The sequence below is a fragment of the Hirundo rustica genome, chromosome 16 (assembly GCF_015227805.2).
Source record: "Hirundo rustica isolate bHirRus1 chromosome 16, bHirRus1.pri.v3, whole genome shotgun sequence".
NCBI lineage: Eukaryota > Metazoa > Chordata > Aves > Passeriformes > Hirundinidae > Hirundo > Hirundo rustica.
In genome coordinates, this window is record NC_053465.1 from 7,302,002 (window position 1) to 7,414,243 (window position 112,242).

The following is a 112,242-nucleotide window of genomic DNA, read 5'->3' on the forward strand; positions in this document are numbered from 1 at the left end:
AGGGCACGCTCTGCTGAGCTGGGGTGATGCAGCCGCCCTTCGCCAGGCTGGAAGTGGGTTTGGCTGGATGGCTCAAGGCTGGCAGCCGTGTTGGCTATTTTTAATTGCCCTGTGGCTTCTCCAGGAGCCATTTTCTCCACAGTGCTTGGAGCCCTTTGGGAGGGACACTCAAGGGGGAAGGAGGAGTGATGGCAGGAAGTATGTGGCACCTTTGGGGTAGCCAGGAGGCCACTACCACATGTGACTCAGAACCAGGCCAGTGGCAGTGTGTGGATGTGCCTGTGTGGGCCACGTTGGACACTGGACAGGAGCCCCGTGTGGCCCTGACCTTTGGTAAGGTCAGGGGGCAGTGATGATAGCCAATGAGCTCTGACTGTGGCTGCACCATGGATTCCCCTGCTCCCAGCAGTGCCCCTACACAGAGACGAATCCCATTGCAGGGGGGTGCAGTGGCACCACACTGGAGCATCGCTGCCCCTGTGGTACTGCCCAGGCCTCGAGTAGTGCTGGGCACTCTCCCGTGGGTGCAGCCTGCAGACCTGGAGGGTCACCGTGGCATGGGCGATCCCTGCGCTTCTCCCTCCCTCGGGGACAGCCCGGTCGGTGCCCAGCAGCACGGGGGCAGCAGGAGGGGCTGGCAGTACCCGGGGATGCTCGGGGCTCCTCTTGTTGCCGTGGCAACAGCTGCGGCGAGACGGGGGCGGGGGTCTGGGTGTGATGCAAGTGGCGCGTGACCTCGTGGCCCCCCCGGCCCCTCCTGTGGGTCTGGATTAGCACCCCCGGTTCCCTCCCTCTCCGGTTCCCCCCCTCTCCGGTTCTCGCCACCGATTACCCTCCCCCCGGCTGAAGGGAGGCGGGGGCGGTGCCGGGATTGCCCGCACAGACACACACACACGGGTGGGGCGAGGGGCTGCGTATGCACAGCACATACGTGCACATACGTGCACATGCTCACACTGCTCGCAGGGACGCCCAGCCCACACTGACTGATGAGGGTGAACCTCCCCGCTGCAGGAGAGCCCGTAGGAACCGGGACTCGAGGTGGGGACTGATGTGCCTAGGAGCTGGATGCTGGCCGTTGGGAATCCCACATCTCCTTAGGGACCTCACATAGCCCTGGGAACCCCAAATTCCCCTGGGAGGAGTGAGGCAGCAAAGAAGGAGCCAGAGCCGTGAGGAGCAGACCAACACACTTTATTCCATAATCACAACAGTCAGGATCATTGTTAGCCGAGGTTCTGCAGAGCAAGAGCCAGGCGTGTCACACCCCCAAGATGGGCCCAGATGGGGTCGTCACTGACCCTCGGCTAAAATCCTGTTTCTCCAAGATAACAGACACAGGGATCCTTCACTAACACAACACTACAAAGGTGACCCCGAGCGCTGGCGCCCATCCGCAGGCTGCGCTGGGGCCCCGCCAGCTCCGGGGACCCCCGGCCCACTCGGCCGCCGCCAGGGCAGCTGCTTCCTGAGAGAGGTTTGGTTTATTTTTATTATTTATTATTACTATTATTATTATTATTATTCGCTTTGTCTGGAGTGATGACGGGATGTCGCACGCGCACGCACACACGCTCGCACACGCATGCCAGCCAGCACCGGGCAGCGGGGGCGCAGCGGGATGGGGCCGCACGCTGGGGGGGTCTCTAAGCACTACAACCACACGGCACAGAAAATCCACCACTGTCCACGACGGTTCTCCCTGACAAACACACCCGGCGAGACTCGAGGAGGGGGACAGGGGTGAGGACGGGGACAAAGCGGATGATGTTGTGCTTGCGGCCAGGGCGGGAGACCCCGGCGCTGGCTCCGGTTCTGGCACTGACCCAGAACCTGCTCCTGAGGAAATATTTCGCCTGACAGTCTGTGGAGAGTTCACCCTGGCTCAAGGGTGATGCACAGCACATAGGGGACCACCGGGACCCGTGTCCCCCCTAGGAACGGAAGCTGAGCCCTGAGCTGCAGGGTCATCAAAGCACATGTGTGATGTGAGACCCTCAGTGTGGCCTCAGGCCTTGCTGGTACCTGGGGGCTTTGGCTTCCCCATGGACAGGGATGGAGGACAGATGACTGAGGTGACTGAGGGTGCCCTCCCTGAGAACCCCTGGCCACAGCATGGGTTGGCTGTGCATCCCAAGAAGGCACCGAGGTGCTGGATAAGATCTGTGTGTGTCAGAGAGCTCTGGGGCCGCTGGACCCCACGGGAACCCCAAACCCGGCTCACACGTGGGAGGGGGCTTCAGATGCTCCTGGTGCGGGGCTGCCCAGGGGGTGGGAAGGCAAATTCTGGGAGCAGGCTGCCAGAATCACGACTGTCCCGGCGCTTATTTGGCTTTTCCACCTTTGGGGGCGGGACTGGATCCGGTGGGGGACGGCCGGGGAGGGAGGGGACGCGGAGAAGAGGACGCGCTCTATCCAGGGAACACGTGTCTGATGCGTGATGCCCGCCTGGCTCTGCAGGCTGGCACCCGCACGGGGGTACCGAAACACCGTGGCTAATGCCAACACACACGCACAGCTACCGCTACACACCGACACATCTACACTGCTGATGGCTGACCATCGCGGGTGGCCTCGAGGGGCCCCCAGGGACTGGGCTTGGGGACATCAAGCATCCCTGCAAAGGGCCCGGGTACACACCTCTCCCTGTGCTGCAGTGCCTATCCCTACGGCTGAGCCAGGGCCACCAGCGGCTCCAACAGCAGGGCCAGGCATCTACTCCGAGGCACCCTGGGATGCCAGGACATGGGAGGGGGGATGTCCTTCCCCTGGTCACAGCTCAGTCCAGCCTGACAGCAAAGGGCAGGCACGGGCTAGCCTGTGATTGGGGGAACCGGCAGCCCCAAAACAGGGAGGCAGAGCCCCAGGCAGCGGGTGCTCCGCTGCCGCCAGCACCCTACTGGCAGGGAAGGGTCCGAGGGACCCCCACAAACCCGGAGCCCCTGGGGAATTGGGGTCATGGGGGATTGCAGGGGCTGCTTCAAGCAGCGGTTGCTGCCGAGCCCAGTACAGCTCTTGCAGATGCTGCCAGCCCCAGCCATGACCACATCCCCAGGGATGTGTGGGGTCCCCACCCAGCACAGCTGTACCAGAGCGGAGCCCCTGCCCCCCCAACCAGAGCCTGCGGCAGCTGCCGAGCCAGCACTGCAGCCACGTGCTCCCGGCAATGGGAGGAGGCGGCTGTCGCAGGAAGGAGCCATTAGGAAAAGCAAAGAAAATCCCAGCTGGAGGAGCCGCTGCGGCAGCATCATCCCTGCCAGCATGTCCCTGCTCTTGGCGTGGCTGGCAGCGGAGCCCAGCGTGCTGCTGTGTGGAGGATGCCAGAGCATCACCCACACCCCACACGCCCACCAGCACTGCCTGCAGCTGCTCTTGGACCAGTTTGGGTGGTTGCTTAAAGCAGATTTCCCAAAGCTGCCCTTCCCTGCCACCCTACCCTTCCATGCTACTCGCTGCCATCCCGGCAGCACCACCCACCACAGCTGGGCACGGTGACACCCGGCTCCACAGGCCAAGGTCAGCCAGCCCAGAGCAGGTCCCACACGGGCACAGACTCCAAGGTTAAAATGAGGACTGGCTCCTTAGGGAAGGGCTGGTCCCCATACAGTTTTGGGGTGACCCCAGACACGGGCTCCCTCCATGGCACAGCTTTCCCTGCACAACTGCCTGGCAAAAGAAACAACACAGCCTCCCATGCCCACGTGCTCGTCACGTGTGTGCAACTTCACTCTTCCCAAAGCGAGTGGCGGGGAGCACGCGCCACAGGGAAGGAGACACTGCTGTGGGACACTGAACCCCCCCAGCCAGGGACCTCTCACAAAATAGGGAGTTGGGAAGGGACAGTTTGGCATGGCTTGGCATCCCTCCCCAAGGGCTGCAAAGAGGAAGAGGAGAAGATGGAAGCCATGCGTTCAAATGCAGTCAAAAACCAAACGGAATCAGCCATTCTCCGAGGGATGGGGAAGATGGGGTGGGCACCAAGAGCTGGGGTGGCGTGGATGCTCCTGCTTCCTGGAGAGCAGGAGGGCACACGGTGCTGGCAGAGATGGGAGCGGCCGGGAGCAGCCATGGCTGTCAGCGCCGGGGCCACGGGGGAAAGCGGCCGGGTGTGACAATGAAATCCCGATGAGATGCATTTCACGGGCAAATAACCGCGGTAGGCGGCCACGCGTCCCACGGGCACGAGGCGAGAGTCGGACAGACAGACGGATGGATGGAGAATGGGTGTGTGCAAGGGGGTGGGGGGAGCAGGGGCTCTGCCTTCCAGCAGCTTCAAGGCAAAATACCTGATTCCTGCATGTAAACAGCTGGTTTCGGTTTGTTTGTTTTTGTTTTTTTTGTGGTTGATTTTTTTTTTCCTGGGTTGTTTTTTGATATGACCTGATTGTGGGTGAAAATAAAAATGAGCGTTACCTGCAGAGCGTGGGACTCAGTAGGTAAAGACCAAGTCCGAGATGCTGGACATGAGCCAGTCCCCTGCTATCATCTCCGTCACCTCGGGCGTGCAATAGTCCGGGAACTCGAAGTGCGAGGAGCCTCCCCGCGGGTAGAGGTCGTGGTCCTTGTCGAAGACGGACCAGTCCAGGGCACCACAGGTGGCACTGGCAGGCGCCCGCCCGGTCATGACCCCCAGCAGCTCTTCCTCCAGCTCCTCGTCGGAGCTGAAGGAAGAGGGAGGGGACCCAGCCGACATGGGAGAGGGGGACCCGCTCTCTGGGGACCTCCCTGGCTCCGGGCAGGGTGTGGTAGGGCTCAGGGGTGCAGGGGGCTCCTGGGGGCTGTTCTGCCCATCGGGTGCTGGGTGCCAGGCAGCCGTGCCAGGCACCACAGGGCTGTCCTCAGCGGGCATCTCTGGTGCGGGCTCCTGCGGGGTGTCGGGGCCGGTGGGCAGCTTAGCGGGCTGCCTGCGGCTGGCAGAGACACGGCCCAACACGGAGGGTTTGATCTTCACTGGGAGCCGGGGGCGGGCTGCTCCGGTGCCCACCTTGCCCTTTTTCCGAGGTCGGTACTTGTAGTCGGGGTAGTCAGCCATGTGCTTGAGACGCAGGCGCTCGGCCTCCCTGACAAAGGGGATCTTCTCGGAGTCGTGGAGGAGCTGCCAGCGCCGACCCAGGCGCTTGGAGATCTCAGCGTTGTGCATGTCGGGCCACTGGTCCATGATCTTGCGGCGCTCGTGCTGGGACCACACCATGAAGGCGTTCATGGGCCGCTTGATGTGCCCGCTCGGCGTCTTGCACCAGGCGGGCTCGGTGTCACGGGCGGGCAGCGGGGCGCAGGGCTCTCGCCGAGCCTCCGCGCCCCGGCCCCGGGCGCCGCGCTGCACCATCCCGGAGCCGGGTACCCCACCGCCGCCTCCGCCTCTTCCTCCTCCCCTCCGGCCGCCGCCTCCCTGCCCGCCGCCGCTACGCGCCGCGCCGCGCCGCCCCCATTGTGCGGCGCGGGCGGTGGCGGGGCGGGGCGCAGGCGGCCGCGACGGGGCCCGGGGGCGCACGGCGGGGCCGGCTCCGCCGGGGCGGCGGCCGCGGAAATGCTCTGGAAGGGCCCTGGGATGTCCCGGTGGTCTCCGGCTCCGAGATGCTCTGTAGCGGTCCTGTCTCGGAATGCTCTGCACCGGTCCGAGGATGCTCCGGAATGCTCTGTAGCACCTCGAGGATGCTCGGTACCGGTCTGAGGATGCTCCGGGATGCTCTGTAGCACCTCGAGGATGCTCGGTACCGGTCTGAGGATGCTCCGGGACGCTCCGTACCGTCTCGTGGATGCTCCGCACCAACCCGGGGATGTTCGGCGCCGGCCCGAGGATGTTTCCGGGATGCTCTGTACCGGCTCGGGGATGTTCTGCACTGCCCGGGGACGCTGCACGCCGTGAGGGCTCCGCCCCGGGGTTGCTCCTCTCCCCGCCGCCCTGGTGATGCCTCCCCGTTTAAATCGGCAGATGCTTCGGTCGAGAAAGGTGTAGGATGGCTGCGGCGGGTCCGGGTGCGGGTCGGGGGTGCGCGGGGGCGGTACGGGCAGCCCGGGAGCCGCACGCCCCTCGGTGCCGCTCTTATAGACACCGCCGCCCCCGGTAAACACCGCCGCGCCGGGTCTGTCAATGGAGGGCCCCGCCCCCCGCTGCCCATTGGTCGCGGGACGGGGGGGCAGATCCCGCTCAGCCAATGGGCGCCCGCCGAGAGGGGTTGCTGGAGAGAATGGCAGGCGGCACGCCCCGGTACCCCCGGTACCGCCCGGCACGCCCCGGTACCCCGGTACTCCCCGGTACGCCCCCCGCTACACACGGCACACGCCCCGCTACCCCCCGCTAGCCCGGCACACTGATGCCCCCGATACCGCCCGCACGGCAACGCGGCAGCTACCGCGACCCGAGCAGCACAGAACACCGGTGACACCCCGGTGACACCCGGTGCCTTCAGACAAGCATCCCGGTACGCCGGTACCTCTCTGCGCCCTCAGGCACCCGCCCGAGGATGCTCCGGCTCTTGCCAGTAACCCGCTGCTCCCCCGCTCTAGGCACCCCGATGTCCCCGGTGACCCTGACATCCGCACCCTCGGGAGCACCCACACCCCTCGCGGTTCGCCGGCAGCCTGTGCATGGGTCTGACCGGCCGGAACACCGAGTATCAACCCGGAATGCTGCGCTTAAACCCTGCCCTGCCGGCCCAGCGGGCTCCTGGGACACCCGCTGCTCCCTGTGGTCCGGGCAGAGCCCCAGGCCGCTCACTAGGACTTGCACCGCTCGGCACCACGCGTTGTGGGAACCCCGACGCCTTAGAGGACACGTCCCCGCCACCCATTCCAGCGGCGTCTCCCCGTGTCTCGGTCCCCGGCGGGGACGGGAGCGCCGGGCGGGGAACGCGCAGCCCACGAGGCGGACACGCGGCCCCCCGGTGCCAGGAGTGGGGCCACGCCCCTCCCGGCCAGGCCCCTTCCCCTCCGCTGGGCGGCACCAATGGGGCGGCGGCGGCGCCGCTGTTGCCCCGGTGACCGCGGGCTGCCCGCCGGGGGCCGCGCCCCATTGGCTGTCGCCTCCGGGCGCGGGCCCGCCGGGGGCCGCGCCCATTGGCTGCGCCGCCGCCGCCAGTTGCTGTGGTGACAGGGAGCGCGCGGGGCCGTGCCCGGCCTGACCGGGCACCGCGCCTGACCGGGCGCCGCGCCTAACCGGGCACCGCTCCTAACCAGGCACCGCGACTGACCGGGCACCGCGACTGGCCGGGCACCGCGGCTGACCGGGCACCGCGCCTAACCGGGCAACGCGCCTAACCGGGCACCGCGGCTGACCGGGCACCGCGCCTGACCGGGCACCGCGACTGACCGGGCACCGCTCCTAACCAGGCACCGCGACTGACCGGGCGCCGCGACTGACCGTCACCGCGGCTGACGGGCACCGTGGCTGACCGGGCACTGCGGGCTGCCGCCGTCCTGCGCTCTGAGCAGGAGCTGTGGCCTGTCCCGACCCTGCCGGCTGCCCCGACATTGCGGCCAGCCGGGACACCGAGGCCCTTCCCTCGCTCCGGCCCGGCCCGCAGCCCCAGGCGCTGCCCACGCCGTCCCGGAGCCGCGCTGCGCGGGGACCACGCAGTTCCCCACCGCGGCTTTGCACCGGGACTGCGGGTGGAGCCTCCCCGAGCCCTTCCCGCTCGGTACAGCCGGAGCTCATGCCCGACACGCGTCACCCGCATGGCCCTGGCACGGAGCACCTGCTTGGCCGCTCCCAAGCACCTCCGGCGGGTGCGCATTAGCACGGAACGCCCGTGGGGTCGAGCAGCTCTGCGGGCCCGGAGGCGGCTGCCCATCCCCGCTGGTCCCGTGCACCGGGCCCGCCTCTACCGCAAGCAGCCCGGGGCCAGTCCCGCCGAACTGCTCGGGGTGCCACAGCTGCTTCCAGTCCCGGACACCCAGACCCCTCCCGGTGATCCCGTCCCGGTGATCCCGTCCCGGTGACCCCGTCCCGGTGACCCCGTCCCGGTGACCCCGTCCCGGTGACCCCGTCCCGGTGCGGTGCCGGGGCGGAGCCGGCAGGGGGCGAACCTTCCGCCCGTTCCCGTGAGCTTGGGCCCCGCCCGGTCCCCGAGGCCGCTGTTGCCGTGGGGACCCGCTCGGGTTACGGGGGCCACGGGGCATCCCCAGCGGCCTTAGCGAAGAGGGGTCCCCGGAGGGGAGATGGGGCCCGGGGGTCCCCGGCGGGCAGAGGATGGGGAAGGATCAATGGGATGTAGGGGTGTCCCAGGAGGCACAGAAGCTGCCAAATGGACAAAGAGCGAGCCGGGAGGGGTTCCCCATCGGCAGCAGTGTCACCCCTGCAACAGCCTGCTAAATCCATTCCTCCATACTGTCCCTGGCTCCAGCTGGAAGCTGGAGCACCACTCTGCTTCCCAGAGCCACTCCTGTGCGCAGTGGCACCAGGCACGGTGACAGATTCCTCCGTGCTGCCAGTGCAAGCAGCAGTGCCTGAGGGTAAGGTCAGGGATGGTGCAAGAGGACATTTCCCAGCTCTGAGGAATGAGCAGTGACTGGATTTCTCCCTGTGCAGAGAATGAAGGCAGTGGTGCAGACCTGCTGTCAGAACTGGCTGGACACAGCGAGGGCAGAACTCCAGGAGATAGAAAAAACAATGGAAAATAATCTGGGAAGCTAGTTGCTCACATCACTGTGAAATGAGTCTGTACAGTCATGTTACCTTTTGCTTTCCATCCTGGCTAAAGACAGTGTTGATCTTATAAATGTCAAACAATTCCATTTCTGAGAATGAATCCCATTTGCCCTGTGGGGATGATCTTCCCATCAGCCTGCCAGGAGGGAGAGAGCCCTGTGACAAAAGGCAACCTGTGCTCAGGGGGGGAATCTGCTCACAGGATCATTCCTCCCTGGTGTATCCCAGCTCCTGCCTCCTCCCCCGGGTGCACACAGGGCTTATTTTTCCTGAAAACATCACCCTGTTGGGCAGACACTCACTGAGCAGAGCAGCAGTGGTGTGGGTACTGAGGGTGGCTGGATCTCCTGCACCAGGGTCTCGGTTTTAGCTGGAAGACAGGTATGGCTGTAGCTACGGAGGCACGAGCTGAAGGAGAAGGAAAGCCTGGAACATGTCAGGAGGGAGGAGACGAGTGGCTGTGTGATAGATTAGTGGAACTTAATTTTTTTTCTGTTAAAAAAAAAAAAAAAGATAAAAAAGGGGAATTAATTAGCCTCAGCAGCTGGTGGGGCTGGGGTTACTGCGGGTGGATGGGAGAAGAGTTAAAAATAGCAGGAAGGGCCCAAGTGGAAAGTTTCTGTAACATCACAAGTCAGGCATTTGGTGCTTACCCGCCCTGACAGGCGGGAGCCTGTGCCAGAGCCCTCTCCACCATCCTCAGCCCTTTCCCACTGACCTCCCTGCAACTTTTCACACGACATCACCAGCCCTCCGTTTTGCTAATTAACCCTTTGCATCCAGACACTGGACTTGCGTCTTGAAAGAACAAAATAAACCACAAATTTCTCATCCTGGGAATGTGAGCGTGCAGAGGAGCACAGTGCTTGTGCTGGCCCTCCCTCGGTCCCTGCATGTTGCTGGCAGTGTGCGAAACCCAGAGGAGCTGTAAACCCCCCTGTATTCATTCCCATCTGCATTTCAGCTTCCCCTCCTTAAAAATCCTCCTGTTTCCAGAGGCCCTGGATTTCACCAGTAGGTCTGAGCCCTATGCTGGGACACTCTGGATGCACAGTTTGTCCTCTGTTGAGACGGAGATGGATGAGGCAGCTCTGAGCAAGCCCAGCTTGCCGCACTTGTCCCCACTGCGAGAAAGCAGATGTACCTGGCTGCTCCAACAGGCTTTCTCTGCTTCTGTTTGTCTTTCAGGATTGATAATGAGAACAGCTGAATTCATTCCTTCTCCCTCTCAGAGCTGCTCTGGGAAGGCTGGCAAGAGCTGAGCCTGCCATACAGAGCGTGGTCTGAGTGTGGTGGAGCAGGGCTTGGGATGGAACCGATTTTGGTGTTTGGCAGAGTGGTCAGTGACTGTGGCAGACCATGAGGCATGAAAAAAATACTGCTGGGTTGACTGGAGGTCAGGTTTGGCTCTGGTATTACACTAAACAGGAGCTGGGCACTACCTTCACCTGGTTTAAAAGAGTTTCCCTCTTCCCCTAGCTGCTTGCAAGGTCCTGGGTCCCAGAACAAGCATCTGGGCTGACCCCACTGAAAGCCAGTGCAGGACTCTGGGGACATAGAGAGGGTGGCACAGCTGACACAAGACGGGCTTCCCTCCATCATTGTGGCCCTGATGCCATGCAGGGAATGGGACACTTCTGAGCACAGAACATCTGAGCAGTCACCCTGCTCCTGCTTCTGCTCCTTTTCATACCGAGACAGCCAAAGCACAGTGCTTTATTCCCCCTCTGTGCTTTGGGCCTCCTAACTCTCCTCTCTCTCAGCTCCATGCTGGGTTAGTGAGGTGGTCCCCAGCATTCCCACCAAGGAGGTGTCGCTCATCTGATGCCAGCCCCTTTCTCAGTGCCTGGAGTGGCCAGGCTTGGATGCAGTGCTGAGCTGACTTCATTGTCTTCAGCTCTTCTTCCCCCCAGTCCTGCTTAGCACCTTGGGCATTTGCTGATGTGGTTTTATGGCACAATAAAGGTGTTACTGTCATTCCTGCCCGCCCCATGCTGTGCTTGGATCATGGGGAATGTCCTGGGACCAGCCCTGGTGTCGCGAGGCTCTGCCAGTATATTCCAGTGTGGGTGGACTGGTGACCCAGTGTAGGCTCAGAACAGTGCCCACATTGGGACACTTTGGGACACTGCTGCCAGTGTCCCAAAGGAAAGGTTCAGATAAAAACAGCTCCTGCTATTGCCCGTGCCAGTAGAGCCCCAGCCTTGTATTCCATCACTGCATCTTGGAGACAGAGCTGCACAGCTGGGCTCCAGGCTTCTAGGTCCTGAAAAACACATCTTCCTCTGGGCAGGGCAGGGCAGGGCAGGACCGGACCGGGTTCGGTTCGCTCCTTCCTTGGTGGAACCGAGCCAAGGGGCGGCAACCCCACGGCAGAGAACCGGGGTGACGCTGTTCCTTCCACACAGAATCGGAGCGCCGTGGAGCCTCCGCCCGCGGCAGCGCATCCCGCAGCATCCCGATGTAACCGCTGCTCCCCATGACCGAGGCACGGGGCCCGGGGGAATTCGCCGTTCCCTGGCACCGCAAGCCCCGAGGGGACCTCGGGGACCGGGACGGGGCGGCTGGGCCGGACCGAGGCCAGTGCGGGCGGGGGTGTGTCTGGCGGGGAGGGATCGGAGCGAACAGGGGCTCCACCTCCCTGAGCTTAAAGCCCGGGGCGGACGGCGGTACGGGTGTCCCGGGAAAGTTGTGCCCGAGTTGCCATCGCCTCGGAGCGGCTCCGGGAGCTCCCTAACCCTAACCCTTCGCGGGGACACCCGCTCCCCCGCCCACCCTACGGCCCCCTGCCCTCGGTGCCGGTGATGACCCTGAACACGCAGCCCGGGAGCAGGAGCCCGCTGCGGCGGAGGGCCAGCACCCCGCTCCCGCGGCCGGGTGGCTCTGGGGCCACTTCGCGGGGTGGGACCTGTCACCCCCAGCTCGGCCACACCGCCTCCGAGCCGGGCAGCAGGGCCCGAGGCAGCTCCCCGAGCCTCAGGGAGCCCCGGTACCGAGTGGTGCTGCTGGGTGACCCCGGAGTGGGGAAGACCAGCCTGGTCAACCTCTTCGCCGGCGTCCAGGAGAGGGACCTGCTGGAGCAGCACGGAGGTGGGTGTCTGGCGGGGGGATCTGCTGCAAGGCCACCTGCGGGGCAGCCTGTGATGGGACAAACCCGTGTGCGAGGCGGAGAGGAGCCCCGGGACGCGGCTGTCTGGGAAGCGCGGCACTGACCGAGCTCTTCTGGTGTCCCGCAGGGGCCGCGTACGAGCGCAGGCTGACCGTGGATGGCGAGGAGACCACGCTGGTGGTGTTGGACACCTGGGAGCCAGAGCAGAGGGTACAGCGGGGCTGGGTTGGAGTGAGCTGCGTGAGCCAGGATGTGCCGGGGGCATTGTACGGGCACAAGTGCTGTCTTGGGGCCTCTGAGGGATTTGAAGGGCAACCTGGGGCCCTCCTGTCCATGTCTAGGGCTCACCAATGTGGAGCACGGGATACACACTGGACAAGACATGCTGGGGTTACATCTCTGCCCAGCTCTGTGCCCACCCTCCCCAGGCATGGGAGGCTGCCCGCTGTGTTCTCACTGGTGTGGGTTCTTATATGATATCCCACTTCAAAATGCTTTGAAATGGTTTGGGAATGGGGCCGAAGGATCCATGGGTAAATCCATGAGTCAGTATCACCAGCCAGAACACTTTAACGGACAGAACGGTGCCCCCAAGAGCCTGGCATAGGGCATTCCCCATGAGGTATCTCCTGGGCAGAAATACCAGTGCTGCTGTCACTGCCTCCCTGCAAACACCTCCCTCCTTCCCTTCATTCCAGGCCCCTGCACTCCCGTAGGTGCCACCAAGCAGTGAGTCCCTGGGAGCGGGGATGGAGTCAGTGCCCAAGCTGTGGACAGGAGTGCAGCACCCACATGGACTGATGCTGTATTTGGCACTTACCTGCACTGCCCAGAGATGCCCCAGCACAGTAACAGCCCGGCAATGGCCCCTTTTTCTCCACTCTGGCTTATTTCCACACGGCCCAGCAGTGCCTGCATCATGCAGGGTGCAGTACCCACCACACTGTCCCAGGGCATCCCCAGGGGATTCAGTCTCACCTCCTCACACCAAGATGAGCCCACAGCCCCAGTTTGTTGTGGATAGAGAGGAAAGCACCCAGACACTCCCCTCAAAATCAAGAGCTTTTAATCTGCATTTAATTAATAGGGTAACACATCTGTTCTCCACAGTGTGGGGGCTGGTGGGGTGCGCTGATGAGTTCCATCAGTTCCAGGGTGCTCTTCTGTCCCCTGGAAGTGGTCATGGCCACGGGTTGGTGACATCTCATTCCCCATGTGGTGATAGGGTGAGGAGAGCCAGCGCCGTAGCCACTGCCTGCAGATAGGGAACGCCTACATCATCGTTTACTCTGTCACTGACCGGGACAGCTTCGAGAGTGCCTCAGAGCTGCGCATCCAACTGCGCCGCGCGCGCCAGGCTGAGGACATCCCCATCATCCTGGTGGGGAACAAAACTGACCTGGTGCGGTGCCGTGAGGTGTCTGAGGAAGGTGAGTAGGGGGTGAAGGTTCTGGCTGGTAGAGACCCCTCCGGGGGCTCCATGCCCAGCTGCTTCCCCCACATCTATGCCCTTGTCCCTGGACGTGCAGCTGCTGCCGTGCAAGTGGCAGTGCCCGTCCCACAGTACTTGGGGTGCTAGCAGGGCTATGCCCCCTCCCTGCTCTTCTCTTGCAGAGGGCCAGGCCTGCGCCGCCGTCTTCGACTGCAAGTTCATTGAGACCTCGGCAGCTCTGCAGCACAACGTGGCCGAGCTCTTCGAGGGGGTGGTGCGGCAGATCCGCCTGCGCCAAGGGGGCAAAAAGTCCCACCTGCACCCCACGCCTGGCCAGAAGCACAAGGAGAGCTTCACCAGCAGAGCCCGGCACTTCCTCGACAGGCTGGTGGCCAGGAACAGCAGCAAAGTGGCCCTCAAAGTCCGTTCCAAGTCCTGCCACGACCTGTCTGTGCTCTGAGAACCACGGTCCTGTCCCTCCACACATGCCAGCTGGGAGTCTGCTGTCTGCCAGCAGTGTGGCCAGTGGCTCTGTGGAGAGCTCAGACAGGGCTGGAGTGAAGCTGAGGATGTGGAGCTGTTTTTACTGGTGCTGAGGGATGCAAAAGTGCTCTGGATCCAGCCACTCCCCTCCAGGAGAGGGGGTAAGTGGGACCAGGTCCATGGAATGGAGGACAGGATGGGTACCTGAACTTGGGGTGGTGAGATTTTGGATCACAACTGCTCCTGCAGAGCCAGAGGTGAGTGGTAGCTGTGCCCCAGAGCAGGGCTGGAGGCTACCAGGAGTGTGGCAGGTCCCGCTCGCAGCACCATCCTTTGCAGGGCAGCAAGGACATTGTCCACCTTGGACAGCCTGGAGCCTGGCTGGGAAGAGGGGGCAGGGGAGCACCAGTGGCATCACCTGGCACCCTGGTCCTGCTGTGCCAGGGCTTTGTGCCATGTCTCACTGGCACCAGTGTTTCTGTGCTCTCTCTGTACTGGTGTGATGGGGAAACCCTTGATCTGCAGAATAAACCGCATCAGAGAGGTGCTGTTCTCTGCTGGGTCCCTGCCCTGGGGAGCCACATCCCAGAGCCACATGGTTGGACTGGAGCTCTGTTCCTTGCCTATGGCCAGGGCTGAGGATCTGCTTCCTGCTCTAGCCAGGCCTCGGCTGGCTTCTCCATTCGCTGGAGTATCTTGGGGCAGGGAGAGCCTCTGTCCAGAGCTTCCTTCAGCCACCCTTGGTGGAGGTCCCAATTCCTCACCCAGTGGTCCAGCATCATCCCCTGTGAAGGCCCCTGCATTTCCCAACTCTGGAAAAGCCACTGGGAAGGGCTGAGCTCTGCTGAGCTGCATGGTTAAAGCCCCTGAGCACCGTGGGAGCCACAGCCTGGGCAGGCAGCCGGGCGCTTGGTGGCTCCTGGTGCCCCAGGAAGGGGCAGGGAGCAGGAGCCGAGCAGAATGGCACAGCCAGGAAGGGACGTGCTTGGCTGCAGCAAGCAGGGAGTGACCCTGGGCACCCAGGGAGGCGATGCTGGAGCTGTGTGGGCTTTGCCTGTTGTTTTTAGGCTGTGCTGCTATCCAGCAGCTGGGATTCCATAGGGGAACCTGCTTAGCATCTCAGGCCCGATGCCAGGGAGGATCAGCAGTGCCCTCCTACCCGGGTCGGGAGTTTCCACTCGCTCTGTGGTCAGACTGTGGGGAACCACTGCCTGTGGCTGGCACAAATAGGGACACTGGCATGGGTCAGCACCCTGTCCCTATGGGAAACTAGTCTCACCAGGGGTGCAAATCCAAGCTTTGCCCTCAGAAATGGGGAGGTGAGTGCTCAGACGTTTTTTTTTCCGTGCTCCTTAGTGCCCATGGCATTGCTACTCCATCCTTGCTGCTGCTCCGCTCTTCTTGCTCTGCCCTGGAGTTCCCGGCTCGTGGATTGCTGATGCTGCCGGAGGTGATGCTGCGGTTCACACAGCATCCGCCAGGCCGGGGTTGGGGGCTGCACCCCAGGGACAGGGGCTCCTTGCTGCTGCCGGTCCCTCCCGCAGCTGCAGCTGGTGTTTCCCTGTGGCAGGAGCCGTGGGAGGGGGGCCATGGGATGGAAAGTTGGCAGTCAGCAGAGAGGGGAGTGGAAAGAATGAGCTCAAACCCAGAAAAATGCGGCCGTGCTGGAGGATGGGAGGAGTGGGAGGAGAGGCCAAGGGGGGCCACGGTGAGGCGCTGGGAAACGGAGGGAGGGTGGAAGGAGGAGGGAGGGTGGAAGGAGGAGGGAGGGTGGAAGGAGGAGGGAGGGTGGAAGGAGGAGGGAGGGTGGAAGGAGGAGGTGCTGGCAGGGGCCCAGGGGCCCCCATCTGGGCCCGCACTGGGGAAGGTGATGCCGGGTCTCGGTGGTACCAGCCGCTCCAGCGAGTGCTCTCGGGGCTATCCCTGTGCCATCTGCCTCTGGGTGGCCACTGGCTCCAGTGCTATCTGTCCCTGGGTGGCCATCGGTCCCAACGCCATCCATCCCTGCGTGGCCACCAGCTCGAGTACAATATTCCCCCCGTCCCAAGGGCTCCCTGGTGCCACCAGCCCCGGTGTCCACCACCCTGCTCCCACCTCCGCGGGGACAGCCCCGGACTCCCCCACCTCGCTCGGCACAGCGGCGCTGGCCTTGGTGAGGATCCCCAAGCCAGGCTGGGATTTAGGAGGGGGCAGTGACCGGGTCAGGAGCTGTGCTGTGCCAGGCTGGGCCATGGTGGGATGCAGGGGGGTGTGTGGGCACACCGCCTTCTGCTGCCCGTCCTTCTCGGCTCTGGGAACAGCAGTGGCAGGGACAGGGCAGCATCCCGGGCAAGAGTCCAACCCCGCAGAGAGGGGCTCCCAGGAGGCCTTCCCATCTGCCCTCCGCCTGAAACACGGAACTATGAATCACCCCGCTCCCGAAATAGATTCCTTTTATTTAAAATATAAAATTTAAAAGACATTTTAAAAAAAATTAAAGGGTTGCGTTATAATCCCTGCTGCGCTCCCATCTCCTGCCCATGGCTCAGATCTAAACTGGGGGCAGCATCATTTCACTGCGCTCAAATCTTCACCAATTTTTGCTCCTCAGCAGACTTTCATCCCGGCGAGGAGGAGAAGGCGGCTCGGTGGCACAGCCGAGCTGCCAGTGGCTTGGAGTATTTGCGAGGGAAACACATTTTTGGCCAATTTTCCAGCAGAGCCCTGGTCCCAGTCCAGCGCGTGGGGAGAATTTGCTGCCATTTATAAGGGATTTTACAGAGGGGCTGGGAGCCATCAGGGAGCTTCCAAGCAGATCCTTGGAAAACGGTGAAGGGCAGGAAAACCAGAGGCAGCCCCGGAGCCCCTGACCCAACTCGCCCGGATCGACGGCACCTGGAGCCGCTCCCTCCCCGCTCGTGCTCCAGTGGGGCCGCGGGAAACCGGGACCCCTGCCCGCGGGGACCTCCTCGGGCTTTCCCCTGCCCTTCCCAGAGCGGGGGCCGGGCAGGGAGGCTCGGGCAGCGCCGCGGCCCGGGGATAGCGGCGGCCCCGGGCCCTGCCCTTCTCCTGGCAGCGGGGCGGGGCCGGCTTCAGCGCCGCTACGCGTGACGCGGTTCCGGCCGGTAAGGGGACGTGTCGGTGCGGACCGCGGTGGGAGCCGCCGCCATGGAGGAGCCCGCGGCGCACAACGGCAGCGCCGCCGGGGCCGCGCCCGGGGCCGGGACCCCCGCCCGCCCGCCCGCCACCCCTGAGGGCATGGCGCTGGCCTACGGCAGCCTCGTCCTCATGGCGCTGCTGCCCATCTTCTTCGGGGCGCTGCGCTCCGTCAGCTGCGCCAAGAGCAAGGTACCCCCGCGGCTCGGGGCAGCCGGGCCTGTAGGCCTCGCCCCTCCCCAAGGGTCCCCTCCGGGCGCTCCGTTCCACGGGCAGCTGCATGTCCCGGGCCCCGGCCTTGGGCCTGGAGGCGCGGGGGACCCCGGGGAGAGAGTCGGCTTCCCCCGCCTGGGGCTTCTCCAGCCACGTCCTCACCGCCCCGATAAATTGTGCTGCAAAACACAACCGCCCCTTGCCCCTCCTCAGGAGGAGCTGTGCTGGGGGCACTCGTGTGTGGCTGTGCCCCGCGGCACTGGGGCTGGTCCGGGGGTGCTCTGCTGCCTGCACGCCCTGTTCTGTCCCGCTACTCCTCCCGCTGTTCCCTGCATTTCATAGCGGGGACTTAAATCCCAACAGTTGGGCTGTTGTGGCTCAGGAGGAAGGACTGTTTTACACAGTCTGATCTATTACTATTTTTAAAATCTCCTTGTGTGTCCTTAAGCCTCATATCAGGGGCTTCAGCTGATCTTGGGGGGCTGTGAGCAAAGCGCAGCCGTGCTTCGGGGCAGGGGGGTTCTCATCTCTCGCTTTGCAGGGAGCAGCAGGAATTCGGGCACCTCTGTGTTGCCAGGCACAGCATGACAACTGCCGTGCCCGGGATAAGCTGCACAAGGGCTTTTGAGGTGCCCTCGATCTGTGCTGGCCGCAGGTGTTTGCCTGAGTGAGATTAGATCTCCGAGCAGCAGCCAGCTGGGCCTGGAGCGGGCAGGGAACAGGCAGCGCTCTGCCTCCTCTGAAAGCTGAAGGTCGCCTGTGGGAAATGGCTTGAAAGGGGCTGGTTGAGCTGGTGCAAAGATGTCTTGGAAAGGGTTTATAAATCTGGGGCTTTTGAGCACGAGAAGTGTCCCAAGAGCAAGGTGAGGGATGAGAAGGTGGCTGGAGGGATGCGTCGTGCGCAGGGTGATCACAGATGGTGGCACAGATGGGGCTGGCTGGGCGTGAGCGGTGAGGGAGCCCAGCTCCCCTCTGGGCAGGGGAGAAAGGAACAACGCCAGCACAGGATTTTTTCCTTCTCCAAAAGGAGAAAGGCAGTAAATTGTAGCAGTCCTGGGAAGGACAAGTGCAAGGTTTGTGTTTTCCAGCTCAGGCTCTGCTCTGACACGGCCTCATCTCCAGATATAGCAGGGGCCAGTGGGTGTTTTATCCCTCTTAAAACCCCTGTGGAGCCCTGCAGGTTGTGTCTGTTCACCCCGTGCTCAGGTGTGAAGCCAGAGCAGGGGCTGATCCAATCCTGTTTTATCCTTCTCTCCCCAGAACTCCTCGGAGATGCCAGAGACCATTACCAGCCGAGATGCTGCTCGCTTTCCCATCGTCGCCAGTTGCACCCTCCTGGGGCTCTACCTCTTCTTTAAAGTAAGTGAGTGGCACTGGAGCTGGAGCAGGACGTCCTCCTGCCTGACAGGAGCTCCCATAATGGGGTGACTCTGGTTTTGGCCCTTAGTGTTGGGACAGAAGGTGTGTGAGGCTGCGCAGATTGAGCTCTTTGGTGTCACCGTGCAGGAGGACGTCAGCTCTTGCCTGAATTGTCACAGCTTGGGGGCAATCAGAGCCTGTTTGTGCACAGGTTGTTTCTGGAGAGCTGCCGAGGAGCAAATAGCTCTGAGCTCTTCCTGCCTCCATGGGCCAACCTGACAGGGCACAGGCTGGAGCCAGAGGGTGCTGGGGCTCTGAGGGGCAAATGCTGCTGGCTCTGTGTTGTGCTCCATGCTGTGCTCCTGGAACCATTTCAGCTGCAGGTCTGGGGGAGCCCCTGTGTGATCAGGTGAAGTCTTTTAGACGTTCAGAGCCCGCAGGCAGAGTCAGATGACCTGAGCAAGGGATGGGATCTCTCAGCAGCACGTGCTTTTATTAATGTGGAGAAGATGTCTTGGCCTCAAGCACCTTGGGCTGCCCATGCAGGTCTGGCACATGGCTGAGCTCCCAGAGGGGTCCTGTGGGCATGGCAGCTTCCAGCCTGTGCTGTTTTGGGATACCTGCAAGGTGCCAGAGTGCTCCTGGCCGGCCAGGAGGTGAGGTTAAGATGCCAAGTTGGGAATGGTGCAGTTCGGTCCCTTCTCTGCCAACGGCCGTGTGCCCTCCTATTCCAGCATCTCCCTTCCAGGAGAGCATGCAGGGCCCCAGGATCCTTCCACACTGTTTTGCATGGCTGTGATTCAGTGAAGGAGCGTGTGACTTGGAGGGCAGGAGTTTTAATAATGCCCTGTTTAATTAGGGCAAGGGATGCTGCTGCTCCCCTGGGCCTGGGCAGCCCCTGGGAGCGGTGGCTCTCTCCCTGCTCTGCGGGGGAAGCTCTGGCCTCCTTTCTGCAGCACTGGAGTTATTTTTTGACCTGAGCAGTTCACAGATGTGCAACAGCTCACGGGCCCATTGTGCTTGTTCTTTGAGCACGTGGCTATTTCCAACATATTCTCCCTCAGCATGCAGGAATTTGGGTTATTCTAGCTATTCTTCTCATCTCCCTGGGGCACTGACACAGCAGCTGCCAACAGGAGCATGAGGATGGGGAGGATGCTGCAGTAACTAACCCCTCTGTGTTTTTTCTTGCAGATATTCTCTCAAGAGTACATCAATCTTCTGCTTTCCATGTATTTCTTTGTGCTGGGGATCCTGGCCCTGTCCCACACTATCAGGTACAGCACCAAGATGGGTGTGAATGGGGCAGGGCTACCCAAGGCTTCAGTTCATTTTATTGAGAGGATTTGAGAGCCCCACTGCCCTACAGCACAGCCAGGTCTTTAGGCTATTTGCCTAATCTCTTAGGATGTTGCCCCTTGGTGGTGGGAACCAAAGTCCTGGGGGTCCTGAGAAGCCAGCACCCCATACAGCATCACTGGGAGAGTTTGTGGAGGTGTCAGTGGACACCATCGTGGGACAAGGCCAGCTCATCCTATGGAGCTTCTCTGGCTCAGAATCGCAGAATCAGAATATTCTGAGTTGGAATGGACCCACAAGGATCGAGTCCAACTTCTGACCCCCCACAGGATAACTCCAAAAATCCCACCGTATTCCTGGAAGTGTTTTCCAAGCAGTTCTTGGAATTTGGCAGGCTTGAGGCCAGGACCACTTCCCTGGGGAGTCTGTAACAGTGCCCAGCCACCCTCTGGGTGAAGAGCCTTTTCCTGATACCCAGATTAAACCCTTCTTGGCACAGTTCTTCCCCTGCAGAGGGGAGAGCTCTTCAGTGCCCTTACTGGGATGGGTGACACAGGCAGCTGGAGCTCGTGGTAACATTTCTGGCCCCCCATGGCGATGCGTGGCACGGTGTTGAAAGCTCAGGCTGTTTCAGTAACTGAAAAACTCGAACTGGTTTCCTGTTTCGTGAGCTCTGGGGTGTTGAGGACCAGATGCTTTCCCTGGACTGGTGCTGAGCAAGGGCTTTGCTCTGCTCCTGGCTCTGCAGCAGAGCCAGGCAGTGCTGGGTGCCCAGAGGGTTGCTAGGGGGCATAGGGCATTTGCTGAGGTCTGGGGTGGATCCTCCTTTCTTGTGGGTGATGCTCAGTTTTCTTGCCCTGGAGTATTTGGGGGACTGTCACGTGTAGCCAGATCAGATCTCTGTGCAGGATGAGTTGCTGTGGCTCCTGCCAGTCCCTGATGGAGCAGATGGCATTTCCCCATCCTGGGAGGGGGTGTGGGGCCCCCTCAAATGCAGAGGTGCTGGGCAGCACATCTTGTGGGGTTTCTGTCAAACTGCCCTTCTCTACACCTCTCGTTTCAGCCCCATGATGAACAGATTCTTCCCTGCAAATTTCCCCAACAAACAGTACCAGCTCCTCTTCACCCAGGGCTCCGGGGAGAGCAAGGAGGGTACGTTGGCTCGCCGGTCTTGCAGGGGAGCCTGAATGTTTTCTGCCTTTACTATTCTTTTTTTTTTTTTTTTTTTTTTTTTCTTTTTTGATTTTATGACTCTCAGCCCGTTGAAACAACCTTCTCAAAGACTCGCCTCTTGCTCCCCGCTGAGCTTCCATAGCCAGTGTGAGCCACATGTGTCCCAGCAGAGCTGGGCTGGCACTCTGCCTCTGGCTGGCAGGGAGACCCCGGAAACACCTCCCAGAGTGCTGTGGAGATGGAGCTCTGGCTGTAGTTAAATGCACAGCCTTTACTTAGGTCCTTTGGGAAGCATAGGTCTGGTTTGTGCTGCCTTATCTGGGCCAGATCTTTGCACTGGCAGAAGATACTTTGATGAGTTTCCTGCCCTGTAGTAGCTTTACTGCTAAGGGAATATTTCTGGTGATACCACCAGGAGTTAACTGGCACAGGAAGAGGGAGAAGATTTGTCTCTCCCTGCCTTAGGCAGTGCCTGAATCTGATTTCCTTACTGACAGCAGGAACCGTGGATGCTGTTCATGTGCAGAATCTGGCTGAAGGAGAAGGTCTGAGCTTTCCAGGGCCCACTGCTCATTCCTGGGCGGTTTGCACGTGTGTACCACGGGTACAGTCCCCTTGTTTGGGACGTGAGCACTGAGCTCAGGGCTCCCCAGCTGTGGAATCACTCATCTCAGCCCTGCACGGGAAGGGGAGCTGCCTGGCCTGCTCCAAATCTGACTACTTTGTTTTCTTGCAGAAATAGTGAATTATGAGTTTGACACCAAGGATCTCGTGTGCCTGGCCTTGAGCAGTGTTGTGGGGGTCTGGTACCTGCTGAGAAAGGTAAGAGAGGCACAGCTGGGGACTGGGCTGGATCGGACACGGGCTCATTTCCATGCAGGGTGAGGGTTCCATGTACAGCGGGACCCAGTTCTCCTTTTCCTGTCCTTCTCAGCACTGGATTGCCAACAATCTCTTCGGGCTGGCATTCTCCCTCAACGGGGTGGAGCTGCTGCACCTGAACAACGTCAGCACTGGCTGCATCTTGCTTGGGGGCCTCTTCATCTACGATGTGTTCTGGGTAAGTGGGAGCATTCCACAGGCCATTGGTGGGAGCATGTGCCTGGCATTCTGCCTTTCTGGAGGCACCACGCTGGCTGGACACACACTTGAGGTCGGAATTTTCACTTTCTCAGCCCAGAGGGGTGTGGCAGGGTTGATGACAGAATCCACAGTGGCAGAATGTGGCTCATCAAGTGCGTTTTCTTTTATTGTCGCACTCAGAGAGCCCAGGGCTGGAAGGGATCAGGGCTATTGTGGGGTACTCAGTGTGTGTCATATCCGGTCCTGTATTCCCCACTCTGGTCTTCCCAAGGCCTGACAGCTGTTGAGTGGGCTGGAAGCTGCTCTGGGGCACACTGAGCCTGCTTGTATGAGCTGTGCCTTGGCTCTGTCATCTGCTGGTTTCGTTAGTGTCCTTCTGTTCTCTTGCACAGAGGATCAGACCCTGGAATGCCTCCAGTCCCTTTTCCTTAGCCAGTGCTGCACCCTGACTTAGCCATTTTGAGGTTTTCCTTATTTCTTGCAGTGTATTTGAGCTGCTTCTGTAGAGGAAAGGGGGGTGAGGAAGGCAGGAATGCAGTCGTGTGCTCTGCTCCATGCATGCGAGAATGTTTGTCCTTGTGATGTCTGTACTGCCCAGTCCTTCCTGCTGCCTCCACCTTCTGAATCACCATGTTTCCAAGTGTCTGAGAGCCTTGTGTACATTGAGGTCCAGCAGCTCTGCAGCTGCCTGTGTAATCCCTCCATATTCACGCCTGGCTACTGTGGGTTGTTTTGTACTTGGCCGGTGGTGCCCCTGTTTCCCAGGCTCGTTAACAGTCTGGGCTCTGTGGTTTTTTAGCCTGTGGGCCACTTCCTCCACAGCTCTCAGCTGGAGAGGACTCAGCCTTCTTCCTTAGCACACCTGGTGCCCCAGGCCCTGTTCAGTGTGTGAGTGCTTTGGGGACAGTGAGTGCACCCCTCTGCTCTCCACTTGCTGGCTGTTTCCCATCTTGGCTTCCCCATGGATCAGAGTGTTGCTGGAGACTTATGGAAGGGCTGCCTTGAAGTGGAGGCCATCATGCTGTGCCTTTCTGCAGGAGCTTGGATCTTGGCTTGGATTCAGTCACAGGGAGATCCCAAGAGGGTTTCAAGGAGGAAGGAGATCTCAATGGGTTGATGCTATTGCCCCCACATAGTCTTGGGGGAGGCATGTGGTGCTTCTCCCTGATCCCAGTGTTGAGTTCAGCCACTCCATGGCAATGCTCAGAACTTGCTGCACCTTATGGGAGTTAATCTGACGCTTTAAGATTTCCCTTCAATCCAAGGCTTCAGGATCTTGCTCACCCCGTGCTAACCACCACCTGTTTTGTTGTGCCTGCTGGAAGCTTGGAGATGGAGAGGTGCAGAGATCAGGGTGGCTGCCCTCAGTGTTTGCAGTCCGCCTCCCAAACGCTGCCAGTATTTACAGCTGACAAGTAAATGACCTCAGGGCAAACTGCAGCTGATCTGACACTTGCCCCTGTCCCCGCTGGAAGCTCCCAGGCTGGGACGCTCTGCTGGAAGCTCCTGCCCTCCAGTTGGACTTTACACGGAGCTGGCTGTATAAAGCTGAGCTGAGGTGTAGGGCTGGGTGGTGGGCAGCAGCTCTGCTGTGTGAGTGCTGTCCCCATGCTGCTCTGAGAGCAGGACAGCCATGAAGCGACCACCTCCCTCAGTGCCGCTGTATGCCTCCTCCCCCAGGCAGTGGGCTTGCATTCAGGGCACAGTTTGGCAGGTCTTTGGCTATTTTCTGCCACTGTGGCCGCTCCTGGCCCTGGGGTGAGGCTGTAGCTGAGTGTGGGTATGTGTTCCTGTGCAGCTGTGGTCACTGTGGGCTCCTCTGTTCTAGGTCTTTGGCACCAATGTGATGGTGACAGTTGCCAAATCATTCGAGGCTCCAATAAAATGTGAGTAGATCTTTCCTGTATGCTGGGGTCTGTTTTACTGCGAGCCCTGCCCCGTGCACCCTCCACCTCTGGAGATGGCTCAGGTGTGCAGGAACATTTCCTGCTAGTGACCCCTCCTCCCTGTCATTGGCCAGCCTCAAGCCAAGGCAAGTCTCTGGAAAGGGATGGTTTGCAGAGCCCTGGTCTGTCTGGGTCACTCTGCGCCTTTGGAATGTGCAGTTTCACCTGCTTGTGAAAACAGTCCATACCAAATAAACACCACAAAAACCCCACAAAAACAAAAAACCCAACCACAGAGCCCCAAAACAGCAGGAGGGGTGAACTGGTGCTGCTGTGGAGCATGCAGTAGTTTGGTTCCTGGGACCCCTTGGTTTCTTGTCCTGAAATTGTCCCAGAAAGAACAAGGAAGGCTACAGGGAAGGAGGGGGCTGAGGGCAGGGACAGGTCCCTTGCCCTGCTCTGGTCCCTGTTTGCCAGGCCCAGTGGAGCTGGGGTCTGTTTGGTGGGGACATTCCCACTCACTGTGCCTCACTCTGCTCCTCGCAGTGGTTTTCCCTCAGGACCTGCTGGAGAAGGGGCTGGACGCCGACAACTTCGCCATGCTGGGACTGGGAGACATCGTCATTCCGGGTGAGGACAGAAGAGGGCCGATGGGACTGGGGTCTCCTTGGAGGGGGCCGTGAGCGAGCCGAGCAGAGCCCCGCGCGGCGCTCCCGGTGTGTTGGGAGTCTCCCCGCGGGTCCGGGCGCTGTCCCGGTGCCGCGTGCCACGAGAGGGCACTGTCACCCCGGGCACGGCACCGCAGCACCGGGGCGGGTCCTGCCCTGCCTCCCTCAGCCTGCCCCTCGCTGTCCCTTCCCTGCCCCTCCAGCCCCTCGCTGTCCCTCCTCTGCCACTTCCAGCCCTTCACCGTTTCCTTCTCCCTGCAGGGATCTTCATTGCCTTGCTGCTGCGGTTTGATATCAGGTGAGCAGGCGGCAGGGAAGGGTCTCTTGGCAGGTTGGATCTTGCAGCATATTTGAGCTGCTTTTGTAGAGGAGGAATGGGAAGGGGGAGCCAGGAGCGCAGTCGTGTGCTCCCTTCTGGAGCTGGGTGTGGGGACAGCCCGGGGGGTGTGAGGAAAAGCTCTTGGAAGAGGGGCTGGCTCTGTGGGTATGTCCTGAGCACTGGGGCCGAGTGGTTTGAGTTGAGGCATAGGTAGGGCAGGCAGCACAGGGCTGGGGATCAGGGCAGCAGCACTTAGCCCCGCAGAGCCTCAGCAGCTCCCTGGAACCGAGGAGTAGAGGGCAGTGAGAGGAAGCAGTGACAGCGTGGGAAAGAGCCGGGGGTGCTGGCACCTGAGAAGTGCTCGCGTGGATGCAAATCTTGGTGCCTGGCAGTGCTGGCTGCCTCCAGGTTGCCACTGACATTGGAGGAAGCAGCTCCTTCCCACGTAGGGAAGCTGCAGCTACAGCTGGGCTGCAGCAGTTGCCCCACACTGAAAGGCTCCGGGGAACAGGGTGCTCTGTGACTGCCGTGGTGTGGCCCCACTCCCACTGCTCTTGCACAGACCCTCCGGTCTGTGCCAGCTCTTCCAGGTGTTACCACCCACATCCTGCCTGCACCTGCTGGGAATCCCAGTTCCTGCAGCCTTCCCTGTGATAAAATAGCAACTGCTGAGAGCCAGGGACAGGCCAATCTTCACCAAGACAATGGGACCTTCTCCCTGGGTCCTAGCCCCAGTTCTTCCCTTCCCAATTGCCATCCAGCAGCAGGATCACTTGCCTTTTTCCCTTCTCCAGGCCCTTACCTGGGTGTTACTGCCTTCGGTCCCACACTGCTCCCACAACACCAGGGGCTGCACAGGCAGAGCATTGCTGCGAGTACCAGGCCACTTCCATTTCCACCACTGGCATTCTAGACCGGAGGTCATTGAGCTCTTTCCTTTCCCTACAGCCTGAAGAAGAACACGCACACATATTTCTACACCAGCTTTGTGGCCTACATTTTTGGGCTGGGCCTCACCATATTCATCATGCACATCTTCAAGCATGCCCAGGTGAGCTCCACCCTGCTGTCTCCTGTGGATGCACATCCAATTGTGTCAGGCCAGCTTGGCCACAAAGTTCCTGCGTCCTGCCAGGAAAAAGTAGATTTATTCCTTCCCTTGGCTTTGGTTTTCCAGTACCTGCCTGTACCTTTCCCTGCCCAAAGCTCCTGTGCCCAGCTGGAGCAGAGGCCTGCTCAGGGCAAGGCTTCTTGCTTCCAACAACAGCCCCTCAGCCAGGGGCCCTGTGATTTTTGGCTCTTTGTAACCAAGCTGCCCTGAGCATGCACTGGCTTTGCAGCAGGGGGCTCTGGGAGCCCTCATACTGTGTTCTGCACAGGGGCTCTCAGTGTGTTCATGGCCCACTGGGACCTCACAGCGAGGATTTTCACAGAATCCCAGAATGGTTTGGGAAAGGACCTTGGAGACCATCTTGTTTCAACTCCCCTGCCATGGGCAGAAACACCAACCACCAGACAAGTTCTGCTCCACACCCTGTTCCAACCTGGCCCTGAACAATTCCAGGGATTGAACATCCACAGCTTCTCTGGGCAGCTTGTGCTGCAATCTCACCACCCTCACAGGAAAGAATTTCCTCCTAATATCCAATCTAGCTTCATGCTGCTGCAGCTCTAACTTAGCTCTTGAAGCTGCTTTTACAGGTGTTAACTCCCTGGGTAGCCGTGTGACAGATACCATGGGTGCAGAGAGGACAAGGCCCTGAGCTGGCCTTGCACTCCACCCTCGGGGCGATTTGTGGTTTGGTTTAACAGTTGTTTTTCCTCCCCACAGCCTGCGCTGCTGTACCTGGTCCCCGCCTGCATTGGATTCCCGCTTCTCGTGGCCTTGGCAAAGGGAGAAGTAACCGAAATGTTCAGGTGAGCCTCAGCTGGCGACGGAGCTGTTTTGCCGGCGGTGCTGGAGCACATGAAGCGTGCAGATGTTCCCACGCCTGGGCACAGCTGGAGGGACGGGTTCATCTGGGCATGCTCTGGGTGTGCGCCGGCACGTGCGTGGGTGGAGGGAGCAGGTCTGTGTTTGTACATGCCGGGCCTGGCTCCAGCCGCCTCCCGGGAGCTGGGTGGGAGCTGTGCCGTGGTACCAGCAGGCAGCACCTGGTATTGCTTTACGCCCCAGTGACAGGCTCTTCCCATGCGCTGGCAGGCAGGGGAGGGTGGGACCGCACACCTGGTGTGGAGATACTTGGTCATTGTGTCCCAGGGCCTGTGGGTGGGGAAACGAAGCCGGCTGTGAGAGCAGCCAAGGCTGGTTCGAGCACATCCCAACCTCCCTACTTGGGCAAAGTCTCCTGGTTTGCAGCAGTCTCCCTGCCCCAGAGACTGTGGGGGAGGGAGGGGGACTGGGCTGTTGTGCTCAGCTGTTCTCAGAGCCTGCCCAGGCTGTCACTGGACAGCTCCGGCCTCCTGCCCGAGAGCTGTTTGTCCACCATGCTCGAAACTTGGTGGTGGCTCAGCACAGTAACGATGGTTGATGCAGAGGAGGGAAGGGAACATCGTAAGGGCAGGGCTGTGTATCCTCCAGCCTCCCCAGTGCCTCAGCCCAGGGAGCGTTCCTGAGCTCCCAGCCTGCTCAGAGGGAAACTGGGCGCAGCAGGAAGCCAGCTGTCCTCCCTCCTCCCTCCCCTCCCCTGGGAGATGCAGGTATGCATGTTCCCAGCGGCTCTCAGCTGGGTCGTCCCCAGCCCTGCCGCACCTGCCCCTCCTTTGATGTTTGCTTCTGACAATCGCTGCTGCAGGCACTGAGTGTCCTGGGATCGTCCTTCCTGTGCACCTGGGATCCTGCAGCCGCTTTCCCCAGTGCTGTGACTCACCAGCTGACAGCAGCAGCACCTCCTGCCAGGAAACTGGAGAGAGATGAGCTGTGAGGCTGGGCCCGCTGGGCAGCAAGGAGTGCAGGGAGCCCGGCAGCCAGGGGTTAGTGCCCTCCCAGAGCAGTAGCACAAGCTGCTCCCGCAGCCAAGTTGCCAGGGCAAGGGCAGGATGCTGGAGGGTTGCAAACTTGACGGCCCCTGGGGAACAGACCTCCCTTGAAGTGGCTCCAGTTGCAGGCAGAGGAAGTGGGATTCAGAGGGACTGATGCCTGGAGGGCAGTGGCTCCCACCGCAGGAATCCCACCAGGTGTAGCTCTGCTGTGCTGCTTTGGTGCGCCCAGATCCTCCCTGGAGCTGGCAGTCCCTGTGGTCTCCGCCTGCACATGGTGTCTCACAGCAGCGAGGGTCTGCAGGCAGGGTGGGAGTGAGCAGATCTGTGCTGGTGGAGCAGAGGTGGGTGACATTGGGACCAGCTCCATGGCTCTCAGCCTTGCCAAACCTCCCTAGGCTAGGCAGGAAGCTCCACTCTGCCTCCCTCAGCAGTGTGAACCCATCCTGCCCCCCACATCTGCTGTGGGCACGCTGTCCTCAAGCGGCAGGACAGGGTCTGCTGCATCTGTCACCTGCCCAGCCCCTGGGCTGCTCCACTGCCACCTCTCCACTGCCCAGGCTTGCTCTCCCTAGGTTCTGGCTGTCTGACTCTGCTTATGCCAGTGGGAGCTGTCTCTTCCCTGAGTTTCAGTGCTCGTTTTTGCATGCTGCAGCCCTGTCCTGGAGTCTGCAGGCAAGGAGAGGCCAGCAGGTGTGAGCAGGTGAAGGGGGATGCCAGGCTTCCTGCACAGGGCGGTGCGTTCTGGGTGCTCTCACTCCAAAACTCTTCTGCTTTTTCTCTCTCTTCCCCCCTCCTCCTTTCTGTCCTTGTCTTTCCCTTCCTGCTTCCTCTCTCTCCTGCAGCTATGAATCCTCTGCTGAAATCTTGCCTCACACACCAAGACTCACCCACTTCCCCACGGTGTCTGGCTCGCCGGCCAGCCTGGCTGATTCCATGCAGCAGAAACTGTCCTGTCCCCGCCGACGCCGGCAGCAGAGCCCTAGTGCCATGTAGCCACTGCTGCTGGGGCCCCTTGTCTGTCGCTCTGGCCAGGTAGGGGCAGGTCCTGGCTCTCCCTGGCCCAAGCTCTCCCTGTTCCCAGTTCTCCTCACTCCATGGGAGAGGCTGGAGCTGTTGCCATGCTGCTGTGGGCTGGCTTCTCTCCTGTTCTGAGAGAGGAGGCTGGGAAGGGCAAGAGGATTTGATATCCCAGACTTTGTCCTTTCTGCTTGGAGCAGCATTCCTATTTCCTTAGCCAAAGCCCTGGGGCCACTGCTGGAGGGGGTTTGCAGCCGGAGGAGTGAGACCCTGGGAGGGAGCGCTGCTGTTGGTCTTGCTGCAGTTCCCCTGTTAACCGGCCCCGCTGGCACTCGTGCTCAGCCAAGGAAAGCATGTGCTATCCAGGATATCCAATAGTGAACAAGGATAGATCCCCAAGCGCAGAGCTGGCCCCTGGCTGGGCTCACCCCATCCTCGGAGATATCCAGGAGGGATGCATCCCTCATCTCCCTGCCTGGGCTCTGCCCCATGGGGCTTCCTGTGCTGGGGGCTGATGGCTGGAGCCCACCTTGTCCTCAACAGCAGCAGGGCAGAACCCAAGGCCGCAGGCTGGGCTGTCCCCACATGGCACAGGGCTCTGTCTCCAGGGAGGAGCTGGCCCCACTCACGTCCCTCTTGTCCCCAGCTACGAGGAGAGCTCAACCCCCAAGGAGGCGCCAGGGGCTTCCAAAGAAGAGCCAACAGAAGCCTCCAAGAAGGAGAAGTGACCTTGCCCGTGGGCTGTGCCTGGCGCTGCCGGGCTGGGGCCCTTTAAGACCCTCTGCAAGTGACAGACGACAAAACAATTGTGCAAGAGCATCGTGTTGTGTGTGTCGGAGCAGCCACCCAGGTGGGGTATCGATGTATGCCGGTTTTTAAATTTTGTATTGTGCATTTGCTTTCTCTCATATTAAACCATATTGAAGGAAGGAGTGCTGGCGTGGCCGTGCCCCTGCTCAGCCGCCCAGCCGGCTCCGGGATTGGCATCCAGCTCACCCGCCTTCTCCCAGTGGAGCTGGTGGCCATTGTCTGGCTGTTTCCAAGTGACCAAGTGACCGTCCCCTTCCCCCTCCCACTTCTCTGGCACTGGGCCTTCCCCCAGCCTGGCCCCTGCTCTGCGATACCCAGATTTAGGGCCGGAGTCACTGAGCCCTGTGTGGGTTCGGGCCGAGATCTGGCCCCAGAGAAGGGTGGCTGAGCAGGGATCGGGATGCAGGAACCCCAGAGGGTGGGGATGTGCTTTGCCTCAGCTGCTGGGGTGCTCAGCAAGCTGAGGATAACGCCCCATGGCCTGGGGGAGCAGGAATGGGAGGGGTAACCCCAAACCCAACCCTGGAGCAGAGTGAAGACAGCATGGATTGTCCCCCTTCCTTGCAGGGAGCCAGGCACCATCCTGGGATGGGCAGAGGATGCTGGTGCAGCCATGGGGGCTGAAGGGGCTGCAGGCAGGGGCAGCTCTAGCCTCCACTTCAGCTTCCACTGGGACCAGCTGCCTTGTGTCCTGCAGCACTGGCAGTGTCCTCCCTACCCCTCCTGGGGGCCCTGTGGAGGATCCTGCATCCCTTCGGCCATGCCCACTGCCAGAATAAATAGAAAGTGTTTGCTGGCTTGGCAGCTCCTCCACAAAAGCCGTATTGAACCATTATTCCCTGCGCCGGCTGCGAGCACTAAAAGTGGCGCCTCGCGTTCTGCCATCTAATGACCCTTCGCAGGCTCCTACAGATGTTTTCTATGACTTACAGCTCCTTTTCCAACAGCCCTGTCCGCAAAAACAAGAGGGGCCACTTTAATTCCAATTAAATACCTCCAGCTAAGCAAACAGTGTGCAGCAGGGTCTGGGTACAGCGCGGCCGCCAGGCCCAGCCCACCGAGTCACTGAGTCTAGACTCCAGATGTGATTTCACCAGCCTCCAGTGTTCCGTGGAAAAGGACTTCGGCTCTGCCGTGGGGTGCAGGACCCTACCCCGAGTCAGGACCCCGCTCCCCAGCCTGGTGTGTCCCTTGGTGTGGGGCTGGCACTACATCCTGGGAAGCTCTGCATCCTCCCTGGCTTCAGGTGGTAGGAGCTGCATCCCTGTGCAGCCTCCAGAGCCCCAAGAGTTCAGGAGCAGGCTGGGGTGTGCTCAGGGTACTCCCCGTGCCAGCATCACCCTCCAGCCTTGCTGCTGCTGCCCTGCAGAGCTCCGAGCAGCTCCTGCCTGCTGTAGGTGTGGTGGAAGCGTGGCCGGGAGCTTTCCCAGGGCTGCAGGGAGCGGAAGGCCTGGGAAGGGGAGAGCGGGGTCACGACTCACCCTGCCTGGCCGATAAGCCGGGGCCGGCCAGGAGGAAGGAAGTGTGTTGGGCCCTGCAAGGAGCCGCCAGTGGAGCCGGCACTTCAGCACTCCCCGGTTCGCTCGCCTGCTGCACCTGGGCCTGTGGCACCTCCGGTCCCCGGCAGGGCCGAGGCCGCACGGCTCCACTGTGTCTGGGCCGCTGCTGGGACACTTTCCCCTCTCCGCAGGGTCCCTCCGGCGTGGTGGGGGCTGCGGAAACATGGATGTGCCGACTCCGGCAGGAAACCTCCATCCACTTAACTGCGCCCAGCTAGGGCAGGGGCCGAAAGTGCCTGTTCTGCTGCCAGCAGACGTGGGGTTTGGGATGATCCTCACCCACCCGCTCACCCATGGCACCTCAGGGCAGTGGGGTAGATGCCTGTTGGTTAGGGGAGCTCCTGGGCACACAGCCCTTGTGCCAAGCTCCCATCAGGAACTGCAGTGGGGTGGGATTGGCTGACCTGGGGGTGCACAGGATGCAAACGCCAGGCAAGGGGAGGGTGGTTTCATGTCTGGGGAGTGCTGGTGCCTGGGGTGAGGGGGGACACACCAGGGCTGCCTGTCTCTAGGGCCCTGTGGAGCCTTCCCACCGCAGCTGGATGATGATAGGTGCTGCAGATGGGCCTCATGCTCTACCACCCCGGGTGTGGGATGCTTTGTTGCAATGCTGGGTGTTGGTGACGAGCGCTGGGGTCCCATGGAGTGGTGGGTGCTGGTGGTCAGAGCTGGGGTCCCGTGTGATGATGGGTACTGGCAGTGGCGCCCGCCCGGCGGCTGCGAGCAGGGAGAGGAAGCAGCCCAAGGCAGCCCCAGCCCCAGCCGGCCGCCGAGGAGGGGCAGGAAGCTGGAATAAATCCCAGGAAGGGCTGCCTGGCTCCAGCTGGTCTGGGCTGCAGCGGATGGAAGCTGGGAACGGGAAGGGAGAAGGCGGGAGGGGAATGCGCAGGGGCTTTCTCAGGCCTCGGCCTCGCTCCAGCTGTGCCGGCGGCCCCGGCACATCTGCAACCCTGGCTCAGCACTGTCATGCGGACATGGGGGGGTGGAAGCTCTGTGCAGCCTCAGGGGTGACCTGTGGATGGCACCGGGAGAGAGGATCCGGACGGAGCCCAACTCCAGCCAGGGCAGGAGCAGCCCAAGTTTGGGGGTCCTGGTCACTGGTGGGGGGGACAGCCTGACCTGCGGCATCCATGCTGCCTTCCAGCCCTGCATGCCAGAGAGCGGGGCTGCGTGCTGCCGGTTCTGGGGTGCCGGCTGTACCCCGTCTCCCCCATCACATCAGCACAGGCAGCTCCGCGGCCCCGGGGCCTGGCGCGGCCGTGCCCTGTGTGGTCCCGGCGGGCTGGGGGCGGCCGGGGGCTTTGATGTGCTCGGCTGCCGGGCAACCCCTGCTCAGCGCAAAGCAGCCGCCCCCCGGCTGCCCCCCCGGCCGGGCTGAGCCCCGCCAGCACCATATGGCCGAGGCTGCTGTTACCGCGCCGAGCGCCCCGTTCCCAGAATTGAGATGGAAATGAAGCTCTGTGTTCTGCCGGACAACACCGCTGCGCCGGCCGGCACGCCGTGCCAGGCCCGGACCCCGCAGCCAGCTGTGGCCAAGGCAGTGTCCCGGTGCCACGCTGGCAGCCCTGAGCCCAGCACCCCATCCTCGGCACCCCAACATGCAGAGGGGTGCGGTGAGCGCGTCCCTACTCTCGGGGGCATCCCGTGGGCTGGGGCAGCTGGAGCGGCGCTGCCGGCGTGGCAGTGCCAGGGCGGCTGTGCCACGTGTGCCACGGCACCCACCGCGGCCACCAAATCCATCCCCGTCCCCACGCCGCTCGGGGTGGCCGGTGGCAGGGCCGCGGGGTCCGGCTCGTCCTGGCATTGTTGACGGCGCAGCTGGCGGTGGCGGCGGCCGGCCGGCGGCCCTGAAAGACATTCCTGTGCACAATGTCCCCGGCCTCCCGCCGCGGCCCGGCCACTGCCGCCAGATGGGGGCTAATTAGCAGCTTTGAGAGCCGCGGTGGGAACCGGGCAGCGCCGGGCCCTCCGCCGAGCCCTGAATGGAGGGGGCGACCCCAGCGCCGTGCCCACCCTGGGAACCGCCACCGCACCAGGCTGGGGGACACAGGGAGGAGGGACAGAGGGAGGGACAGGGGGATCCAGCTCCCCTCCCCAGCCAGGCTGGCAGGGTTGGAGTTGATGCATGCTCTCCGGGACTGCTGCCCTCCCCAGAAGAGGAAGAACGGGGAGAGGCCTTCAGCACCCTGAATGCCTGGGGACCTGCAGCAGGGTCTGCCTCCCCAGCCCAACCCCATAAAGGACAGGGAGAGCTGCGCTGGCACTTGGGCGCCCGTGTTGGTGTGCCAGGCAGGGTGTACGTGTGCATGTGTGTGTACATGTGTGTGTTTGTGCTTACCCGTATGTGCATCCATTCGTGTGTGCCTCTGTTGTGTGCGTTACTTGTGGCTGTGTTTGGGCTCCACAGGTTTGCATGTGCGTGTGAATCCTTCCGTGCACGTATTTGGGTATGTCCCACACGTATCTGTGTGTGCAAGCACGTGTGTGTGCACACGCACACCCACCCTGCGTGTCTGTGTCTGCACACACACCCGGGAGTGTCTGTGGGAGCAGCTTTGTCTGCCTCCCTCCCTTCCCACACCATTTCGTGCTGCTCGGGGTGTGCCGGGGTCTCGCTCGGGGGCCCTCCCCGGGCGCTGCCTGCCCTCCCCGCAGGTGCGGGGTAATTAGCAGTAACGCTAATTACAGCTCGGACCAGAAACCCTTCGGGGCAAGGACCGGCTGTTTCGCACAGTGGCGGAATCTCCTCCACCGGTTTCCCCCGCGGCAGGACCGTGCTCGCAGCCCACTCCCCGCGCCGCCCCACGCACCCAGCGCTCGACCCCTCTGCCCGTCCCTCGGCTGGACCCGAACCTGGCGACCCCGGGCCCGGCAGCCGCCACCGAGCAGCTCTACGGAGGTTTGAGCCGCGGGAGAACGGGGGACTCCGAACTTGGGGCGGAGCACGGGCTGCCCCCCGTGAGGATGCCCGTGTGCCTGTGCCACCGTGAGCCCCCGGTGCCCCGGTGAGGGGTCCCCGTGCCTCCTGTAAGGTCCCGGTTCCCCCGTGTCCATGTGAGGATGTCTCCGTGGGAGTGCCGGTGTCCCCTTGGGGGTGGCGATGTCTCGGTGGGGGTCCCGGTGCCCCCCGTAGGGGCCGCAGGTGTGCGTCCCCGCCCCGCCCCCGTCGCCATGGGCACCGCCCGCCCGGCGCCGCGCTGACAGCGCGCGGGGTTTTATGAATGGGTGACGTCACGACCCTGGCGTCTCACGGTCTGAGCCGCCGCCAGTCGGGGGGGGGCCGCGGGGAGTGCGGGGGGGCCGAGCCCCCGGAGGGACACCGGGGGCCTGGAGAGGACAAGGGGCCAGCGGGGCCGCGGGGAGCCCGACACCGGAGCAAGCACCCCCGTTAATTGCGGGGCAGGGTGGGCGCTCCGCACCGCCCCGCCGCTGTCCCTGCACCGCGACCCAAGCCCGGCGCGGCTCTCTCCCCGCCGTTGCCCCTTTAAGACGCTGCCCTAAGGGGCGCATGAATGGAATGGGCGGGGCTGTGCCCGCCCGTTCTGCGCTGCCATTGGCCGAGGCTTCCCCGCGGCCCCGCCCACCCGTCGGCGGCGCTCTATAAGAGGCGCGGCGGGGCGCGGGCTCCTTGTCCGCCCCCAGTTCCCGTCCTGCTCGTCTCGCTCGCCGCCCCTCGCCATGAAGGTCGCCGCTGTCGCTCCTTCGCCGCTGCCCGCGGGCGCCGGCGGCCCGCTGAAGGCGGTGCGGCCCGGGGAGGCCGCTCGCTGCGGGCCGGGCCCAGGGGTGTCTCCGGTGGCGGCGGAGCAGGCGGCCGCGGCGCTGCTGTACGATATGAAAGGCTGCTACTCGCGGCTGCGGGCGCTGGTGCCGACGCTGCCGCGGCACCGGAAGGTCTCCAAGGTGGAGCTGCTGCAGCACGTTATCGACTACATCTGGGACTTGCAGCTGGAGCTGCAGTGCGGCCCCCCTCGCCCCGCCGCTGCTGCGGACTCCCCTGAGGTGAGTGTGGACCCCACGGCACCGGCTCAGACCCGCGCTCCTGACGGGCAGCACCGGAGTTCCTTGGAATCTCCTTCCCCCGCCCCATCTGCACCGCGCCCTCTCCTTCCCGGGATGTCCCTTCCTCCTGCCCCCTGTCCATCCCCGTCCCCTCCTGTCGAGTATTGACTGACCGCTTCGTGTCCCTTTCCCGCAGGCTCCGTGCATTCCCGCTGCCGATCGGATCCTCTGCCGCTGAGACCGCTCTGGACCCTGCACGGACATCATTCCCGGGATCCCGGTCCCACTCACCACGGACATCGTCCCTGGGACCCCGTCCCTGAGCACCGCGGCTCACCTGCATCCCTGGCTCCCCGGCGGCGCTGCCCTGGGGGTCCCCCCGCAGCCTGGGCAGGGGGTGCTGTGAGCCGGATCCTTCCTTCTCAGATTGCTGAGAGCATTCCCCGTATTGTATATTACAATGATGCTGGAGAATATTGTTCTACAATAGCTGGAGTTTTGTTATTAAACAAGCCCTGATGACCACAGGTGTGTTTTCTTCCTGCCCCTCACATCCCCTGCCCTGGGTTTTGGGCATGTTTAGCCCCGGGGATATGTGCCCCATCGAGCAGGGGGCAATTTGTGCAGACCACTGTGGGCTGGGTTGGTGTGCTGGGGGTTACAGGGTCTGGGACCCTGTGGTGGTGGGGAAGGGGTTTCTCACGGGCTGGTCCCAATTCCCTGTTTCCCAGCGCTGCCCCCACAGAGCCTCTCCCAGTGATTTCCCATGGGTTTCACTCCCTGGGCTCAGACATGTGGTGAGGGTCAGACACAGGAGGAAAGATTGTTTGCACCGTCTTCTGCGATGGAATAATGCAGCAGCACGGGAATGTGTCTTCCCCTGATCAGACACCTTGATGAGATGATGACACAGAGGGGACAGTGCTGTGAGCCAGGTGTGGGGTCCTGTGGCCAGATGGGAGTGTGGTTTCCCATCTCCCGGGACAGTGGTGTGCTCACAGCCTGGAATTCCCTTCACTCCCCTGCCCAGCTGGTCCACCTTCGCTCCTGAGCTGTCCCGAGGCTCCCACAATTGTTGCTATGTCAGGACTGGGGGATTACAGAAGTGATGATGCAAGGAGTGTTCCCTTTACAGGGGAGAGCAGATACAAGTCTTGGGGTGCTTCTATCTATGGCCCTGCCGCTGTGGTTCCTGCTCTTCCTGGTGCAACCCCTGCCTGTGGGGACAGACAACCTCTTGGAACAAGGAAATTGCATCAGGAGTTGTGCAACCCCGAGGGCTGGGGGTGCCCCGGGCAGCTGCCCTGACCTGAGCTTCCCCTTAACTCACAAATACTCCAAGGACCTCACAGCCTCCTGTTCCAGATCTGTTCAGACCTTCCTACCGGCCTGGCAGGGAGCGATTGGGGTGTCGGGAGGGGCTCTTTTGGGACCCTTTAGGCCCCCCCACCCCCCTAAGGGTCCTGCAGCCAAGGGCTTTGGGGCTGGGAGGCGTTGACCAGCCCCGGGCACAGGCGTGTGCATGTGTGAGGCTCTGTGTGTGTGTTTGCGTGGGCACCGCTGCGAGCGTGTCCGTGTGTCCCTGCCTGTAGGTGCCCACTCGTGCTTTCCCAGCCCAGCAGATCCCCGGGCAGGGCCTGTGGAGGGCACAGGTGCCTCGGGGTACCAGGACACTGCCTCTCCTGTCCGCCCCTGTCCTGGCTGTGACAGCAGCAGGGGACACGTAGCGGGGCCAGGGGCTCTGGGTCTCTGTGGATGAGCTTGTCCATCATGGGATGGGTCCCCTCCATCACCCCCGCGTTCTCTTTATGTCCCCACTGCTGTCCCCTCCACCGCGCACCTTCCTCCCGGTGCCGGAGCGCGGCGCGGACGGGGCGGTGGGTCCCTCTCCCGGTGCCCGCTCGCACTGCACGCCCCGGCCCGGCCTCCTGGAGTGGCCCGGAAAGTCCCGGGACACGGAGAACCGGGACGGGGGGCTCTGCTCGGGCCGGGGGCGGTGCGGGAGGCGCTGGGGCTCTTCCCGTGCCGCGTTCCCGGGTGCCGTCCTTACCTGTTCACTGCCGCCTGATGTGGAAGCTGCCGCTGGAGCGGCGGGGAGAGGGGCTCCGTGTGTGTCCCCAGGTCTGTGCCTGACCCCTGTCCGAGCCCTGTGTGCCCCACGAGCGAACCCCCGCGATGCAGCCCTGGCCGTCATCCCCTCCTCAGGGGGCGCGGGGTGGCCAACACCGTGTACCTGGCGCAGGAGAGGTGGGGAAGGGGCTGACGGAGCCAGCCCAGGCTGGGAGAGGGGCCGGCAGGGCTGAGCCGCCTGCACGTGTCGGGATGCCGGATGCGGCAGCACCAGGATGCACCGGAGAGCCCCAGGGAGCGCCCAGCCCGCGGGCACCTGTGCCCCAACCGGTCCCTCGGTGTTTTCATGGGACCTGATTCATCCCGGAAGGGATTAGGGACGGGGGAAATGGGTGACGTTGTGGTGTGACCAGGACCCGGCATGGACATTGGCGTCAGAGCCGGTCCCCGGTGTTCATTGTCACGTCCAGCCCCAGGGACACGGAGGAGCCGGGAGCCATGGCAGCACCCGCGGTGAGGGGCACCGCACCCGCCCGTCACGGTGAGTGCCGGTGCCGGGCAGAGGCACCCTGCGCTGGAGGGGCTGTGGTGGGCGTTGGGCTGGGGGTCAGGGTAGGTGCTGGCCTCTGGGTCACTGCTGGGGGCTCTGGCCACCCCTGCAGCCATGGCTGGTGGCACTGGGCCTCCCGGGCCAGTGGGCAGCTGCTCTCAAGGCCTCTATAAGGTACATTATGTGGGGCTGTGGGCTCTGTGCCCCTGTGGTGCTGAGATGAGGCCCTGGCCCTCCTAGAGGTACCTCTGGGTCTGCCAGGCTGGATCCAGGAGGGCAGCTGGACCCCTGCCATCCACAGCCCGTGGCACTGGAGGGGCTGACCCTGGCTAGGGACAGTCCTGCTGATGGTGGGTTTGGCAGTGCAGGTGGCTCCTTCCCCACAGCTGGGGTTTTGCAGCGGGGATTGCACAGTTCTGCTCTCGCTCTGTCCCAACATTTCCATCACTTCCTTGGGGGCTGCCTCAGCGCCCCGGACACCCTGATCCACACTGAAATTTAGGTAACTTACACAGGGTTCCCAGAGCCCTTCCCAAAGTGGGAACAGCTGCTGCTCCCTGGCGCAAATGGGTTGAGCCCTGTCTGCCCTGGTGCAGGCTCCCCACCAGCTCACTGTGTCCCCCACTCCTCCATTGCTCTCAGGCAGGGCACAGCTGAAGCTCTTTGTGACCTTGGCCCAGCCGCGTCTCTGTGTGTCCCTGGCTCGTGGGTGCCCCCAGGGCAGGGGCTGCTGTGGGACCCTGCATTCCCCCGCTCCCACGATGGGCGCGAGTGAGGAACAGCGGGGGATCCGGCTTCCCCTTTGAGTCACGCGTTGGGCAAGGCTGGGATTTCGGTGGCCGGAGCACTGTGGTGTCCCCACGAGTGCTGATGTCACCCGGGGATCCCTGTCCCAGATATAAGTCCTGGCTGTGCACAGGCAGGGGGTCTCTACACCAGCTGCGTGTTCCCCAAGACATGTCCTGTGCTCCAGCCTCCAGCTCCCAGGACCGGCCTCGAGGTGCTCTCTGGCTCTGCCTCTTGCTCGTGCTGCCCATCTGTGTCTCTGCCTCCATCACCAGCCCCGGCACCAATCCTGGCATCAAGGCCTGGCTGACCCAGAGGACACTGGAGTTTGGTGAGTCTGTGCTCCTGAGCAGGCAGGGGTGGGAGGGACCCGTGGGGATGATGCCCTGAGTGCTAAGGATGGAGAATGAGGGGAACCAGTGGGCACCCCCAGGAATGATGCCAAGTCTGTCAGGAATAGGGGGTGGAAGGACCATCCTGAACCCGGCTGCTCACTCTCCTGACACCCCAGGTACCCCAGCCCCTTCCTTGGCATCACCCCAAATTCCCACTTTGCCCCAGGCCGGCGCTTTGGGCTGGAGCTGCTCCAGTCAACTCTGCAGAAGGAGCACGAGATGAACCTGACAGGTTCCTACAACACCCCGCTCCTGGGAACTCTCACCTATGCTGTGCCACGGTAAGAGGCACCTGTGGCGTCCCTGTCCCTGTCCCTGTCCCTGTCCGTGCCACAGCTGCAAGCGCATCTTGCCTGTGTTGTGCAGGATCCACATCCATGAGCTGCAGATGAATGAATCCACACTGGACTTTGCCGAGGGCGTGGGGGTGAGGCTGATGGTGCAGCGCGCCCGAATCCAGCTCAGCGCCGACTGGGCAGCCCAGCTGGGCGCCGTGTGAGTCCTCATGGGGACAGGGACAGGACTCGGGGTGGCTCAGTGTCACCGCTGTCCCCGTGCTCACCCGCTCTGTCCCCAGCCAGGACAGTGGCTCTGTGGAGCTCCGCATGCAGGACCTGGCCATGGCGGCCGTGTTGGGCGTGAGTGAGGATGGCAGCGGCCGCCCCACGGTTTGGAGCGCCGGCTGTGACACCCACGGCACCGACCTGCACATGGAGTTTCACCGCGGGTACAGGTGATGCCAAGCCCCCTGCTCTGTCCTGTCCCCGGCATGCGAGGGATTCCGGTGCCCCGGCCACGGTGGTGGGCTGGGGTTGGCTGGGTGGGTGCCATGAGGTGATCTGAGCACCCCGCTCTGCCCTACAGCTGGCTCTACAACCTGCTGGCACCTCTGCTCCAGAGAACCCTGCGGCAGCAGCTGAACAAGCAGGTGGGTGCTCAGCCCCTGTGCCCTGGGGTGTCGGCGTCCCTGTCCCCCCAGCCCAGGAGAGGCTTGGAGACCCTCATCTGCTCATCCCTGGGCTCACTGACGCCTGCTCTTCTTCCAGCTCTGCCTGGTGCTCAACAGGGGCGTTGACAGGCTGGATGCTGTCCTGAAGCACATGAAAGGTGCGTGAGGGGACCCCAGGACTGCGACAGGCAGGGTGGTCCTGGGGGGTGTGGACAGGACTGGCGCCCAGCAGGGTCTGCAGGACCCCAGTGTGGGGCCGGATCCTGACCGAGGCAGGCTGTGGGAGGGGGCTGGAGGCCTGACTCCTCCTGACCGCCCCATGTCCCTGCAGTGTCCACCCAGCTGGACAACTTTGCTGCCATCGACCACTCCCTGCTGGGACCGCCGGCCTTCACAGAGGAGTCTGGGGACATTGCCCTCAAGGTAACGTCATCCCAGGTATCCCTGGGCCAGATCTGGGAACGGAGGAGCCTGGCCGATCCTCACATCCGTGTGTCCGTGCAGGGAGAGATCTTCAGGGTGGGCACGTACCAGCAGAGACCCTCAGCTCTGCCTGTAGCGCTGCCCGTGGCATTACCCATGGCACTGCCTGTGGCTTTGCCCACGCCGCTGCCCAGGACACCGCCCATGGCACACGAGCCCACGCTGCTGTTGGCTGTCACCGAGTTCCTCGCCAACTCAGCCGCCTTCACCTACTTCACGGCCGGGGCCCTGCGCAGGAACTTCTCCAGCAACACGGTAGGGATGGCTGCAGAGCAGAGCTGTCCCCACTGGGGTGTCCCCACGCCCACCCCTGCTCAGCCCCAGCACCCTGATCCCTCCCTGCCTTCCAGCTCCCTCGGCAGTTCCCGCTCCAGCTGAGGACCAAGAGCATGGAGGTCTTCTCACCTGAGGTGAGTGGGAAGGGGACACAGGTGGGACACAGAGAAGGACAGGATGCGAGCAGGATAGGACATGGGACACAAGATGGGAATGTAGGAGGAACAGAAGATGTGATGGGATGCTGGAGGGTGGGACATATGGAATGATGCAGGAAGGATGAGACGGGATAAGCCGTAGGAGGGATGGGATGCAGGAGGGAAAGGTTGCAGTGGGATGGGACATGGGACGACACAGAGGTCAAATGGGATGCACGAGGACAGGGAATGGGGTGCAGTGGATAGGGGATGTGTTGCAGGCAGTATGGGATGCAGACAGAACGGGACACCACAGGACAAGGACGTGGGCAGGGTCTGGGCAATGGGGGGGACCTGATGGGGGCACGGCCAGCACGGCTCTGTGTCACCCCTGCCCTGTCCCTCCCAGCTGCAGGAGCGCTATCCAGACCGGCCCATGGAGCTGCACCTCTGGGCCCGCCAGCAGCCCCTGCTCTCCTGCCAGCCTGATGCCCTGCACGGGAGCCTCTTCAGCTCTGCAGAGGCCTTCGTGGTGCTGCCCAACGCCACCCGTGTCCCTGCCTTTCTGCTGAACATCGTGAGTGGCTGCTGCTGCCACGGCTCAGGGAGCCAGGGGACCCCAAAGAACGTGGTTGGGGCTGGTGTGCCTGTGCTCCTGGCTGGGTCCAGCTGGGTGGTGCTGGGGGATACTGGGGCAGGCTGGGTGGTGCTGGGGGATACTGGGGCAGGCTGGGTGGTGCTGGGGGATACTGGGGCAGGCTGGGTGGTGCTGGGGGATACTGGGGCAGGCTGGGTGGTGCTGGGTTGCCGCCCTGGTCTCACCAATGTCTCTTCTTGATGCAGGATGCCAACGTGACTGGGAAGCCAACAATCACCAGGAACAGACTTGGGGGCACTGTGAGACTGACAGGGTTAGTGGCCGACCATGAGCTGGGTCTGAGCTCCCCTAGGACACGCTTGGAGAGCTCCTCCATTCCCCACCACTGTCCAATTGCCTCCCTGAGTCCCATATTGCCTGCTCAGACCCCATCCTGCACAGTTCATATCTGTGCCAGCTGCCCTGTGTGTGGGGTTCCCGCTGTGCTGGGGTCCTGGTCCCTCCATGGAGCTCAGCCTGTCCCTACCCTGGGACGGGACAGTTCCCACCCCTGTGCCTGGCTCTGACCCTGATTTTGTCTTCCAGGCTCCGTGTAACACAGGTGGCATCAAATGTGGGCCCAGTGGAGGTGAGTGGCTGTTCCAGGGAATCCAAGGGGAGCCTTGGATTCCACGTCACCTTGGGAGCAGGGTCTGGGGGGAATCTGGGGTGCTGTGGACCCCGTGCATGGCAAGTCTGGCAGGGGGCTGAGCCCTGCCTGCAGCATGGGTTCAGGGCCTGCTTGTCCCACAGGTGAAGCGTCTGGAGACCCTGCTGAAATTTGGGCTGTGGCTTTTTGGGGTTCCCCGGGCAAACAGTAAGTGCTGTCCCGGTCCCGTCCCCGTCCTCCCACGGCTGCACCAGGGCCATCCCATGCAATGACTTCGTCTCCCCACAGAGTGGCTCCAGGCTGGCATCCCCCTGCCTCTCCCACATGGCCTCAGCCTGCTCCGACCCCGGATCTCTCTGCAGCAGGTGGGTGCCGCCACTGTCCCCTGCATCCCCCATGTCCCTCATATCCCCCCTCTCACCCTGACTTCCTACAGGGCTTCGTGCTCATCGCCACGGACCTGCAGTACGAGCCATGACCCCCCTGCCTCGTGGGAAGCCGCCAGCCCCCGCCGGCCGTGTCCCCGTCACTGTCCCGTGGCCATCGTGACCCCGTGGGTGGCAAAGCGCCCAACTCCGGGACCCCCAGAGCCCCATCCTGGGCAGGGATTAAAGCGGGAGCGTAGCTCAGCCCTGTGTGCTCGGGGTGTCTCGGGGAGCCCCCTCGGCCGCGTGTCCCAGGCAGGGTCCCATTCCCGATTCCACGATGGAGCTTCGCTGCTGCGAGGGACTGTGGCTGTGCCGTGGTGGGGTCCGTCCCCGGTGGGAGGCTGCGGGCGGCTGGGCACGGGGCTAGAGGCCCTCGGGGACTGGGGTTCTCCCCAATCCTCGCCGTTGTGTTGGTCACGGGGGTCCCTGTGCCCGCGCTCCCCGCAGCCGCTGCGGCCGCGGCTCCGCCGCAGCTTCTCCCGCTGCCCACGGGATGGTGCTCGTGTCCGCGGGCTCCCACCGCGCCCCGCCTGCCCACGGAGCCCGCGGGGCCCGGCCGCTGCCCCCTGCTCCGGGCGTCCCCCGGAAAGGACAAGGAGGGGGCTCTGGGGGAGCTGAGTTGGGCGCGTCCTGCCGTGAGAGGGATGCGGGGTGGCTCGGTGTTCCCCACGCTCGTGGCATCCCAAAAATGCCCGAGTGTTTGTGTGGTCCAAAGCGTGCCGCAATGAGCCCCGCACAAAGGGAAGGTGCTCTTTTGAGGGGTATCCCCGGGAATGTGGGGGGCTGTGGGTCCCAGTGAGGCCGTGAGACCCCTGCCCTCCTCCTCCCAAAGTGGCTGTGGGTGCTGAGCCCATGTCCCCAAAACCAGCACCCCCAGCCCAGCTAAGAGCCTGCCCCGGGCTCTCCTGTCCCCATCACCCCTTAGTGCCACCCCACCACCACACCTCTGGACCACAGCAAACTGCCCTTGGAGCCCCTCAACCCTTCCCTGGGCAGGGAGAGAACCCCACCCACCCATCCACCCATCCATCCATCCATCCATCCATCCATCCATCCATCCATCCATCCATCCATCCATCCCACTGAAGCCAACTCCTTTGGGTCCAAAGCTGCTCAAATTCCCAACGATTGCAAAGACCACAGCACCACCAGCAGCTCGAATGACAAATTTATTTGTGGATTCACCTCCACCTGCAAACCGAAGCGCTCAATGGGCTAATGCTAATCCTCGTGCTCCCCATGCGGGATCTGAGCGGCTCCGACATGAGGAGCGCGAGTCCGTGCTCTGTGGCCAAGTGAACCCCCCTGGAGCCTCCGGTTCTCCCCCCACCTCCATCCCAGCTTGGCCTCTGCAGGGAGCACGGTCCCACACATAAATACGGACAGACAAGATAACAAAAATAGCATTAATAGTATTCACAAATGAATTAAAAACTACTCGTATATGTACAGCAGAGCGCGGGACGTATGTACACGGACAAGCTGCGGACAGCTGTGTCTGCCCGCGGTGGGCTCCGAAGGATGAGGGAGTTTATTCTGGAAGCTAATTTCAGCTCAAAGGCTGGAGGTTCCCTGCTCCAGCAGCAGGAGCAGCAGCATGGGGGATGAGTGGGAGGGAAGCCAGACACCTCAGTCACTGCATGCAGCCGTCACAGCCACGCATGGGGACAGGGATCTGCCTGCACTATGGGACTGGGAACAGGCGGGACAGCAGTGGAGAGGCCAACAGCTCCTATTGTCCCCAGAGAGGCTCCCAAGAGGTGGAGATGGCTCTCAGCCAGTGCCAACCCTTGCTCCCATCTCCCCTAGGCTTGCTTCCCCGTTCACCCTGTGAACCATCTGCTCCCTGGGCTTTGCCACCCCTGTGAGGGTGCTTCCCCTGACCCTTCCAATCCCCAGCTCTGGATTCCCGGACACCACAGCCCCAGCTCTCTGCAAAGCCCCTTGTGCCAAGGGCAAGCACTCTCCCCCTTCTCCTGCCTCCCTCTGCCAGCCCAGAGGAGCAGGCTGAGAAGAGATGAGCACTGTCCCACAGCCATCTACATTTGGAGTGAGGAGGAGGAAGAGGACAAAGAACCCTTCAAACCACGCACAGCCCTGGGCCTGGCACACCATCCTCATCTGGGACAGGCCACAGCTCCCAGTAACTACGTGGGGATAAAGGAATTCACGCAGGGCTGCCCAAGGGCAGAGCTCCTCATCCTTGGCCTCTGCCTCTTCCTCCTGCTCCCCCTGCCACAGGGATGAACTCGGACTGGAGAAGCAAGGACAGGATAGGGATGCTGCAGGGAAGCTGCACCCTGCTAGGCAGCCTGCCCCTTCCTGGTGCCTGAGCATGCCAGAGACGGGGGCATGGAGCCTGACCCTTGCTCTGGCTGGGGAATTTATATTAGTGACACATCTACACACACGCACGCACTCACACATGCAAAAATAAGTCTGTTTATTCTCTTCCAAATTATCTGGAGAACCCTGCAGGGCTGGGACACCTTCTAGCCTGTGCCCCCCCCGGCTGCCTGGATCTCCCGGCGCTGGGAGCCGGTGGCTGAAGTGCTGCATTGGCCTCAGCGCCTTTAAAACACAATGGAACAGTAAATAAGACGGGCTACAATAAAAGGAGCTGGCGGCACGAGGGAGAAAACTCCACGGAGCAGGGTGCTCGGCCGGGATGGAGGGGCTGCCCCCCTGCGCCGGTGGTGGTGCTCGGGAGCGGAGTGTAGTGGATGTGGCGGTGAAGGCGCAGCCGTCCTGGCCACAGGGGGCTCGGCGGCGGCGGCTCACTTGCGGCTCAGCAGGGATCCCAGCAGAAGCACTCCGGCCACCGTCGCCCCAGTCAGGAGCCATTTGTTGAAGGTCTCCTGGCCTTTTCTCACCTCGGCAGCAGCATTGTTCCCATAGAGGTCCACAAAGCGCTCCTGTGGGAAGAGGAGAGCGGTGAGCACAGAGGGAAGGGCTGGCAGGAAAGCGGTGGTGGGGACAGGGCAGATGACAGATGCCTTGTGCTTCCTCGCTCTGAATCACGCACACAGGGTAAGGGGAGAAGCACAGTCATGAGAGAAGAGGATGCCAGAAAGGATTTGCGAGGAGAACACCACGCGGGCAGGGCAGGGGATGCGTCACGTGCTCTCAGCTCTCTAAAATTAGCATCCAAGTGTGATAGAAATCATCGCAGTGGGAACCCGCTGGGCTCCATTCCCTGGCTAAGGCCTGTGGAAGCAGCAGCAGGGCCGGTGCCCACGGCTGCAGAAGCCCACGCCGTGCATCCCCCCAGTGATTTTGTGTCCACAGTGCAGCCTCCCACCTCGCATCGCCACATCCTGGCCCTCGCAGGTTACTCCACAACACGAGCTGGATTTCACGAATCCCTGTGGCGAAGGCAGACATTGGGTCGCTAAGCTACTGCCTTCCCACGGCTTCAGGAGAGCAGGCCAAGCATGAGGCTTGGCCAGGAATGCAGTCACTCCGGCCCGGCTCGTCCAAGCTGGCTGCCTCCAGCCCTTCATCTCCAGCCCTTCATCTCCAGCAGCAGCAGGAGCTGGGAAGACCTCAGCCCATCGTAAGGAGAGCTGCTGGGGTCCCTGAGCCGCACACGGCAGGGCAGGAGGGGTCCCATGGCAGTCAGCAGGGAAACAACGTGGCCCAGGATCTCTCAGGTTTATCAGGGCTGAGCAGGAGGTGCAGGGCTGGAGGGAGAGGAAGCTGCAAGCTCCAGGCTCAGGGACCGCCAGCAGCTCAGCGTCAGCAGGGCCTTGATGCTGTCGCACCTTGAGCCCATCTTCCCAGCAAGATCCCCTGCTCCCCGATAAGTGAATGCAGTTCCAGTAACCCGGCTGCTCTGGGAAAGCAGAGATAAGCCCGGCTGACGCTGTCACGCCTCGCCACGGCCTCTGTGCAGGCAGGGGGAGCATTCCTGCCAGCCTGGTCTGCCAGCACTCTGCCTCCCACACCTGCCCACGGCCGGCCGCAGGACTAGAGGAGTTTGGTGCTCAGGCCGTGCCTGGCGTCCAGGTGGCACTCTTCAATGGAACACGGTGCCAAGTCTCCCAGCTCCCACCAAACAGCCCCAGGACGCTCACAGCTTGTGGGGTATCTCCTCACCTTGCCACATACCTATGACCAAGCTCACACAGACTTTTTCAAAGCAGGGTATGCAGCAGACCTGCATGCTTACTCCCAGGGAGCTGGGATGGCCTCTCCATGGCCACGGGGCTCCCCACCACAGGGGATCCGGTCCTTGATAAGCTGTGCTCTTCAGCACCCAGCTCTGCTGCCAAAGCTCTTCTCCATCTCCCACCAGACACCTCCCCCAGCTGCCTTCCACACCCCATGACCACGAGGAGGTACCCACAGACCCGAGGGCAGTGTTGGGACACAGGGACTTTGCTAACTCACCCTGGGGTATGTCACTGCTGCCACCTCACTTAGAGTCCTCTTCAGGGATATGACAGTCATCCCCGTGACACTCACCACCTACAGAGGGGCAGAAGGCAGCTCGCTTCCCACCATGCCTGCCAGCTGGCACAGGATCTCTGGAGGTGAAGTACTGTGTCCTGGCCCTGCAGGAATGGGCAGGATGGAGCTCACAGGCAGGTGCTGTCCAGGGAGAAAGGAGAGGGCTGCTGCCTGCTGCCAGTCCACTCACCCAGGGAACAGTGAGTGATGCGCTGAAGGAGAGGGACAGGAGCAGATCCCAAACCCAAGAAGGATATATTTTAAATTCTGGCACAGGAAATCCCTCTGCTGATAGGTGGTGATGAGCATGGAGCTGTGACAGGGCACGGCCGTGGCACCAAACTGAGAGCAGGCTGGCAGGGATGGAGGGCACAGGGAACTGGGGCAGAAGGCACCTGTACAAAAAACACCACCCCTACAACATTTATGTCTGGGGAGATTTAGGTTGCATGTTAGAAGAAGGTTCTTCACCACAAGGCTGGTTGGGCATTGGAACCGGCTCCCCAGGGCAGTGGTCACGGCACCAAGCCCGAACCAGAGTTCAAGGAATACTTGGACCATGCCCTCAGGCACATGGTGGGATTGTTGGGCTGTCCTGTGCAGGGCCAGGAGTTGGACTTGATGAGCCTTGTGGGTCCCTTCAAATTCAGCATATGTTTTGATCTCTCAGTGCCTGGGCCCTCGCTCCAGGGATGGTCCTTCCCTTGGACACACATCCCAGCCACTTGCTCACAGCACCTGAGCCTGCAGAATGCTCAGATGGGGGAAGGCAGCCGCATCCTTGTGATGTATTCCCCAGAAAATCTGATTTCCTCAGGGATTCAGTAGGACCTGCCCCACTGAGAGCCCCACACATCTGTACAGGCTCCTCCCGACCCACAGCAGGGACGTGCCCCCAGTGCTGCAGTGGTGGACAGGGCCACGCATCTGCCCAGCCTCTCCGTGGGGCAGGCACCAGGAGAGGCCCCCCCGGCAGGGCAGGGAGCCAAGGAGGGCTGGCAGCCGGTTCTCCATGTTGCTTTTTCCATGGCATGTGCTGCCGAGCTTGGGGAAAGGCAGTTCCAAGAAGCCCTTGCTTCCAAGAAAAGGAAGTGTTTGCTGCAGGGGAGATAAATGGCGCACAGTGAACGCAGGGCTATCGGGTGCTACAGGCGGAGAGGAGCACAGCCAGAGCCCGGCATGGGCAGGGAGGGGACGTGAGCCCCTCTCCTTCCTTTGAGAAGGGAGCAGCAGCTGCTGGAGCCACAGCTGGGGGCCATAGGGGACCTGAGAAGAATGCCTTGCCCTTCCCGGAGGAAACCACCCTAGGAGTTGTGATAGCTCAGCCACTGCACAACTTCGATCCCAGATGTGTCCCCTGAGAAGCAGATCCCAGAGCAGAGGGAGTGGGAAAACAGGCAGGAGCGTCCTTCCTGCCCATGCTGGGGGCAGGTTGAAGGTTAGGGAAAAGCAGCTTGCTCTGTTCCCACACCAGCCCGGGCCTCGGCCGCCCCGCACCTGAAGCCCAGCACTCCCAGGACTGATCCTGACCTCTCTGGCCTGGTGTTTGGATCCCAGGCTTGCCCAGACACGTCCAGATATTTCTGGCCTCCCCCAGTCACCTTTATCTGAGAGGAAATATTTGGAATTCCTGAGCTGATCACAAGGACTGTGGTAGCAACAGCACGTTGTGTCTCAATCCGTGGGCCTCTTCCACCAGAGGGAACAGGCTGTTCCATCAGAACGCCCGTCACATCCCCTTCCCCGCCCCGGGTGACTGACACGTCCGAGAGGAGGATGCTCCGGAGCAGGCAATGAGGAAGCAGAGATCTTATTCCTATGCAAGAGGCAACCCCCTGCCTTTGCCTCTCCTCCCCAGAGCTGGGGAAGGAATCCACATTTTCTTGTTGGAGGAGTTGGGGCAGGGGGTGCTTCCCTCCTGCAGCACATGCTGATTGCAGGAGGCAGAGAAGCTGGAGGGTCAGGCTCCACCACCTCCCAGAGCTGGGGCAGGGAGGTTCTGCAGTGCCAAAAGTTCTCTGGACGCTCACAGAGCCCCAAACTGCAACCCAGCACTGTGGGGGATGAAGCAACCATTTAAACACTGCCCAGTGCCCACACATAACCCCGTGACAAAAGGGCAAGAGGAGCAGGTCTGACCTAAGTGCTCTGACTCAGGCGGGAGAGCAGACTAAAGAAGTACCACTTCTGGCTGAGACACTACTCACATCCTGGCCTGGGAAGGGGAACACCTAAAATTTGAGGCTCTCATTTGTTGGGTTGGTTTCATTCACCAGCGCTGCCCGCGCAGGAGGGAGAACAGCTGCTGGATCCCATTCAGGGTGAACAGAGCAGGTTCCTCTTTCAAGATAAGGCCCAGCACTTGGGGAAAGAGGATTCGGTGGCACTGAGCCATAAGGGCAGGTGAAGGAAGCAGATGTGGGCAATAAACTCCCATCTGGCCTCTGGTGAGGCAGGAGAGCAGAGAGGGGAGGGCTCTGGCAGTTTGGGACTCAAAGCTTGCTCTGCACAAGGGGGTGAAGGGTATGGAGGTCACTGAGATACCAGGACAAAGCTCTGAAAAACAGCAGAGAAGAGCCAGGCTCTAGCAGGAGTATTCAGATGAACTTGCAGGAGCTTTGGAGCTTCCCATGGCTCCAAAACCCCCAGCCCCCACCTCAGCATGCACAACAACCTTTCTGACCCAAGGATCTTGATGTGCTTTATCAAAAATGAGCTGGTTCCCCAGAACCTCCCTTGAGATAAGTCAGCATTGCTCCCAAATGGATCGACAGAGCTGTGGGGAGGTTAAGTGCCTTTCCCAGAGCTGTGTGCGAGCCAGCAGCATGAGCCACAGCATCTGACTCCCAACCCAGGCATTCTCATCACGAGGCAATGTTTCCCTTGAAAACAAGGCTGTTTCTGTTTTACCTTCACCGTAAGTACAGCTGTGTTCCTGCTCAGAGGTCTAACAGCAACCGCCGGCCGCGAGCAGAGTCATCTGGATGACCAGACATTTGTTAATGAGATGCTGGGAACAGTTTTGTGCTGAGCAGCAAGACAAGGAGGGAAAAAGAAAGGCAGCAGCTCAGCACAGACCACAACAAAGCCCTGCATCGACAGCAACCTGCTCCCAGAGCCCCTTTGGGCTGCCAGCTCACCACATGGGGCTGACATATGTGAACCTGGAGGTGAAGCACAGGGGGGAAAAGGCAGCTGAGAGCTTTAGGAATAAAAGAAAACATAAGTATTCCCAAAGGCACTGGGAATCCTGTAAACACAGCTCTGTGGGTCCCTTTGTGATATGAATGGAACAGACATCCTAGAGGTTCTCCCACTGCCCTGCTCCCCCGATGCTGTATCCACGTGTGGCCCCCACCACTCTCAGCCCTGACAGGAGGGCAGCAGGGACAGAGTGTGACTGCAGAGCTCACAGGACTGCCTGCAGCGCTGGGCAGTGGAGGTCAAGGTGAGCACCTGACTCAGGAGCATGGCAAGGGAACCTGCCATTCAAGGCAGGCCTGACCCTCGCCATGGAAACACAGAATGGTTAGAGAGCACCTTAAAGATCATCTAGCTCCAATCCCCCTTCCACAGGCAGAGAAGATCAGAGCTTCACCCCACTGGTCCCCACCAGCAACCCCAGGCAGGCTCAGAACGGGGTGGGGAAGGGGCTCTGGGGACAGCAGCTGCAGGTGCAAATACTCCAGAGACTCAGCTCTAACTGTTATGCAAATGGTGACCTCCAGGGAAGCAGCTGCTGATCTCCATGACAATGGCAGGGAATGCCACCCACCCACTGCCTCTCCTGCCTTTCCTGCCCTTGGAGCTGGTGCTGGGGTGTTGTGGACCCTGGGGTGCTGTCCCTGCCCAAATGCCAGGGCAGTCATTGAAACCTTCGACTGGGAAGGAGGCAGCCATAAATTCAAAAGAGACAATTAAATAGGAACATCCCCTCTTCTTTCTCCTCTCACTCAGGCTTTGCTGTGGGGCTGCAGTGTGGGGGGACCGGCTGGGAGGCTGCCCCTTGGGCCAAAGCCCAGCAGACCTGCGGGGCTCCAGCCTAGCCCAGGCCAGAGCCAGCTCTTTTCTAACCAGAAACAAACCCTCACTAGCACATTCCAGCCCTAATCCTTGCCACGGCAGCCTTCTGTCAAACTGGTTTCATCACCGGCTCCAGGGAACCTGCAATAACCCCACACCATTCAGCACAATTTCAGCGTTTTCCAAATACATGAAAGAGGCTACGGTGACAGCTGTAACCCCCGTCCCTGCCCCGGGAGACTGCTGTGCGCAGCACGAGATGGAGAGCAGGGAATTGCACTCTCCGTTCCAGAAATCTGCTGAAACATTCATGTGTATTAAAGCCGGAGACGATGTGAATGACTAATCCACTTGCATCCATCTTTCATCAGTGTTCCTCCCAGAGCTAACCGGGCTGAGGGCTCCCGAAGGTGCCGCAGCCCTGGCCAGCACTGGGCCCGCTGCGCAGGGCAGGAGAGGATGGCAGGAGACACGGCTCCGGTACAAAGGCACAGCGAAGAACACATTGGCTGAGCCGGATCCACTCAAGAGATTAGCACCTGCTGGGAATGGGATTGTTTTCCAAAGGGCATTAAGTGGAATAGTCCGAGGAAAGACGGTCCCTCTGATGCTTCTCCCCACCGGACAGATGGTGTCTGAGCCCCGCAGCAGAGCAGCCTTTGTGCGAGGGGCGCGCTCGGGGGGCAGGGAAGGCTCCTGCTTTCACGTCCCGGTTATCTGCCGCCCGCGGGGCCGGGGAGTGGAGGGCCGTGGCCAGCTCGCTGTGCCGGACAGCACCTCAGCAGGGCCACCGGCACCCAGGGAACAGAGCTCAATTTTCACCTTGTCATTGCTCTTCCTGGACGTCAGAGCTCCTGTGCAATCGTGCCCTTGTGTAACCGTGGGGAAACCTGCGCCGGGGAGTCGTGCCATGCTCACGTGTGCCCGGCTGCTGAGCCACGTTCCCTCCTGCCAAGGGGATGAGGGGGCGATGCTGACAGCTCCTTCTGGTCCTCACCCGCACCGTGAGCCTCACCAAAACCACCCCACAGGGAATGCTGGTGTTACCAGGGCTCAAGGGAGCCAGGCTGGGTGCAGGGATGATCTCCAGAGGAGACGGATCATGAGGAAGAGCTGCCTGGCTATCCTGCCTCAGCCACTCATCCACCAGCATCCTGGAGGAGCGACAGCCAAGCTTTACCACTTCCCACTTTGGCCCCGGCACCTCACGAGGCTGCTGTAATTCTTACATGCCACTTGAATGAAAAAGGGGAAAGGGTGGAGGTGCAGGAAGAGGAGGAAGATGTGCTCATTCTGTTTTCACTTCCTGTTAGTTCCATGAAATCTCAAATTATTCAAGCCACAAAGTCTCTTAGCAAAATCCTTGCTGACTTGAGGGCAGGAAGCACAGTAGGCAGCTGATGCAGCAAACAGGAGAAAGTGCAGTGCAGCATGAGAAGGAGACTTTGTGCTCTGCCCTGGGCTCCTCCATGCATGTTGTTGCATGAAATAATCACTGGCTGGTGCACTGGAAGCTTCTAAATGAGGTCAGTTGCTCTATTAAAAGACATTAGCTCTCCAGCAAGTTTAATACACTGGTGAGCCACACAAGTATAAGATGGAGGCACTTGCAACACTCCCTGAGAGCTGATTTACAGGTAGCAACACCTCATTTTCTCCGTATGTAAGTCATATGTCACCCAGGCACTGCCCAGGGCCACACACACACCCAGCACCCACATCCCAGCCCAAACCCTGAGCCAGCTCACCACGAGTCACACACGGAGAGTACTGCCACCAGACATGCTCCCTGCATAATACTGGCAGTGTCCCCAGTCTTCCTCAGCCTCAGTGGTGGCACAAACCAGGGAGATGGGCAAGTGGGACTGGTACTCTCACAGAAGCAATGCAGACAGCTGTCCTGCTCCACCTGATCATGGCATGAGCTACATTCAAACCAAGCCAGCTCCATGCCAGCCTAGATCTCTTCTCAGCTTCACAAAGAACCCTTCATCCACCAGAGAAGAAAACCATTCCATGCTCCTTCAGGAAGCAGCCAGTTCCAGCAGCTCCCTTTTGAGTCCTACCACAAGAGGCAGGTCACTGCACGGCCTGTTCACTGCACGGCTCTGACCACAGGCCTATTGCACAGTCCCAGTGTGAGCAGCTCCAGCCCCTGCTCCTGCTCCACGCCCTGCCTGCTGCCAGCTTGTCATGTTTTGGAGTATTTAATTTCACTCTTAAGAGCACCTGTCTGGCAGCAGTTGGAACCCAGGCAAGGGAGAACCTGCCTGCTCTTTGCTCTTGGCCAGGCAGAGCACAGAGCAGGACACCTGCCTCGGTTTCCCTCTGAGCTCAGGTGAAGGGCTGTGAGCTCTGGGTCCATCCTAGATCGGGAATGGGGGCTGAAAGGCTGAGCCCAGCCCTGCTCCCACTGGAGGCTCCTCATCTCCAGGGCTCATCTCCCCAAGCAGGATACTGATGCCAGGAGCTAGCTACTAATTGGATCTACTTAAATCAGCAGCTATGTCTGCAGACACAGCTGAAACACAAGCTTGAGCAGGAAGGAGGATAATGCAATAAATTCAAAGAGCTCTCCCCAAGGGAATCGCACAACCCCCTGAAACTTCCCTCTTTGCAGACACAGCCCATTACCCTTCCCTGGGCACGCTGTGCCAGTGCAGAGGCAAGCAGCAGTCAAAAAAGTAACCAGCCCAAAGCCCCCTGAAACACCAAGCTCCTCCAGCTTCAGAGATCCCAGCAGCAGAGGGACGGCAGACCAGTTACAGCACAACATTCAAACAGTCCCTGTGGCCACGGGAGCCTCTCTGGTTAACGCTCCGAATCCCGCTCCTCCCTCCCTCCCTCGCTACCCCGGAGGCAGGCAGCAGCGCTGAGTGCACTGGGTTTCCCATTAAAGAGATCCTGAGAGACAGCACTGGGCTGGTACACGTGAGCACGTGTCCGAGGGAAGACACGGGCGGCTGGAGAGATGCTGGCTGCACACGGAGCTGCAGCGGGCGTTCCCGCCTGCAGGCAGTCCTTCCCAGCACTGCTCAGCCCTCCGATTCTTTTTTTGCTAACTAAATTAAACATGAGGATAAAATAAGCAAAATACCTAAAAATAAAAAATAAACCCGAGCTTTTCTACAGCACAACTAGGTCACAGCTCCCCAGCATGTGAGTTGTGGCAGCTACGGCTCAGCCCCTTGAGCCTCCCAGGTTCAAAACTGACATCTCTCTTAAAAGGCTGCTCCCGAAACCCACACCTGCTCTCCGGTAAGCCCAGCTGGAGCCATCTGCTAACGGCTCTGCCTCCCAGCAGCCCTTGGCACCCTCGTTCCGCTGGGCTGTTCTGCTGTGGCAGAGAGTACCCCTTCTCCCCACCTGACCGCGATGGGTGCCAGCCCGTGCCCCCTCCATGGGTGCACTGTGGGAGAAGCTCTCCCATGCCTCTGGAGTGCATGTTCCCTAACTTGAGCTCTTGGCATCTCAAGGATGATTAGGAGCAGGACTTCAGAGATCTTGCACCAAGAACCCCTCTACACATCCTTCCAGGTCAGGAGCAAGGAGGAGGAAGTCTCCCTGCTCAAGGTCAGGGCAGTAAAGCAAGGAGCGCTCTGGCGCTGAGGGACTCCGCTTCCTTTCGTGCCCTCCTCTCTGTGCGTTAATCTTTAGTGGCTCAGAACAATAGTTTTTAAGGGCAACATCCCTCCCTTGTGGGAGGGTGGAGCAGGAGAGCAGAGGGTGGAGGAGAGTGGCTGCTCTCCTGCTATCGCAAGGCAGAGCCACCCGCAGGGAATACCTTCGCCCTGAATCAGCAGGTAGGTCAACATCCCGGCTGCTCTGGGGTCCCCAGAGGGGACAGAGCAGCTGCCCCCAGCCCCCTTCTGCTCCCACGGCAGAGGCCACCATTAATCCCTCGCCTCTTGGTTCAGCAGGTCTGCAACACTTCTACAACTGATATCCATCCCTTCTCTTCCCCCAGCTTCTCCTGGGAATACTCAGGCTTTACAGCTAGTGGGGAAAGAGCTGCGAGAGAAATACTCTTTGTAATGTCAAGATGGGACTGTGCTTACAGCCGCCAGCTGCTTGGTAAAAACCAAAGGAAACCAAACCTTCTCAGCTTCAGCAAAAGTCTCAGAGCACCACACCACCATTCAGCTGCACTCAGTGTGCGCTGCAGGCGTGTCGCTGCTCCCAAGGGGAAACCATGTACACAAACCATACCGGAGCTCCACGGAAATCAGGCACAGCACCCCAGACACACACAGTAAGCTGCAGCTTCCACTGGGGAAAAGAGAGCTCCCACCCACCCCTCCTGCTGTGCTGGGAACACCCCGCTGCTGCTGAAGCAGGGAGAGAGCGCGGGCAGCGCTCCAGGGACCCGGCTCCAGCATCAGAGAGGAGCAGGATGAGCAGGCGGAATGACATTACTGAGAGCAGCTGTGAACACAGAGCAGCAAGAAACAGTTTGTTAATTATTTCACAGGTCTTTTTTTAAATGACACTCAGCTCTTCGGATTAAAGAGCCTCAGAGTGCTTTACGAATCAGAGTTGCCAGTGGCTCCCCTGGGAGCAAAGGAAACGCTATCCCTTTCGCTCAAAGACCCCGGGGTTAAGTGGGCTGCTCTGAGCCACAGCCAGCCAAGGGCAGGAGTTTGGCTTTCCAGGCGCCTGCTGTAATCACAGATCTAAGGAACGTAATCAAACTGCACCACACACCAAGAGGCAGCAAGGAAAACAGGGAGGGCCCCAAAGAAGGAGAACGAGTAAAGGGGGTAAAGAGTAAAGCTCTGAGATCAGCCCCTGCATCGCTCTTGGTCTAGCGGCAGGAATGCTGCTGTGGGCCGGGCAGGAAGCTGCAGTGGAAGTCATTCCAATGGCATTTCCTGGAGAGCACTGCAGAAAAGCCTCCCAGGTCGAAGGCTGGGTGAGGAGCTGCCAGGGATCTGCAGGCTGAGCCCAGATCTCCAGCAGTCAGCGAGGATACCGCTACCTGGGCTGGGTGCTCCAGGCAGGACAGCCTGAGCCAGGACACTGCTGGCAGCTCCCACAGCCAGGGAGGAATATCCAGGACTGAGAAGGGGTATGGGGAACCCCACTGGCAGGAGGACAGTGTATTTTTCACCCCATGAAATGACAATGACAGTGGGGCCATCATCTCAGCTGCAAGGGATCAAGGCTGTAAATTAATTACTGAGGACAAAGTGCAAAGCAATAATACAGCTGAGCACCACAGACCATGTTGCTCAAAGCCCCATCCAACATGACCATGAACACTTCCAGGGACAGGGGAACCACAGCTTCTCTCGGTAACCTGTGCCAGTGTCTCATAAACCTCACAGGGCAGAGAACCTTCCTAATATCTAATCTAACTCTACCCTCTGTCAGTGGGGAGGAATTCCCCCTTGTCCTGTCACTCCATGCCCTTGTCCAAAGTCCCCCTCCAGCTCTGTTGGAGCCTCTTCAGGCACCGGCAGGGAGCTCTCTCTTCTCCAGGATGAACAACCCCAATTCTCTCAGCCTGAGATGAAGCCATAGGATTCATCCTCAAGACCACAAAGCCTTGGCTATGCCCAGTCACTTCCACTGAGTCCGTTCTGCTGCATGCTGACCACCATGCGGAATGGCTGGCTGTGATCTCAAACAGGATTAGAAGTGCTGGGGCATCCCCCAAACCCAACCTGTAACACTCAGAAGGGCAGAATGCTGGCAAACCACACTGCCAGAAAATGTGGTAGTGGCAGGGACAGCTTGTGCAGGATACCTGGGACACAAGGTGCAAGGCCAAAAAGCATTTCCAAAGAACTGAGAGTCAAAGTCTAACTCTCAACTGAAACCACTGAGGAACCTGGAGCCAGAGCACAGGACGAAATCCCAGCTGTGTGCTGTCATATGACACAGGCTGAGTCATTTCCTACCATTCAGCAAAAAAATTTAAAAGATAAAAATGAGCTTGCTATATTGACATCTTCAAAGGGTTTTCCCCAAAGAGAATCACAAGCTTCTAGTCCACTGCAGGGTGACACAACACATGTCCCAGCACACCAAGTCCTGTGTGGCCAGGGTCAGCTGAGAACCCAGGAAGCATTGAGCCAGAAGCAGTTCATTCTCCATGAGCCTAGTGCAGTTTGTTGGGATTCACATATCACAGACTGGTGCTAAAGATGCTATCTGCTCTCAGTTCTAGCCTGACACAGCCCCAGCATGTTGGTCCCCAGCATATGCCCCACAAACCTCGTGACTCTATATCCACAGATCTAACTCCAAGCTCATCCAGAAAACCCTCCTTAAAATCCCACTCTGAATGTGGATTTAGCCTTGAAGGAAAAGCTGTCATGCACTGGAGGGTCACAGCCAGGCAGGAACTACTGCTCACTTTCCTTTCTCAAACAGATTAAGCACGGTCAGTACATCCCTGCCTGCCAGGCTCTCTCCCGTTTACCCTGCACTTCCCCCTCCTTCCTTCCCATTCACCAGATTTCTCCCTCCACGACTCCCAATTCCCACTGGCATCACCATTTCAACTTCACAGCTAGTGGGACCTGGTCCTGGTCAAAGCAACTGCCCCTGGAAAGCCTCCTTTTTGGATGTGATGGCTTGCCAAGGCAGCAGCTCTCTTCTGGCTGGTTATTAAATGTTCCCCTTGGGTTGTTCTGGTTTGTTTGTTTTCCCAGTGCCAGATTGCAGAGCAGAGGGCGAACCAAGGCAGAGCCAGTAAATAGACAAAACACTCCTATGTTGACGCTATGAAGCAAGATTTACTATTTCCCTTTACCTCAAAACTTGGTTTCTCAAGAGAACTGCTACAGCCCAGCACACAGGAGCCTCCAAAGGCACCTGCACCCCGCGGCCCTCCTATGCTGCCTTTGTTCCACTGGTGGGGAATGAAACAGAGCTTCCTACACAACCGGGCTGTGCAGCACTTGCTATGGAGCCATGCTCCTTCCCTCTTTCAGAGGGGCTTTCCAGGAAGAGAAGTGCTGCAGTGCTCCAAAACACAAACCACCTGGGCCCTGCCAAGCAGGCCTGCCAGAACTTGCATCTCTCTCACCAGGAGCTGCCTGCTGCACCTCTCGGGAGTGCTTTGTTTGAATGGGACAGGCTCTAACAGCTCCAATGCACCAAACAGACTCCCTGTGCAAACAGGGCGGCAGGAGAGGGATGGCTCCATCACAGCCAGGGCAGGGTGGCACTCCTCTTGCAGGGAGAGCTGGCAGAAAGCCAGGGCTTTCTCCCTGCAGCTGGAATCCTGCGAGAGCAAAGGAAAGCAAAGCATCCCCATGCACGCCCCACACGTCAGGCACTCAGGAGCTGTTACGGCCTCTGTCCCTTGGTGTGGAGTGGCATGGATGCCTCCAGGAAGGGATATGATGAAAGCTGAGAGTGGAAAAAAGCTACAGCCAAGATGTCAAATGAGTAGTCAGGGCTTGCAACAGGCTGGCAGCAGCAACACTGCCCAGCACTGGTATTTTGGTGGCTGGTGGTGTGGATTCCCCACACTCGGTCCTTCACCACCCTGCCTGGCTTCCATTCAGCTCCCAGCATAGCCCAGGCAGCGGCACAACCTGGGCAGAGAAGTTAAAAGCCCGGTTCAAGGTTAGAACAAGAGAGCAAGGCTGTCCCCTGAGTGGGAACCGGCGTTTTTCAAAGCGAGAGCTGGTGGGCGGGTCAGATAGAGAGGAGTCCTGACCCTTCCGCAATCTGTTGAACAAATATTTGTTCCAAACAATTAATTTAGAGACAGACACAAAAAAATTGAAGAGTCTGAATCCTGATGGTTGGGGGTGGGGAACAGAGGGAGGAGGTGTTTCATTCCCCTCAAGCAGGGACCAGTGATTTTCCACCAGTGATTTAATCTAAATCCCCCAGAGAGTTCATTTACAAAAAATCAGATTGCATTATCGCCTAGGTCTCCAGGATACAGCCCAATCCGTCACTAACAGCAACAGCCACACTAGCTTGGAAACCTCAGTTTGATCACTTAATTCCAAGACTAATCTGTGGCTCTAAAAGCCAAAAACAGAGGGAGGGGGAAAGAACTCTGCATTTGGCCAGGGTTATCTGCAGGATGAGAGAGCTAATGGGCCACATACAGCCAGATGAAATGGCCAGCAGATCCTGGGTTATTAATCGAAACCAAGCTCCTCTCCTTGCCTGAGCAGCCCCACCCAGGCAGTGCCCCAGGGCGGTCACATTCCTGGAATTCCTTCACCCTTCCTGAACCAGTTCCCTCTCCCTGGGTGCACCAGCTCCCCTTCTCCTCTGGGGTCCCCAGCGTTGCTAGCCAGGCACGGGGAGCTCGGGGGGGCTTCTTCTGTCAGGAGGGTGCAGAGCACAATGCTGGGCTCAAAGGCTCCGGTCCCCTTCCCAAAATGCTGGGCTCTGCCAATGGGGGCTGAGAGGCCTCAGCTCCCAGCAAGGAGGCAATTCCCCACTGTTTAGATGCCAATGCCTGACAGCATCAACTCTTTCCAGTGGGAACCGGTAAAGGTTACACCAGCAGGGAATCACTAAGATGCAGAAGCCAAATGAAAACTCAGACATCTGTAGGTCATATACCTCCCGCCGGCAGTCCCAGGCTGCACCGCACAGCCGGACCCGGCATTTCAAGAATGCTTCCTGAAGAAATGCTTATTCATGTTAATACCTCACCACTGAGAGCTCCCAGGGCTTGCTGCTGGGGCAGCTGGGAGCACTGCTCCCTGCCAAGGGAAAAGCAGCTGCGGGCTTAGCAGCTCCCCAGCGCAGAGGTTGCCTCCACCTCAGGCCTGGCTCCCACCACACCAGCTCAGACTGTCCCAGAAGCCCACCCACCCACCGGGATCTGCTGTGGGATACAGTTCACCATGAGCAAGGCAAATGCTGTTCCCAGAATGAAGAAGTAGCTGTTACCTCGGCAAATCACCAGCCAGCCCACCACAACACTGCCTTGGAGAGGAGGAAGCTCCACTCCCTGCTGTTAATGACACCAGCAACATGCCCCAGAGGCAGAGCTCTGCTTGAAGAACAAGCTTGGATGACATTAGATTTCCAAAGGCTCTTGGAAAAACAGGTCTTTTACATAACATCCAGGGAGAAGGAGAAAAAGCAGGGATGGAGAAAAACATATCTGAGCACAAACTGTTTGTGTCAATACGGTGGGCTGACCCTCTTTGGGACAGAGTGTCAAAAACACAGAGGGCAAGATCATACACCCCTTTATGCTCCCTGCAAAGCATAGGACAAGCTCTAGCACAAACACTGCAGGGAGCTCCGCTCCGGTTTGACCGGCCCCACTGCCAGCCTGGAGTGAGGGAGGGCATGGGCAGCCACCCCCACCAAAGAGAGGCGTTCTTACCCATCCGCCATTCTCCTGGATCCAGGGATCTAAGTGGTCGGTCAAGTACGTGGTCATCCAAGACACGATGCGTTTCACCAATACCCGCATCTCCTTAACAACGCTCTCCACGCACAAGGCTCCTCCGAAGGAGAAGAAAGCCACGATGCGGCCCCAGTTCACTCCATCGCGGAACAGTTCGTTCACTACCTGCTCAAAGCTCTGATACGCTGTGCTGGGAGTGATGTGGAGCTGGGAAGTGAGGTCGCTGAACGCCCGCCTGTACCTCAGCTCAAACTCATCCCCCGCCTCTCTCAGCGCCTGCCTCACGTCGTCGGCTGCTCGACGGATCTCATGGACTTCGAGGCTGCTCTGGTGCACGGTGGCTCCGTTCACTATGTGGCTGGTAGGCGCGTGCCAGGAGGGGCTCCCGTTGAGGACGCCATCCACCTCGTCCTCCTCCCCTGCAAAGTCAGTCCTGTTCTCATCTTCCTCCTCCAGCTGACTCCAGCTGTATCCTTTCTGCGAGAGCTTGTAGGAAACAAAGTCAATCACTAACTCCCGGTTGCTGCTGTACATTTTCACACCTGGGACACCCTCAATGAGTCCATGGTCCGGAGCACAAGCAGATCAACGCTTAGCAGGTCCCGACTCCGCTCCTCTTCTTTGCGACCGATGGAAACATCTGACCTTAGCACAGAGGAGAAGAGAGGCACCGAAACGGTTAATGCCACAGCTCTTAGATGCACCCGCGCCATTACCACCGATAGCTTATCATTATACTGAGATCACCCCGCAGCTCAACGCCGGGGCTCAGGGCCACCAGATTGAAGCCGCACGGAGAACCGACCACAACACCCCCTTCCCCGGAAACCAGCCTCGAACCCCAGGGACCCCTGGGCTCGCTCCGAGCAGACCCCAGATCTCACCGGGTGCGGGCTGTGCCTGGCAGGCCGGCTGCGGGCCGGGGCGGAGGCGGTTCTCGTTCTGCTGGAGCTTCGGGTCGGCCCGGACCGCGACAGCACCGCCCCCGCCTCGCCCCGCCCGTTAAAGGGCCCGGCGCCCCCGCCCCCGTCTGCCGGCGTTACCCAAGGGCTGCAGCGACGGCAGCGGGCGGGCAGCGCTACCCAAGGATCACGGCAGCCCCAGGAGGGTCCGGTTTGACGGTAACCGGAGACCCCCCGCCCCGCAGTCCCTCATTCCCCGCAGGCGGAGGAGATAAACCTCTCAAAACCGGCGATCGCTCGCCACCGAGGGTGCCGCCACACGGCGCTGCGTCCTTACGGGAACGATTCCAGTCCCGGTCGGCGGCGCGCTGCCGCTGGGGCCGGGACGGTGACACGCCGGGCAGCGGCAGGCGGGAGCGCCGCAGGGGGTAGCCGGTCCTCCCGGCCACCGGACCGCTCCCCGCACCGGACCGCTTCCCCCAGACCCGCCGTACCCCCTCCCCAGCCACCGGAACGCCCCCCCCGGTCCCCGGACGGCCCCACCGGTCCCCGTACCTGGGGGGCGGGGCCGCGCACGAGGGCCGACACGGCGCCCGCGCGGACACGCCAGCCAATCAGCGGCCAGGAGAGGGGCGGGGGCCCGGCAGCGCCCTCTCCCTTTGGCTGAGCCGCGCGTCACTCAAGGCTTACCCTGCCCCGCCCCTCAGCTCACCGCCCGACAGAGGGTCCGTGTCCTTCCCGGCTCTGCCGCGCGGGCCCGGCTGGCAGCGACACTGGAGGTCGCCGGGAGCCCCGCCGGGCCTCGGCCCGCTCAGCAGTCCGGGGACTCCTTCCACATCGCCTGCCGAGCGGCCCGGGGGGTGCGGTGGGGTGGGAGGGGGCAGCGACGGGGCGGTGCGCGTGCGCACGGCGCCTCGAGGCTGGGCGAGGAGCGTCGGTTGGACGGCGCGGGGGCACAGTGCGCACGCGCTCTGCCGGCTGTGCCGTTGCGCACGCGCGAAGGTGCCGGGCGGAGGGCGGAGCTCTGGCGCCCCCTGGCGGCCGCGGTGAAGTCAGCTCCCGTCTCCGCTCTCGCCGCGCCCTGTGGGCACGGCCCTGCCGCTGACACGGCCGCCTTCCCCTCTCAGCAGTCCGGGACTAACGTGGGGTGTCTTGTGTCTCCACAATGCTCAGGGAGCCCGTGGCGGGGCTGAGGGAAAGCGACTGTGGCAGCCAGGGCCTGCCCTGCCGTTAACAGCTGGCTACTCATCCCTCTCTAATGCTACGGGGAAGATTATGCAGCACATGGGGTCGATAACGCCACTGTGCAAAGGGCACTTTCTCCTCAGAGCATCGAGAAACCTGGCCGGGCTTAGCAGGCGGTGCAAGCCGCCTTCCCCGGGCCCAGCAGTTAAAAGGGCTGATCTGCTGAGGAGCAGCGGGTGGAAGTCGGGCAGCGGACACTGATACAGCCGCAGTACTAGAGGCCGGCTCCGGTAGGTTCCTGCCCGGCCCCGCGGCTGACACTGGCACCGGGGACCCGCCCGCCAGCCGCTGAGAGGCCGTCCGGAACGACACCCAAAGCACCGCCTTTTCCGATTGGTCTAATATGTCCCTTAGTGCGTTATGTGAGTTGTAGTTCGGTTCTCGGCCGGCCATTGTGGCACTCTGCGAGCCTGTACTACATTTCCCGTCAGGCGTTGCAGGGAGAACGCAACGGCGTTGTTTGGCGCCTGCTTATCCGGGTCTTCCAGCGGTCCAGCCAATCAGCGCTCACCAAGGGCTTGCGCCAGGCGCTGATTGGTGAGTTTGGACGGCCGAGCCCTGTTCGAAATCCGTTAACGGCGGCGGCAGAGGCGCCGCGCGGAGTGGCGGCGGCGCTGCGGAGGTGAGTGCGGGGGCACCGGCCGGACACCCCCGGCCTCGCCCCTCTTTCCCCGACCCGCAGCCCTTCCCCGTATCTGGTTGTTCGTCTCCGGCCGTGGCGACGCGGCTGTTCCTCGGGCCTACTGCGAGCCCAGGTATTGCTAACGGGGCCGAGGGCTCGGCTGAGAAACGGATGCGGAAGGCGGCTCCGGCCGCTCGCTCGGCGGGCGGGCTCGTAACGGAGCCCCGGGGGCTGATTGCGAACCCCTCGTTCCCCGGTGAAGCCGAGCCCAAAGCCCCCGGCCGGCAGCAGGAGGAGCCGCCGTGGTGAGGGGTTCCCGCTCCCCCGGTGGGCTGGCGGTATTGGAGCGCCAGGCGTGTGTCTTACGGTGGGGTGGGTGCCTCGGGAGTGAAATAAAGTTACGAGTCTTGAAACAATCACAAAATCTGGTGAAGCAGTGTGTTTCACGACGGAAAGCTCTGGTACTTCTTCTCAGTCCAAATCCTGCTTCCCAGGAAAAGGAGGGAAGCAAACCAGGCAAAACCTGGCCCAAGTAACAGAAAAAGCATTAGGGGAGCTATTTTTATGCGGGGCTTTTTTTAAGCTAGAGGACCTTCAACTTAATGTGACAATTAGTTGAGGTTATGCGAGCTAAAAATAATTTACTTTTCCTTGAAAATCTATTTTTAGAATGTCCCATCTTCATGTCTTCTGAAACTTACTGGATCTTTTTTAGGGAGCATGAGATGTCAAGGCTGTTTATTTTTGGGACTGGGGGCGGGTCTGGGCCGGGAGCAGAGGCTGTGCCAGCACTTCACGCCTCCCGTGGTGTCGGTCGGGGTGGTCTGCGGAGCTCTCTGCGGGCTCAGCTCTCACCTGGAGTTCAAGGCTTTCTCTCCCAGTTTGAGCATTAAATGATGGAACAGCGGTGTTCCGGGGGATGGTGAATCCAGTGTTGATTTTGTGCTGCAGAAAAGCCCCGTTGAACTTTGGGTAAGGGGCCACGAGAGAGGAATGGGAAGCTGTAGGTCCAGGCTGTGTTGTAAGTGTTCACTTAACCCTGCTCAGGGAAAAGCAAAGATGAAGGATGACTTTCTGAGGCTGTCAGCATCATGCAGAGGGAGTTCAGGTGATGGTTTTGTGATGGGATGGTTCTTACCAGGCTGTGGTGACAGGACTGTAGCTTCAGAGAGGCAATTGCATCCCTTTCTAATGCTCCAACTTACATGTTAACCCCTGAAAAGCATCCAGGAACTTTGGATTATTATCCCAATAAAAAGAACAGAAAACTCTGTGTTGCCCTGGAATTGCTGGAGCACGTTCCCATACAGCTGCCTCAGTCCTGGGGAAGTTTCTCTTGCTTATTCCTGGTTGCCTGTCTTGGGTTCTGAGGCATGTGGATCAGCTGGCTTTGTAGTTATCTGCTGATGTAGCTTAGAATAGCCTTCTTGTGTCTGTTGTTGTTTATTGTTAGCATTTGCCATAAGTAATATCTATAAGTTGTGAAGCTCCAGTGGTGTGTTGTGATAAGGCTTCATCTCCAGCTCACCAGGGCCTTATCTACATTTCAAGGTAGCAAGAAGGAGCAGATCTCTCTGCTTTTCTCAGGATCCAGACCGGTTTGGGTTGGAAGGGTCTTAAAGCTCATCTTATTCCAGCCCCCCATGACCATTCTGGGCAGAGACACCTTCCACAGGACCAGCCCTGTCTACCCTGGCCTTCCACACTTCCAGGGATGGGGCAGCCACAGCTTCTCTGGGCAGCCCTTGCTAGAGCCTTACTATGCTCACAGGGAAGAGTTTCTCCCTAAGATCCAAACTAAATCTCTCCTCTTTTAGTTTGAAGCCATTTCCACTTGTCCTTTCACAACCTTTCTGTGTCCCTATCACAGCCCCTCTGTCCTTGCTACTCTCCCAAAACTCCTCCATTCTCTTTCTCTCTTTTCCCATCTTGGAATGCTGCATTCTATCTCCAACACCATGGCCTGAATGGCTGGGAGGCTTCTTTGTCCAGGCCGTTCGTGCTGTTGGCACAAAATTCACGACTACGTTGAGACAAAGACACTGAATGCATCTGTGATGGAATTGTGTCAGTATTTTAAAGCTAATTTGGATTAGAGTGAGGTGTGAAGTTATTCCGAAATACCTATTTGCACTTGCTGTTGGATCAGTCTTATTCTGAGATAGGAATGCTTGTTCCAATTTAGTGTAATCCTTTTTCAAAGCTAACTAATCTAAACCATGCCAAGGCACTCTTCTGGAACGTGCCAAAGTGTAGTTACTCAAAAGAAATCTGATGTCCAGAGGAGCCCTCTGCCCGTTCCTCCCTGTGGATACAGCTGTGCTGCTCTGGAGGCACATTTAGGTCAGTGAGGGAGCAGACCTAGAAAGAAAATGAAGGCTTTAATTAAGAGCTGCTTCATAGAGGGAATTTGGGGTGTTTTTGCAAGCTTGAAGATTAGATCCTCCTTTCCTCAGCAGCTCTGCAAACAAGGTGAAAGCTGATCCTGCAGAACAGGGGTGAGGGTTCCCCGGCTGGCTCGCTGCAGACACCCGTGTCGACACAGGAGGTGATGGATGTGGGGGAGAGCAGGGTCATGCTTTAAATCCACGCCGAGCTGTGTAGGATTACAGCGTGCCTGTAATCACACTTGGGGAAATGCGTGCAGTGCCTGCTAATTAGGGAACGTCCCTATTAATGAGGAAAAATTTCCACGCCTCCCTTCTGGCGGATGAATGCTGCGGTGGAGGGGAAGAATTTTGGATTGAGATAAATGTGGTTGTGCTGTCAAAATCGTGACTGGGTGTTTTAAAATGCCTGCAGGGAGTGGGCAGCGGGTGTCAGGCTGTGCTTGGCAGAGCCTGTTGGGATTGCAGATGCCTTGTGGTGGGCACAGGAGCGATAAATCACCGGGGCATTCCTGGCTGATCCCTGTCCTAGCCCCAGTCGGTGGGTGGAAGAGCAGGAAGCCTCTCAGTGAGCTGCTGCTGCTTCACCATCAGTCCTGTTCTGGGCAGGACTTGGAGGATATGCAGGGATTTGAGAAGCAGATGCCATGAGTTCATCTGGCTGAAATGGACTTTGTGGAGTTCAGTCACGTTAACTTTTATCTCTCTGTCTCTTTCAAGAAACAGAGTATGAAACTGAGGCAGTGCTACAATCCTTTGCTTTTTTCTGACTGTTCTGCCTGTGGTAGAGGGGAGAGAGGAGAGGTTGACCACGAGGGTGGTGACACTAGGGAATATGGACTTTACACAGTAAAAAGCTGCAAAGTGTAGCAGTGGGCACAAGTAGCTATGAAACATGATGCCCAGAGCTCTGACTCTGACTGGAGAGGGTGAGGGGAGAATGCTGATGACGCATTTGATTTTTAAAAAAGTCGAAAGTGTTGACAGAAATTCTATCTTGATTAAGGGCAGTAGGAAAGCATTTGATTCCAGCCATGTCCTGGAGCTCAGTTACAGTTGGTTTTGGCTCCAGTTCTTCTATTCGCCTTCTTTGGGCCCTACCTTGACATCTTCCCAGCCGTGTAGCTGGTGCTTCTCTAATGACATTCTTGCCTTTAATTATCACAGCTCTGCTCTGCTCTGGGGAGCTGGAGGCTTCTCAGTGCACCCATCCTCTTGGGCCAGTGGTTGTGACCAGCATGGTACCCCCTAAACACTGCTTTGCTTTTGGCCATTTTCTTATTTATTGAGGAGCACCATCTGGGTTTTGAACCATGTGTGGTCTGCCTAGACAGATGGTTTAGGGCTGAGGCTCTGTGGGTTAGGAATATGCTGCTTTGGAATTGCTTGGGTTCATAAAAGCAAAGTTCAGGTGATTTCCTTGGGGAGTGTTTTATAACATCCTCGTGGGCTTTGCCTCACAGCTGTTCAAGGCCGCACAAAAGCACCTTTGCAAGAAGGTTTTGTTATAATTTCAGGGTTTATAATTTTGTCACTGGCTTTATTCCTGTTCCATTGAGTTTAATATCACCTGTTGACACAGGGACTCCTCTTGCTGTCAGTGCTTCATTAATTAGCTGCAGGGACTGTTTGACACGGGTCACAGTGCTCAGTTTGTTTATGGCCTGGCCAGCCTTGGGCTAGTGCTGTGGAATGCCAGAGGGCCTGACGCTGCCCTCCTGACTGTTTGCCCAGTAACAATGTTCTACAGAACCTTCTTCCTGCTTTGAAAATCGATTTGTTCTATGGAAGAGCACCACTGTGTCATTAATTCTTGTTTGTAGCCCTTCAGAGAGAGAGGCTGTGAATTGCAGATCTCTGGAGTGAATCTCATCAGCTTTGTAAATGCTGTCAGGGTAAGAACTCTTCTTTGTGCATGGTGAGGGAAGGAAGTGCAAACCAATCACTCTCTGGAAAAGCTTTATACTTCTTAAAAAGTACAATTCTAGCACCTATAGGTACAAAAAAAAAAAAATCCATCAAAACTTAATCTTTCTGATAGTTTTGAACCTGCAAATGACAACAGTAGTGAAATCTCCTTAGCTTTGCATATCAGCAGTAGAATAAAACTCAGCATTGCTCGTGAGGAGTTCTGCCCAAAGGCGTGAAGTGCAAGAAGCAGGGATGTACCAGAGGTTATCCCAATGCCTATCCCTACAAACTTTGCAGAGGAAGAGAGCTGGGGGCTGATTCCACTGATACCCTGTTGTTTCTAAAGGGCTGTAGCGGTGCAGGCAGAGGACTCGTGGGGACAGTGTCACTGTGAAGATGTCTAAGCCAGAATCCCGTTACTCTTTTGATGTCCCAAACATCTGCATCGACTTTGCAACTCTGAATGAGGATGATGTACACAATGCAGACTCCTGGTTTGGTAAGTGGCTTCCAACTCCTTGAGGTGTTTCCTCATTGGATGACACTGTGGTGTGATCCTTGTTTTGGGCCTGGCTTCTGTGCCAATTAATCATTAATGTTAACTGCTTCATTCATCATGAACAGGATTTCTTTTATTCTGGTGTGGATTTGTTTTTTTGTTGTTCTTTTTGTTTGTTTTGGGTTTGGTTTTTTTTGTTTGTTTGTTTAAATTTTGTCATCTGTACTTTGACTTTGTTTACCTCATAATGATATTCTGGGGTATTGTTAACAGTTCCTAACAGTGTGTGTAGTGAAAGTCTTTCTCTCCTTACAGACCAAAAAGCCAATCTGGAGAACATCCCTCCTGCAGAAAATCTGGCAAAGGTCTCACACTGCAGCCCTGCTTTTTCAAAGCCCGATGTTATTGTGCCTTCTGTCCCACCACAAGAAGTAGTGATGAGTAAGCTGGCAGGGTGTGACAGGGAGGGAATTCATTTTACCTGCTTTTCACTGGCAAAATGGAAAGGCCTCTGTCTGGCTTTTGTGGGGCCAGCTTCATAAACTCTTATCTGCAAGGTCTCCTGTGGTTTTACTTGCTGTTGTTCGGTATACATGTGCATAGATGAGCTGACACTTGCCCCTTTCTCAGGTGAAAGCGATGGTGAAGCCGAATGTGCCCAGGGCAACGCGGTCCCTCAGAATATCGTTGGGTCCCTGGCAACCTGGAGAGCTGCTGCCCCTGCAGAGGCCCCTCAGAGGTGAAATATTTGTGTTCAGTTTGTACAATGATTGATGATGGTGTAACTAAGCAAGTCCCTGCTCTCAGGATCTGCAGTTCTAGCTGTTCTTGGGGCATCCAGTGGGGCTGGAGTTCTCCAGCATGGAGATCATGTATTGGGACACCTGATCTGCTGGCTAAGCTGGAGGGGCAGTCTCTAGGGTGGAAATGTAATGCAGTGTCTCACATACTTGTCAAATGAGACTCGGCAGCACCAGGAGCTTCTGGAATGTGAGGACATCTGAAACTGAGGTGGCTTATAAAGTTTCTTTGTTTATATCTGCAGAACTCATTCTTGCTATGAATGCAAGGGGCTCTGCATGGTCATATATAGCAACGAATATTTTGTTTATGTTAAAAAGTCATGCTGCATTTGGATGTTGTGTTAAACACAGTTTGTGTGGTGGAGTTAGGGGATGCGCTGACATAGAAAGGGTTAACCAGGTCAGGTGTCTCCTCAGGTCTGTGGGAAAACTTACCTTTGCTTTCTGTTCTACTCTAGACCAGGCAGGAAACCGGCTACAAAGCAGGGGAAAACCCAGCAGCGCAAGCAGCCAGGCAGAATGAAAGCAGAGAGAATTGCTAATACCCTGGATAATAAGGAAGACGTTCCACCCCTGAAGAAAATGAGAATGTACGTCATCCAAGCCCTTCTCTTTGGGGCTGGGAAAAGGGATGCAACTGTTTTTCTGGAAAGGGTTTCCACCTGGCTGAGAAGGTTCTTCCAGGAAGGTTAGGGGTGTGGTGGCTGGAACTGGTTGCTGATACTGGTTTCATGAATAAGAAATGGCTGTAAATGCTGAAGGAATTGCTCTGTGTGGAGGTAAAGATGTGAATGAAATAAGCATGGGCTTCTTCACCTTCTTAATTCTTATTCAGTGGCTGTCAGCTTTAAATCTGTCTGAACTTATCCATCTGGAAGTCATTAGGCAGTCATTAGCTATGAAAGAGTCACAGCTAAAATATTTCTCAAATTAACTTAACCACTGAAGTATCATATGGTGATAAGCTTGAGGTCAGGAAATGGCAGTGTGATCTTTGAAACAACACTGTACCTCGATGATCTACAGTATACCTCCCTTCTCCAGAAGAGTTCCAAAAACTCAGTAATTCATCTTCCCTCCTGCAGCCTTAGAGTACCAAGGAAAGCTGGATGGTCTGTACCTGGGCCTGGGGGGAGGTAAGGCCAGCCTGGCATACCTTAGACCTCACCAGGTGTTGGGATGTTTTGCATGGTGGTGAGAACTGCAGGTGGTCGTTTATTTAGAACACGGTCAGTTCGAGGGGTTTGCCCTAACAACATTTTCTCTTAGTTCTGGCAGCAGAGAGAAGGTGACAGAAGCATCCACAAAGAGCGAGCCCCTGCAGGATCCTGACCTCTCCCCAGGCAGAGGGAAAAGCAAACTGACCATGCCTTCCACGCCAACAATGTTGAAGTACGTGGCTTTCTTGTGACTTGTGTGCTAATCACAGTTGATTTAGGTGACAGTCCTGGCTGAGTGTTTTCAGCTTCAACTTAGCATGTGATGGTATCACATTTAGTAAACACTGGGGCAAGGCAAAAATATTACAGTGAAATGTACTTCACCAGCTGAACCTGTGCCCAGGAAAGCTTTTGCTTTTCTTTTGAGGAAAAAGTTTCTTCCTAATGGATTGAGAATGCATACAGCAAATGAGTCTGCAGAATAGCAGCTGGCTGTGAGATGTCTTGAACAAACAAAACCCAAGCAGATCTCCTCTAAAGAGGATGTTTTTATAACCGGTGATGGTCCTGTGCTGAGATTGGAGATAAGCATGTTCCTTGCACCAACATCATGCTAATAACCAGGGAAGCAGGAAGGCATAACTTCATTTTTAATGTGCTTCTGCAGGAGGACCAAACCTTCTAGCAAGCTGAAGAGTACAGAGGAGCAGGAGCTGGAAAAGATGCAGCAGTTGCAGCAGGAGGTTATGGAGCTGAGGAAGAAGAACGAGGAGTCTCTGAAAGCAGCTATTGCTGGAGCAGGTGGGCTCTGCCTGAATTGCTGAATGAAGCTGCTTTGGGCTCAGCTGGAGGGTGCTGCACAGAGCTGTGCAAATACCTTTGAAAACAAGCGTTTCAGACTATGCAATAAATATTAGGAGCCATTTAATGTAGATCAGCCCCTAAACTGCCTGGAAACAGGTGTGTTTGGGTTATGTCATGTTTTGAAAAGTTAAAGATGAGTTCTCTAAAAACTTACCTAGTTTTAGAAATAAACTGCTTTTTTTATTTCTACAAATCCAACCTCACAGCAAAAGTCTTCCAGTCCTTACATGTTCTTTTCCTCTAGGACAACCTGTGAAGAGACCTGTTAGTCAAGTAACAAAGCCAATTGATTTTCACTTCTGCACGGAGAATAGAATTAAACAGAATGTGGAAACCCAGCCTGGGAACGAGTACAAGGAGCTGGATTTTGCAGCAGTACTGAGGAAGCATCCTCCTTCTCCGGTGAGAGCCAGAGTGTTGCCAGCACTCAGCTCACTAATTCTTGCCATCACCTCCCTGCTGCTTGTGGAATGATTGGGCTGATACCCACAGAGAGGTTACCACAGGAGAGGCAGGTGTTGTGCAAATGTGACTGCAAACTTCCTGTGTGTCTGTGTTGCCACAAGACTCCAAAGAAACCTTGTGGAAAAAGGAGCCCTTTAATGTCAGATTTTCCAGTCACTCCACTTTGTGTTTCAATCTGCTTGATACAGTTTCCCAATATAACTTGTGCATGTTCAGACTGCTAACACTTGTGTTAATGTGAGGTGTTACCTCCTTTGCAGTGAGAGAAAGGGGCAGATGCTATGCTTCAGTGGGGAAAAGAAATGTCATCAGAGCCTCCTGGCCATACTGACACTGGTTTTCTCTCTCCAGGTGCGAATGCCAAAGGGACCCACTGTCCCCAAACCTTTCAATCTGTCCCAGGGAAACAAAAGAAAACTCGAAGAAGCCACAACAGAGTATGTGTCCTTTGCTGAGCAGGTAGAAGCATTCCAAAAACGCACACCCCCTCGTTACCATTTGAGGAGCAGGAAATCTGAGGAAGGTGAGTGGTCCTGGCTGTGTCCAGAGACATGGTGGGAGGAGAGCAAGAGATGCTTTGACTGTCCTGAGCAAATGGCCTGTGTCTGTTGCAGGCCTTGCAACATTAACTTGCCTATTAACTGCTGCTCTCTGTGACTTGAATTTGTAGGCTCTGTTTCCAAAAAGCCGGTGAAGGCTCGGCTCACACACCCCAAAACACCAGTGCTGAGAACAAAGCAGCGCTTGAGACCTGTCACCTGCAAAACTGCTGCAGAGTTAGAAGCAGAGGAAATAGAGAAAATTCAACAGTAAGTAAGGGCTTACTCTAGTCCTCCAGGAGATGATTGTACCACACTGGAAATATTTTTTAGATACCAAAATGTCACTTTTCTGGAATACCCTTTTTGTGGAAAAGAATGAGTAGCATACACCATTGAGATTCCTTTAGGTTGTTCATAATTCTTTAGCTCTGATTGTAGAGAAGTGAAACATAAGCAATTCATTTTAAATAAAGTGCTCTTAGGAGAGCTGATCTTGGGTTGCATACAGCTTGTGATGAGTAAAGCAAACCCAATATAGCAATGCAGGCTGCATGCACTTCAAAACTCACCTGTAGGCAAAGGTTTGGATTTCTAGGAAAGCAATCTATAAGATTTTCCTTATTAATCTTGCTGTTTTGAAGACCAAGGAAGAATTGCTAACTAGAGCTGCACACTAACGTACGATGTACAGGTGGTGACTGTCTCCATTGTTCCTGCATAGGTACAAATTCAAAGCACGAGAAGTCAATCACAAAATCTTTGAGGGTGGGCCACTCCTGCCCAAGAAACCCACTGTGAAGGAGCTCACCCAACCTATCGGCTTTCAGCTGGAAATAGAAAAAAGGATTCAGGAGCGTGAGAGTAAGAAGCAGCAGGAGGAAGAGCGCTTCGAATTCCATTCCAGGCCATGTCCCACAAAAATCCTGGAGGATGTTGTGGTAAGAAGTTTAGTAACACTCAGGCTTGGGAGCTGGACCTCAGGTGGCAATGAGCTTCCAAATGTCTGTAGCTATGTTGCATTATGTGTTTAATGACCTTAGTAAACAGCGTCTGTCATTAGGTAAGAACCGCGGTAGGTACGTCCTGTGCTGTCAGGTTGTTTCTCTGAGGCGTTTTCTTGGCACTTGGCCTTGGGTAACTCCTTACTGGCTCTTCTGAACAGGGTGTTCCAGAGAAGAAAGCACTTCCTGTTACAGTCCCCAAGTCTCCAGCCTTCACACTGAGAAGCAGGACCCGTGTGTCTGGCAGGGAGGAAGAGAAGGTAACAGTTGTCATGAGGCTGGAGCCAGGCCCAGGTCTCCCTGCAGTGCCTGCCGTGCCTCTGGATGCGGGTGGGATGCTCTGGGGCTGGAAGCCCCTTCCTTCCCTCCTGTGAGCAGTTCCTCCAGTGGTTACCTTTGCCTGTGCCATTCACTTCAAGCAATCTGGTTATTGCTAGTCATTTTACAGAGACAGAATTCTCATTAAAAATGAAATAATTTAAATGCTAGGGCACTGATGAGGGCTTCTGAGGTGTTGCTGCTATGAATAAGGAAAGTGAACTGCTTAAATTTCTCATCCTTCCCTATTCTGTCACTGAAGGCAGATATTACAGCTGACCTCTCTTCTCCCTGAGGTCAGGAGCAGGATCTGAAAGCTTATCCTTCTTCCATTCCTTCTTATCAAGAGGATATTAAATAATTACACTCTAATTTGGATGACTGCTGGAACTGAGAGTGGTTTCAAAAAAGGAAGAATTGGGCCTGTGATTCAGGATGCCAGTAAATTGGTACTTCCTGGATTCCTAATTTTTGCAGTGCCCACTGTTTGTGTGACCCTGCTGTGCCCCTTATTAAAGGAGCTCATTCAAAGCTCTTTGTGGCTTTGCTTGGCAGGAGTTGCAACCTATACTAAAGTAAAAAATGAGATCCTAATGCTAATATCCCTGTAGGAAAAAGAGGAGGTGGCTGTGATCAAAGCTAATCCTATGCCACATTATGGAGTGCCCTTCAAACCCAAAATGCCAGAGCAGAGGCATGTGGAAGTTTGCCCCTTCTCTTTTGATGCCCGGGACAGAGAGCGACAAATACAAAAAGAGAAAAAAATTGAAGAACTACAGAAGGAAGAGGTAAGAATTAAAAGCTACCTTGGGTTCCACTCCTTAATAAAAAGAGAGTGATAGGATTTGCTGTTTCCTTTCCAAGGAAAGGACAAGTAATATTTGGAGTTGTTTATTTCAGGTGCCAAAGTTCAAAGCGCTGCCTCTGCCTTACTTTGACCAAGTTAAACTGCCAGAAAAGAAGGTCAAAACCCCAACTCAGCCTGAACCGTTCCATCTGCAGGTGGATGAACGGGGAGCTGCCAAGCTCCAGAGCTGGAAACAGCAGGTAGGATGAAAAGGACAATGGGAATGACCAGACTTAAATCAGCTGGCGGAGTTGTGGTTGACTACAGAAACTGCCCTCCTTGAATTGAATCAGTAGCTGAGTTGGAGCACGGAATTTTTCTGTACTTGGCATGAAACTTGTGCTGTGGGTTAAGGATTGGTCAATGGTTTTTCTTTTTCTCACTTTATGGCAAGTAATGGGATTTACCACAACTGTATGAACAGCTGTGGGTTGTTTTCTAAGCAGCAGCTCTGTGCAGCTGAATCCCTTTGCTGACTATCTCCAGGAATTTATTGACACATAAATAATATACTGCTTTTCTCGTGTGAAGTCTGCAGTGGGCACCTGAAACTTTCTTCAGGCTATTTTTGGCAAAGCAACTGTCAGGCAATAAGTGGTGCCACTTTTTGGCTTTAATATAATTTTCTATGGAAATGATTTGACTAAGTCAGCAAGGCTTTTCCAGTGTAGGGAGTGCTAGAGTCTGGGTCACGGGGAGATGGTCTCTTTCTGCCTGGCACTGGACATGCTCTCTTCTCTTGCAGCTTAAAGAAGACTTGAAAAGGCAGAAAGAGGCAGCATGTTTTAAAGCTCGTCCCAACACAGTGATGTACCAGGAGCCTTTTGTGCCCAAAAAGGAACATAAGATGCTATCAGGTAGAGTTGCAAGTACTTGCTACCCTGGGTTGGCTGATAGCTCAGAACTGATGCAATTAGGTGATGTTTTTTCTGGCTGTTGCCTCTTCTTCATCAGCACAGCCAGCAGTGCCCTGTATTTAATCAACTAATTGCCTAGCAGCTTGTATCTCCTGGGAGCAGGGGGATTTCCTCTCCGCCCCCCTGCCCTGCTCCAGCAAGGCAGCTGTATTTAGCAACTCCGCTGCAATTGGCAGATGATTGATGTGTGCCAGCCTAGGACAAGGGTAGTGAGAATGTGAGGGGCTCCCTGCAGAGACAGCTGCCGTTTCTGCAGCGCTGTCACTCTTTCCCTCCCGTTTCTAATGAGATGAAGGCATCTACTGCTTGGGTAGACTGAGATTTGTAGAGCATAAAACCAGCCAAAAGCTTGTTTGTACTAACAATTGTGTGCTTGCTCCCTCCCATGAGAACACCCATGACGGGGTGACGTCTGCATTAACACTGCTCACGTCTGGGAGTAAAGTTTTCTCTTTTCCTGAAGCCTGGAGGTATCTCCTAACCACCCTTGCCAAGGGGAAGCTCTCCAAAGGGAGGCTTCCATTGACGTTAGTGCTGCTCTGCTTTACCTGACTGTCTTTGAACCAATGTTATCTCCTCTATTTCTAAACTTAGAGAGCCTTTCTGGTTCTGTAGTTCCTGAAAGCTTTGAGCTGGCAACAGAAAGAAGAGCAAAAGAACGGCAAGAATTTGAAAAGCGATTGGCAGACGCAGAAGCCTTAAGGGAGAGGTATGAGGAGCAGATCAGGCAGCAACAAGAGGAGCGTGAAAAGGAAGAAGTTGCTAAGCTAAGACAAGAGATGGTAAGTGAGCTGTTTCTGAGCAAGGGCTGTAAAGTAACCAAAGGAATGTGGGAATATCCTTACGGAGCTAATGTCACAGTTGAGCTGTGCTAAAACTGCCTTTTCAAGGTTTCCTTTTGCAAACTGATGATTCACTAACTTCACAACTGGTTTTAAAAAGCCAAACCTACAAAACGATGCAAACAAAGAAGGCAGCTGTGCTGAGATGGCTGAGCTTTGGAGCTGCACATGTGTTATCAAAGCAGAATGATCTTAGTAAAACAACAACCCCAAAACGTGCTGTTCATTTTCCCCCTCCCTCACTCCAGTGCCCAGGGTGGTGTGGTGGTCTCAGGCAGATGCCTGCCTTCACCTCATCCACAGCTCACCTGCAGATTTCAGCTTCATCATAACTGCAACCATTTCCTTTGTTTTGCCCTTATATTTCTTTTTTCACAGGTTCACAAGGCAAACCCAATACGCAAATACCGCAGCCTAGAAGTGAAGCCCAGTGATCAACCACTGACTATGCCAAAGTCTCCCAACTTCTCAGACAGATTCCGATGCTGATGAGCATCCACGTGAGAACTGGGGGGAGATCCCATCCCTCTCCACTCCCTTGGTAGGAGAGAGGGAGCAGTTGTTTTTCCATGACTGCTCAGTCTGAACTCGCATGCTTGGTTCCATTGTCGTACTGAGTAGTTAAACTCCACCTGAGCCCATGGCATTTCAGCAGTGCCTCCTGGCCTTGCTGTGTATCCAGACCCCATCTTCTCTAGAGACTAAACCAGGTTTTGATATTGCATACAGATATTGTGTACCTAAATAAAAATTCCTAATCTGCTCGCTGTCTCTGGCTAGTGGGCTGAAGCCCTTTCCTGCAGAAGAGTTTTTGGTAAAGACTGACCACACAGATGTGTACCTGGCAGGGCTGTCTTGTGTTTTTACACTAAGTGCTATTTTCAAGTGTCTGTTTTTTAGCCTTTTAGCCTACATTTAGCTTGAATTGTGTTAAGTGAGGTTCCTTCAAGCCAGCGTAGCGTGGGTCTGGCCTTCCTTGTTGATGTTTAGGTGACCACAAATATAAATCTCGCCCACGCTTAAAAGTAGTTCTTTGTGTATATTAGAGCATTAAACCATCTTGCTGTTTTACAGCTGAAGTCCTTCTCTTTGGGGAACCATTTATCTGGCAAGTGACTTGCTGTGAGCTGCTGCCCCAGCTCCTGCCAGTGCAGGTCTCTTGGCTACAGAGCCATCAGCATCTCTGGCCAGTTTGGGCAGTGAGCAGAGCTAAATATGCTCAAATATGCTGGAGGACAAAAGTGCTGGCATTGTGAAGAGTGGACACATCCGGATTAAAGTTTTAATAATTATTTCTTATTTAGTATTGTGCTCTGATTTCGTACCTTTGTATTTTGCTGAAACACCTATGAGCAGTGCTGCTTGCTACTGCTGTGCTGCTTGGGGGCGGGAGGGTAAAAGGGAAATTTAGAATTAATTTGTCCTAACTGGACAGACTTTCTTGTTTGGTGGTTACGGAAAACATTCTCTTTCATTTCCTCTGAACTGGGATACTGTTGAAGAGGTATTCCCAGAGCGTGTAGGTTTTTCTTCTGATTTTTGGGTGAAAAAGAGTTCAAACTTGGTGTTAGACTCCAGCTAAGGGGGTGGTTAGAGGTGCTGTCTCATTCTTGCCAAAGTACATCAAGCAGTTGCTATTTTACTCCTAGACTGAGAAGTAATGGTGGAAGAAAATCTTTAGAGACCTAAATTCCAAGATGAACATATATTGTACCCGAGGGATGATGTTTCTGCAGAAATTCTCCTAGAAAGTGTGATGCTCAAGAGATGTCATTGCAGAACAGCTGGGGTCTCTATGGGAGTGTTTCAAAGAGCACCAGCCTTAAACTTCAGTGCTGGGATTAAAAGAGGAAAACCCACCCACACTGAAAATACAAGGATTCTTTTAAAAAATTAAAGGCTGTATGCAATTAGTAACTGAGGAACTGGAGAATGAGAGGCTTAGGGAAGTGTGTTGGCACTCAAGGATGAATGACCCTGTGGCAGTGTGGGTTCTTGGAAATGGTGAGCTTCATTTTGCTCACATTTCTGCTTTGCATTCCCCTCTCTAGAGGATCTTTGTGTAGCTGTGGCAGAGGTTGGCCCAAAAGCTTGATCATCACCCTTCAGCCACATTTTTCTGACTTTGGTAATATCTCTGTGTCACTGAGCTGAGAGTTAGAGGACAGCCAGAAAAAACGCTGTCACTGCTGCTGTGACAATTTGCAGGAGTGGTTGGAGCACAAGGGACATGTCAGCATCCTTTTCTCAAAAACAAAAATCTGTGTGGATCTGACCTGTCTGCCTGAGCCCCATTTCTGTCATGGTGGAGCTGTTCCTTGTGATCAGCTACTGGCTGGGGACATCACAGAACCGCAGATGTGCTGTCAGGGAGCCCCTGCTTTTTCCTCGAGTGCCAGCTCTGGAGAAGGCAGCGTGTGGGTAGCAGGAGCAGTAAATATTTATGATGAGTCAGGGGGGAAGCTGGAATGATGATGAGCTGCTGAAGAATGTGAAGGCATGCAGGATCATGAGGCTGTGGAACTGGAGCAGCCACCGATCCCTGAAGGATGAAGCAGTTGGATTTCCCTGATGGCCCTACATGGCCTCTTCTGCCTTGAGGAAGGGGTTGTGTGCCGGACAGCTTGGCAGTATTTTTTCCCCAATGGTTTCATTCGGGTCTAATAAAAGACATTACATCTTCCCCCAAGCATGGCCTCTTGTATTCCCCATGCACTGCAAACAGGGGAGGAGCCTCAGGCAGCTGTGCCTCCAAGGGTCTGGGGTGTTTGTATGAGCTTGGAGTCACCCACCAGGTTCTCACGGGCTGGGGTGTGGGACCTGCTCTCTTAATTAGGAGGGAAGTGGTGACATGGTGGGAAAACTGCTCTAGTGTACCAAGTGTAAAAATCATGTTCTGAAGGAGCTGGATGTTGGAGAGGATGGGATTTGGCCAAGGCTTCAGCAGGGAAGTGGTGGAAGGTGGTTTTTCCAGTGCTGGGGAGAACAAATTTACAGGAGGGGAGCAAGAGTCTGGGATTTAGCTAAGCACTGTTCCAACACCTCCCTTTGGAGTCGGTAGGTCGAGAGGCTGATTTAAAATCTGTATTCTCCCTGTGGATTTTGCAAAAACATTTTTGTATTCCAGTACTCAAAGCCCATCACCTTTATGTGTGTGCCTTGAGAGCAAGGAGTGGGAGGAGATTAGGAGACATCTGGGTACAAAATCTTCCTCTGCTCCCTTTCTAGTTGAGCTGTACTCAATTTGTTATCAAAATAATTTGCTGAACACAGACTAGAGTTGGAACTAGAAGGCAGCCAATGTTTTCCTGGACTTTCATGTTGAGCTGCAAGATCAAATTTTCTGGTGAATAAATTCTTATGAAAAGCCCTGATGATGCTCTCAAATCACAGCTTTGTTTCTCCCTTCTGTCTACTGGGAAACGTTTGCAGCTGCTTGTGTGACCTGGCCTGAACCTGGCAAGGACCCCTGGACCAGGGCATCTTCTGGTGCTGCTGCTGGTGGCCACATGGCTCTGGATGCTCTTTTGATGATGTTGGGATTTTTCCTTGTCTTTCCCCATCACCTTGCTGGCACCTGTCACGACACGATGGCAGCTCGTGGTGGAAGCCCTGGTGGTTCTGATGGAAGCAGTTAAGCCAGACAGCCCGGCTGGTTTGTGTTTCAGCAGCATGGCTGGGATTCAGGTGGGGATGTTGTTCAGCCTGCCCTGCCGCTCAATTTAGCCGGGGTGTAGGGTTTCCCGGGAATGGGCCGGCTTTGGCCCCGCAGAGCCTCCCTTCCCAGGGTAAACGTAAAGGTTAAAGTGTGCTGCCACAGTTGTGACAACGGCGTCGCCAGGGAACAGCGTGCTTGAGGCGCTGCCAGATAGCCCCAGGACAGGCTGTTTCCCAGCTGCAGCCAATGTAGGCTCTGACTTAAGTTCCTGAATGGGAAGGCAGGAAAAAATCCCAAGCCCGGGCTGAGAAACCTGGGTGGTGGCTGGTTTGCAGAGCCCCAGGGCACTGTGCTGCTCTATGGGTGTGTGGTTTTGCACCAAAGCATCCAAAATCCTGGGGTGCAAGAGATACTGCCCTTCAATTCTACAATTCCTTCTTCCCAAAGGTCTGATTTCAGCTTACTTCTTTCTGCCCACAAATGAATTTCATCCGTGATAATGATAAACCACAGTCACCCGTTGCCTTTAGAGTGTCCTGGCTCCCCAGTACCCATGCCCAGGGCTTTGCTTCCTCACCTTGTCCCAGGGATTTGTGCCCAGACCAACGCTGCTCCCAGGGAGCGTGGAAGATTGCAGGCATCCCAGGAAGGCTGGCTGGTGTCCAGGTGCTTGCTCCTGCTCTCCTTGGAGAATTTTATCCCAGTGTCCGCCACACCAAGAGCTCCACGGGGGCTGTGGGGCATGGCTCTGGCTCATGGCTCCTGCCTCATGCCTGGGCATGGATGTGCTCCCTCACCTGGGGTTTACCAGGAGGGTGCAGAGCCGAAGGCTGGCGGAGCGCTGGCAGTATGTGCCTGAAGTGACACTGGTGGCCTCCAGGTGCCTGGCAGCCCTCGACTGGAGGAGGGGAGAGGCAATTCCAAACTGTTTGGTGGCGATGACAGTCGATGGGCAGAGTCCCCGCTGGCCAGGCACAGCATCTGGCCAGTTACTCCTGACTGTGGCCCTACAGAGGCCAAGGTGGGGGACTCCCACTCATCACCACTCCTGTGCCAGGATTGGGCAGTGTGTGTCATTGTCCCGGAGAGCTGTGGCTGCTGGTGATGCTCCAGCCTCTGTTTGTACACAACTGCATCAGCACATCAGTGAGTTGGAGCTGTGTGCCTGCCTCTGCGTTATCCCTGCTGGTCCTCATCACATTCCAGGTCCTTCCACGGAATGGAAAGGAGCTGAAGCCATAAATCCCAGCTGTGAAGGCTGGAGCAGGAGAGCTCCATATCTGCCCAGGAGTCCTGGCTGTGTCCCACTGAGCAAGTATTGCTCTTCCATTGAGATGTTGATGGTGGGTGCCTCAGGCTGGGGCGGCAGCACTCCAAGGACAGCGGAACAGCTGTGCTCCCATCCTGGCTTGTCTCGATTTCAATGCCACATGTGAACCACTGGCAAATTGACCCCAAGCCATGGCACACAGATGCTGGTGGCTCTCTGGGAGCTGGGATTTGGCAGTGTGGAGCGGCAGCACTCCCTGGGCAGTGCTGGTCCTCCTGAGAGGTGCTGCAGGCAAAGTGAGCGCTGCTCTTGGGGGGCTGCTGCTGCTTGTTGGTGGCACTGACTCAGCTCCATCGTGCTCCTGGCCAGGGCAGCCTCCCCCCCTCCTTTGCTGCTGTAGCCTCCAGCCCTGCCACAGGTAAGGTTTAAACTAAGGAGAAAGCAGAGCAAGGTTTAAGCAGCCGTGTTTGGTGTCTGGCAGGACCTGAGCTTTGTGTGGCTGTGGGGTGGGGAGCTGGGAGGCAGGACCAGGCTGGCAGCTGGCCGGGGCTGAGGCTGGAGGAGCCCAGGGTAACCTCAGCCTCCCCAGGGGCACCTGGCAAGCCTAGGCCTGGGGAGAGCTCCACTTCTCCAGCAAATGCCAGGATTCAGCCCCACACAGTGCCTGAGGTGTGTCCTGGGGCGCAGCACCCCAGAAGGAGCTGGCAATGCCTGTACAGCACCCATACATGCATCCCAACCCCTCTGGAGCCTCCAGCTCCTCTGTTTCTTCCCCTGATTCCCAAAACACTTGATTTTACAGAAAATAAGTCTAGTTAAATAACTGGTTCCTAGGGAAGGCTGCAGCCACCAGCTGCTGTTGCTTTCATCAAGGCCCAGTGGCCCAGAGGTGCCACTTCATACCCACACAGCGCAGGGTCCCTTGGAGCCACTCTCCCAAAGGGCCAGTGCCAGTGGGCAGAGATGGCCGCAGCAGCACAGGGACCACCATCACCAGCTGCTCCTGGCCACCATCCCCACGGGTTGGCCAGTGGCCACCTTGTGTCACCTGTGGGCACCTTGGAGGACCTCAGCTGTCTGGACCCTGTCCAGCTCACCCAGGTGACCCCCATGGGATGGTTTTGGGGTGCCACTGTGTCTAGAGCCAGCCCTCCCTGTGGTGCTGTGTCAGAGCAGGAGGCAAGTCCATCTCTGTCCTCTGCCCCTCGCTGCGTGTCCCCAGCCCACGGGGGACAGGCGAGAGTGGCGTGTCCTTTGAACGGGCTCCAGCAGGAACAGGTGCTGGGAAAGGCGAAGTGGGCCGGCTCCCGCTGCTGTAAGGGATCCTCCTCTGCCCGCGCTAATCCAGCTCCGTTACACCCGGGATAGAAGAGGCTGCTCCCTCCGGCGCTGCCACAGTGCGGATGCTGCCTCCCTGACCGCCCGCTGCGCCAGCACCAGGTAATGGGGCCGGGGGGGTCTCCGCGGCTTCTGACTTGGGGCGTGGTGGCTGGTGGAGCCCTCAGCTCTAGGAGGAACACCTCCATCCCCACGGGCTTCCTATGCTGAGCTGTGGGACGTGGGAACGCTCTTCCAGGGACTGCTCTGCTACACCTCCTGCTCCAATAGACCAGCAGGCAACTTCCCGGTTACTGGGATGGTCATTGGTGGGTTTATTCCGGGGCTGGGCTGTCCTGGGCTCTGGATGGCTGCACAGGGTGGTGTTTTGGGACAGGCTGAGGAAAGATGACCGGGCACAGGAGGACAGCGGAGCCCAACGCAGGTACAGGACGCCAACAGGTCCCCTTGGCGGAGCTGGTTACCCCTGGCAGGGGGACGAGCAGCGCCGGCGGCTGCTGGCTCTGTGGGGGTCTGCATGGCTGGACCTCCCGTGCGGTTCAGGGGGAGCAATGGTGGGGCCCTGCTGGGAATGCTCACCTCTCCTGATCCCCACTGCCAGCCCGGGGCCGGAGCCGCCGTCTCCTGCCCTGCCACGGTGGGATGTGGCCTTAAATTGTCACCCTGGCCGCGCCGCGCTGGCTGTTCGCACGTCGGAGGCCCCAGGCACCCGGTGACAGGTGCCGGGGTCAGGCCATCGATCAGTCACCGCGGGGCAGATATCGGGGCACAATGGGACGGTGCCGGGGCTGGTGGCCACGTGGGGTCCCTGGCTCGTCGCCACCAGCCGGGGCGGCAGGGGCACGGCTCCCGGCTGGATGGCAGCGCCTCATCCCTGCGGGAGCCGAGCCACTGCCCGAGTCCCGCCGGCCCTTCTGCAGCCCTCAGCTGCTGCTTTCTCTCCCGCAGGAGTCGCGCCGAGCCGGCAGCGCCGCGGGGCAGCCGCCTCCTGCCTGGAGCGTCCCATGGAGCGGGGCGGAGGCGCGGACGGTGCCGGCGCTGCGGGGGCTGGCGGCACGGCACCCCCCGAAAGCGAGGGCAGCGCAGCACCCGCAGCTCCCCAGGCTGCCCAGCCCCACGGGGGGACAGTGCCGGCCGCCACCGTGGCACAGGAGCGAGGCACAGGTGAGCCTGGAGGAGGGAAGACAGAGCCGGAGCAGGAGACAGCTCTGGCTGCTCCAGAGCCCCAGGATGGACGGGAAGCAGCTCCAGGAGAGGAGGCTTCGGCTGTGCAGCGCGATGGAGGGCAGGAAGCACCAGATGAAGGACAGGCAGCATCCACCGGGCAGAAAGTGCCGGCTGCCACCGAGGCCCAGGGTGCAAGGAAGGATGAGAAAGATAAACCTGGGAAGAAGAAAGATCCAGCTGCAGGAGAGCTCAAAGGAGGAAAGGCTGCAGATGCTGCAAAGGGTAAGGATGGAGGGAAGGATGAGCCCATGGAGGGGAAGGGCCTGGCTGTAACTGAGGCGCAGGATGGAGGAAAGAACAAGCCCAAGGAGAAGGAAACACCTGGTGGGTCAGGGTCTGAGAGTAGTGGAAAAACCGAGTCCACTGAGGAGAAGGCTCTGGCTGCAGGAAACTCTGAAGGAGGGAAGGTAAAACCTATGGAGGAGACAGCCTTGGCTGCAGCGCAGGCTCAGGATGGAGGCAAAGGAGAGCCTGCAAAGGAGAAAATCACAGTGGTTGCTAAACAGGAGGTCCCAGCTGCTGCTAAAGCTCTGGATGAAGGGAAGCAAGATGCAAAGGCAGAGCAAGCCCCTGCTGATACCAAGCCTGCAAAGGAGAAGACCACGGCTGCTGCAAAGGAGAAGGCGCCAAATGCTGCAAAGGCTCAGAGTGGGGAGAATAAAGTGGCAAAGGCAGAAAAAGCCCCAGCAGCTAAAAAGGCTTTGGATGGAGGCAAAGAGGAGCCCGCGAAGGAGAAGGCTCCAGCTCCAGTGAAGGAGAAAGCCCCAGCTTCAGTGAAGGAGAAAGCCATAATTCCTGCAAAGGAGAAAGCCCCAGATGCTGTTAAGGCTCAGGATGGAGAGAAGGCAGCAGCAAAGGCGGAGAAAACACCAGCTGAAAAAATGACTCAAGGTGGAGGCAAAAAAGAGCCTGCAAAGGAGAAGTCACCAGCAGCTGTGAAAGTGCAGGATGGAGGGAAGAAAACTGCAAAGGTGGAAAAATCCACCGTTGCATCAAAGGCTGGGGATGAAGGGAAAGATCCTAAAAAGGAGAAGGTCCCAGCTGCCACAAAGGCTCAGGATGGAGGGAAAGATCCTAAAAAGGAGAAGACTCCTGAAAAGGCTCGGGATGGAGGGAAGAAAGCTGCAGAGGTGAAGCCTCCCACACCTGGAGCAGAGGCTGGAGATGGGGCTGCAGAGCCCACGGAGGCAGCGGCCATGGCTGTTGTGGAGGCTCAGGGTGAAGGGAAGGAAGTGTCCAAGGGGACAGAGGGACAGGCACCAACGACCCCCGAGCCCCCGCGCCCGGCTCTGCTGCAGAGCCTGAGCTGCCCGGCTGCCTGCCACAGGTACCCACACCCTCCTGGGCTGGGGGGATCCCCCTCGCTGCTCCAGGGAGCCCTGGGTCTCTGGATGCTGGGCTCGGGAGCTGCTGGCTGGGCTCTGCTCACCTCCCACTCCTGCTTCCAGGGAGGAGCAGCCCTGGGCAGAGGTGGCAGAGATGGAGACAATAGAAGAGGAGACCACGATGGTGGAGCCAAAAGAGGGTCTGACAGAGCCTGGCTCTGGCCCAGCAGCCCTGGGGGATCTGCAGCCCCCTGGCACCCCTCAGGAGAGGACATTGCCCAGTGCCACAGGGCAGCCCCCGGATCCCGCTGGGGTGGCAGAGCAGCCGGGACCTGGGGTGCAACCATCTTCGACAGAGGCAAATCCACCCCCCAGCCCCTACCTCACCCCCGATTTTGGGAAGGAAGACCCTTCTGAGATATTGGGTAAGACCGTGAGGTACCTGCCTTTTCCTTATCCCCAGACACTGTGGAGTGACAGCCTGGGAACCCCATGGCCCTGCCTGCTGCCCACACTGCCCTCCATGCTGCCAGCTCCTGTCCTTGGCTTGTCACCTGCCTGGTGGCCTCCGAGCTCCCCTTTCACTGTAAACAGGGCTAAACACGTCACGTCCCTTCCTGGCCTGCTCTGGCCACGCTGACTGTGAGGAAGAGGAGCCTGGGGAGTGACAGTGACTGTCTGGCTGGTGGCAGGGGATGTCTGGCTGGTGGCAGGGGACAGTACATCCTCATGTCCTGCACCACTGTTTGTGTGGGCATGGCAGGGCTTGGGGGCACTGGGTGTTTATGTGGATCCCTGTGGGGCTGGGTCCTGCTCTCAGCTGGGAAAGGGTGGCTCAGGAATGTGTGCACGGGGTGCCCCGTGAGAGGGGTCTGTCCTACAAGGGCAAGCAGGAGGTGGTGGCATGGAGGGGGGTTGGCCTGGAGAGGGTAAATGTGACATGTGGGTTGGTGCGGTGGCCGTCGTGAGGTAAGGTGGGTGCCGTGGAACAGAGTGGCGTGTGCCGTGGTACAGGGTTCCAAGGAGCAGGGCAATGCTGGGGGCAATAGCAAGGGACCCTTCAGGGGTTGCTGCATCATCCAGTGCAGCCCGAGCCAGGAACCTCAGGCTCACAGCCCAGCACTCAGTACCTGGCCACATCCCGCACCCACAGGCTTGGCTGGGTGCCTGTCTTCTCTCCACACCAGGGAAGCTCAGGATACCCAGAAGTGGGGTCCCCTGGACAGCAGATTCCCTTCTCACCTCGTTCTTTGTCTCTGGGCAGACGACATCCCTCCGCCGCCAGCGCCCTTCGCTCATCGCACCGTCACCCTGCGCTCCGCCAGCGTCAGCTCCCAGTTCAGCCTCAGCTCCAAGGACATCCTGGGGGGGTAAGGAGGGGCCCCAGTGCTTCTCCTGGCACTGTCCCAAGCTGGCCTCCAGCCTTGAGTCGGTGGGACTCCTCTGGTCATGATGGGTGTGTGCCTCGGGCAGGATGGGTGCCTCGGGCAGTGCAGAGCAGCACCACAGCGCAGTGTGAGGGTCCCCAGCAGCCCGGGTGCCTGACGGTGTGGGCACTTCTCCCTCTCTCCCTTCCTCCTTCCCTCCACAGGGGCAAGTTTGGTGAAGTTCACACGTGCACGGAGAAGGAGACGGGGCTCAAGCTGGCAGCCAAAGTGATTCGGAAGCAGGGGGCGAAGGACAAGGTCTGAAGGATGCCGGGCAGGCGGTGGCAGTGTTACACTCTGCGTGCCCCTGGTGTGGGGACACAGCCAGGGCTGACACCTCACCCTGGGGCTTCTTCTGCAGGAGATGGTGCTCCTGGAGATCGACGTGATGAACCAGCTGAACCACCACAATCTCATCCAGCTCTACGATGCCATCGAAACGCCCCGGGAGATCATCCTCTTCATGGAATTGTGAGTGCCTGTGCCTACCTTGGAGCTGTCCTGCCCCAAAATGCTACATCCCACCCTGGCTCTGCTCAGCACCTCCGTGGTGGAGCTGGGCCAGAGTCCTCAGGAGGGCAAGGAGCTCTACAGGAGGATGGCTTGGTGCAAGGATTTCCCCCAAAGTGACCCCATGGTCCATCCCCATGCAGTGTGGAGGGCGGTGAGCTCTTTGAGCGGATCATCGACGATGACTACCACCTGACGGAGGTGGACTGCATGGTGTTCGTCCGGCAGATCTGCGAGGGCATCCGCTTCATGCACCACATGTGCGTCCTCCACCTCGACCTCAAGGTGCGGGGCTGGGGGCTGACAATGACAGGGCCAAAGGTGACAGCAGGACGCTGGCCAGCTGTGGGAGCGATGCCTGTCAGCATTGCTCAGCCGCAGGACCCATGGGCTGCCGGATCTGTGCAGCGGGGATGTCCTCTCTTGGCGGTGGGGCAATGGTCACCCTGTCCCCACAGCCTGAGAACATCCTCTGTGTCGCTACCACTGGGCACATGGTGAAGATCATCGACTTTGGGCTGGCTCGAAGGTGAGGTTTTCTTTCTCAGCTCTGTCCCTCCTCCCTGTTCCCCTTCCTCCCTTCATCTCTGCGTGCCTTTGGGTACCAGGAGCCCCAGGACCTGCTCTAGGCCATCGCTTTGGCCACAGCACTCCCTGAGTAGCTGGGGAGGGCAGCATCTGCTGAGAGAGTGGCAGTGGTTTGGGGGAGCAGCCTGTCCCCTTCTGCTGACTTGCACCCCTTCTCGGCTGCAGGTACAATCCCAATGAGAAGCTGAAAGTGAACTTTGGCACCCCCGAATTCCTCTCCCCTGAGGTGGTCAACTACGAGCAGGTCTCCTACACCACGGACATGTGGAGCATGGGCGTCATCACCTACATGCTGTACGTCAGGGCTGGGCGGGGGCTGCCAGTGCCACGCTGGGGAGCTGCGGTGCAGGGGCACAGCTCCCCTGGGTGCACAGGTGTCCCCAGGCACCTGGCTGCTGTGGGTGGGGCAGGTGGGGGGTCCTGGATGGGGAGGTGGCTGTGTGGGGCTGGGGGGCAGGAAGAGGCTCAGCCCGGCTGCAGGCAGGAGCACGGAACGGTGGCAGCACATCCCTGGAACATCCCTGGCCAGACTGGCTCTGTTCCAGGGGGTCTGGGAGGTGCTGAAGCCTGCGAGCACCTGACTCCTCACCTCCCTGCACCCCCAGGCTCAGTGGCCTCTCCCCCTTCTTGGGTGACGATGACACCGAGACACTCAACAACGTCCTGGCTGCCAACTGGTACTTCGACGAGGAGACCTTTGAGAGTGTCTCCAATGAGGCCAAGGACTTCGTCTCCAACCTCATCATCAAGGATAAGAGGTGTGAGGCTGGCAGTGGCCATGGGGTCCTGGGATGGGCCTCCCCAGAGCTGGCCATGGGTACCACACGCTGCCTCTTCACCAGGGCCAGCAGCATCCCCTGGGTCCAGCACTGAATTAACCCTGTGGGGCTCTGCCCCACTCTGACTGTCCCCAACAGAGCCCTGTATCCCTGCAGGGACCCCTGTCCCAAGCAGAGTGTGCTGGACCCCCCAGAGTCCTGCCCAGCCCTTCCAGTCCCCGGGCACATCCTTCCATCTGCTTCTTCCCTGCAGGGTTGTGGGGTTTGGGGGCTCTGGAGTGGCTGCAGAAGGGGGTGGTTGGGGGCGAGGGGCTTGAGCAGGGTTGACGTGGGCTCCTCTTTCTCCCAGTGCCCGGATGAGTGCTGACCAGTGCCTGCAGCATCCCTGGCTCAATAATCTGGCAGAAAAGGCCAAACGCTCCAACCGGCGGCTCAAGTCCCAAGTGCTGCTCAAGAAATACGTCATGAGGAGGCGCTGGAAGGTGCAAGGGTGTGAGGGTCAGCAGCTCCTGAGGGGGCTGGGGGGGTGCTGCCAGACTCTGCCTGTCCTGGTGGATGGCATCTGGAGCATGGAGAATGGCTCCATCTCGCTGTGCTGCTGGCAGCTGGGACACAGGGCTGGGGACCCTTGAGCATGGATGTCCCTGAGGTAACGCCCCCATCAAGCACAGGTCCCTCGGTGGTGGTTATCCCTGAGCTGATCCCAAGAGCAGCTTTTCGGGGCAGGAGTAGTGTCAGGGCCCAGAGCTGGGTCTGGCTCAACTTTTGGTGCCACGGCCCTTGCCAGAGGATGAAAATCTTTCCTCTTCCCTTTCACAGAAAAATTTCATCGGGGTGTGCGCTGCCAACCGCTTCAGGAAGATCACCAGCTCGGGGTCCCTGACAGCGCTGGGCATCTGAGCCGAGCTCCCAGGGGAGCCGAGGCCAGAAAGGAACCACCGGAGAGGGACCCCCACCAGTCTGGAGCAGCTCTGTCCAGCGGGTCCCACTGCGCTCAGGACCACATCACCGCTGGGGGGGCTCGCAGTGGCCTCGAGGCTCCCGAGGCTCAGCCCTCCTCACTCCCGCCGAGCCCATGCTCCCGTCGGGATGTCCTCAGACTGCGAGGCTGCTCCGGAGTGAAGGTTTCTGATCTCATCTCTGCCCCTGGCCCGGCTGCGTGATGCCCGACCTGCAGCATCTGTGCTCTGCTCACGCTTCCTTCTCGTAGCCTCGGAGGAGGAAGGCCGTTCCGGTGTGATCCCGCTTCCTCGGCCACCTGGCGCTTGCTGCTTTTGGACTCCAAATGCGCCCTCTCTGCCTGTAAATGCCGCAGCCCTGCCTGCCTTCGCTGCCGCTGGCCCCTGCACTGCCCGACCTCCCTTCCCGGCTCCGTGGCTCGGCGATGACGCTGGGGGGCACCGCGAACCCTCCCCCTGATGCTTTGGCACCGGAGCCGGGGCTCAAGCACCTCCTCCCGGCCAGCTGGGCATGTGGGAGCGGAGCTGGCTCCGAGCTGCTGCTCGCACAGGAAGGGAGGAAGCGGCAAGCACGCTTCCAGCGGCGTCCCCAGCTGGGAGCCAGGGAGGAAAGAAGGAGGCTTTGTGTTCCTCCTGCCCTCCCTGCCCTTCGGTTCTGCCAGCGGGGGAAAAACACAACCTCTGCTTCACCCGTCCCCGGCAGATCGCGATGAGCGAGGCGGGCTAATGCAGAGCAGCTGGCCCGCGCTCCCCGCTCCGGCCGGCACCGCTCACCCGACCACCAACACACCGGAACCGCTCCGGGAGCGGCCGCCAGCTCCCCCCTGTGCGGGGGACCTGCTGGGACTGGGGAGAGAGGGGTGCTGCTCCAGCTCCGGCGCCTTGTCCCCATCCCCGTCCTCTCCGCCTGCGCCCCTTGGGCCTCCCCGGTGCTGCCGGAGGATGGGCATCCCCTGGGATTTGCAGCATCCAGCCTTGCCCACCGTGGGAAGGGATGGGGGGTTGGCAAGAGGTCCCCCAGCTTTGGCTTTTGCCATGGCTGAGCCCCCCGAGCCAAGGCTGTGTGTTTGCTCTGGAGCCGCCTCTGCCCTCTGTGCCTGCTGGAAAAACACTGGGGAGAGACACAGGGAGACATTGCCCCTCACCCTCACACTGGCTGCAGCAGGGGAAGGGGCTTCAGGCTTGTGCCCACTGGGACCCTGCCTCATACTGGAGCCCTCCAAAGCACTCGCTTTCTTGTAAATAAATGTACAGGTCTGCCCACAGCCCACACCTGCCACTCCGGGGGCTGGGGAGGACCTACGGTGGCGGGACAACCGAGATGAGGATGGGAAACAGAATCTCCTCTCTGGTAGAGGGAATGGGTCCAGGCTGTGGACTGGGACCACCTGGTACGTCCTGGGCAGGGCTGTGCAGACACAGTGCCAAACGTTTCTGGTCTGCACACCCTACACACCCAACAGCTCTGAGCACCCCAGGGCGTGGGGGAAGGGAGGGTGACTGACTGGATGGGCGGATGGATTAGCTGTCAGTCAGACGTGTCCTCACACCTCCAGCATCTGCCCATATCGGGTGGGATGCCCAGGCAAGGGCTGCAGGGTACTGGTACCCTTTGCCCAGGGGAGCTGTGGCTGGCCCTGAAGCGGTTAAGGCCGCCAGAGCCCGGACTGCAGCTCCCGCCGCAGGCGTCCCTCCCAGCCGCTTCCTGCCGGCAGCCTTTGACCGGTTCCTGTCGGTGACCACCCCACAGGCCTGGACGCCAGCGCAGCCCCATCTGGTTTGAGTTACGCTCCACGGCGGTGACGTCTCCTTCCTGTCTGGCCCCAGGAGCTGCGCATCGCCCCGGTCCCAGCCCTGGCCGGCCGCAGGGGCTGCAGGGTCCTGCTGTGGGGTGGCCGCGGGGCTTCCAGATGGACCATCAGCCCTGGACATTCCTGGCACCCTGAGCTGCTGTGGGGGGTCAGTTACTGAGCACAGCCCTGGGTGCACATCTGGGGCAGAGGGATGCACAGACACCAACACATCCCAGGGTGGGAAACTCCTACCCCACATCCCGGTTTGGTTTCTCCAGCCCTCTCCTTCCTACCCATGGACCCTACAGAGACACACACTGGGGCTGGGTGTGTGGGGCCACAGGGCTGGCACTCATGGAAGCGGCCGTGATCCCATCCAGTGTTCCCAGCCGACAGAGCTCATGAGCCCCTGAAGCTGCAAGTCCCACTGGCCACGACATCCAGCCTGCGGTCCTCATCACCCCCACAGATGCACGGTGCAGTCTGGATGTGCACACGTGTGTGCTCAGCATCCATCCCCGGAGCCTGGAGCAGCGCACATTCCCCATGCTCCCTGATCCTGCAGACACAAGGATCCTGGCAGACAGTGCAGGGAGGGAAAGGGAGCGGACAGCCCTCCGGCACCCGGCAGCGCCGCCGGCAGCGGCAGCAGGTTCGCCCCGTGACCGGGCGCAGCAAGTCCTGGCCACGGCTCGGCCCAGGATAGGAGCGGGCGAGTGGGCGGGGGACCAGGCCACCCACAGCGAGCAGGAGGGAGCCAGGGAGGATGCAGAGCTGGGAGAACAGCGGGTCCATGACCGGCACTCGGGGTGAGGGCGGGGAAGGGGAGCGCTGGAAGAGCGAGCGGCTCTGATCCGCGCTCCCGGGCAGCGCAGGACGGGAGTGCCCATCCCTAGCGGCCGCTGCAGTTTGGGGGAACAGCGGGATGCGCCGCACTGCTGCCAGCACAGAGACCCCATCCCGGGCGCAGCACGGGGCCGGGGCCCTGCGTTCCCAGCCGGGGCGGGCGATGGGCCCGGCCACGCTGCGTGGGAACCAGACGGCCCCTGGGCACGGCTGCGGCGCTCGCTTCCTCCCGCGCCCCCGGGGACCGTGCGAAGGAGGGGGCTGAGGTCAGCCGCGCTCGCCGCCGGCCGCTCCGGAGACGCCAGCATGATGTAGGCGCTCAAATATTGTTTTCCACTGGGTAAGGGAAAAAAAAAAAAAGGGAGAAAAGAGAGGCCCAGGGCTGAGCGGAGGTCCCCGATGATGAAGGGCGGCCTCCCTGCCCTGCCCGGGGCTGGGACACAGCCACGGCCCAGCAGCAGCGTCTGGGGGCTGATAACAGAGCTGACGCGGCCGCGGTGCTCCCGGTCCCCGAGTGACGGCAGCGTTCCTCCGTGCCAGCACCGCCCCCGCAGAGACCCTCGAGACTGGCCAAACTGGAGTCCCCCTGGCCTTGGGGAGCTGGGGGAATTTTGATACAAATTTCGTCCTCACATCATCACAGAGAGCCCCTGCCAGCCCCGTGTCTATCCTGGGGCATGGCTGTGCCATGGGGTCCGGGTGTTGCTGCTCCTGGGGTTGGCAGGATGAGGGGCCCAGGCACAGCCCCTCACTTTGCCAGCATCACTCTGGCCCCACTCCAGTGCTCAGAAGCACTGACTCAGGTGTCCCAGCGCTGTGTGGGAGGGGCTGGTGGCCAGGTCCCATCCTGGAGCTGTGTGGGGAACCTGCCCACTCCAGTGTCCCCCAGCCTGGCCAGTTGGGGCATATCCCTGTGCCCAGCCCAGCATCAACAGCAGTGACTCAGCTGGTGCCTCTTCACTGGCAGCCACCCTGCATGATTCAGGTCGGAGGAATCCACTTTCCTGGCTGTTCCCATCAGAGCTGCAGCCCCTGGCACAGCCCATCTTTGGGGCTGCCCTGGTCTTGAAGTCTCCAGGGACTAGTTGGAATCCCAGCCAGGCACTGACACAGCCACAAGCAAGGACAGGGAGGGGAGGGAGTCCTGTCCCCCCCCAGCAGAGCCTCCACTCTGTGCCACAACCCCCGGTGCCTCCCTGCACTCTGGGGCAACACGGGTCCGTTTGCAGGGCCACACACTGAGGCCGGTACCACGTGTGCCACGTGTGACATCCTGTGCAAAACCAACAACTTGGAGGGGTCCCAGGCACAGGGAGGTGACAGTGGGGCTCCACTGGGGGACAACTTCTGCTGCAGCACATCCCCCTGAGCCCCAGGGCAAAGCTCCCTTGTGCTACCATGGGATGGTGCTTCAGGGGCTCCTGGCCCCACATTGTGGCAGGACCTTATCCCCAGCATCTCCCTGGGACACAGGACCGGGGTGTAGGTGCCCTGACCAAGGCCATGCCCCATCCCCACACAGCCTCACCATGCAGTCAGTGATCACCGATGGCAGGACTGGAGGCTGTGCCAGGTGGCCTTGGGCACGTGTGTCCCTCAGCCAGCACCTGAGCTGGGGCTGAGGGTCCCCAGCTTGCCCCTGCCCACTGCCCACCTCGAACGGGGCACAGAGACCACAGAGGCAGCGTTGGGGAACGTGCTTTATTAGGTCCTGGGTTGTCCCAGGCTGGGGTGTCCCTCACTCGAAGAAGAACATGCCGGGTGTCCGGTAGAGGCAGGGGGGCAGCCCCAGGGGGTAACCATTACCCCCCTGCAGTGGGATCGTGGTCCCCGGTCCCCATGGCTCCTTCTGCTCACCTGCCCGTGGCCCCATGGCCCCGAAAGGTGGCTGGCGGGGGGCAGCGGAGGCCGGGGGCACAGCGGCCAGGAGATGCTCCAGCGCTGTGCTGCAGGGCCGCTCCTTCACGCAGAAGCTCAGCGCCTGCACCCGGCACTGGTAGCTGCTGCCCAGCGCTTCGGGGCCCGGCCGGCTGAAGGAGCCGAACACGGGCAGGTGTGGCTGCGCGTAGCCCTCTCCCTCCAGGAAGCAGGACGGGGGGGGCTTGCCCGTGCCGAGGAGGTTGCCAGGGAATGCAGGTGGCACCTGCCCGAATGGCCCCAAAGCAGGGGCAGCCAGCTCCTTGCCCTCCAGCTGCTCTGGAGGGGTGTCTGGGGTGGCCGGCGAGTCCTGCGGGGGTTCCCTGTGCTGGGTGGGCAGCAGGGCAGGCAGCAGGGCAGGGTGCTGGTGCTGGGCCGGGCGCTCGCCGGGCAACGGGTACTGACCTGGCCGAGGCAGCTGCAGCGCCGCCGGGAGCCCCCCGAAGACAGTCTCCTTGGGCGGGCGGCTCTCGGGGGCCGTGAAGAACGGCCCCTTGGGCTGTGGCACGTCCTGAAGGTACAGGCAGGGCTGCCTGGCCTTGGGCGGCTGCCGCCGGGCACAGGGCTCAGCGCACCCTGGCGCCCCGGCACCCTCAGACAGAGCGGCGGGGCTCGGCAGGTGTCCCGCGGCCAGCGGCGAGGTGTAGCCCCGCTCTGCCTTCCCCTTCTCTGGCAGCGGGGCAGCGGGCAGCCCTCGAGCCTGCTGCCTGGGGATCTTCCCGCGCCCCTCGTCTCCCTCAGCGCCCGGCGCATCCCGGAGGCCTCTCTTCCTGGTGAAGCGCCGGCGGCGCCGCAAGAAGCTGCCGTTCTCGAACATGTTGTAGCAGTCGGGGTCGAGGGTCCAGTAGTTGCCCTTTCCCGGCTTCTTGTCATCGCGGGGCACCTTGACGAAGCACTCGTTGAGGGAGAGATTGTGGCGGATGCTGTTCTGCCAGCCCTGCTTGTTCTCGCGGTAGAAGGTGAAGCGGCCCATGATGTAGCGGTAGATGCCGCTGAGGGTGATGCGCTGCTCGGGCGCGCTCTGGATGGCCATGGTGATGAGGGCGATGTAGCTGTAGGGTGGCTTGGTGGCTTCAGCGCTGGGGAAGGCGCCGCCGGCCGGCTCCGGGGCCGGTGGGCTGCGCAGAGCCGCGTCGCCGACGGGGAGGTCCGGCTGCATCCTCCCGGCCGGCCCCCGCCGCTCCAGCTCCGCCGCTGATCCCGCTCTGCCGCACGGCCCCAGCACGGCCCGTTAAAACGCGCCGGCCGGCGAGGGGGCGGCGGGCCCCTCCTCTGCGGGGCCGCCCAGGGCGGAGCGGGACTCTGCCGTCCAGCGCTGGTCCCTGCGGACAGACGGACGGATGCGCCGCCAAGGCCTGCGGCCAGCAGCCAGTGGCCCCGGGGTTGGCACGGCCGCGGCCTCCCCGGGGCAGAGGCGGGCACAGCCCCCGGCTCCCCCGGCCCCTTTTCCCACGGAAGCTTCCCACGATCCGGTTCTCATCCTGCCCTGCTCACGGCAGGAGCAGCTGGGCTCCGGCTGGGCCTGGAGGGAGGCTAAAGGAGGGATGCTGGCAGGACTGAGGGTGCTGCCTGCCCTCAGACACCCGTCTGCCCCCTGCCCACCCCAGTGCCTCAGCCCCTGCCCCAGCCAGGGCTTGTGCTGGATCCTGTGCCGGGTGTCTCTGTTGTGCCAGGTCCCTGCATTGCTCCCAAAACTCTGGGCGCAGCACAGGCCCCAGGAGCCCCATCACACCACTCATGAGCGTAAACTGAGGCACAGGTAGTGACTGCCTTTGGGACAGCCTCCTGTGTTGCCAGGCCAGCAGAGCAGCTAAGAGGAACCTCACTTCTGCTTTCACCCCTGCCAAGGGGCTGGGACAAGGGGCAGGACAGGTCTGGAGCCAGTGCTGGGGCAGGGAGTTGTCTCACACTGTTTCCCTGTGGCTGGGGCCGTGCTGGCTTTGCCCACATTAGGCTCTGTCTGGACTCATCTTCTCCAGCCACTTGTGCCCCACTCGGACCAGCACCAGCCCCCCACACTGATATGAAAACACCACCTTTATTTCTAAGGTTTGCAACGCCGAGTCCTGGCAGCGCAAGGTGCAAGGACAGAGCCAGGTCTGCCCTGGCTTGCTGAACAGGCACGCAACAAATCCCACCTGGGGGATTCCTGGGGAATAAATACAGCAATCACAGGGGCAGCAGCACCTGCCCACCCCAACTAACATCTGTCCTTGTCTGGTCCCGCACACCGTGCACCCTAAGCACTCTGCCTTGGGACATGCAGCTGGAGTGGGGCTATGGAGCTCAGAGCCTCCCACTCTGAGACTTTACGGCAACTGGGCTCTCCTCTCCCACTCGGTTCAGGGCTGGCATAGCTGTTTGAGGAAATGGAGAATGTGGTTGGAGGTGCCAGGGGCACAGGGCTGGGGGGAATTGCAGAGCAGCGTCGGCCTCAAGCGCTGGGCGTGATGGAAGAGCTCCCGTGCGAACACCGGCTCCACCTGTGCAGGCACAGAACGACAGAGGATGGGCACAGGTCCGTGTCCCTGCCTTGCAATGGTCCCTTGTGCCCGCCTCGGGGGTTGCCAGCCCCAGTGGGTACTCACGTGAGCCATGATGAGCTTCTGGAAGGGGTGCCCAGCTCTGGTGGGGTATTCCTCCCCGAAGCACAGGTAGATCTGGTACTGAGGCATGAGCTGCCCGTTGCTCAGGTACTCCCGCACCTCTGCAAGACACCAAACCTGTCAGCCCCCAGCAGCCACACCAGGGCAGGACCTGCCCCTCCTCCTCAGAGGCGCGGCACCTCCGGGGACTTACGCTGTATGTACTGCTGCGTGTCCAGCAGCTTGTAAGTCTTCTCCCTCTCCAGCTTGTTGGGCCAGTTCTTGTGCGGGGCCAGTGGCCCGTTCCAGTACACCCTGCCCTGGCACTGGCGCTTCATGAAGACCCCCTCAGGTGCCACCCACAGCAACACCCCGCGCTCCAGGTGGGGCAAAAGCCTCTCCAGCACGTCGGTCATGCAGGCCACGTGGCCATGGCCACTGAGCACCTGTGGTGGGGGGAACTTTATCTGCTCCATGCAGGAGGGGCCGTAGAGGTGCTCGCCGTTGGCCGGCACGGCAGTGGTGGTGATGCGGCAGCCCTCGGCCGTGCGGGTGGTCACCTCCTTCACCAGGACATCGCAGTAGTACAGGCGGATGTGGAGCCAGCAGTCTGGGGCAAAGGGAGGGTCAGTTCACGGGCAATCTGGGCTGGTGGGGCCATCCAGGGCATTGCCTGCAACATGGCTCCTACCTGAATTGTTGACGTCCTCCACAGGGAGGTAGGACTGGGGTCCAGGAAGAAACTGGCCGTGGGTTGGGTTCCAGCCATAGAAGACTCCCCTCACAAGGTACCCTGGACCAGGGCAGAGATGAGGTGGTAAAAGAATAGGGACAGTTACCCCTAGGGCTCCCAGGCACTCTCCTGGCCCAAGCCCCCGGACCTACACTTCCCACTGAGTTTGCTCAATATTGTGCCTCAATATATCCCCTAAGGGCATGGCTTTGCTGGGGTACAGTGGGAGTTCTCAGACCCTACCTCAATCCCCACAGGTGTTGCCCACACGAGCGACAGGAGAGCAGGATCCTGGCAGAAGCGTGTGCTCCCTGCCCCCAGCCCCATCCCACCGGGAGGGACCCTCCTCACCTCGCTCGGTTGGGTGGCCAGAGAGCCGGAGCTGTGGAGACACGTGGGCACTCTCCAGCACGTCCTTCTGGCTTTCCTCCTTCTTCGGACTCCCTGCAGCACTGCCCTGGGGGTAGGAGCAGCTTTGGTGAGGGCTGAGCTGGCAGTGGGGATCCTGAGCCACCTCCAGCCTCTACCATGGACCCCATAAGCCGGCAGATCCCCTGCCTGGGTGTGGCAGTGCGTGGCACAGGGGACCTTCTCTGATGCCCGTGGGACAAATGCAGGCAGTGTGCAAGCAGGGGAGCAGCTGTTGGGTGAGGGGAGGATTTGAGGGTCCCACCTTCTTCCCTGCCTGGATGGCATAGGGCAGGCTCACCTGCTGGTCCTCACTGCCTGGGGACTGTGTGTCACTGTCCTCTGCAGAGAGCAAGAAAGAACAGATGAACCCCTGGCAAACAGCAGGAACAGCCCCAGGGAAGACAGCCAGTGTCCGGGACACCCAGAGAGGAAGAGGAGTGGGGAGGAAGGGTAACGTCTGTGGGGCACGGGGCTTATACAGGCACGGTTCAGGTATCAACCCCCCATGTGGCACAGGAGGAGGGACGGCAGGGACGTACCTGCATCACAGGCTCTGTCAGTCACGATCTGGTACACCTTGTAAGGCTCGGAGATGTCCAGCTGGCTCCGCTCGGGCACCTCCTGGAAGTCGGTGCTCTTGTTGAGGGCGCAGCGCAGCCGCGTCTTCCAGGTGGAGGGGTCGGCCTTGTCCGTCCCTTCGTGGTACTTCCCCTTGTAGATGGCCCAAGCCTGAGGGACAGGGGGTGCCCTGTGCTGTTGGGGCTGGCACAACCCGACCCCCGGCGCGGCTGTCCAAGGGGGTCCAGCGGGGTATGAGTCCGCCGGGGCAGTGGGGAACCGGGGCTGTGTGTCCCGGGGGTGCGGGGAGCTGCGTGGTGCGGGGTCGCAGGGGCGCACACGGAGCGGGAGCCCCGGGAGTGTGCGGGGAGCTGAGCGGCGTGTGCCAGGGGTGCGCACGGAGCCGAGTCCCAGCGCTGCGCACAGTCAGGTAATGGAGCCCTGGAGGCGCACATGGAGCTCGGCTGCACGGAGCTGGGTGAGCGATTGCGGGGTCCGCACGGAGCTGGGCAGGGGAGACCCTCGGGCGATGGGGAGCCCCGGGAGTGCGCACGGAGCCCGGGGGCCAGCCCCAGGGTCGCTCCTAGGGCCGGGTGGGGACCGCGGGGAGCCCGGGGTACCTTGAAGAGCGCGGCATCCTCCTGTTGCCGGTAATCCTGCTTGGCCGCGTGCTTCCAGGGGATGCGGAAGAGCGTTCGGTGCCGGTTCTCCCAGCGCAGCCCCGGGTACCGGCCGCTGTCGATCTGTGCGATCAGCCACTCCTTCAGCCGCATGGGCGCCCCCAGCTCCGCCATCGCGGCCCGGCGGCGAAACCGAAAGCGGCTCCCGCTTTCACTTTCTCTTTCCTGGCCCACGCCAGAGGGTTCTGGTTGCCCCAAGGCGCGGGGTGGGGGAGGACGGGTCTTAAATTTTTTTCTCTGCTCCACTTTTCCCCACGCGGCAGCGTCAGACATCCGTGTTCAGGAAAAAGTGATGTCGTAATTGAAGGTTACATCAATGAGAAGAGCTGGAACTGGTGCCTCCGGGAGGGACCCCCCCCAAAGAAGGCACCCCCGAGGTTTCAGACCCTCACAGTGTGTGCACCCATGTACGGCAGTGGTGATTTTAGGTCCTTCCCGTTGTTCATTGGCTCCTGCGGAGGCTCTGGGTGATTGACCCCCATCCCGGGAAGTGCCCTTTGTTAGGCAAAGGGTGGGCGCCTGTTCCCGGCTCTTGCCTGGGGCTCCAGCCTTTTCCTGCCGTGCGGAACACAATGTGCCGCTCGCACTGGTAATTTACATACCTAGATACCTGCACTAGGTGTATTTCTCAACACAGGCGCCCTGAACTCGCGGGAGAGGGGCGGGCACATTGCATCCACGGGAGAGGGGACAAGGCACCAGAAGGCACACGGAACTCTCCGGCATCCCTCCCAAATGCTTCCCCTAAATCTGTCAGGTCCCCCACATGCTCCCCAAAGGGGACAAGGGACCCTAATCCCTTTAATTCCTGCTTTGGGGAACCAGCCGGACACGTCCCAGCTCCAGGGGTTGCATCCTCCCGTGGGACCAGCTGCTCACTCACTCCATGGGTGTGGGGAATTGCAGGGAGCTGCGGGAAGAGCACGGGGTTTTCAGGGTGGTGTGAACAGTTCACATGTCCCCATCTCTCAAACCTCTCCTCTGCTCTAATGCTCACATCTGCCTTGTGGGGCTCTGGATGCTGGGTCGAACGGGAAACGGGTGGGAAGGGCGGGTGAGCTGCGCCAAGGGCTGCCGGGACCGGGGTGGGACACATCCTGCACCAGCTCCCCACCGGGGCCCCAGCAGGGCACGGGCTGAGTCACTGGGCCACCCTGAGGTGACACTGGTGTTGGTTCCTCCATCACTGCTGCAGAGTCTCCTGTCACTGTGCGGGGAAAGCCTGCTCCTCTGCCCGGCTGCTGCCCCCCAAGCCTCCTTTTGCAGTCCCCCAGGTCTCCTTTCCTGCTCTGAGTCAGAGAAAGTCACCTCTGGCCAAGAGGAGAAGCGAAGTTCCTGAGAGCTACTGGGGCTGCAAAGTCTCCAAATGAATAATCAGTGGCGGAGAGCCCAGTCCTGGGCTTTCTCAGTGGATGTGAGGACAGGGCACAGCCACGTGGCACAGAGGGCACATGGGGCCACACGGCGCGTAGGAGCGAGCCCCATGGCAGGGGTTTTCTCTCCTTATTGAGCCTCTCCGGGACCCTTTTATCACAAAGTGAAGCCCTAGCACCACCTGTGCCCCGCATCTGGACGAGCTAGGGGGCCACGTTCTGGGAAGAGGGCCTGGGAACTGACCGACAGAGAATCCACATCTCCCCTTTCTGCCCTGGGAAGCAGAGCCATGGTAACGAGGCACTGCACAGCCTCCCAGCGGCTTGCACTGATTACATCCAAGGCCACGAGATAATCGCAGCCGCCGGCTCGTTTGTCAGCCCCAGCCCGCCGGAATAAGTTTTATCGCTTGGCCTTTTATCGGCCGGCCGGGGATTTCATGCGGGGCGGCAGCCGCCTGGTGACGCAGGACCCAGGGGATCTAATTACCCGGGCATCAGCGAGGACGCTCAGGAGCCAGATTCCCCACTGTATTCCTCACCGAGCTTCTCCCTTCCCAGGGAAGGTGAAGCTGCTTAACCCTTAAACTTTTCATGCCAAAATGAGCTTCAAAAGCGAGTCAAACATTAACTCATAGCTGACCCTGCCCTTGTCCGGGTTTTTCCAAGCTGTGTAAACCAGATCTGCCAAAATAAATACATTTTGCTGTGCTGTGGAGCTGAGCTGGAGGGGCCAGGGCCCTGTGTAGTTTACAGTGGGAATGTAATCAGTCCCCTGTGTGGAACAGGGGAATCCCTGGGTGTAAACACCTTGGCATAGGGTGTCCCAGTATGGGAGGGTGCAGCTGTGCAGGGGGCACACATCCATCCCAGGTGCGTGGTCCTGGGCTGCAGCGCTTCCACCCTGCCGGGTGCTGAGGAGGCCAAAGGCTGCTGGAGAGCCTGGCCTGGGGCCAAAGGAGTGGGTAGAGGAGCCTGAAAGGATCTGGGAGGAGAGTGGGATCCCACAGCGGATGGGGCAGGAGCAGTGGGGGATGATGTGGACCCCAGAAATGTGCTCTTAGTCCCAACAGGGACAATGCTGATAACCCAATTGGGCATCCTCAGAATTTTTCCCGCCTGGGACTCTGCTCCAGGAAAAGGTGTAAATGGTACAGGTTGGGGGCTTGTGATACTCAGCTGGTGCCAGGCTTCCAGTACTCCCAGCAGCCAGAGCCAGCAGACTCCTGGACCTGGTGCTCCTGGATCCAGCGTGGAGAGGCTACAGTGAAACAGACTCCAGGTGAGCTCCCACCTGCTGCTCCCAACCTCTCCAGAAGCAGAGCCTGTCCCCAGAGAGCCCTGCCCTGGCATTCACATTTCTGGCCTTCCTTGTCAACCTCCCAGAAGGCAGCAGAGTGAGCCCTGTTCAGACATGCCAGTGTCCCCAGCCCACTCCAGAGAGCGGGCAGCAGCAGCTCCAGACTGATCCCATGCTGGGACCTTCCCCCTTGGCATCCCCAGCCATCACAGGAGAGTCAGACCACAGAGAAGGGTATTTATTACTGGGGGACAATAGAAAGTCTTTAAGCAAAATGGCTTAAGGCTCTGCTCTAGTGAGGTCTGGCCAGGTTAAATGCTTGGTTCCCACCTGTTACAGATTGTGCCCTGGGATAGGTGGGAATGGGGTGCAATGGATTCCTAAAGCTACAGTGCTTGCTCAGGGCTTGTGCTTGGCCAGTCTGGAGCTGGACCCTTGCCTGGGAGCCTGTGTATGTGGCATTACCTGCTGGCACACTGGTGTGTCCCTGCTCCGCAGCCACCTAGATGCTGGGAGCTTGTGCTGCTGGTGGGAAAACCGCTCTGAGGGGAGCACCGGCTCTGCCGTGCACCCTGAGGCCATGCAGTGGGTACCCATGTGCTAAAGCTGCTGCTGGCAACACCTGGGTACTGGCCTGTGGCAGAAGTGACCCCCTCTGTGTTCTGCCCTAAGCAGGAGCCTGCAGTGACCCAGGGGCAGAGACCTGTGTCCCCAGCACACTGGATGTGAAGAAGATGAGCTCAGCATGCGCTGCAAAGCCCAAGAGCGTCCATGAAACCTGCCCAGACACAGGGGCAGCACGTTCCCACCCAGAAGAGAAGGAGCTGGGCTTTGTGCAGGTTCCTGCCCAGTGCTCCCTGTCCCACTGTGCTGCATCTCCTTCTTCTCTCCCAGGCTGTTGGGTGATGCTCACTGCTCTCCCTTGGCTTGGGTCACTTCAGACAAGCCGGGATGCAGGAGAACGTCCTCTTCACCCGCAGCAGGAAGGGACTTGTGCTCCTCATGTCTCTGGCTCTGGGGACCAGTCCTTGCACAGCTCCCTCTGTCCTGGATGTTCCTTCTCTCCCTACTGGCAGCAAGGCCTTTATTTCTTCCTCGTCATTGAAAGGGGATGTCCCATACCTCTGCTTCAGGTGCCTGCGGACCTGGGGAAGGAGCGAGAAGTAAAATATAGTGCTGGTTTACAAGGGCAGGTCCAAGCCTTCCAGCAACAGGAGCAGGGAAGAAACTGAGTCCCCTCAGGACTAATCTTTGCTCTGAGACCCATGGCAGGCTCAGCCAGGGAGCAGGGCATGGGTGGCAGAGGCTCGTCCCACCTTGCGGGCTGCGCTGCCGCCGAACTCGGACAGCTGCTGCCTGAAGCCGGGGTTGGGGTTGGCGACTGGCCGGATGGTTCTGATGGCATCCAACACCTCCTGGCAGCTCAGCTCCGTGACAACCATGACATAGGCAACGACCACGGTGGTACTGCGGGAAATGCCAGCGAGGCTGGCAAGGGAAGGTGCAGAAGGGGTGGTATTAGTGGCACATCCTCACCCCATGCTTGCTTCGTCCTCCACCCCTGTGCCTCAGATACTTCAGTTCTTTTCCAAGGACTTGCTCTCCCAGAGCCCTGACACCTTCCAAGGTCCTGGCCATCAGTGCCTATAAATACCCAGTCCTCTACAGGGAATGGGAGCAGCAGCCACTGCCTAGCTGCCTGCCCCAAACCCCGCTCGTCCCGTGCACTCAGCTGCGGCAAAAAGCTGCCCCAGCTCCAGGACTGCTGGGATCCCGCTGGGTTTGAGTCATAAACCACAGCCAAGGGCAGATCCTGGGTGGGTCCATTGGCACAGAGCCCTCTGGCACAGGCTGGCTTTGATCAGGGGTTGCAGCTAAAGTGAGGGGCTGGGGGCAGTATCTGCTGAGCTGGGGGCGCACAGCAGCGGGAACAGGGCAAGAAGCATTACCAGTGGACGAGGCAGTTCCCTCCATGCAGGCGACACTGATGGATAAAACTGATGCACTCCTTGAAGTGTCTCTTGCTAGCAGGAAAAATAAACCAGACAGAATAAGAACTTCAGTGGTGGAACAGCATTTTTAGCTGCAGGCAGAACAGCCCTGCATGTCTGAGTTGTTTTAGGGGATCTGCCAGCCACTGCTGAGACCTAAGCTGTTCAGCGCTGTTTATTCCCAAGGAAAGGTGGATTTGCCAGCTCAGTTTGTGCTGGGGACACAGAAGGGGACACTGTGCTGGGGATGCACGGGGCTGCCCTGTGACTTGTGTGACTCATGCTGGGGCTGCTCGAATCTCCAGCCACGCCTGTGCCCTTGGCTGGCTCCACACCCTTTATGTGCTCTCCCCTCTCCAGACACTTCCTGGGGGGATGCTTGCTGCTCCTCTCCATGGGTGCTGCAGAGTGGCTGCCTCTCACCTCACCTCGCCCAGGGCTCATACCCTCACAACAGTCACTGAACTGGGATGCTGTTGGGGTCCCCTGCACTGTGGCATCACATTTCCAGCCTGTGGGTCGTCGTGCTTGAGGAGCTGGAGGCAGCACATGGAGGGACTGAGAAGCTGTGAACCCTCATCTCTGTCACCCTCCCATCTCCCTGCACATCCCCAGCCTCCCCAGGGTACTCACATGTTGGCTTCAGGGGTGTCAGGCAGGGGGATGCGGAGGTAGGTAATGTCCTGGAAGACAGAATAGGAACAGGAGAAGATCATGCACTGCAGCCAGGGAGTCATCCATGGTCAGAGCGGGGCTGGCAGTGCCTTTGCTCCTTGCCCAGAGCTGTCTACAGGGTTTTACTTCCCCCACACAGCATCCCCCCTGCATGGGGATGGGGCCACACTCTCCCTGGGGTGAAGGGCAGGGCGAGGGGACACCAGCAACTCGTGGGAGGGGATGGGAAACAAGGAATCTGGAGAGCTGGAAATTGTTTCCCGTCAGTGTTCAAGGCCGGGTTATAGTCACAAGGCAGCCAGTTTCCCATGCTGGGGGGCCGCCCAGCTCCTCTAGGATCAGTTACCAGGGAGAGGTGTACGTGCCATGGGATGCTCAGAGGGGAAAGGAAGATGCAGCACGGAAGGAGCTGCAGGATCCACAGGTTGACATCTGGTGCAGGACCCTACCTTCAGCAAGGGCTGGGGGGATTCATGGATAGAAACGATGTGGGTGATCTTGTTCCGGCTGAGCTGCTCCACATCTTTGGCATCTAAAGGATAAAACTAGACATCAACATGCATTCATTTCCTACCCTTCTCTTCCCACAGCGTTCCCACCCTGCTTCTACAGCCAGCCAGCACACAGAGCCTTGCTCCAGCAGATCGACTGCATCCCACCCCCACATGCAGCAGTGCAGTCATGGGCAAACATGGAAACCTGGAATGCCAATCCTATGATCCCAACCAGAGGCTTTTCCCTGATCCCTTCTCCTTGCTGCTCATGCTGACTGAACCGTTCACACCTGCACAGAAACACTCTGGGTCAGCAGATAATGTCCCTCCAGCCTATACCTGTCCCCACTTTGGGAGGAGACATGTGCCCTACCCACACCTCCTTGAGCAGACACACACGTAGCACTGGGACCTGCTGCAGCCTGAGAGAACTGCTTTATCTTGTGAACTATGGAAGTAGAGCTACAGCAATTTATATCAACTCTGACTTTCTGTAGAAAACACCTGAGCAGTGACTTGCTGGTCTCTGGTCTGCTCTCTCTGCTGTGTGGACAGAAATGGGGTGTCCTTGGCTGTTTGAGGCAATGCCCTGCCTCTCACAAATGCTTCAGCATTCTGGATGTGATCCTGGCCTCTGATCCAGCACAGCAGTTGTTGCACAGGAAGGGGAGCGTGCTTGTCTTGCTGAGCAGCTTCCGAGTGTCTCCCTTTCATGTCACAACCAGCAGATGCAGCAAGCGTGGCCAGAGACGAGGGGAAACATTTCCCCATCTCATCCTTTTGGGTTTCTGAACTTCCACGTAGTATAAAACCTTGGCTCAGGAATCCAGCCCGGGATGTGCTAACGGCATGATGTGAATTGTAATAGGAGTGAGTCTCAAGGGTGATGCTCTGCAGGGAAGCTGTGATCTGTGTGGGGAGGGAGATGGGGACCCTTGCGGGGACTTACATACCTGCCACCTTCCCATCCACCTCGGCAGGCAGTGACAGCAAGTGGTGACACTGGAATCAAGGCTTACTGGTGCTGGAAAAGCTTCCAGTTGGAGGAAATGTCTCTGTGAGCTTAATGTTGCAGGCCTAGAATCTTGTCACCCTGGATTGCCTAGCAGAGTGATGAGGAGTGTTTGGATGGCATTAGGCCTAGGCCCCAGAGCAGAGGCTGCTCACAGGATGAGTCCTGTTCACTCCCCTGATGATCCTGGCAGCTGGGTAGCCTTGTCCCTCTGCTCCCAGCAAGCCACAGCCCCTCCAGCCCAACACAAAGTGCTCCACGGGGCACAGGAGAACAGGGCTGCCACTCCAGTGACATTTCCTTAGCAATTCACACCAGCGGTTTTAAACTTCCACAGTGCTTACAGCAGGAACCAAGCTGGCAAAGGAGCCATCAGGGAGGCAGGAGTACTCATAAATGCTCATTTGTCATGGCAGATGCCAACACTTGGTCATTAACTGTCCCCTTACAATGAAAACTCCTTAAAATAGTGACTTGGTGTGAAAAGGGATGACTCTGCCTCTGGGAAATTCCCTCCTGAGGATGGGCAACTCCCTCTGGCCTCTTGTACAGCTGCAAAACTGGGGAGCATTATCCTGAAATGCCGCAGTCCTGCTCCCTTGTACCCGTGTGGCATCACCAGCTCCTCTGCTCCTGGCACAGGATCCATATTTCCTCCTTGGCTCCTTTCCCCCACGTATCCCAAGAGCTCAGGGCAGCTGCTAAATAAGGAAACCATGCAAAGGCAGGGGTCTCTGCCTTGCTTTTCCCACAGTGTCTTCACTCCCATTACTGCCAACTCAAACTGGGTGACAGAGCAGAGCAGGCCGTGGGTGCAGGCAGAGCAGTGGGCACAGGGTGGTGGGTGCAGGCAGGATGTCAGGCAGCATTTGCAGGCAGGGAGATACCAGCTCAAGCAAGCCCCACTTCCCAGCCAGAGAACATCTCTGCAGCAGCTGGGTTCCACTTACCAACGAAGTTCCCTAGGTAGAGGCCCGGAAGGATCTGTGGGACACAAAGAGAAGTGGCAGTGTGAGCAGAGACCTTGTGCTGTGGTACCCACTGTGCTGGGACCCACGCTGGGAGGCAGTGACCTTGGCTGGAGGGGCCAAAGCTCTGGCACTGACATGACCATCACCAGCCCTGGGATAGGAACAGTGCCGGGGCAGCTGAACCTGTGCATCCCCAGGGCTGCACTGCCCTGGCATCCAGGATGTGGGGCAGGCACCTGCAACTACCTGGCGCTGCACTCTCATGGGCGCTGGGAGCCAGACATGTTTTTTTTTATTGCTCCTCTTGTTTATCATCAATTAGTCCTCCGTTGGGGTTTATTACCTGAGCTCAACAAGTCGCATACACCTTTGCACAGCCTTGGACTATACCCGTGACCTGTGGAAGCCTTGCTGCTCAAGGGATGGGAAAGCAACAGGCACAGAGAAGCTTGTAGGGGATGTAGATGTCCCCCTCCCAGCCCTGAGCTCTGCCCCCCTCACACTGCACTGCAGGAAGCCCATTTCTCACAGCCTAGGCACAGATTGCTCTGGACACCATGCTTCCAGCTCTTTTCCTCTGGGAAATTCCACTTCTCATGATGAAAAGATAATTACTTGACAAGGCCTCTGTTAACAGCACTGCAGATGCAGAAGCAGGACACCTTGCAAACCCTGTCAGCCAGACCTATTTTATATTCTCCCTCACTCACAGCCTGGGCAGTGAGTTCAATCCTGTATCCAGCCAGTTCTCTGCCAGTTTCTCCCTGCAGCAGTATTTGGTGCCCAGGACAGGTGGAGGTGATTTTCACCAGCACAGCTGGACTCACACTTGTCTCACTGCTCACATTTGGAAACGTTTCTCTCGATTGAACAGCTTAAAGAAGGGTGGTTTTTTGTGATTCCTGCGATTTTAGATCAATTTCCTATCGACGGGGTGCCTTTAACTCGCAGCTGCTGCACTGAGAGGAGCGGGTGGGAGAGCGCCAGTTAGCAAGGGCAGCTCCCAAGGGCAGGACACTGAACCATGAATAAACAGCATGTGCCTGTCCCCAGCACCCTGCTGACCCGCTCCTCAGAGGAGAAAACGGGGCAGCACGTAAATAAAACAGTGCCCATCCTCTCTGCCCGTGATGCCGAACCCCACGCACAGCCAAGCCCCGCTGAGCAGGGAGTGTGGGACCACCAGGCTCGGGGTCACACAGGGCTCCCAGCGTGTGCTTGGTGCTTTTTCCTTGGGATTAAAGATGTCGGGAAAAGTTCCCCCCTTCCTTGAAGGAACTCGCTGTGACCTCTGCCCTCCACCCCCCCACACCCCGGGCAGCTGTCCCAGCGCAGTGTCCCTGCCTGTTTCACCTCCGGCGTTGCTTTGCCGGCAGATAAACAAAGAGCCGAGCCCTGTGTCGGACCCGGTGCCGGCAGGTGAAACGCCACTTGGCACGGCAGAGGCAGCCGCCAGGTAAGGGTCTCCCACCTCCGGCACCGGCCGAGCCGCCCGGGCACGGCCGAACTGCAGAGCAGCCGCCCCAGCGCTCCCCGTTACCTGGCTCATGCCGTTCCCCATGGCCGACGGCGGGCGCCGGGGGTGGGGACGGGACGCGAGTGTCCTTGTCCCCAATGCTGCCGTCCTCCCCGTCCCCGGGCGCAGCTGCCGTCCCCGCTGCCTGGTGGGGTTCTCGTCATGAAGAGCTTGGCTCCCCCGGGATCGCCGCTCGTTCCCAGCGCGGCGAGGCCGGGCCGGTGTCTGTGCCGGGACAGAGGGGATCGCGGCCGCCGTCCTCCGCGGCTCCTGCCGAGGCCCTTCCCCGGCTGCTCCGGCGCTGCCGCGCACCGGCTGCTGCCTGGCCGGGAGCAGACAAAGGAGGAGAAACTCCCCCCCTGCGCCGTGGCGTGGGAGCACGGGGCCGCGCTGGCTGCCGCCTGTCGCCGCTGCCCGCGGCCGCACAAGGCTGCACTGTTGGGAGAAGAACAAAACCTTTGTCCCGACCCATCAAGGAAGGTCTGTGCGGCCGCGCGGCGAAGCGCCCGGCGGCGTGCCCACCCCTGCCCACGCCATGCCCACTCCCGCATGCACCATACCTATCCCTGCCCTGCCCGCAGCCTGCCCACCCCTGCCTGCACCGCGCCTCCCCCTGCCCTGCCCGCTCCGAGCCCACCCCTGCCCGTGCCCACCTGCAGCCAGGTGCCGCGGGATCCCTGCCCTGCCCGGGGGGCTGCGGGAGCGTCCCGGGGACTTTGGCGGGGCCGCAGGACGGGCAGTGCCAGCGAGGAGCAGGGCCGAGGGGTTTCGCAGCACCGCCTGTCGCCGCCAGCCCGCAGCGGGGGCCAGGCCGGGGGTCGCGGGGGGATCGGGCCGGGGGCTCTGCGGGCCGTGTGGGGCTGCGGGTGCCCAGAGCGCCCCCTGGCGCGCAGCCGCGCCGTTGCCATGGGGACGGGCGCGGCCTCCCTCAGGCGGGCGGGGGTCGGGGGTCGGGGGTCGCGGCCCAGCTCCGAGCGGGGCCCGGAGGGTTCCCGCTGGGCTCCCGGTGGGATCCTGGAGGGCTCCCGGCTCTGTATCTCAATCCTTGCACATCCCCGAGGCAGCATGTTAAATCCTATATGCTCTGTGTGCAGGTGAGGGGCAAGGTTGCCCCTCACTCCCCAAGCCTTCCGCAGTGTGTGGGGAGTATGGTTGGTACCTATGGGCAGGTTTAGGTGTTACAGGTATAACAGAATTAATTATGCTAGAAAAGACTTCTGAGATCATGGGGTCCAACCTATGACTGGACACCACCTTGTCAACCAGAGCAGGGCACTGGGTGCCACTCCAGTCTTTCCATAAACACCTCCAGGGACGGTGATTCCACCACCTCCCTGGGCAGCCCATTGCAATGTATAAACAGCTACAGCCCTGTCCTCTCCTGGGCGATGTCCCCTGCATCACACTGGCTGAGGGGGATGTGATCCCACTGGGAGCCTTAGCCCTCACCAGCCAAGGCATTTGAGCAGCCTGGTCTGGTGGAAGTGCCCCTGCCCATGGAAAGGGGCTGGAATAGGATGAGCTTTTAAGGTCCCTCCCAACCCAAACCAGTCTGTGACTCTGTGGAGGGAGGTTGAGGGTGGTTTGTAACACCCTCAGAGTTGATCAGTGGTGGTTCAGGAGTGGCTGAGCTGCTGCAGGGTCACTGTCGAAGGCTGCCTGCCCTGGAGAGGGGGACGCTGGCTGCACAGGAAAGCTACAGCAGGAATGGTGGAACATGGATTTTAGGACTTGCCCTGGCTCCAGTGTTCATGCAGAGAGACAGAAAATTGAAATTGATCCTCTTCTTCCACAAAGAAAAAGCAGTTCTCATTGTTATCCATATTTATTTTTTTTCCTCTCAGAATATGTGGTGCAGTTGATCCCCAGAAGCTTCTCAAGGGCAATTAAAGCAAGTCATACTGTGGGAGCGTTTGTTGTGCTGAATCTTGTATTTCTCTTTCTACCCAGCTGAGTCAGAACAGCTGCTTAGCAAAGGATCTGAAGAGGTTTCGGAAGCAGTTAGAAAGGGAAGCGGGAAAGCCTCAGGCAAGAAAATGTGTCTTTATTCTGAAGACCCTCAAAATGCCTTCAGAGTACTATTTGTTTGTGGAAGAATTTTGCAAGAACCCTGGCATCACTTGAGTTATGTAACTGGTAAGTGTGTGCTCTCCCAAGGAAACTGAGAGATGAATGGGTGCCTTCGTTCTTCAGAGGGAGAGGAAAACATGCAGGAAACCCACAGGAAGACTTGGGCAGAGCAAGGTAACATGGAGCATCTGTGCTCTGGCAGGTTCCTGATCAACATGTACCACCAAAACACTGGTTCTTGTGTAAGAGTTTATTTCAGCAGCCAAAAGTCAGCTCAGTTTATTTGTAGAGCCAAAGTTAACTCAGTAGTGAAGATATAAAGTGCAGAGCTCTGTGTGGAGGAACAGACTGTGCTCCCAGGGGTTCTGGCTGTGGGGTTATGGCTGAGTTCATGCTATGAAATCTTTCAGTTCAGCTGCAGGTGTGCAAGAAGGTGGATGTGTGTGCAGGACAGGTGGCTAATTGGGCTTCTGGTTAACGAGCATTAGGGCAGCCCCCAAAGATGGAGCTGTGAAAACATCTGTTTGGATTTAGGGAAATCCCATTGTGTTAGATCTCAAGCCTGGTGGAATTCCATCCTGAGAATGTGAAGAAATTACGGGAGACTCCATTATCACAGAAGCCCAGAGTGGTTTGGGTTGGAGGGGATCTTAAAGTTCATCTCGTTCTATCCCCCTGCCATGGGCAGAGACAACTTCTACTAGACCAGGCTGCTCAAAGCCCTGTCCAATCTGGCCTTGAACACTTCTGGGAAGGGCTATCCATTACCAGTCTGGAGCGCAAGCTGGGGTGAATTTGGTTGGCATGAACTTGTCTCTGCCCTGCTGGTAGAGAAGGGCAACCTTATGCTCCGAGTCACATTTGTTCCCCCAAACCTGGAGCTGTGCTGAACACCGCAGCTTCCACTTCAGCTGGTGATCTGGGGATTAAGGAAAAATTGTGTTTCCTTTAGAAATTCTGACAATACCATGGGACACTGAGAAATGCCTTGCCTGTGCCAGAGGATTCAAGCCATTTAACAACCTGAGTGTTGTGCTGTGGTGCATAATTAAAAACACACCCCTGCGAATGAGCAGTTCCTCTGTTTTGTGCAGCAGGTCTGGTGAGGAGGCTGGGACAGGAGGATTTGTCTTACCCTTGTGAGAAGTGACTGGGAGGTAATTATGCAAACTAACTCGTGAATTACAACCAGGAGGATAGCAGCTAGTGATTATCTAACTCTACAAATGGGAAGTGTTAATTGGCAACAAAACCCTTATATTTTAAGCTGATTTTATGCCCCACGACCTCAATTAGCATGGTAAATAACCACAACACGGTAAATAAGGATATATGAAGGGCCTGTGATTACTGAAATTATACCAACAACTTAAATAGATTGTGGCTGACCTCAAAACTTGCAGGCAAGTAAAAATAAACTCCATGATACTCCTTCTGTTGGTCTGTATTCTGGAGCAGCCCCATGTTGTGATGCCCCAGGTTGCTGCTCCCACAGTCAGAGGCAGTAGTAGGTCAGGATGTGCCCAGTGCCACATCCTGGGGCTGGAGGAAGCTGGACCTGTGCAGCAGTGTGCTGCTGTGCTCCTTGGGTGCTTTATCTGGGCTACTCCTCACCCTCTTTTATGCAATGTGCAGCCTAGGCTGTCATCAGGATTTTTCTGCTCATTTGCCATAGCTCCCCAACATCTTTTTTTTCTTTCCTGCTTAATTAAGTTCTTCTGTAACATACACAAATTTAAAATGGGACTTAAAATTCCCAACAACATATGTTGCGTTACGTATATTTCTGGAAGCGTGTGACAGAGTTTGTTTATTTGGTGCCATGGGAGTTCCCCATAGGCTGCCTGCTCTGCCTTTCCTCCAGGAATCCTCCAAACACAAATATGAGGGGGTTTTTGTTGAATCTCCCTGCCCCCATAACCTTAAATAAACATGCTTGCACATGAGCAGCTGATGAATCAGGTTATGCAGGTCTTCTGCACTGAAATTCTGGAAAACTGCAGGAAATGCTAACATTAAAGCCACTAAGTCTGCTCTTCCATCTGTAGGCTGGCAAGTCACAAGGTGGGGGAATGTTCCTGAAAACTGAAATGTATAATTGACTGAAGAAGGTGAGAATGACTGTATTTTCTTTGGGACTATCCAACAGGCATTTTGTTCTTTTGCTCTTTTTTCATCCTCTCCTTCTGCCGGTGCTTGGTCTGTTCTCCCATGCCACCCTCCTGCCACATTCCTTCACCATTCTCCAGGGTAACAACAAAGGTTTTTACAATGGATTTTCCCAAATGGCTGGATACTTTCTTTGGGATCTGATTTTTTTTTACACTTTATGTGCATATTTATGTATAAACATCTAATCTCAGGTACATCTAACACTAGGCAGCAACTGGATTATATTATCATATATATAATATACATATGTTTTATAACATATTTATACTATATATTCTTTGAGTGGTCCTGCACATGGCCAGGAGTTGGACTTAGATCCTTGTAGGTCCCTTTCAAGTCAGGATTTTCTAAGATTCCAGCAGGGTAAGAAAAGTACTGTGCAGTTCTACTGCTTGGTATTAGAGGCATCAGATGAACCTTGTCA

The 112,242-nt window shown here is 58.8% G+C and overlaps 10 protein-coding genes across 22 annotated transcripts; 6 read left to right on the forward strand and 4 right to left on the reverse strand.

Moving 5' to 3' along the window:
- Positions 1 to 1,178: 1,178 nt before the first annotated feature.
- Positions 1,179 to 5,326, reverse strand: SOX12 (SRY-box transcription factor 12). Its single transcript, XM_040079818.1, has one exon. It carries the CDS (start codon positions 5,324 to 5,326, stop codon positions 4,430 to 4,432), a length of 897 nt encoding a protein of 298 aa, XP_039935752.1. The 3' UTR covers positions 1,179 to 4,429.
- Positions 5,327 to 11,302: 5,976 nt separating this feature from the next.
- Positions 11,303 to 14,210, forward strand: REM1 (RRAD and GEM like GTPase 1). The gene is made up of 4 exons (XM_040079819.1): positions 11,303 to 11,737; positions 11,884 to 11,966; positions 12,982 to 13,186; positions 13,371 to 14,210. The coding sequence occupies exons 1-4, from the start codon at positions 11,452 to 11,454 to the stop codon at positions 13,646 to 13,648; spliced, it is 852 nt and encodes a 283-aa protein (XP_039935753.1). The 5' UTR covers positions 11,303 to 11,451; the 3' UTR covers positions 13,649 to 14,210.
- Positions 14,211 to 14,855: 645 nt separating this feature from the next.
- HM13 (histocompatibility minor 13) lies at positions 14,856 to 29,738 on the forward strand. 3 transcript variants are annotated; one of them, XM_040080175.2, is made up of 13 exons: positions 14,856 to 14,990; positions 18,280 to 18,378; positions 19,573 to 19,655; positions 20,741 to 20,829; positions 21,587 to 21,672; positions 21,785 to 21,910; positions 23,762 to 23,819; positions 24,366 to 24,449; positions 24,749 to 24,785; positions 25,755 to 25,857; positions 26,638 to 26,723; positions 28,631 to 28,820; positions 29,452 to 29,738. In XM_040080175.2, exons 2-12 carry the CDS (start codon positions 18,292 to 18,294, stop codon positions 28,779 to 28,781), a joined length of 990 nt encoding a protein of 329 aa, XP_039936109.1. In that variant the 5' UTR covers positions 14,856 to 14,990; positions 18,280 to 18,291; the 3' UTR covers positions 28,782 to 28,820; positions 29,452 to 29,738. The 3 variants fall into 3 exon arrangements, with proteins under 3 accessions (XP_039936109.1, XP_039936106.1, XP_039936108.1); XM_040080172.2 differs by lacking the exon at positions 14,856 to 14,990 and adding an exon at positions 16,788 to 16,998; XM_040080174.2 differs by lacking the exons at positions 14,856 to 14,990; positions 28,631 to 28,820 and adding an exon at positions 16,806 to 16,998.
- Positions 29,739 to 34,852: 5,114 nt separating this feature from the next.
- Positions 34,853 to 35,698, forward strand: ID1 (inhibitor of DNA binding 1). Its single transcript, XM_040080112.2, has 2 exons — positions 34,853 to 35,173; positions 35,370 to 35,698. The coding sequence occupies exons 1-2, from the start codon at positions 34,853 to 34,855 to the stop codon at positions 35,409 to 35,411; spliced, it is 363 nt and encodes a 120-aa protein (XP_039936046.1). The 3' UTR covers positions 35,412 to 35,698.
- A 3,052-nt stretch (positions 35,699 to 38,750) lies between these two features.
- LOC120760208 (bactericidal permeability-increasing protein-like) lies at positions 38,751 to 42,583 on the forward strand. Its single transcript, XM_040080207.1, has 15 exons — positions 38,751 to 38,910; positions 39,141 to 39,255; positions 39,341 to 39,469; positions 39,552 to 39,707; positions 39,839 to 39,902; positions 40,021 to 40,081; positions 40,255 to 40,346; positions 40,428 to 40,661; positions 40,757 to 40,816; positions 41,229 to 41,396; positions 41,663 to 41,730; positions 42,003 to 42,045; positions 42,210 to 42,273; positions 42,355 to 42,431; positions 42,503 to 42,583. The coding sequence occupies exons 1-15, from the start codon at positions 38,751 to 38,753 to the stop codon at positions 42,542 to 42,544; spliced, it is 1,533 nt and encodes a 510-aa protein (XP_039936141.1). The 3' UTR covers positions 42,545 to 42,583.
- A 1,067-nt stretch (positions 42,584 to 43,650) lies between these two features.
- Positions 43,651 to 62,078, reverse strand: BCL2L1 (BCL2 like 1). Of its 8 annotated transcripts, none has more exons than XM_040080253.2 (3): positions 61,930 to 62,078; positions 60,292 to 60,960; positions 43,651 to 45,409 (listed from the first exon to the last, which is right to left on the reverse strand). In XM_040080253.2, the coding sequence occupies exons 2-3, from the start codon at positions 60,847 to 60,849 to the stop codon at positions 45,272 to 45,274; spliced, it is 696 nt and encodes a 231-aa protein (XP_039936187.1). In that variant the 5' UTR covers positions 60,850 to 60,960; positions 61,930 to 62,078; the 3' UTR covers positions 43,651 to 45,271. The 8 variants fall into 8 exon arrangements, with proteins under 8 accessions (XP_039936187.1, XP_039936188.1, XP_039936190.1 ...); XM_040080254.1 differs by having other exon boundaries at positions 60,292 to 60,955; positions 61,930 to 62,076; XM_040080256.2 differs by lacking the exon at positions 61,930 to 62,078 and adding an exon at positions 61,773 to 61,833.
- Positions 62,079 to 62,870: 792 nt separating this feature from the next.
- On the forward strand, positions 62,871 to 76,935 carry TPX2 (TPX2 microtubule nucleation factor). 4 transcript variants are annotated; one of them, XM_040080259.2, is made up of 18 exons: positions 62,871 to 63,084; positions 67,729 to 67,881; positions 68,197 to 68,322; positions 68,512 to 68,620; positions 69,143 to 69,274; positions 69,770 to 69,820; positions 69,954 to 70,076; positions 70,512 to 70,645; positions 70,953 to 71,110; positions 71,525 to 71,696; positions 71,844 to 71,982; positions 72,437 to 72,653; positions 72,878 to 72,976; positions 73,646 to 73,822; positions 73,935 to 74,081; positions 74,627 to 74,738; positions 75,393 to 75,580; positions 76,019 to 76,935. In XM_040080259.2, exons 2-18 carry the CDS (start codon positions 67,779 to 67,781, stop codon positions 76,127 to 76,129), a joined length of 2,298 nt encoding a protein of 765 aa, XP_039936193.1. In that variant the 5' UTR covers positions 62,871 to 63,084; positions 67,729 to 67,778; the 3' UTR covers positions 76,130 to 76,935. The 4 variants fall into 4 exon arrangements, with proteins under 4 accessions (XP_039936193.1, XP_039936195.1, XP_039936194.1 ...); XM_040080260.2 differs by having other exon boundaries at positions 62,876 to 63,084; positions 75,414 to 75,580; XM_040080261.2 differs by lacking the exon at positions 69,770 to 69,820 and having other exon boundaries at positions 62,873 to 63,084.
- A 5,975-nt stretch (positions 76,936 to 82,910) lies between these two features.
- MYLK2 (myosin light chain kinase 2) lies at positions 82,911 to 88,757 on the forward strand. Its single transcript, XM_040080109.1, has 12 exons — positions 82,911 to 84,185; positions 84,234 to 84,460; positions 84,582 to 84,883; positions 85,723 to 85,828; positions 86,050 to 86,143; positions 86,247 to 86,356; positions 86,539 to 86,680; positions 86,854 to 86,924; positions 87,149 to 87,277; positions 87,589 to 87,741; positions 88,112 to 88,244; positions 88,582 to 88,757. Exons 1-12 carry the CDS (start codon positions 82,911 to 82,913, stop codon positions 88,660 to 88,662), a joined length of 2,823 nt encoding a protein of 940 aa, XP_039936043.1. The 3' UTR covers positions 88,663 to 88,757.
- A 4,304-nt stretch (positions 88,758 to 93,061) lies between these two features.
- FOXS1 (forkhead box S1) lies at positions 93,062 to 94,436 on the reverse strand. Its single transcript, XM_040080108.2, has one exon. The coding sequence runs from the start codon at positions 94,434 to 94,436 to the stop codon at positions 93,099 to 93,101; it is 1,338 nt and encodes a 445-aa protein (XP_039936042.1). The 3' UTR covers positions 93,062 to 93,098.
- Positions 94,437 to 94,948: 512 nt separating this feature from the next.
- On the reverse strand, positions 94,949 to 108,041 carry DUSP15 (dual specificity phosphatase 15). Its single transcript, XM_058422750.1, has 16 exons — positions 107,601 to 108,041; positions 106,040 to 106,073; positions 104,033 to 104,115; positions 103,542 to 103,591; positions 102,867 to 102,941; positions 102,234 to 102,405; positions 101,854 to 102,062; positions 101,100 to 101,161; positions 98,185 to 98,489; positions 97,546 to 97,735; positions 97,305 to 97,345; positions 96,947 to 97,052; positions 96,554 to 96,655; positions 96,077 to 96,472; positions 95,866 to 95,984; positions 94,949 to 95,760 (listed from the first exon to the last, which is right to left on the reverse strand). The coding sequence occupies exons 1-16, from the start codon at positions 107,619 to 107,621 to the stop codon at positions 95,620 to 95,622; spliced, it is 2,106 nt and encodes a 701-aa protein (XP_058278733.1). The 5' UTR covers positions 107,622 to 108,041; the 3' UTR covers positions 94,949 to 95,619.
- Between the last annotated feature and the right edge of the window lie 4,201 nt (positions 108,042 to 112,242).

Excerpts from the sequence above, each read along its gene's own strand:
- SOX12 (XM_040079818.1), bottom strand. The coding sequence starts at position 5,326 with ATGGTGCAGCGCGGCGCCCGGGGCCGGGGCGCGGAGGCTCGGCGAGAG.
- REM1 (XM_040079819.1), top strand. The coding sequence starts at position 11,452 with ATGACCCTGAACACGCAGCCCGGGAGCAGGAGCCCGCTGCGGCGGAGG. Across the intron at positions 11,967-12,981 it reads CCTGGGAGCCAGAGCAGAGG|GGTGAGGAGAGCCAGCGCCG; the intron begins GTACAGCGGGGC and ends ATGTGGTGATAG. Across the intron at positions 13,187-13,370 it reads CCGTGAGGTGTCTGAGGAAG|AGGGCCAGGCCTGCGCCGCC; the intron begins GTGAGTAGGGGG and ends CTTCTCTTGCAG.
- HM13 (XM_040080172.2), top strand. The coding sequence starts at position 16,819 with ATGGAGGAGCCCGCGGCGCACAACGGCAGCGCCGCCGGGGCCGCGCCC. Across the intron at positions 16,999-18,279 it reads TCAGCTGCGCCAAGAGCAAG|AACTCCTCGGAGATGCCAGA; the intron begins GTACCCCCGCGG and ends TTCTCTCCCCAG. Across the intron at positions 23,820-24,365 it reads ATTCGAGGCTCCAATAAAAT|TGGTTTTCCCTCAGGACCTG; the intron begins GTGAGTAGATCT and ends TGCTCCTCGCAG.
- ID1 (XM_040080112.2), top strand. The coding sequence starts at position 34,853 with ATGAAGGTCGCCGCTGTCGCTCCTTCGCCGCTGCCCGCGGGCGCCGGC. Across the intron at positions 35,174-35,369 it reads CTGCTGCGGACTCCCCTGAG|GCTCCGTGCATTCCCGCTGC; the intron begins GTGAGTGTGGAC and ends CCTTTCCCGCAG.
- LOC120760208 (XM_040080207.1), top strand. The coding sequence starts at position 38,751 with ATGTCCTGTGCTCCAGCCTCCAGCTCCCAGGACCGGCCTCGAGGTGCT. Across the intron at positions 40,662-40,756 it reads GGAACTTCTCCAGCAACACG|CTCCCTCGGCAGTTCCCGCT; the intron begins GTAGGGATGGCT and ends CCTGCCTTCCAG. Across the intron at positions 42,432-42,502 it reads CCCGGATCTCTCTGCAGCAG|GGCTTCGTGCTCATCGCCAC; the intron begins GTGGGTGCCGCC and ends GACTTCCTACAG.
- BCL2L1 (XM_040080253.2), bottom strand. The coding sequence starts at position 60,849 with ATGTACAGCAGCAACCGGGAGTTAGTGATTGACTTTGTTTCCTACAAG. Across the intron at positions 45,410-60,291 it reads TCCAGGAGAATGGCGGATGG|GAGCGCTTTGTGGACCTCTA; the intron begins GTAAGAACGCCT and ends CTCTTCCCACAG.
- TPX2 (XM_040080259.2), top strand. The coding sequence starts at position 67,779 with ATGTCTAAGCCAGAATCCCGTTACTCTTTTGATGTCCCAAACATCTGC. Across the intron at positions 72,654-72,877 it reads AAATCCTGGAGGATGTTGTG|GGTGTTCCAGAGAAGAAAGC; the intron begins GTAAGAAGTTTA and ends TCTTCTGAACAG. Across the intron at positions 72,977-73,645 it reads CTGGCAGGGAGGAAGAGAAG|GAAAAAGAGGAGGTGGCTGT; the intron begins GTAACAGTTGTC and ends ATATCCCTGTAG.
- MYLK2 (XM_040080109.1), top strand. The coding sequence starts at position 82,911 with ATGGAGCGGGGCGGAGGCGCGGACGGTGCCGGCGCTGCGGGGGCTGGC. Across the intron at positions 86,357-86,538 it reads ATCATCCTCTTCATGGAATT|TGTGGAGGGCGGTGAGCTCT; the intron begins GTGAGTGCCTGT and ends ATCCCCATGCAG. Across the intron at positions 87,278-87,588 it reads GGCGTCATCACCTACATGCT|GCTCAGTGGCCTCTCCCCCT; the intron begins GTACGTCAGGGC and ends CTGCACCCCCAG.
- FOXS1 (XM_040080108.2), bottom strand. The coding sequence starts at position 94,436 with ATGCAGCCGGACCTCCCCGTCGGCGACGCGGCTCTGCGCAGCCCACCG.
- DUSP15 (XM_058422750.1), bottom strand. The coding sequence starts at position 107,621 with ATGGGGAACGGCATGAGCCAG. Across the intron at positions 98,490-101,099 it reads TGGGGATGCCAAGGGGGAAG|TGGAGCAGAGAAAAAAATTT; the intron begins GTCCCAGCATGG and ends CGTGGGGAAAAG. Across the intron at positions 97,346-97,545 it reads TGACAGAGCCTGTGATGCAG|AGGACAGTGACACACAGTCC; the intron begins GTACGTCCCTGC and ends TGCTCTCTGCAG.